The sequence below is a fragment of the Onychostoma macrolepis genome, chromosome 06 (genome assembly GCF_012432095.1).
Source record: "Onychostoma macrolepis isolate SWU-2019 chromosome 06, ASM1243209v1, whole genome shotgun sequence".
NCBI lineage: Eukaryota > Metazoa > Chordata > Actinopteri > Cypriniformes > Cyprinidae > Onychostoma > Onychostoma macrolepis.
The window spans coordinates 14,287,408-14,431,586 of record NC_081160.1 but is presented as its reverse complement, the minus strand read 5'-3'; the positions used below and the strand labels follow the sequence as shown (position 1 = coordinate 14,431,586).

General features: G+C 38.0%; 3 protein-coding genes across 7 annotated transcripts; 2 read left to right on the top strand and 1 right to left on the bottom strand.

The window, feature by feature from the left end:
• The first annotated feature begins 20,882 nt into the window (after positions 1-20,882).
• On the top strand, positions 20,883-24,551 carry LOC131542665 (uncharacterized). Its single transcript, XM_058779556.1, has 4 exons — positions 20,883-20,999; positions 21,290-21,604; positions 21,838-21,977; positions 23,491-24,551. The coding sequence occupies exons 1-4, from the start codon at positions 20,918-20,920 to the stop codon at positions 23,641-23,643; spliced, it is 690 nt and encodes a 229-aa protein (XP_058635539.1). The 5' UTR covers positions 20,883-20,917; the 3' UTR covers positions 23,644-24,551.
• Positions 24,552-38,996: 14,445 nt separating this feature from the next.
• On the bottom strand, positions 38,997-42,049 carry LOC131542745 (zinc finger BED domain-containing protein 5-like). Its single transcript, XM_058779693.1, has one exon. The coding sequence runs from the start codon at positions 40,698-40,700 to the stop codon at positions 39,105-39,107; it is 1,596 nt and encodes a 531-aa protein (XP_058635676.1). The 5' UTR covers positions 40,701-42,049; the 3' UTR covers positions 38,997-39,104.
• Positions 42,050-57,547: 15,498 nt separating this feature from the next.
• On the top strand, positions 57,548-130,812 carry septin9b (septin 9b). Of its 5 annotated transcripts, none has more exons than XM_058778658.1 (12): positions 57,548-57,738; positions 87,396-87,660; positions 88,674-89,023; positions 113,452-113,625; positions 118,497-118,625; positions 118,769-118,850; positions 118,962-119,099; positions 124,202-124,319; positions 126,652-126,747; positions 126,938-127,034; positions 128,470-128,521; positions 128,635-130,812. In XM_058778658.1, exons 1-12 carry the CDS (start codon positions 57,714-57,716, stop codon positions 128,789-128,791), a joined length of 1,683 nt encoding a protein of 560 aa, XP_058634641.1. In that variant the 5' UTR covers positions 57,548-57,713; the 3' UTR covers positions 128,792-130,812. The 5 variants fall into 5 exon arrangements, with proteins under 5 accessions (XP_058634641.1, XP_058634642.1, XP_058634640.1 ...); XM_058778659.1 differs by lacking the exon at positions 57,548-57,738 and adding an exon at positions 76,980-77,438; XM_058778657.1 differs by lacking the exon at positions 57,548-57,738 and adding an exon at positions 84,355-84,418.
• Positions 130,813-144,179: the final 13,367 nt, after the last annotated feature.

The window sequence follows — 144,179 nt, the reverse complement described above, 5'->3', positions numbered from 1 at the left end:
ATAAATACCTGTGATTAATAATGAGTTCAATTTGTGTTACTTTATTTTATTTATTTTTTATCACAAAGCTTTCAAATGGTTTATTGCTTTGTATGTGTTTATCCACGTTTACCTTGTGTGTTCCCATTGGTTTCCCTTTAGCCTTATTTCAATTTCAGAATTTGAAAGAAATCATGCTTTTCATTATAGTGTGAACAATGAACATTATGCTGTTAGATTTAGATCAGGAAGAACTGAAAATATTTCAAGTGTGAGGAAATATAAAGAGATGCAGCAGTTGAAGATATCTTGATGATGGACAACAGAAAGACCTCACTTGTGCTTCAGTTTAATAAGTAACATACCTGTTGTTTTGCTCATCACATAGCATGGCTGCAATTTTCATACTGTTTATTTAGTGTCTCTTGTCTCTGAATATATATTTGTACAAATACTGTATATTGCAAGCAAGCAAATAAATAAATAAAGAGGTACACCAAAACAAAAACATTGTATACCACACTTTTGATGCTTTGAGTAAACAACTGTCAACATTTTAAACCAATTCAGATTGATTTCTTATTACATACTAGTACTTTTTTATTAGACACTAGTATCTTTCATAATTATTACTGTTATTACAATTGGGCTGTCTAATCTAATGGTTAGAGTCGCACTCGTAACCCAAAGGTTGCGAGTTTGATTATCAGGTTCAGCAGGAATTGTAGGTGGGAGGAGTGAATGTACAGCGCTCTCTTCCACCTTCAATACCATGACTGAAGTACCCTTGAGCAAGGCACCGAACCCCCAACTGCACCCCAAATGGCTGCCTACTGCTCCGGGTGTGTGTTCACAGTGTGTGTGTGTTCACTGCTGTGTGTGTGCACTTAGGATGGGTTAAATGCAGAGCACAAATTCTGAGTATGGTTAACCATACTTTCACTTTCACTTAATAATTCTTATCTCACTAGTCAGATCTCCTTTTTTTCTTTACTTTTGTTATGTTATGACTAATCTGAATGGCCACAGTTCAATTAAATATTTGACTAGTAAAATAAAAAAAAATCTTAACATTTCGTGAGCGAGTGACCTCTGGTGGTGAATGAACGGAAGTGCAGGGACAGGATTCGTGACAGTATCTAATGAATAAATACTAGTATCTTTTAAAAAGGTACTGGTAGCTGAACAATAAGCACCAGTAGCTAAAAATAAGCACTAGCAGCTAAAGAATAAGTAGGCTAGTAGGCTACTAGTACACTCTAAAAAATGCTGGGTTAAAAACAACCCAGCTTGGGTTATCTGGCAACCAAGCGCTGGGTAAATAGCTACTGGACAGAACACATGCTGGTTTTTTCCAAACATGTTGGATTGTTTTATTTAAGTCATCTGTTGTTTAAAAAGTATTATATTGCTGGCTTAAAATGGACTGGAAATAAAAAACAAAAACAAAAAACGCACACACACAGAATTACTAGAGGCAACAGCAATAAACAAAAGATGAACATTTATTATTAAGCAAGAACACATGGACAAAATACGAGACAATTTGAATTTATTTGGGTGAATACAGCAGAGTTTACAATATTAATACACACATTTAAACTCGTTTAACAAGCACTTTAGACATAAAAATGTAACATTTAAAAGTAGCATTTTAATACTATGTGTATTCAACCATTCTTTGTAGGCTAATCACCTGTGAAGGCCTGCTGTTCGCCAGAGAAATAACAACTGTAATAAGTAGACGCAGCTGACTGACACCTCGTCCTTATGTTGCGTTGCGTAAAATAATACAATTTACAGCACTGTCAAGAGCAATCAACGGTCCGACGACAACGTCGTGTCCCTGGCCAAAAATAGTAGCGGTATGACGACATGTAAAAATATGTAACACAGAATATTTCCTAAAAATGCATTCAGATACGTTTGTACATGTCTATAGTTCTCTGGGGTTGCATGTATAATTGTTACTTTGACTTTTAGCTATGTGTAGTTCAATATATGCCCTGTTGCGATTCAGTTGTGAGACGACGTCCAGTAGGTGATGTCTTTTACACGTGCATTTATAGTCCATCATGACCCTCTATGAAATCCTTATGAAATATGCAAAAACAATTGTGCTTAAACCTTGGTTAATACTGCAAAAATTAATTTAAGTGCCCCAAGTAGTTTAGCTGGATGGAAACAGAATGGATTCAAGACAGCTAACAACAAGCCTGTCAAGCACCAGGACCTCTTCCAAGCACACGATGCCATTGTCACCAAACACGACATGATCGTTTACTGGAAAAAGGTTTGAGGTCATTCACGTCAACCAGGACAAGATAAAGACTTCAATGACCAAACCGATGCCCTCACCAAAGCAGGTGCATTACACAGAGAGTCCTGGACATTTCAAGCCCTCCCACCCAACCCATCAGTGGCAGCCGTAACCCGCCGCCAACACGCCACTGGCGCTGCCGACGATGTCCTCACTCTACAAACTGCGGATCCGTCACTGCGAACTATGGCAGCTCACATTTCCGACCCTTTCACTCATCCTATTGCCACCTCCGACCTTGCCACTTCCTCCGAGCTCCGCACGCTCCACTCTATCAAGCACATGCTGCATCTAAGGGACGGCGTTCTCACATATGTCCCTGAGCCCCTTACTGCGCCAAAGCTTGTAGTCCCTCAGGGCCAAAGGGGGATTGTGCTGACACACGCCCACGATGCACCATGCGCGGGACACCATGGTGACAAGGCCACTTATGAGACACTCAAGCAAGTAGCATACTGGCCTGGCATGCAGCAAGACGTAACGGAATATGTAAAAGGATGCCTGGTGTGTTGCCAGTTCCAACCGGCAAACCCAAACCACCGAGCCCCACTGCAAAGGAAAGGAATGACCTTCCCCTGGTCGGACCTCCAAATAGACTGGGTAGGACCCCTGCCACGGTCAACACGGGGTAACAAATACTTCCTCACTGTGGTTTGCGAATTCACAAAGTGGATAGAGTGCCTCCCAGCTCCCAGTGATACAGCAGAAACAACAGCCTGCCTGTTAATGAACCACATCTTTTCAAGATTTGGACTGCCTTTTAGGGTCAACTCTGACCGCCGAAATCATGCAGGAAGTGTGGAAACTCCTGGGTATACAGGCCAACCTCCATATAAGCCATCACCCAATTTCCTCAGTTGAACGGGCCAATAGAACAGTGGTTAGCATGTTGAAGAAGTATGTATCTACCAATCAAAAGGACTGGGATATTAAACTTCCTTTGGTACTGATGGCCGCTCGAGCCACCCCTCATCAGTCTACCGGAGTACCCCCGTTCACAATGATGACAGGGAGAACTATGACGCTACCGCTACACCTGCTGTACCAACCGGGTGACCTGAATCTCGTCACCGCCTATACCACTCACCAGTACCTGGAAGAGTTGCATCAGCACCTGAGAATGACTTTCGCCTTCACGCAACAGCAACTCCAAAGAAGGTCGTAAAGCCTACTACGACCAAAAGGCCTCTCACCATGAGCTCAATATCGGAGACAAAGTGTGGTATTACAGCTTCGCCCAACCAAGGCAGAACGCTCCTCATCGCCTGTCAAAGAAGTTCCTACCTCACTGGACAGGTCCCCACGAGATAACAGATAACACCTGTCGCCTACCGAATCAAAATCAGACAAGGGCGCAGCGAGCCGGTCCTTCGATGGGTCCATCGAAAACAGATAAAGAGGCACCAGGGCTCCAACTGACAGGAAAAGGGGGAAGATCAAACCCACTGACACAGGCCGACAATCATATGCTCTAAACCACCCTAACACAATTTCTGTCGTTCTAGGAAAACATATAGCGGCCTTGCTTAAACACAACACTTACACTCTCTCCTCAGCTGCACTGCTAGAGCCACCCTCTAGTAGAGAGGAGTTACTCCACACATGTGACCCTCGTTTGTTGGCTCACCTCATTCGGTGTCCTTGTGTATCTTTGTGTTTTTCTTTGTGTCTCTCTTGGTGTTTTTCCTTTTCCTCCCTCACTATAATTCCCTTTCCACTCTAGTCCCCTCATCAAGGAACTCCCTTAGCCAATACTTAAATCCACGTCCCGAAATTGAGATTGACTCCCTTCACTAAAATTGTTGTAAATCCTTGCGAAACACGTTGCCAACTAAATCGAGGCGACCCGCCAAATCATGATCTTCGCAGCTAATTGTGCCTTCTGTCTGTTCTGTTACCAGGAAGATGCTCAGACTCGCCGCCTTGTTGCTCTGCATGATCGGGGTTACGCCCCTGTCAGAAGTTGCATCGCTGGGACCAGCATTAGGGATAGTACTCCGTGAACAACCGGGGTTATTAATAACGAACTGCAAAACCTACACCCAAAAGGTGTATGTTCGACTTGATCCCCACGATGTTGTCAGAGCTAACTACACCCTCTCAGCCGCTCAAACCACGTGGGCTGGAGCCCGTTGGACTCAAGAAGTCCTCGCCCATGCCCAGGCAGATGTGAACCACATGCTGCGCTAATTGCAGAAAATGACTGTAACCCAAGCTGAATTAAGCGGGTACAACCGGCATCCCAAACGATTTTTGGGTGCCCTTCTGGGGGCTGCTGCGGCTGTAGGAACTCTGTTTAACATTGGCATGAACACCGCTAATGCTGTAAATCTCTTGAACTGTGACTCTTGAACGCCGTTCAAGAGTCTATCAACAAATGCACGTCAGGCATCCCACGCGTTTTCCGACATGAGAACTCAACCAACCTGATCGAGATCACGTCGAACCCCTGACAATTAAACCACCCAAAATGACCCAGTTGCAAATAATCCTAAAGAATGCATCCCTACGTCTTCTCAAGTTTCTAACCCGTTCATTTCCAAATTACCCTGCACCAGGATTGAGTCAGTGATGGAGATGTTGTTTGTGTCTTGTGTGTGCCTATTCTCTCTGCCTCTTGTTCCAGTGTCCGCTGAAATTCACAATGGGAACCTCACCGAGCAAAAGGGGGATGTGTAGGACCTCAACAAACGGACACACAAAATTTCAGTCTTCAACTTTTCTCTTACAACAAAAGAAACATTAACTTACATAAATGATCTCTAAAGACAATCATTTATTTCCATTGCTATTAGCGCAGGTGTATCAACAAATAACATGTTTGATGTCTTACATATATGCTTGGTGTTTTATGTTATGCGTGGTGTGCTTTATTTCGATCTTTACCTTATAACTTTCTTTTGAATAGATTGCCATGTGTAGTATCATGTTAAAGCGTATTTCAAATGCAGGAAGTTGGAATTAATTTTATGTCGATGTTCAGTCTCGTATGAATGGTGAATACTTTTATAACAAATTATTAGAAATATTCCTCACATGATGGGCGAAGCATTATGTTAATATATGCACAGAAAGAAGCCATGCAGGGCGTGGCTTCGCCCTGTAGAGACAATCTGATTGGAACAAGCCTCTAGTTGGTGGACGGAATCCAGCCCGTTAAAACTCCGTGACACAAAGCTCATGTGCTGCTGCTGCTAAGAAAAACGGGGCTGCTGGAAAACCTTTGCTGCTGGAAAACCTTTGCCGCTCGAAAAACTTGGCTGCTTGGAAACTTTGGTCTCGCCGAACCCGCCTACAACCTTAACATCAGGTTGACCATCCAAGACTTCAACACTCTGTCAACTTCTGACCAAAGAAACTTGCAAAGCCTGCAGCGTAAGAACTTCAAAGCCTTGCCATTTGCGCACTGCCAGGAAGCCATCCAATCCAAAAGGGATTCCCCGAGTGACGTCACGCGACAACGACACAGCAGCCGCAAAATCAGCTCCGGGATTCCCTCAAGCAACCCTCCAGAGGAGAGCAAGCCTTCAAGTCAACTTAAAGCAAGTAACCAAACAAATCTCTATTTTCTGAGCTGATTTGAATTAATCTTTAAGAGTAAAGTCAAAGCCTGTTTGTGACTTCCTCAGGTCTTAGAACCTTAAACTTCAAATCGCAACCCTCTTGCCAGAACGTGTGTATGTGTGTGTGTATGTGTTTTGTTAGTATTGTATCATAGAATAGCAAATAAACTCTTGTTTCATTTATAATGAATGGTCTGGTGCCGTGATTTTCAAATTTGAAATTATTTGCCAAAGATCGTGTTACCTGTTGCTTAAAATTTCCCAACGAATTTTGTATTATTATCGTGGCCACGAAATAAACAGAATTGATAAAATATACTGGGTTAATGCTTGCTGGGCGAGTCGTTAAGAAAGTATAAATTATACGTTTTGATTAATACCAATTAATCAGATCCAGCGAATCTCTATGATTTTATTTCCTAAAGCTAAATTCAAAATAAAAGCTTAAATGAGGAGCTAATCAAATTTATTACATATAAATAGGAGTTAATTCTTATTACAGCATAGTATACAAAAGACCATACAAAAACAAATATGTATTACCCATGTACAATGTTTGTTTAACTGTTACATTTCAGAGTTCAATAGTTTAATTGCGACAGGCAGGAATGATTTCCTGTGTCTCTCAGTAGTGCAGCGTGGAAGTAAAAATCTGTTACTGAACGAGCTCTTGTAGCTGGTCAGCACATTGGATGGTGCATGGTGAGAGGGAAAGTCCTGTATAGTCTTTATTTTGGACAACATCCTCCCCTCAGACACCTCTATCAGAGAGTCTAGTTCCTCTCCCACAACATGTCCTGCCTTCTTAATAATTCTGTTTAGTCTGTTAATGTCCCTCACCCTTAAACTGCTGCCCCAACAGACAGCAGCATACATGATGGCACTGGCCACCACAGACTCATAGAACATTCTCAGCATCGTCCTACAGATGTTGAAGGACCTCAGTTGCCTCAGAAAGTAGAGGCGACTCTGGCCCTTCCTGTAGACAGTGTCCACGTTCTTGCACCAGTTCAGTTTGTGGTCCAGGTACTTGTACTCCTCCACCACCTCCACACTGACCCCTTTGATACTGGTAGGGGTCACTGGAGCCTTCAACCTCCTCAGATCCACCACCAGTTCCTTTGTCTTTGTCACATTGAGTTGTAGGTGGTTACTCTCGCTCCAAGTGACAAAGTTATCCACCACAGCCCTATACTCACTCTCATCGTCACCAGTAATACATCCAACCACAGCAGAGTCATCAGAAAATTTTTGAAGATGGGAGGTCTCTGTGCAGTAGTTGAAATCTGTGGTATAGAGAGTGAAAAAAAAAAGGGAGAGAGAACGGTCCCTTGTGGAGCCCCGGTGTTACTGATTAATTTGTCTGACATACAACACCCTAGGCGTACATACTGTAGTCTGCCAGTCAAATAGTCCACCATGCAGGACACTAGTGGGGCATCCACCTGCATTGCTGTCAGCTTCTCAGCCAACAGAGCCGGCCTTATGGTGTCAAAAGCACTTGAAAAATCAAAAAACATGATTCTCACAGTGCTTGCCTGCTTGTCCAGGTGGGTGTAGACTCTGTTTAGCAGATAGATAAGATGGCGTCCTCCACTCCGAGGCGGGGCTGGTAGGCAAACTGGAGGGGATCCAGAACAGTGGGGATTTCTTTAAGACTGCAAGGGAAGCTCGGCTTCCCCTATAATGTCAAAAAAAATAATGGTCAAATATGTACTATTGTGTTAACATTTTATTGACTAAAAATGCATTAGAACACGTTCATCTCGAAGACGAATTCGTTCAGAATCAGCTACATATATCAGGTCGGCTGACTTTCCTTCTCATACATTCCCGTAGCGTCAGTGCATTTCCCTGTTGAAGCCTAGCGTGCATTGACTTCAATGGGGCTGCTTTCAGTGTTGCCAGATTGTATGGACGATTTCCAGCCCAAAAGCTCTCAAAAACCTGCCCAAAAACCGCCCAAAACTTTAACTATCAAAATAATGTGATATAATGTAAATCAAGGTTGATAAGAATCATTTTTAACTCCTTATAACGAAATAATGACGACAAAATAATATAAATATAATGCTAGATAAATGTCCCATGGATCAAATCGGGACAAATACATTAAAGAGAACTACTAAATATGATTCAAATATGCAAGCAGACAATGACAAAATGGCAATCAAGAAATTAACCGATACCCTCGAAAAACACATGCATCATTTTCAATGTCAACAGTCAGAATTTAAATGCAAAAAAGTGCCCAATAGTGATCAGAATAAGCAACGTAATTATAGGTATTTCACACTCATTCATGCACACACCATGACAGTCAAAACTGTGTCATTCTGTTTGATAATCCGACAATAAAAAAATTAAAAAAAATAAATAACAACAATAATGCTCTTACCTTTGTGTCGCTCTATAATGTCACACAGAACTAATCTTTCGTGATGTTCATACATAATATAGAACTTTGCACAGTCAAAACGAACAAGTCCTGCATCTTTAAAGGATATACCAATCTGGACCGTTTAAATTAAAGACAGGGTCCTATAGAATAGATTTTGATTAAATAATTTAACTGCTCTGATTTCGGAGTTGCAGTGATACAGCCTTCATGTCATCTCCCTCAACAGGTGTAATTCACGTTTTGAGAGTTAAAACACTCTCCACTCTTTACCATCGAACTTATTTAGGCATTATGGTCACTTACAGTTATACATTCAAAATCAGATCCGTTATGGCGCTAAAAACCTGTCGCTCATGAATCATCACGTCTGTCTGCTCATCCCTAGTGATTGGCTAAAAGTGCGGCCGCGACGTCAACATCAGCACCAGATATTGTGCTTGTGTGTTTAGTAAAGTTTGTTTTGACTGATTGGATGCATGCAGTAGGCTATATGCACACTTGGACTTGTTTGTTAACCAATTAGCCTATACAATTTATATGTTTTGAAAACCGCCAAACTGACCAAAAACCCGCCCAAATTTTGTCCACCTGCCTAAGCCAATATTTACCTGCACAATCAAATTCAAAACCGCCCAATTGGGCGAAACTGTTTTTTTCAGTGCTTCGAAACTAGACGGTCATTGGATAAATGCTGCAATTATGTCCCGCCCACGGACGCTCAGCGTCTCTGGGGGTGAATGGAGGAGTGGGCTGGCCTGGACGCCGGGCTTCTGCGTGATGATTGGAGGGTCTGTTGAAAGACTGCATCTCCTTTTGATTGACAGCGATTTTGTTCTATAAAAAGTCGCTGAAGCTGAAGCTATTCAGCTCAGTCTCATAGCGGCTTTGCACTTGGTTCTTATCAATCATTATATATATATATATTTTTATTCATTTATAATGTTATGTTTTAATATACATGCTGCTAACTCGGAAATTTCAAGATATGCGAGCAAAAAATGCTCCTGACACTTAGGCAATATGACACGAGCAAGCTATTTTTGTTTCGTTTGTGTTCGAATCCAAATCCACGTTGATTTAGGCGAATCACTGATTCACTGAGCCATTCATAAAAACAGTCATTTGATTCGCTCCTGAAGGATTCAGCCATTTTTAAAGAATCATTTGAATGACTCAGTGATTCAATCACGAACTTCTGCCACCTGCTGGCCGTTTTTAAGTTTCCCGTCTAAAAGTAGGCATATTACATTATTTTCCTACATATTTATATATTCAGAATTTAGTATTTAAAATATTAATCTCATAACATTATTTATGCAATTATAAATACAGTCTAAATGAATAAATGCCACATCTAAATGTCACTTCATGCAGCTTCTGTACATTGCTAAGATGAGTTTTGTTTAGATCATTTAATGGATAACAATAGCCAGTCATTCATTCACATTAATTAAATATTCAGAGAATAATATTGTCTGGTTTCACTTACATCTATTTTTTTATTAAAATTTGTAGAATTGAATTAGAAATTAAGCTGGTATAGTTACACATTCCTTGTTTCAGTTTAACCTAATTCCCACATTTCCTCCGTCGAGTTTAATATCTTTTTTTTAGGTTGTTTGTTCATTCATTCATTCATTCATTCATACAGTAGCTAGGCTAGCGTCACTGGAAAAGACGCCTAGTTGGTACGACAGGGTCACAGAGCATTTTCTTGAAAAGGAACGTAGGGCAGAATTTACGTATAAATAAATGGAAAATTTTTATGATGTAGGCTGAAAATGAGCTTCCCCTCTTTGAAAGACCAGCAGCCGCCACTGATCCAGAAGTGGTTGGACCATGGGCCGAAGTTGTTCTAAAATGAGTCTTTCCAGGGTCTTCATTATATGTGATGTCATCCTTGGCCTGTAATCCTTCAGGTCTCTAGGACGTGGCGTCTTTGGAACAGGAACAAGGCATGATGTCTTCCACACCACAGGGACTTTTTGAAGACTCAGACTGAGGTTGAAGACATGGTGAAGTACTCCACTTAACTGGGAGGCACAGTTTTTCAGGACCCTGGGGCTCACGCCATCTGGACCTGCAGCCTTGCCTACATGGAGTCTCTGCAGCTGTCTTCTCACCTGCTCAGTGGTGAAGGTCAGTGTTGAAGTAACAGGTGGGGGAGGTGCACAAATAACTCTCAAGTGATAGCGGTCAGCCAGGGGGTCGGGGGACGAAGTGTGAGCAAGGCCATCCAAATGAGCTGTGTGGGGAGAGAGGGAGATTTGAGTGGCTGGTCGTTGCCGCACCTCTGAAGAAGAGTCATTTGTAGGGTGAATTGTGGTCTCTGTGTCAAATCTGATTGAAAAACTGATTCAGCTCATTTGCCCTTTCCACACTTCCATTAACTCCTCCATTACTGTTTGGCCTGTAACCAGTGATGGTCCTCATGCCACTCCACACCTCTCTCGTGTTATGTTTCTGAAGTTTCCACTCCAGCTTCCTCTTATACTTCTCCTTGGCCTCCCTGATTTTTATTCTCAGGTCCCTCTGTATGGCTTGCACCTCTTCCTTGTTACCCGCCCTAAAAGCCCTCTTCTTGTGATTTAAAATATCGTTAATGTCCTTAGTTACCCATGGCTTATTGTTAAGGTAACAGTTTACAGTCCTAGCTGGGACAATGGTGTCCACACAGAAACATGTTTATGTATCCAGTGATGCACTCTGTGAGCCCATCAATGTCCTGGCCATGGGGTTCACAGAGTGCCTGCCAGTCAGTCACCTCAAAACAACCCTGAATTATCTCATTGGTATCGTTTGTCCATCTCCTCACAATCTTTGAAGTTGTGGGCAGACGCTTTACAAGAGACACATAGCAGGGGGAGAGGTAAATCAGGTTGTGATCAGACCTGCCCAATGGGGGAGGGGGGAAGAGCAGTAAGCATCCCTCACATTAGCATACAGCAGGTCTATTGTTCTTCCCTCACAAAGTTCACAAACTGAGTAAAGGTGGAAAGACTTTTGTTCAAGTTGATATGACTGAAATCCCCCGAGATAGCAATAAATGCACTCGGGTACTGAGTCTGTATCCGGGCTATTGCAGAGTAAATAGTATCACATGCCGTACTGGGGTTAGCAGAAGGGCGAGTATAAACAATAACCATGACAACATGAGAAAATTCCCTAGGCAAATAATATGGACGTAGTCCAACACAATGCTCCCGCTCTCACTCTCTCTGTCTCACACAGAACAAAGAGAGAAAAACACCAATAGGCCTTGGTATTTCTCTCTCACTAGGAATGAAAAATCAATCAGTTTTTATCTGTTTCTTTATCAATAATTCAGTTTCACAGTTTGGATCACAACGTCACAACTAACATCACAACTAACTCCTTATTTTCCATTCAATGTATTTGGCTTTGTATATATAGTTTTTTCATTCCAGTTAAGCCAAAGAGCATTTACATAAAACATACAACACGTACATCCAACCACATACACAGCGCAAAGCGGCCAGCCTAGTTAGTGATTCAGCCAAACATTCAATGCTTCAATGCATCAACGCACACATCGATATCTCTCTCAACATACAATGGACAGACAGAGACTAACAATTTAACTCTTTCCAGTCTGCAGACACCCGCTCACGCAACCCTTCCGCTTTGGGGAATTCATGAGCGGGCACCGCTGCCTCGGGAGCTTTGTGTGTGGGCCCCGCCGCCTCGGGAAGAATGTGAGTGGGCACCGCCGCCTCGGGAGGAACGTGAGTTGGCACCACCGCCTCGGGAGCTTTGCGTGCGGACACTGCCGCTTCGGGGAATTCGTGAGCGGGCCCCGCCACTTTGGGAGGAACATGAGCAGGCACCGCCGCCTTGGGAGGAACGCAAGTAGACCACGCCGCCTTGGGAGGAACGCGAGTAGACCACGCCGCTTGCAGCGACATCAGCGGTGAATCTTGCACGTTTCGTATCAGCCTGGGACGCTCTGGAAATGGACGTGAAGTACTGGGTGCGGCAGACGAGGCCTGTGACGCCCCTTGGATCGTCGCTTCGGGAGAACTTTGAGTGGGCTCCGCAGCTAGCTCCACCCTGAAGGCTGAGCCGCTCAGATGCAGAGCCAGGTTAATGTAGTCCTCTAGCGACTCCTCTGGAGCCCAGTATGGCATCATGGACTTAAAGGGGTCGGCCAGGACTCCCCAGAAGATGACCATGAGGCAGGTCTTCTCTGTAGCGTAAGTCCTCTGCGTAATCCTCGATGCTCCGGTCTCCCTGCCAGATATCGAGGAACTTCCCTGCTGGACCCATGTTTGCTGATTGAATTCTGTCACGGCACGGTAGGGATGTGCCGCGGAAAGAACAAGGTCTGGGTCCAAATGCAGGAAAAGACTACTTTAATAATAAACGAAAAGGCCAACACGGCAAAAAACAAAACAGGTTAAGGAGTGGGATACATGAGACGGCAACACAGTGCATGTATCCCCAGAGTTAAACAGCAACTACAACAATCAATTCAACCAGACAGAGTAGCGGGAGTGTGGTGTATAAATAGTCCATGGTGATGGGGAACAGCTGGGAGTGTGATGAGTGGCAGGTGTGTGGAGTTATGGCAGTTGAGTCCGGGAAGACGGGAGGTGGCGACCTCTGGTAATGAGAGGGATCATCGTGGGCCCGGACTCATGACACTTACGGGATTTTATGCCCCTCTAAGGCACTACACACTTCTTATGCTCATAAATCTCTTTATCAATATTTCGCATGCGCAGCTTTTGAGATCTGGAACTTCTTAATTTATACTTTTACATTTACTTTAAATCAATTTAGTTAAAATCCAATATCTTAGATTCGTTTATTGGTGAAGCCTTGTCTCAGATTACCATCACAGATGTGACCTTAGCCAACCACGCAAACAATTTTATCTTTAATTTAAGCAAAAAAAAATTGCTTGCCTTTTAGGCGCCTTTGTTTTTGATTAGTTTGCGTGTCAACCAGGCCCTCCGCCCGTGACGGCTCTCGTGGACGCCGGACCTCAAGCCAATCCTGTTCGTGACGCCAATTTACAGTATGTTGTGTCTCGGAGCCAGCAATGATAGATTTCTTCAGTGGGATCAATGAAGCTCGAAAAGCAGAGTTCCAGATGTCAAAATAAGACTTTATTAGACAAAGTAACAAAGCCGAGATAACGGTCACCGCATCTGAAATCTCTGTCTGTCGGGGCATCCATTTTATTCCCATCTTTCTACCCAAAATTGGTAGTTCCGGTTTTTAATTGGCTATGCCTGTCTGGTTTGCCACAATTTATTACTAGCCCACCTGCTCCAGTTTTTAAATGTTGGAATTTGGCCAGATCCGCCATTTTTTTTTACACTTTTATTTTAGGGCCTCCTATTGGTTGGAGGTGATCTCATGAGACATACATCAAACTTGTTTACCCGTTCCTGTCATATTCTGGAACTCACCCAAAGTTCATTGGGTTATTTAAGTTCATTGGTACACTTCAATGGAAAATACCAGTACTGCCCAGTGGATGGCCCTTTAAGACTCACAATCTGTATTAAGACATCTAGTATTGGAATAATTCAACATATTGATCAGTATATGGATTACATTCTTGAACATACATAATATTTTAAGTAAAATAATACCATACTGAGTAAATATCATAATATAAAGTAAAAATAACACAATAGTATTGCTGCATAATATTTCAGTAAATTATATATATGATTTCCACAATAATAAACCCAGCCGTTGAATTCAGGATTTAACCTATCACACACCATTATATCTCCTTATATACCTGCCTGTTTTCTTGCTCAGAAGTTTTATGATGTTGTGATAGATGCGAGCAGCAAAGGAAAAAGATCACAGAGACAGCAGACTACGGCAAATGCTTAAGGGTTTATTTTCCCAAAATAAGGTCACAAAAGTAACGCAAATGTTAATCTAAATGAAATCAACCAAAGGATAAAGAAAAAAAAACAAACAAACAAAAAACAAATAAACAAACTTATACAATAAGCTTGGATCACTGTCATCCACCACAGATGTCTGTACTACAGTCAGCAGTCAGCCAGACTTGAAAAGAAGCCATTCAAATCTACACCTTTATACTATGTAAATCAAGGTAATTTTGGCCTTGTACCATTCAAAAAATCTCTTGTTCCTTGTCTTATGTAATTTTTATTGGTACCCTTTATCTATTCAGGGGACATTCTCTGATAGACTACCTGTCTTTATCAGAAATGTCCTGTTCACTTTCACACAGTTACACACCTAGTTAAGGGTCTTTCTCAAGGGCACCACAGTGGGATTGAAGAGGAGAAATGCTGTTTTTTCACAGCTAAAAAAACAGTTAAAATCTATCACTCATTTAATGCAGAAAAACTTTTACTGACGTAAGATTATTGTAGAGTAAAATATCATATAATACATGTTGATTACTTTTTTCTAATGCTTCATTTATAAAATGGATGCAAAATCTTGTTCCATTGTATTTTAAATTTGGATGTAGGACCATAAAATTTTTTTCAAAATTAGTAAGTGTGTCATTTACCTCAAACCTTGCCTTTTGAGCGTTTTGATTTATTTTTTTTTAATATTCATATTCTCTTCGCTCAGATGCTTTGAAGAGGTGGAGCCCCAATACTACAGACTCAGACATTGATGCAGCAATGGGGGAACACCTGAAGCATGCTCCAGAAAGAGCTGGGGGTGGTGGATATAAAAATTGAGCCATAAACAACTTTCACAGACTCTAAAAACATGTACATATGTGTTAACCATATTCCAGTATTTTTGTTGTTGCTTTTGTTTGTTGTTGTTTGATTTATGGCTGTTTAACAGTAATGCAAGACTTTTAGGAAACGTCCATGCATCCATGGTGGAACACATAAATCACACTCCTGGAAGAGCTGGTGGTTTGTGGACCAAGAAAATGAGAGTAAACATTTTGAAATTTTTTTTTGAAAGACTCTAAAAATAGTTACATATGTGTTAACTATGATCCTGTGCTTTTATTTTCTTCTGTAAACAATGGCTGCTTAACATTAATGTGAAACTGTTAAAGAAAATGCTATTGCCACAGATTTAGAATTAACCACATTCTACTGTTTTTATTTTCTTGTTTGGATAGTAGCTGTTTAACAAATGGAAGACATTTTTCAAAAATCTAATATTCACAATAAAATATGTTGTGCTAAATCAAGTGGTGTAGTGGTGCCTGTAGAAAAGTGGGTATGCTGTTCATTTATGCCCCCCCCCCTTTTAATGGCTTAGCAAAGGTTGAACACCCTGTGTTCTAGTCTTGCATATAGTTTACTCCAAAGTGGGCCAGTAGTATTTGCACACTGTCACTTAATGTCTGCTGCTTAACTTAACTGATTTTGTATAGGCTTCATGGACAGATAAGTTGAGAGTGACTCTTGAAGGAACAGCATCACATCCTCTTGTACCACTGTACCACCAGAATCTGGCAGTCAGTTTTTGGAGCTCATTTTTATTCCATCTCCTATCCTGAAAAGTCTATCTTGCAGACATTGACTAAAATGAGCTCTAAAACTGACTGCAAGATTCTGGAAGAATTCTTCAAGAGGATGTGATGCTGATCCTTCAAGAGTCACTCTCAACTTATATGTCCATAAAGCCTATACAAAATCAGTCTTCATGCATTTCACAACACTTCAGCATGTTATTCTTATTAAGTGAGGATTAATTTTTTTTTTTGATTTTTTTACCCAAGCAAGGTCTCTGAGAACCTTGACACATTGCACTTCTGGAGACTCCAGGAAGGTTGCAGACAGTTCTGGAAAATGGTGGCGCTGGAGACTAAATGATTCCTGATGGTTTCACACCTAATTCTTCACCTTAATTCTTTTGCAGTTAATGTGTCTTTTCTTCTCCACCTGTTTTTTCTGACCCTGCTGACCCAATGAGCATTTCGCTGCCCAATGGTCATGTCTTAACTTTGCTAATTCTATTATTGCATTAGTATTGCATCCTTCTCATGGGCATTTAATATATATATTTTTTTTTACTTTTAGTCTGAGTTCAATCTCTTTTTTGGCTCATTTTAGCTGTAAAAGAAAACCTGCCTAATAATTCTGCACACCTGAAATAAGGAGTTTTTGACTTTCAGCCTTCATGGACAATTATATATCACTTAGAAATGATTAAATACAAAATCATTAAAATGTAAAATATGACCAGAATATCAACTTGCCTAATAATTCTGCACAAAGTGTATGCACCCCCATACCATCAGAGATGCTGGCTTTTGAACTGAACTCTGATAACACGCTGGAAGGTCTCCCTCCTCTTTAGCCTGGAGGACACGGCATCCGTGATTTCCAACAAGAATGTCAAATTTGGACTCGTCTGACCATAGAACACTTTTACACTTTGAAATAGTCCTGAAATAGTCTTTGAAAAATAATAAATTTTAAATGAGCCTTGACCCACAGGACATGGCGGTGCTTCTGGACCATGTTCACATATGGCTTCCTTTTTGCATGATAGAGCTTTAGCTTTAGTTGGTAGCTTTAGTTTAGTATTCCTGGGCCCATTTAGTAATGTCAATGACAGAATTATGCCGATGAGTGATGCAGTGTTGTCTGAGGGCCCAAGAGCACGGGGATCCAACAAAGGTCTTCGGCCTTGTCCCTTACACACAGAGATTTCTCTAGTTTCTCTGAAACTTTTGATGATGTTATGCACTGTAGATGATGAGATTTGCAAAGCCTTTGCAATTTGACGTTGATGAACGTTGTTTTTAAAGTATTGCACAATCTTTTTATGCACTCTTTCACAGATTGTATTATTATTATTATTATTATGTCTTACTTTTAATTGGCTGAGAAATCAAACACACTGCTGGACACTAACCAATAATTTGTGTTCTATAATATTTTTCCTATATTTTTCTAGTGACAATTTTATGATTTGTTTATATACTACTTTTACCCCCAATTTTTATCACACAATAAGGCAGAGGATATATTTTATAGTGTCTATGTCCAGATGTAATAAATGTTATGTCAATTAATACTACATTACTCAGATGCCTTTTTATTACCTGGACATGACTTGGAAAACATACACAAACCATACTGTCACAATCATGTGTTTACTGTCTTCACGTTTGTTTTTATTCAGCTTAGATACAGTAGAGAAAGCTTTAGCTGGCACGTCATAAGTTATTACTTCTATGAAGTCAGTTTTTGACTTTCTGTGCGAGAGCGCCCTCCGACTTCGAGTATGAATGCAACAAACACTGTATGAGAGTGGGTATACGCATAGCCGACTGATAAAGAAGTGGGTATAAGCCGTATACCTGCGTATACCCTGCACTACGCAACTGGTTAAAACCTTTGAGTGTGTTTTTGGATGTAAAGTAAAGATAACCTTGTTCAGCTTCCCAAAGAACCCAGCATTATGTGAACAGTGGATGCAGATAGTTTTTCCAGGGCAGCAACAGAGTTTTATAAACAAGGCCCAGTTTGATGCTGGATTTGCACATCGTTTGATACTGAAAGATGGAGCAGTCCCAACAATGAGTCGGAACCACAGGCGGTGAGTAAAACTGCATCAAATTTTTGTGTTTTGATGGCAATCGGTGCGTAAGTGCTCATGACTCTTTAGCTCCGCCCACAGCACTCCTCCAGGAGCTCAGGTGTTTTTGGAGAGAAGCGTAAAGCTGTATCTTTCTTTTATAAATATGATAAAACTAAAGACACTTTGGAGATATGAAGGATGCAATACTGCTCTATAGGTACTCAAGATTAACATATGTTTGGCTGAAACTGTGTGTGTTATGTCCCCTTTAAGATAATTTTTAAATAAATATATAAGATCACTGTCTAAATACTATAATTGTCACAACTTGGTTAATAAACACAAACGAAGATAAGGTTCCAAATGTCTTTAATGATCCACACTAAAGAAAATCCAAACAAAGCAGGTAAATCAAACACAACAAAAACATTGATGAGACCAGACAAACTGAACTCAATCAAATCCTGACAACTATATACTGGCTGGAACTAGAACAAAGGAAAAAGGAAAATGAATAGAAACAAACTAAAAGTCCATAAAAAAAAGACAAGAATAAATGAACATTAATGACATTACGCTCCCTCCCAGAAGGTGCGACCTAGCAGCATAACAGATAAAGTGAGGGAATGGAGGTGGATGAGGAGCAGGCAGCAAGAACCAGGGAGGAGTGGATGGTGGTAGCAGCAATGGTGGAGATTATGGGATGAGTGGCCAGATGGTGCTGAACCAGAGCCTGACCAGGACAACGGCCCACATCGGAGTTTATGGAGGAAAGAGCCATGGCAGAATCCCGGCTGATGACACCAGGGGGGTGACCGACAGCAATGGAGCCATAGCTAGTGGAGCCCAGAGTGCAGATGGAGAGCCGAGGGAGTGATGGAACACAAATGAGTTGGGCGGCCGTGACACAGCCACAGCGATGACCCCCAGAGATGGAATTGGTTATTTTTAGGACTGAGGTTGAGCTGGAGCAACTGAGGGCTAAGGTTGAGCCTGAGGGAGAGCGGAGCTGCCAGAAGCTGAAGGGGTGGAGTGCCAGAGAGCAGCGAATGGCCCACAAGTCCACAGTGATGTCCGATCTAGGTGGAGCTGACAGTCCGAGGGAGACCAACGAAGCCAAATGCCCGATGGTCCACGCTGGAGTCGTGGGAAGAAAGAGCCCAGGTGTAGCAGTTAGGGCCACAGTTAGAGGTAGAACAGAGCACACCAAGGCTGGAGGCAGAGCCATGGACTCATCACACCGAGGAAGAAGTGTCTCCCAGCAGGCCCATGGTGTAACCACGCCATTGAGAACTGAGGGACTGATGGGGAATGGTGATGACTGCGTGGCAGGAGTGGCTAAGGACTGAGGAGGGTAGTGGGGAACAGCAAAGAAACCAACAAAAAACAATGCAGTTCTAACAGGAGTCTGGAGAGGTCGTGGGTAAGGGAGGGTGGGCAGAGTCAGCAGGACTGAAGATAATGATACATTCTGGCAAGAATAAGTGACACAAGGGATTCGTCTCTCCACCCTCAGACAAACTGTCCATTAAGTCCAGCCATTACTCACTTGCAGTGGCGGGAGGGTGGGGACTCACATCCATACCCTCGTATTCCACGAGGATTCCCACGGCGGTGATGCTGGCTCACAACTCCGAGGCCTGTTTCATAAAAGATGCTAAGAATAGCAGGAATTGAAGTTCAAAACCTGACTTGAAATAACCTAACAAATCAATCGGGACTAAAGTGGTTCCATGAACGACAAGTTCGCACAGTCTCACAGGTACAATGAGTCAAGATAATTTGATGTGCACGCTTATTCTTAAGCAGCACTTAATGTTGTTTATGGATCAAATCGATCCACCACGGCAAACAGCGAATATACTGTGTATACTTTTATTTTGGACTGATAATAAAGTCAAATACTTGTATGTGAGAGAGTCAGTGGTAAGTAATATCATTGCGTTCCTATTGGTCAGTATTAGAGGAACTCAGACTTAGTCTGACAGTTAGCCTGCCCTGGACCAGGTTAGTTTCTTGGCATAAGTTGCCACAGTGACTGAGCTTGATCTATGTTAAATTTGCTTTATGGAACCAAATCTTTTGACAATGAGTCAGACTAACTGAAAAAACTTGTTTTATGAAACAGGCCTCTGGTCAGACTGTCTGAGCTGCTTCAGCTCCAGGGCGATGGTGTGTGCTGTCCTCATTTCCTTGGGCACAGACTCACATGTCACAGCAGGTTCCAATCTGCGGGGGGCTCTGGCGAAATATCCATCAATCGGGGTGGTGATGAGCTGGGCTCTGGGTCAGACTGCAGCTGTGGTATGGCTCTGGAAACACTCTCCAGACACTTGATGACGGCATCCCTCCATCTAAGTCCTTGAGTGTCTGGGAGGTCTACTTGATGTTGGTAGTTGGCCCCGATCCAATACAAAGATTTTAGCGTATCGTTGTGTGTGGGGAATGAATGGTGAGATGACAAAACTTCAGTGTGTAATTCATGAAATCATGCCATCTCTGGGCTGCACTGCAAATTCCATTTCTTGGTCTGGTCTTTTGTCACAACTTGGATGTTAAAAGCACACAAAGAAGAAGATGAGGTCTTTCATGATCCACACTGAAAAGAATCCAAACAAAGCAGACAAACCAAACACAACCATAACATTGATGAGACCATTCAAACTTAAGAGGAACACATGAACTTATATACATGTGATAATGAGGTGAAGACACAGCTGAAGACACATATTAAATCATTTTACTGTGTCAACACTCCACATAACTTTATATATAATACACATAATATCCTAATTGAATAAATAAATAAATATGAAAGTTTAAACATTCAGGATTAGACTGTAAAAAGCATTTCAGTGTCCTGAAAATCAATGTTATTATTAATGAATTGTTTAGATTTAGGCTACTTGTGTCACAGTGTTACAACCTGTTTTGTGGGTTGTCAAGTGAGAATATGTATTGTATATTATATATCTATATTCTAAGCTAACATACTGCAATTACAAACCACTTGGTTCTCAACTTCCTTGAGAAATTTTTTTTCTTTGAAGTTCTGCATGTGACCACCACTTCCACCAGATACTGTTCAGCAGAAGCTAGTCATAGTCGCGCAGAGCTGTGAAGATGGCTTGTGATGTGAGATACAGTTTTCTATTGATCAGTATCTGTTTAAGAAGCACCTCATGGGCAGACACAATGGTGCAAGGTATGAATATGTATATTTATATACTTTTTGCTTTCCATTTCAACATTTAAAAATGTTACTTTCATGGATGCTAGATCCTGCAGTAGAAAATGTTTTGTAGAAATTTTGCATTAGTTAAGAAAAGACAATTGAGCTGTAAATGAAAGACTGTAAAGAATACTTTATTTGTGTGTTTTCATGTTTGTGCATGTTGCTATAAAAATGATTTAAGATGCACTATAGCCTGTAAATTCATCAGTGTATATACAGTGAGTGTTTAAGGTCTCATTAGTTGTTGTTCTCCAACATAGTTACACCATTAATTGGAGCTGTTGGTAATGAGGTCATCATCCAGTGCGCTACTGATAAAACCCCTCAAGATGGGGTATACATGTACAAACAAGAAGGAGCAAATAAAAATAAGCAGAAAGTCTTCTACTATTACAAAGACGACAGTTTTACCCCTAAATCAACGATGTACAAAGCCAAAGTCCATGTAGATGGAAAAATTCCCAACCTTAATGCCATCTTCTCAAATGTGAATGTCACAGACATTGGGCTTTACTGGTGTGAATTTAATTTGGAAGACAAAATTACGGTTGGCACAGTCACATGGTTATGGATAGGTAAGTGTGTCTTACACTTCATGTAAATAATTTCATTATCAAACATGATGGGTTTATTGTGGTCTGAATGTAATGCATGTATTTAGTATGTAAACTATGTAAATGGGAAACTTCTATTCAGATGCAGAGATTGAGAAGTACAGTATTTTTTTATTAATACTGAATGAAAAACAACATAGAGGATAGCTCTAATTCTCTGACCTTGAATTTCTATTCTATCATGGAAAAATCAGAGGAAAAAAAAGAAAACAAAAGAAAAGAAACAGAAGATAATAAAAAGTGCCCAGAAGATCCTCGTGTGACGATCATTGTCATTGTGTGTGCTGTCATGTTGCTACTGTGCATCATTGGTTTCGTCTTTGTGATTCTAAAGGTAAGTAAACATACACACCCAAAAATCAGTGTGGATCACCTAATAGCACAAATCAAAAGCAAAAACTAAACTTATAAACAACATTATGCATATATCTGAAATACATTACAGAGGAATGCTGTCATGAGTAAATGTGCAGTGCGCAAATGACAGCTGCTTTTGATACTCTTTGTGGTTTGGTTTTATTTGTTGTTGAAAATCTGTTTCTGTCTAATTCTTTTTTCAGTTTCGAAACTCTGGGATGATTTTCTATTTACATTTACTGTATACACCATGCAAAATTTAAAAATAACTTTCCAAACACTTCTGTTTGTCAAAATAAGTTAAAGCTTTACATGTAAAATTAGTTATGGCGTGTTTAAAGACCACAGGAAACTTTTGAAATGGTGCTCAAAAGTCAAGCAGCCCTGCAGTTTGTTCTAAAACTATTCATTGTTTTTGACATTGAGCAGAAAGTGCAAATAAATAGATAAACCACTGATAATAGAAAATGATATGCGAAAGCACTAAATGTTTAGTTAAGTTTGGCTTCCTGAATGCTGAAGTGAAAAATCAATGCATTTCAGCAGCGGAGTCTTTTTGAGAGTATACTGTATCAGAATTTAACACATCAGACAATCTTACCTTCTCACTGACTGAGAATGCAAAAAGCACTACACTTTCAAATGTCTTTTAATAGATGAACCCCTACAAAGAAAACACATGCAAATAGAAAAAGCACTAGCAAATCAAGAAAACATCTTCATCAATTTGACAGCAGGTGCTGCAAATGCTCACAACACAAACAAATACAGAATATTATTTGCAGCGCGTTTCTTTGTTTGGTTGTGTTGTGAGCATTTGCAATGCATGTGTTGTCAAACTGATGAAGTTGTTTTCTTAATTTGCAGGAGTTTTTTTCTATTTGCAGCGCGTTTAGCTCTCTCGGCCACCGTGTGAACCACTTAACGGTTGACATAATCAATAGCTAATGCACGTCGTTAATGCACAGCTCACATTCTATAACCAAATCCCTTCTATAGGCTTTCAATCGAGAAACAGAAGTCACAGAGCTCAAAATAAATAAATAAAAAACTGCAACTTTTCAAATAACAACCCTTGTTTTTTCATTCGACCAGAAAAATCACTGTTATGGCTGATTGTTTATCAGATTTCACAGTATACCCCGCTAGCAGTCATACACCACAAGCAAGCATCAAAATTCTTGTGAACAAGATTGACAGGATGACCCTGTTCATCCGTGTCTCTCTTCCAAATAAAATGTCCTTTTAATCTTCTCAGTGGTTCTAAACCCTGTTCCTGGTGTCCCTGCCGAGTCTCATCTCTCATAGGGCTCCTAGAATCACTCCACAAACCCCTCTCCCCCCATTACTGCGCCCCTGTTTACTGGTACACTGTTTTCTTATAGTCAGTTTAGAAGCTGAAGAAATATTTGGAGAATAGGTCAAGAACATTGCAAAATTCATGAAAATGTGATATTTTTAAATGAGTCACTTCTTTTTGTCATCATCAGGTGAAGGGGTGTCGGGGGAACAAGAAATACAGTCCATCAAATCAACCCTCAGACTCAGTTTATGAAGAGATGAAACGGAGCAATTCGGACGGCCTGCCAAGTGTACGGACATTCATCAACCCTGACTATCAATCCACCAAGCCACTCCGCTAAATATAGAGTTTAAGTTGTATAACTCTCTATTTGGATTGGCAAAGCTTTTAAATGATTTATTGCTTCGCATTTGAGTTTATAATTTTCATTTTTTTCTGTTCCTTTCAGTTCAGAGAGAGAGAAATACAATTCTATAATTAATTTAGTGTGAATATCATGATTATATTTAAGATGCTTTAGATCAGGAATAATTTAAAATAGTTTAGGTGTTAAGAACAAAAAAAGATGCAGCAGTTTAAGAGATATTGTTAGCTGATGGACTAAAGAAATGTCAAAGACCTCTTTTGTGGTCTGATGTGCTCATGCATGTGCAAAGAACTCAAGAATGTTGTGAAGTGCCTGCTACTTTCCGTCTGACAAGTAGGCCAACAGTGAATTGACTGATGGAAAAGTAGATAATCATATTTCACTCCTCTGATCATAATAATGACAATCAAAGCCTTTTTGTCTCATTGCAAATTTTACTAAACAGCAAATGGTACTTGTTTGCACAGTGTGTATTTGACTCTCTGAAGTTCGGTTTTTAACTTGGTTTCCACTCTTAAGCAAATCATCCTCCTTTGCAGTTGTGGTTATGTTTTCTTCCTTTCTATAACCTTTTAGAGTGCATAAAAACAAAGCCACACTGACGTGTTTCTTGTGTTGACTAACAATGTTGAATATAGTTTTAAGTTTTAAAACTTATGCTGTGTGTTTGCAGATGAGGATTTTATATATTAAGTAACATGCATGCTGTTTTACTTATCATCCATGTTAATGTTTTCTTTTTTTTTTTAATTTTATTTAGCATATCTTGTCTCTGACAAGAGTGTCTCTTGTCTCTATGTACAAAATAACATTGTAGTGTAAAATGCAACAAAACATTTGATTAAATAATGGATACAATTATTTTAAACTGCTTTAGGTGGATTTCTTATACACTGATGTATTACAGTAATACACTAATACAGTAAATTACCAACTAATTCTGATGAGAATTCTCAGAATGGCATTACAAAGCACTAGCCACTATGAATCATGCTGTATAAAATTTAGTCATTTTACTCTGCATAAAGAGAAAACATATTTACTTCAGTTTAGAGATCTCTTAACATAAAATAAATGGTAAAACTTTACAATAAGTTTCCATTTGTTAAATATATTTAATGCGTTAACTAACATTAACTAACAATGAGCAATAATTTGTTACAGTATTTATTCATCTTTGTTAACATAATAAAAATTGTTCATTGTTAGTCTATGTTAGGTCAGATCCATTAAATAATATTAATAGATACTTTTGATTTTAATGATGTATTAGTAAATGTTGGAGTCAACATTAACTAAGATTAATAAATGCTTTAGAAGTATATTTCATTGTTAGTTTATGTTAAAAGGCACCTATTATGCCCCCTTTTACAAGATAATACTGGTCTTGGGTATCCTCAGAATGTGTCTGTGAAGTTTCAGCTCAAAATACCACACAGATCATTTATTCTAACATCTGGAAAAATGTCATTTTTGGGGTGTGTCTAAAAAAAAGAGTTGTTTAATAATATTTATAGTAATATATGTATTACTTTAAATGCAAATGAGCTGCATATTCCCGCCTCGTCTCCAGAAGAGGGCGGGGCATATACATCTCTCTGCTTTGCATACCTACGCCAATAAACAGCCGGTAGTAGCAACATCACTTAGAGCAAGAGAACCGGTGTTCAGCCATACATATGGCAAGCCAGATGCACTGAAAGTGGTAAGAAACTGTCAGGGTTCTGTCACTTTGAATAATCATGTGTTATTCATGATTTTGTGACAGAGCCCCGACACTCCCGTCATGCTTACAAAAAGTTGTTGACATTACAGTTGCTTGAGAATGGAGAAAATGGAGGACAACATACAACCACTGAGGGAGGAAACTATGGAAATGCAGGGCTGTCAGCAGGGACGCCTTTGCCTGGCCCTATGCAATGTGATGTCATATTGCTTAGAGAATCAAAATGGCAGGCCTAGTGAGACTGATTTGATTTAATGGGGATTAAAAATAAGGAGAGGGTGGATTTTTATCATTGTTGGGTGTTTGTGTTCACACACTGCCAACACACATTTATGTCCAAATACCATGTAAAAGTCGATTTTGCATAATAGGTGCTCTTTAACTAATGTAGCCTAATTAATATTAAAAAATGGAACCTTATTGTAAAGTTTTTCCAAATAAACTTCTAAAATAATTAGAACATTTTTATTAACAACTAATACAAATCAGATAAAATTGAATCTAATTGACTTTAATATTCTTGTGCATGTTCAGGAGGATATCATGCCACTTTAACAAAAGCTTATTGTAACATGTATGCTTTGTCTGTCTGTTTTCTGTCTGCCTTGTTTGACCTAGTTTTCCTTAGTTGTCCTGATTAGTTCATTATGTTTACCTGTTGTCTGATTAATTAGCTCATCAGCTCCTTTGTTTTCCTCTTGTACTTAAACCCTCAGTTCTCCATTTGACTCTGTCCGTTCTCTGTTATAATAGTGTCTGGTAATGTTTCTCTGAGTTTGTTATTAAAGTCTATTCAGTTACTCTCCTTCATTGTGCAAGTGATTTCATTACCAGATGTTACACTTATATTTAACTCAAGATTTTCATTAATGTACTAAAACACACTATGTAGAAAAGCAATGCAATTTAAAATGCATTGTGAATTTTTTCATTGTAAAAGTGTAAAAATTTGCCATTGGAAAATAATTGTGATACTTAACTAGGGAAAGATATGAAGTTCTACACAAACAATATTTAAATTAGGTCGGTTCTCTTACCCACACTGCTCATGCTTGACCAATCAGCAATATATAGCCCCCACGTGAGGTACTGTGGTTTGTAGACTCTTCCTGTTCATCTTCCCCTTTTTAGCTGACATTTATGCTACATGACACATTTACATTTACATTTACATTTACATTTAGTCATTTAGCAGACGCTTTTATCCAAAGCGACTTACAATTGGGGAATACATCGAGCGATTAATCTTGAAGAGGCAATCAGACATACGAAGTGCTTGCAACACCAAGTCTCAGACATTGTTCAAATAAATACAAACTACCAAAGGAAGGACATTTGACCAGACCAAGTCAAGTCAAGTCAAGTCACCTTTATTTATATAGCGCTTTTACAATACAGATTGTGTCAAAGCACTTAACAGTATCAAATTGGAGGATAGAGTGTCAGTAATGTATAATGATAAGATTAAACACTCAATTTTCAGTTAAAGACATTTCATTCTTGAATTCAGAGATGTCATTGTCTAGCTCAGTTTAGTTTAAATAGTATCTGTGCAATCAAATCGGCGATAATCGCTAGAAATTAAGTGTCCCCAACTGAGCAAGCCAGAGGCGACATTATACATTATTATATAGACCAGAGCTTTTATGAACGCAAAACAAGTTAAAGTTCAGTCAAAATGAGCTATACTATTTTTTAATGCATTTACATCTCATATAAAGATGGTAACAATTTACATTAACGTTCCCTTTGCAAAGGGTTCATAAAGGTGTTCATAAATTACTAATAACATTTACAACAACAATAATAATAATAATTTACAAAAGCTTTATAAATAATTGATAAGCAGTTAATGCATTAATACAAATTTGTAATTTGTAATTCACGTTATAAAGGCTTAATAAATATATTTATTCATACTTATTTCACTCAAAACTAGATTTCTGATTTATTTCATTATGCAGCAAAAATAGACTATTATAGTGAGACTGAAGGGTGATATATTTATGGTTTTCTCATTTACTGTATATCTCATGACTCATGTTACATTTTCTACATTTTCTTATTGTCTTGTAAGTACACCCCTCACATTTCAGCAACAATTTTAGTATATCTACTCAAGGGACAATACTACGCAAATGAAACTTGGATATATTTTAGAGTAGTCAATGTGCAGCTTGTATAGCAGTGCAAATTTACTGTCCTCTAAATATAACTCGGCATATAGCCATTATTGTCTAAATAACTGGCAACAAAAATGAGTATACCCTAAGAGAACATGTTAAAACTGTTTCCAAAGTGTCAATATTTTGTAGGGGCATCATTGTTATCTAGCACTGCCTTAATCCTCCTGGGCATGGAATTCACCAGACCTGCACAGGTTGTCAGAGGTGTAAAAAGTACTCAAAAATTTTACTCAAGTGAAAGTACAAATACTGAGTGAAAATTTTACTCAATTAAAAGTACAAGTATCTGGCCAAAAACATACTTGAGTAAAAGTAAAAAAGTACAACTTTAAATTGTACTCGAGTATTAAAAAAGTAGAAGTACTTTCTTTTCTGACAGACATTCAGAAGTTTGGTTAAAGGGAGAAAACGAAACAAAATGCAACGTCAAACACAGGTCAAACACGTATATCTAGTGCAACGACAACAATTAAAATGTAGCACAGTGGAACACCGGAAAAAACAAAATACAGTGAAAGGGATTAAAAGGAAACTCCATTCTTTCCACCCTCATGCCATCCCATGTGACTTTCATTTATCAGATGAACACAAACTAAGAGTTTTAGGGAAAAAAATCATGTGTATGGGACATCCAAAAATGACACTTCAAAAACTACACAAAGTGAATATGACAGTAACACATGCAACCTCTGTTAATGAATCAGTGTCGTCTTAAGTGAAATGATAGGCATATGTAAGAAGGATACAAATAGGCCTACTAATATTTTAAGCTTGACCGTCGTGTTCACTTTGTGTGGGTTCTGAAGTGGTTCTGTTTTGCATTATCTGGACTAAAAATCTTTGCTTGTGTTCATCTTAAGAAAGAAAGTCATAAACATCTGGGATGACATGAGGGTCAGTAAATGATGGGAGAATTATAATTTTTGGGTGAACTATCCCTTTGAAGAGCAAGATGTGATGCAGAGGCTAGGAACATATTCCACACTGAATATTAGAATGTGTTAAATCAATGAGGAGAGTCATAGAATTAAAACATACAACATTAAAGTTTTGAAAGGCCACTTTTTGTGTGTTGTTTATTCAACGTCACTGTCTGACATAATTAATCTTTCAATTATTTATTTGGGGCTTTTAGAGTTTTTTTTTTTTTTCTCAGCAAATATTGATAAATAATTATTTGTTACTAATTAGATTAATTAATGAGCAAATCATGTAATTATTAAGATTAAAAAAAAAAAAAAAAAAACATTGACAGTCCTGATTCCTACTCAATTTGTCATATAATGACATATTATAAATACAACTTATCCACTAACCTGGTGAGAACATCACTAAACATGAATTACAATTAATTTAAAAAACAATGCTTATTTAAACACTTTTGGAGATTTTTTATTAATCAAGAAAATATTTTCACAAAAAATATTAATGGTATTTAAATTCTCATCACTGATTTTATTTGCACTCAATCTTGTGCATTCAGCTATATTACACAGCTAATGGCTCTATCAAAACAGAACAAATAACGAATAAACATTTTTTGGGAAAATGCAACTTTGCTACCTCAATATGCTTCCTCGGATTTGATGGTGAACTTTTGAAGCCAGACATTTACCTGATGAAAGTCATAAATGAAGTAGAAATATGTGTGCTTGATGCATGAAACAATGATCATTGGTTCTCACATCAAGCACGCACGTTTGAGCTTCCGTTTACCATATTTAATGTGCATAAGATAAAATAAAATAAAATAAATGTACTTTTCAAGATGAAATAAAATTGTAAGGAGTAAAAAGTACTGTTTTTTCTTCAGAAATGTAATCAAGTAAAGGTACAAGTAGTCAGTTTAAATTGTACTTGAATAAAGTACAAATCCCCCAAAATAATACTTAAGTAAAGTAATCAAGTAAAATTACTCAAGTATTTTACACCTCTGCAGGTTGTTGCTGGCATCCTCTTCCACTCTATAATGACATCACCGAGCTGTTGGATGTTAGACACATGGTGAATGCCCCACATGTGCTCCATAGGATTCAGGTCTGGAGACATACTTGGCCACTCCATCACCTTCACCTTCAGCTTCATCAGCAAGGCAGTTGTCATCTTGGCGGTGTGTTTGGGGTCGTTATCATGTTGGAAAACTGCTGTTCAGCCCAGTTTCTGAAGGGAGGGCATCATATTCTGCTTCAGAATGTCACAGTACATGTTGGAATCCATGTTTCCCTCAATGAACCGCAGCTCCCCAGTACCAGCAGCACTCATGCAGCCCCAGACCATGAAGCTACCACCACCATGCTTGACTGTAGGCAAGACACAATTTTCTTGGTACTCCTCACCAGGGCATCGCCACACATACTGGACACAATCTGAGCCTCATCAGATCAGCCTCATCTATCTTAGTCTCATCAGACCACAGGATATGGTTCCAGTAATTCATGCTCTTGGCCAGGTTGTCTTCAGCAAACTGTTTGCAGGCTTTTTGTAAGCCAGCTTTAGAAGAGGCTTCCTTCTGGCATGACGGCCATGCAAGCCGACTTGTTGCAGTGTGCGGCGTATGGTCTGAGCACTGAAAAGTTGACCTTCCGCTTCTGCAACCTCTAAAGCAATGCTGGCAGCACTCATGCATCTGTTTTTTGAAGCCAGCTTCTGCACCTGCAGCACAGCACAAGGATCTAACATCTTTGATTGACCCTTGCGAGGTCTGTTCCGAGTGGAACCAGTCTTGGAAAACCTTGTGACACTGGCCACTGTACTGTCTGTAACTCAGTTTTAGGTTGTTACTGAACTTCTTATAGCCTCGGCCATCTTTGTGGAGAGCAACAATTCTAATTCTCAAATCCTCAGAGAGTTCTTTGCCATGTGGTGCCATGTTGAACATACCAAATTTTAACTGCTGTAATATAAGATACAGAAATTTGTATAGTCCTGTCAACCAGACAAAAGCGTGAACATGATGAATAGGACATGTGGCTTTCCATGGTTAAACGACATATAGCTGTTATCACTTAAGGTGTACTCACTTTTGTTGCCAGCTTTTTTTGACAATAATGGCCGTATGTTGAGTTATTTTCAGAGGACAGTAAATCTTTACTGCTATACAAGTTGCGCATTGAATACTCTAAAATATATCTAAGTTTCATAGAATTGTCCCTTGAGAAGATATACTAAAATGGTTGCTGAAATGTGAGGGGTGTACTCACTTTTGTGACATACTGTATATACACATATATATACATATATACATATATATATATATATATATATACTGCCGTGCAAAGGCAAAAGACCATAACTTCGATTTTTGTCGAAAATGAGTTATTGATATTTTTGGGACATTGAAGACATCCTTTATCATGTACATTAGTATCTTGAGTCAATTTCGTTGTTTTTCCGAGAAAATAATGGGTCGTCTCAACCGTAACTTCAAAAAGCCCTGGAGAAACCAAGGCAGAACACCGTATAACACCAGTAACGGCTCTTTTGCTTTGTTTGGAATGCTCAAATTGAGTTACGGCGTTCTGCCTTTGTTTAACTGTGCGTCAAAATGAAGTTAAGGTGCCAGCTTGGAGTTATACGGTGTTCTGCCTTTTTTTACTGTCCATTAAAGTCTGACGCATTTAAATTACGGTGTAGACAAACGAATTAGATCGCGATCTACCAAACAAAGCATACTCCATAACAAAGCACTGAAGACTAGACACCTTGGCATCAGTCGCGTAGCTACGGATATAATAGCTATGGATATAATAGTAAAATGTGCGCGTTTGTGAAGTTAAATTTGAAAATAGCTTAGTGAAGCAAACATAAATCAGATCAGTTCTTTAAAAAGTAAAAGTCTTAGCAATAAATCCGGACCGTCTACAAATGAAACCCGACGTAGTTCCAGGCAGCTCTTGACCTCATTACATGACCATATCACTTCGCCAAATGATTTCTGTTATTTCAAAGGTCTTACAACAGCAAAATAACCAAGACCCACAAGGACACTGGCCAAATAAATAAATATAGTAAACAATATGATAAAAACGACAGATCATGTCCATGTTTTTGCCACAAAAGTACGCTTTATTATGTACGGAAATCACATAGGCTACTCTATCTCTCCCGCTCTCTTCCCCTCACAGACCGCACATACAGTCGTGGCCAAAAGTTTTGAGAATGACATAAATATTAGTTTTCACAAAGTTTGCTGCTAAACTGCTTTTAGATATTTGTTTCAGTTGTTTCTGTGATGTACTGAAATATAATTACAAGCACTTCATACATTTCAAAGGCTTTTATCGACAATTACATGACATTTATACAAAGAGTCAGTATTTGCAGTGTTGGCCGTTCTTATTCAGGACCTCTGCAATTCGACTGGGCATGCTCCCAATCAACTTCTGGGCCAAATCCTGACTGATAGCAACCCATTCTTTCATAATCACTTCTTGGAGTTTGTCAGAATTAGTGGGTTTTTGTTTGTCCACCCTCCTCTTGAGGATTGACCACAAATTCTCAATGGGATTAAGGTCTGGGGAATTTCCTGGCCATGGACCAAAAATTTTTATGTTTTGTTCCCCGAGCCACTTAGTTATCACTTTTGCCTTATGGCAAGGTGCTCCTTCATGTTGGAAAAGGCATTGTTCATCATTAAACTGTTCTTGGATGGTTGGGAGAAGTTGCTCTTGGAGAATGTTTTTGTGTCATTCTCAAAACTTTTGTCTTCTAAAGTTGATTCAGCTGCGGGATCGAGGCACCTGCAGTGCAGAGCTTGCTCAGGAATGGCAGCAGGCAGGTGTGAGTGCATCTGCGTGCACAGTGAGGTGAGGACTTTTGGATGATGGCCTGGTGTCAAGAAGGGCAGCAAAGAAGCCACTTCTCTCCAGGAAAACATCAGGGACAGATTGATCTTCTGCAGAAAGTATCGTGAATGGACTGCTGAGGACTGGGGCAAAGTCATATTCTCCGATGAAGCCCCTTTCCGATTGTTTGGGGCATCTGGAAAAAGGCTTGTCAGGAGAAGAAAAGGTGAGCGCTAACATCAGTCCTGTGTCATGCCAACAGTAAAGCATCCTGAGACCATTCATGTGTGGGGTTGCTTCTCATCCAAGGGAGTGGGCTCACTCACAATTCTGCCCAAAAACACAGCCATGAATAAAGAATGGTACCAAAACACCCTCCAACAGCAACTTCTTCCAACAATCCAACAACAGTTTGGTGAAGAACAATGCATTTTCCAGCACGATGGAGCACCGTGCCATAAGGCAAAAGTGATAACTAAGTGGCTCGGGGACCAGAACGTTGAAATTTTGGGTCCATGGCCTGGAAACTCCCCAGATCTTAATCCCATTGAGAACTTGTGGTCAATCCTCAAGAGGCGGGTGGACAAACAAAAACCCACTAATTCTGACAAACTCCAAGAAGTGATTATGAAAGAATGGGTTGCTATCAAGTCAGGATTTGGCCCAGAAGTTGATTGAGAGCATGCCCAGTCGAATTGCAGAGGTTCTGACTAAGAACGGCCAACACTGCAAATACTGACTCTTTGTATAAATGTCATGTAATTGTCGATAAAAGCCTTTGAAATGTATGAAGTGCTTGTAATTATATTTCAGTACATCACAGAAACAACTGAAACAAATATCTAAAAGCAGTTTAGCAGCAAACTTTGTGAAAACTAATTTTTATGTCATTCTCAAAACTTTTGGCCACGACTGTACATAACAGAACAGTTTGCACACACTAGCATACACCACGCTAATGTTGTTAGCGCTACTCTGACGATTTTATCAGTAAACAACTTAAAAACTACATGACTTCTCACAAGCGAGGTAACAACAACGGCGCTGTTCCTGAACAAAAGGAACTAAGTTTCACTATGACTAGAGACATTGCTGCCGAACACTATTGAGAGACGCACAGAGGTATTTTTTTTCTCTCGCTCCCTCTCTTTCATAACTTAGTTATTAACTGTATTAACTGCATTAATCTGTTATCAATGGTTCAAGCCTCCGTTACTAGGTTTAAATGACGTTTTGGAATTAGCAAAGGAGGATGAAATGCGGAAGAAATCCTACTCACAATAGCGATTTAAGTAGAAATACTGGACAAATGCCTTGAAATATATCATCTGATCGATGTCTTGAGCTTCGCGTCGTGACCGCATCACCACCTCGGGTGTGCATTATTTTTATAATAATCCAACGTCCCATCGTAAATTATTCCTTACTTATTTTTGGAGGGAAAAAACATAAAATCACAACCGTGAATTGAGATATTAATAATGAAAATTTAAATTCCAATATTAGTGACCTGTGAGCCTTAATGTAAAGTGGACACACGTAAAACATTTATTAATGAGGTATAAACATTAGTAACCTGTGAAAGTGAACTTTAATGTAAAGTGAACAGCTGTGAACCACTTATTAATAAGCTATAAACGTTAGTAACCTGTGAAATTGAATCCTTATGTAAAGTGAACAGCTGTGAACCATTTATTTTTTATCTGACATAGTGTTTACTGACTTTACAGGTAAGCTAACTGAGGTTACAGACATTGCAGACTATGTTTTTCAAGGGTTTATATGTGTAGTTGCTTTGTTAGTTCAATTGATTAGTTACCACACAAATAAGTTACCGCACTAGTGCTCCCTTTTCACAGTTAACGTTTATAACTCATTAATAAATGGATCACGGTGTCCTCTTTACATTAAGGTTCACTTTCACAGGTTACTAACGTTTATAATTTGTGAATAATCATTATTTGGCAGGTATTTCATACAAATTTTTATTCATGCATTTATAACTGCTTATCAATGATTTAAAGCATTTGTAAATGAGTTATTAGTAATTTATGAACACCTTTATAAACAAAGGGAACCTTAATGTAAAGTGTTACCATAAAGACTAAATCGCTGAGTGTTATTTGGCTGTGCATGCATACAGAAGTACTGTACATATGTTCACTTGGTTGTTTTCATTCCAGTTACATTTTTGTAGAGGCATGGATTATTTTGCTTAAGAATCATACATTTGCTTATACTTTTTTTTTTTCATTGTTAGATTGTTATTACACATAATTTAGTGAGTTTATTAAACAGTTTTGCTTGTGGGGACAATGTTGGAAACACTTAACTCTCACACACAAAAGCATACAACAGAAAAACTATATGTGGTCCTCATTGAGCAAACACTTTTGTGTTACATAACTTGCAGACAATAGTGCAAAAAATACTCAAGTTACATACTGTCACATGTATGTTCCCGTTTAGTTCCTGTTTTTCCTTATTTGGTTTAGTTCCTGTTCTAATTATTAGTTAATCATCGTTCGTTCTATTTTACCTGTGTTTATTAATCATCTTGTTTGCTCCTTTTGTTTGCCTGTCTTTATAAGCCATCAGTTTCTGTTCAACCTTGGTCCTGGATTGATGTTATTGTATGGACTATGTGTGTTGATGCTGAGGAATTCTCCTGTCCTTTGTTTTGAAGTTAGAATTAAAGACTATTTACATTTACTCTATTGTCGTGCGCTTGACTACAACCACAAATCTGTGACACATACGTAGGTAAAAGGAAAAGTTTAAAAAGCACTTAAGTATTAAAAGTAAAACAAATCCATTAATCTTATATACAAAAAAAGACATGTTAATAAATGACAGTGCAGTGCTATAAGCAAAGATGAGTCATAAACGGATAAGGCGAATAAAACTAAATTAAATTGAATTTACAAAATATCTGCACACACCTTTCTGTGTGGAGTTTGCATGGTCTCCTTAGTGTGTTTCCTTGACTTCAAAAGTTCAAGTTAATTGGAGAAGCTTAAAATTGCCAATTCTCCAGGGCTTAAGCACTCCATTGTGACCCTACAAAAGTGGGCATTGAAAATTGATTAACTTAGATCCTACTAAAAACAAGATCTATAATTTGGGCAGGCAATGACTTTTCTGATGGCGATCATTCAGCTCCTGCCCTGTGTTGTCATCTGTGAATCCAACAGTGAAACTGTTGTCATCATTAGAGCTTGTACAGTCGCTCTGTAGAAGCTGTGCAGCATGAGCCAGCTTACTGCTCTTGAAGCTCACTTATGGTATTTTGGTGGTATACATCACAGTGATGTGGGCCTGGATCATAACATTGTTGACCTGGGCTGTAGACCTGAGCTGTGAAATAGTGGCAAACTCAGGCTGGGGAGTAATGGTAGACTAGGGAGCATCCGTGGAGCATTAGTGGGCTTGGACTGTGGAGCAATGGTGGGCAGTGTTGGGCACGTTACTTTTAAAAAGTAATTAGTTTTAGTTACTGAGTTACATCATTATAAAAGTAACTAATTACCAGGGAAAGTAACTATTGCTTTACTTTAAAGGGGTGGTTTACTGTTTTTTTTCTAGGCTTGATTGTGTTTATGGGGTGCAGTCTAACGTGTTCATGCTTCGTTTTTTAAAAAACACATTATTTTTCATATAATTTACCTTTATTCTACACTGCTCTGTCCCTTCTCTGACAAACGCCTCGATTATTTCCTGTTTTTATGAAGCCCCTCCCTCAGAAATACGTGATGGGCTCTGATTGGTTAGCTGGCTCAGTGTATTATGATTCACTAAACCGCCGAGCGTGCGTCTAAATGTCCCACCCCTCAGCTCAGCAGCATGTGCTCCGGTTGTATTGTAAACAATGGCGTCGTCTATATTGCTTATCAATTTGAGCCCGATTGAGACGCAGAGGATATTAGTGAAGAGGATCGCGCAGAACCTGTGCAAGCACGGCTTTTAATGGTATGTTTGTTTGTTGTCTCATACTTTTAGATACGCTGTTATTATGCTACTGCTTATGTTAGCTTTTAATATAAAGTTTTATTTTGATTAAAGCTTTAATACAGTACCTCAACCACACACGCGTCCATGTATAACGCTTCTCATTGCTATGTGAAAATGTATAATTGAACAGTTTGTTGGAGCTGATCTGACGATCTGAATGAGAGAGAGAGAGAGAGAGAGAGATACAGAGCAGGGCGAAGCGAGGAACAGTATTAAGAATGGCTGTTTTAGAACATTAATTTTGAAACAGAATCGCGATTCATATAGACCCCTTCAATGTTTGTAAACATTGAAAGCCTAGGTTGGGTGCGCGCGCAGCTTGGGGTCAGAAAAATGGCACGGGTAATAGACCGGCATATTGTGTCAAAGTATGCACTGTCTATGACACCACAGGACCGGGAACAGTACCATTCTAAACTTGTTTTAGCTAATGGCGATTGTCTGTCTGATCCCGAGCTCCTAACAGAATGGGTAGACGACGTTAGCAAGTGGCCAGATATTCACTGGCCCGCCATATACTGCTATCTGGTGGACAAGCCGAGTGTTTACACACGCGAAAAACTAAGAGCCTACAAATCGCTAGACGCCTATAATTACGTAGTCTGTGGGCATGTCCAGACGGTTTTATATAGCAATATAGGCGATGACTTTTGTGTGTTAAAAGCGGAGGTTTTACCGAGCCAGCGCCAAGGGAAAAACACCTCTATGTACCAAGCCTGGGTTGTGATCAACAAGCGGGAAGGCTACATCCATACTGCAAATTGCACCTGCATGGCAGGGTAAGTATCATTGGAGACAGATGCACTGTAAACTGATTTCCTTGACTTGATGGTTTTATTTCCCTAGAAAACACACGGTTAGAAAAGGCATACGTAGCAACACGTACATAGTAGACTACTTTTATTTTATTTTTTCATAGTAGGCATGTTAGTAGTATTTAGTATGTAACCTATGTCTTATCTGCAGTATGTCTAGTAGTATGTCTTGCCTGCAGACCCATTTGCTGAGAGCAAGTGTTAATTTCCAGACCCACTCATAACATGAAGGATAATGGTTTGATATGTAAATTATATGTGATTTAATTTCAGGCTTGGGTCATGCTGCAGTCATGCAGCTGCAATTTTATTCAAAATCGAAATCTGTGTTAGAATGGGATGGACAGAGAAACCAGCAGTCACTTCTGGAGAGTGCATGTGGAAAGACTTGAGCAGGAAAGAAGTTGAACCAGCTCCATTAAAGAAAATCAGCTTCCACAAACCAAAGAGGACAGGCAGGCTAGACAGGCAGCTTCCAGAAACTGTCAGGAGTAGATCTAGTGCCACCGCCAGAGCCAAAGGCATGTAATAGTTGACAGAGCATAGATAATATTCCTTTTGCCAAAGTTCATTTAGTTTATTTTCGTTACTCCTCCCAAGATTTTTGACATTGTAATGTCACATAAGGATCAAGTTTGTTCTACAGCCATCTAACACTATAATGCATAAATGAATTACATGCTGTGTAGTGTTATGGTAGTTTGATTATGCGTAAATCCCAACATTCTGGAAATAAGAGTATCTAGATCTAGATTGTGCACTAACCATTTAAAATTAGATATTATTATACAAATTGAGGGAGGAATAGACAAAAAAAATGTGTTGTTGAAATGTGACTATACAACATGCCTTCATTTCAACTGTTGCCTGAGATCCTAACAAGAAGACATGACCCTTCCTTGCAGGCACAGTCAGTCTGCAAAATCTGTGAAAGGCCAGATTTCAGGAGAATGATCAACTGTGCCAGATGTAATTGCCACTTCCATTACAGCTGCGAACAGATCAAAAGGAAGTCAGCAACTTGGTTATGTAGAGAATGTGAAAACAACTGATTTTTTTCTTTGTCAATGCCAGAAGTCAAGTGTTGACTAGTTAACTACCGTTTCACTCATGTGTTCTGTTGTATTTCTTGAATGTATATTGTTGTCTGTATACAGATGCACTTGTTATTGTTTCTTGTTTGTATGCAGATGCACATAAATTAAGACATTTGCAATTCCATTTCATTATAAAAAATAAATTAATCATTAGCTTAAATAAAATAAGTGACAGTAAATGGTACACTTCCATAATATGATTTTATTTAATGGAACATGTCCAAAAACAATGTTACATATTTTGACAAAGTGATTGTAAAATAGCATTAATCATTAAATATTTCAAATAAATGACTTATTTGGGAACCACACTTTTACAGAGGTTTGTTAGTGCAGCGCACACTATCACTACATCATCTAGCATATCAACCTGAGACACAGGAATAACAGTTTGTAAAATCTTGAAGTTTTTCCACCGACCAATGACTCATTCAACATGAATCCTAACCCGAGACAGTTGTCTGGATGTGTCTACTTCTTGGGCAGACAGTTGCTTTTTCCCTTTAGTAAAATGAGGGATGCGAAGAGTGGCACCACAAGCTGCAAGCTCATCCCGTATTAAAAATCCCCTGTCAGCTAAAACCTCATCCACAGGCTCCAACAGTTCCAGGAAACCTGACTCTTTGGTGATCTGTTTATCAGAAACCCGCCCACCCCACCCTGGAGACAAAAATGAAATTGCCCCAGCAGGTGTGATGGCAATCAGATATTTCACTGTATTATTGTGTTTGTAATTAGACCAGGTCTGGGCCCTTGCAGTCAAATTACTAGGTCGAGCTATAAAAATATAAAAAGAAGCTTGCAGGTAGGTGATGTTAATGTGAGACCTGAGCCTGCTTTGCCTTGGAAAGATCCTCAATTCTTGGCTCAATGTTTGATAAACATAGCCTCAAATCATCCTCGATTTGTGCATGATTGCGGTATTTCGTTTTGAGTGCAGTCATTTTTGAGAATCCTGCCTCACACAAATATGTTGACGCGAAAGGAAGGAGAATCTTCAAGGCGACGTCACAGAGTTCAGGATATTCCTGCATCAATGCTGCCCAGAATGACGAAAGAGGGCAGGAGCTAAAGAGTTCCTTCAGTCTACTGTCACTCTTCAGCTCAATAAGCTGTTCCTGCATATCAATTGATAGCTCGTTTGCTGTGCACACAAACGGATCTCGAACCCATGCAAAAGAGCGATAATCCTCTTTAAAGTACGTCGCAAACTGTTTACTCATTGCTGACAGGTGCTCAGACGCTGATTGAAATAGGGAGGAGAAATCGTGTGACGTGCCTGCATCAGCGATAAAGTCTGCAAGGCTGGGGAACATGTCGCAGTTCCCTCGGCCATGCCAGAGGTCTAGTTTTTGTGTGAAGGCGTGCACTTTGTCTGCAAGGAGCAAAATATGAGTTTCGCGGCCTTGCAAAGACAGGTTGAGGCCGTTCAAGCGGTCAAATATATCGACCAAATAGGACAGAGACGCAAGCCACATAGTGTCATCCAGATGCTTCACCAGATCTGATCTGATTTCTGTCAAAAACCACTTCACCTCCTCTCGCAGCTCATACAACCGCTGTAACACCCGCCCCCTGGAGAGCCAGCGAACTTCAGTGTGCAGAAGCAGCTGTTCGTGCCCTGACCCCATCTCCTGGCAGAGGACCCCAAACAAGCGAGAGTTTAGCGGCCGTGATTTGATGAGATTTATCATTTTCACTGATTGGTTCAGCACGGAGTCAAAAAGAACCGGCATTTTTTTAGCAGCTAGTGCTTCGCGATGGACCATGGAATGTGTCCATTTCACAAGTGGAGCTACTTGCTGAACGCGAGCAGCTAGGCCACGCTCACGCCCTGTCATTGCCTGCGCACCATCCGTGCATAGGCCAACGCATCGGTCCCAAGCTAAACCATTTTCACGGATAAAAATTTCAAGGACATTGAAAATGGCTTCTCCTGTAGTGTGCGACTGAAGAGGCCGGCAAAACAGGACATCCTCCTCAATCACCTTGTCCCGCAGATACCTGACATAGGTGAGGAGCTGTGCCTGCCCAGCAATATCAGTGGATTCGTCCAGCTGCAGCGCGTAGTAAGGACTCTTTTTTACAAACTCTATCAGTTGCTTTCTGATATCATTGGACATGTCTACAATTCTCCTAGCGACTGTGTCATTGGACAGTGGTACTGCACCGAGTTTGGCTGCTGCACTATCGCCTATCATTATTCTGCACATGTCTTGCGCTGCCGGCAAAATGAGAGTCTCGGCGATTGTATGCGGTTTACCCAGTTTACCAATTCTTTTGGCCACTATACGATGCCTCCAAACACTGTTTAGACACAGTGCTGTGCACTGAAATGGTTGCCTGTTGCTGATGGAGGCCATCAAGCTTTCTTTTAAAATATTCAGCTGGTTTATTTTTAATGCCAGCATGCTTTGTTTCGAGGTGCCTTTTTAATTTGCAGGGCTTCATACTGTCGTTTGCCAGCACCTCGGCACACACGACACACTGAGGTCTCAGATCAGCCGTGACTGTAAACCCAAACTGCAGGTATGCTTCATCGTACCTTCGAAGCTTTTTTGCAGCTGGTGGTGCGTCGGTTGGCTTGTTGGTCCTCACAAGAAATTTCTCCATTTTTGTTGTGTGTTTTCAATAAAGTTTAGGCAATATGTAACTGTGTGTGTGGCTATGTTGAGAGACGTATCAGGGTCTAATCAATCGGGACTTAGGCATGATCTTTAATTAAACAAAAAAAATAATTATTTTGCAGACAATTCAGATTTTATTTGAATACTTAACGATTGTAGTGTGTGTGTGTGTGTGTGTGTGTGTGTGTGTCTTAGTCGCGTGGGTAGTTTTAGCTAAGTGTAGCAGTTAAAAAAAAATTACTGGCTAGGGCTGAGATTTGATCTAATCTTTAACAAGAATGTTTGTGGGTTTAGTCTTTAAAAAGACTGTTGGGGTTTTGTAGTAAAGGCCTATGTAAATCGAGATTGATAACAGACTAGCGAGAGCTGGCACAAGCGAACTTGGCAAGAGACTAGACTAGAGTGAATGGAGAGCTATCAGTGTTGCCAAACCCTTCCCTCAGAAAATCTCTAGAACCACCCTCAAAAGTCTCCATTTTTTCAAAAAAAGTCGCCAAATATGAAAAGAAAGTAAATACAGGTAAATTTGGTAAAGGTAAAGGAGAGTAAATATATATCTACTTTACAAATGATGACAGTATAAAAAAATATAACAAAAGATGAAATAGGCCTATAACAAAAAAATCTGAAGTGAAATGCTTAGGCCTACTTGTAACTCTACAGGACACATTTGAAGGCTGCGGGTTAAATGGCAGCATAAAACACTGCTCCGAGTGTGTGTTCACGGTGTGTGTGTGTGTGTTCACTGCTGTGTGTGTGCACTTTGGATGGGTTAAATGCAGAGCACAAATTCCAAGTATGGGTCACTTTCTTTTCTTTCTTTCTGCAAAATACTGCATCCCAGCACACATGACACGATGATGCACTGTGTCTCTCAGTATCTGGTTGACATGATTGTGCATGAATTGTGGTATAACTTTTGTGTCTGTGGTTAAAACAAGATGTTCATGCACTGAGTAGTTGGTGCCCTGATGTAATCACATTTTCTCCACCATCTTGATGATAATGAAATGGTGGTGTGTGTCATCATGTCTGAATGGCAGATGTACAGATGTGTGTTCACTGCGCAGACTCATTAGGCGCTTTTGACTTTAAGCGGCGCTGCACAGAATGGTCAGTGTATGACATCAAAGTACCGCGAGAGTGATAAGAGAGCAGACGGATTCTGATGCTTTCGAATGGCTCTCGCGGTACTTTGATGTCATACACTGACCATTCTGTGCAGCGCCGCTTAAAGTCGAACGCACCTATTGGCATGATTGAGAGCAAACGTGAGAGGTCACGGGCCTAGGCTGTGGCCAAGTAAAAAATAAAAAATCTCCTCGCTATTTTTATTTAAATATAGCTAAAATAGCTCCTTGTCGCAAAAAATCAATACAAGTCGCAGCAACAATGAGAAAGTAGCTAAATTTGGCTACAAAATCCCCAAATTGGCAACACTGAGAGCTATGTCGTCAGTCAATTTAAATGCAGTGATTTATTTTTGTGTGAGAGTTAGTGAACATTTACATTTACACCCCGCCAGGGCGGGAACGGCGGCGGCCATGCGCATGCGCGATTCATTTGCAGCCTGGACGCGGAGGGGTGTGTGTCTCCTCTCTGCTCTGACTGCTGCGCGAGGCTACTGAGAGACTGACCGCCTGTGAGTGCTTCTGGACGGCAGAGGGGCTCACGTTTTATACGTTTGCAGCCTCTGAAACTTCCGTCCGTCATAAAAATTAATTCGGATGGTTCGATTTTCTGCATTTTTCGCATCCGTAGCAAATATTTTGAGGGGTGTTTTTGACAATTGAGAGCCACGAAATGACGAATATGAAAAAACGAATACGACAGTTTCGGACTCAGTCAGGGTGCAAGGACCTTAAACTTTTGAGGCTCGCGCAGCTTCTCGAGGAGAAATCAAACAAATGAGCGCCGTTTTTCTGAAGTCTATGAGCGCAGCACACAAATAAACTAAATTGACATACTGCAGTTAAATTTAAGTTCAGCAACATACATCACACGACCTGACGACCAAGAGAGCTGACAATTGACCATCACTTAATTTACCATCACCTCACGATTGAAAATGTGACACTGATTTCATATGACAGTTCAACAAACAAGTTAATAATATTAACTCACTTACATTTTAGACGAAATAATGACTGTTTTGGTCTATTTTAGCAGCGAAAATAGATCCGATGAATCCAAACAAAGATCACAGCATAGCAACACTCAATCGTGTTTTGAATGATTCAGTGTTTTGAACGAATCGGTTGAGTCAAAGATTCAATGACCCATGCACAAACATCTGTCTCAGTCTTGATGAATCGGCCGTTTGAACGAATCGTTTGAATGAACGACTCAATGACTCGTTTAATAAAACCGCTTATCACCTGCATTTGCGCTCACTATCGACAAACCAATCAAATTTGTTCAAAACTCTTTTTTTTAAATCAGTCCAAACACATTTTAATTTTTATTCAGGAGTTATGTATATACAAAACTATAACTTTTTGTGACAGTAGTTTAGTGATAAAAAAAAATTTGGAATTTTTTTTTTTTTCAGTTTTTTTTTTCCTCCCATCCTGTAGTCTACTCGCGCCCCCCCCCGGGAGAGTGTCCGCGCCTGCTCTAGAGGAAGGGCTTGGTGACTTATCTCAATACTGCCGCCTAATTTCTTAAGGAGCCATTCAAAGATTACAGAGGTCAGTCCAGTGAAAAACAGTAATTGTCCAATGCTACTTTTAACATTGCTATATGAAAATTTGGATTTCTGTAATTCATGCCTTAGTTCTTCATTCTCACTGTGTAATTTATAACAGTCCTGCTGCAGGTTGATGTAGTCTTCCTGCAGTTGATGATGTCTAAAGCAAAGATCGTCATATTCCTTTCTCGACACTGGGTGGTCCCCTTCAGCTTCCTCTTCATCTTGAACAGAAAACAAACAGACATACAGAAGTTCAGTGAAAAATGATGACAACTTTGGAGGGTGTAGCTTGTGGTACCACAGGGCTGGTGTATTAGACTGCATTAGTTTTAGCTTTGCGTTTAAGAGATGATTCATACCACTGCAATGATCAATGGTACAGTCTTGTTCCATTTCAGCCATGGAAGAAGCAGGTTGCATGTCAGGGCGTTCATCTCTCCTCCTTTTCCTGTGATACCTAAAGGAAAACAAAAGGAACAATTAGTGCTGTGTGAAAGCATTTAATCATGGTCTAGTTAAACTAGGCCTGCACAATATGGCTGTGATATTGAAATGTTATCATAGAATTTACATGAACAAGGAATTAAATTGCTGTAATTGTAATCTTTTTAATTAGATATCAGGTTCTACACTGAACATATGGCCAATATCACCCTGGAGGCATGCTTATGCACTGACAAACATCAGACCAATATAATGAGTATTGATTTAATTTAAACAAGGTCCACAGTCCATATAAGACAGAAGGAGAGAGAAATACATGTGACTCAAGAGAGGGCTAGTGAGAGGAGTTCAAAGACATTTTGATAAGGATTAGACTAGGTAGTCTACTACTGCGCCCGTTTTCTGGAGAAACAGACAAGCCTTATAGACAGATACTTTTTTTTTATTCGTACCTTTCCATTTTTGTCTTGGGTGTCTGGCTTTGTTTTGTGTACACAAACAAGGAGGGCACAAAGTCAGGACTACTGGAGTCAAGTGGTGCCTCTCCTACAAAAAAAGAATTGCACACATTGTTTACAACACGATCTACTGTTGTCATAGTGAAAGCACTAATGTAAAGCTAGTCTGCTATCTGCTAAGTCTGTAGCATGCCACAGGTCACAATTAATGCCAGATATCAAACTTCACTCAACTATTAAATTAGTCTACAGTTTAACTCTAACGTTGTTGGCGCTAGCCTGCGGCTAACTACTAGCATGACACAGGTCCATGACATTTACAAAACTATTAACCTGCATAGCTTAACGTTATGGGCTAGTGTATAGAAAACTGTTCATACAATATAGGCTTTCGAGTTTAAGCTAACAGAAAGGGATGATAAAGGCTGACTTTACCTGATATGAAGTGAGCACTACAAACACGAGCCTCTTTGATCGTAGCATTGTCCCAGTCTGCCCGTTTAACAGCTTGCAGCCACAGATGTCGTCTATTTTTTTGAAACGTATGAGATCCTGCAGGAATCCTGAAAAACTGGTGACTCCAGAACTGGTGCGATTTTCACAGTCCACGACGCAACAAGTCGGCATTTTTTTTCTGGACGTGAAATTCTCTGGTTAACACACAGGATGGAATTAACTTTCTGACCCCGACATGCGCACTGCGAATTTTTCTGTGACGTCAACCGTGAAGGGGTCTATACGAATAGATTTTTATGTGCACCCCTAGTTTTCTCTTCCTCTTCTCTAAAGCAGCACAGCATGGCCTCGCCTCCTTCCTTACATGTTCCCGAGGGCGGGGTTTATCTGGGTCCGTGACGTATCAGACCCGGGAAGTAGTTTGTTGTAGTCCCTTACAAGCTGTTTTTGTAGGCATTAAACTTCCAGAATTTTAAAAGACGATATCTCTGTTTGCATTGAACTTTCAGCGCTGCAACTTTGCAGATATTGTTTATGCTCAAACAGCAATATTACACACTAACTAACGTTAAAAAAGTGAAACTACAATCAACCACCCCTTTAAAAAAAATTTCAAATGTGTCGAATAACTTGGATGCCCCCAATATTAAATATGTTAAATGAAGGAAATGGACACTAAATAGAATAAATTATTATTATAATACATTGTACACTAATCTACACTATTTTAATGTTACTGTGTTACTGTGGGACAATGTGAGAGACACCTATCAAATTCAATATATGATTGTAAATGTTATCAACCCTCTATGGGCACCTTGGCAATAGAATTGCCATTGGCTAGTAAATTTTTACCATTGGCTAGTTTACTCACCAGACTAATATTAATTATCTGATATACTATTTTATATCATATACACTGTGTGTGTGTGTATATATATATATATGCAAGGATCATATATATGCGGTGCCCCTCTCCCCTCCATCCTGGACATTTTCCTCACACGATTTCCTTTCCTCCAGCAAAGCCAACAGTATCGTGAAGGACTCCTCACACCCCTCCCACAGTCTCTTCCAGCTCCTACCATCAGGAAGACGGTACCGGAGCATCAGAGCCCGCTCTGCCAGACTGCTCAACAGCTTTTTCCCCCAGGCTGTGAGAGCCCTGAACTCAAATCACCCCGCCTCTCTCTGAAACGCCATACAAACCCCCTACCTCCTGAAACATGGACCATCTGAAACTTATGGAACTTTTTTTTGTGTGCTACACACAGGTGAGTGGGCCTGTACAAACCACCTGTAATAGCACACTCTCCTCTATGCGCACTAGTCACTTTTCACACACACTGCTGTGTGTATACAAATCCTACAAAAAGACTCAGTAATATGTTTACATACTCATGCACTACAAATCATCCTGCACTGTTCCCCAGCCAGCTGCTGACTCACAATGTTTCTCTTTGCACATGTACAGTATTTATCTGAAGCATTCGTATAGTTTGTATTTTTTTAGTTACTTACTTAGCACCGTGGTCCTGTGAGGCACGACATTTCGTTCCACTATATGCCCCCGCATGTAGCGGAATGACAATAAAGCTCAACTTGACTTGACTTGATATATATATATACAGGGGCGGACTTAACCAATAAGCGAAGTAAGCGGCCGCTTAGGGCCCCGGGGTATCAGGGGGTCCCATTTGATATTGGCGAAACATATTTGCAGCGTTGAGCAATGTAGCCGTTCACAGACATGTGCGCTGATTTCTTGAACGCAGTGACCAGAAGTGTTTAAGTTAGAATCCACTTACCGATCAAAATGCCGAGTTTTTGTCAAGAGCTGAGTTCTGCAAGGTCGGGGATCATCTCATTATAACAAAGTGTAGATACGATGTAAATAAGAGATTCATTATGCAGTGTAGAGCTTATTAACGGAACGTCATGAGATCGCAATGAATTGAAGTGAGAGACAGCTATAGTGATTATGAGGGAGCGCTCTTTACGCGCATGCTAGGCTGTCTGACTGTCTCAGAACAGAGATATTCACCTCAGTTAAAGAAAGAATTGTGTTTCAAGTCACAATTTTATTTATCTTGATGTTTCAAATGACTCTCTTGTGTGCTTCTCCTAGGCGCACCGGCGCGAACTGCCGCGTACTCGTATAAATGCACGAATGCAATGACTGGAGATTTTCCGTTAATAATAGGTTTCATTTTCGATTTGTTTCTCGGCAAAGCCTAAAGTATGCCTTCAGAACACTTGGAATATATAATTAATTGCCTGGGATAATTTTATGTTTGTAAAAAGATTGGAAAGGTTTACAATTTATTAAATGGACAAGTGCAAGTTTTTTTTTTTTTTTTTTTTTTTTTTTGAATAATGTCTTCATTTGTAATCTCAAAAAATAAGGTAGCCAAATTTGGCTTTAGAACAGCATCAGGTTGACAAATTACTGGTTGTGACGGTACAAATAAACTATAAACTAGAGCGAGCAAGCAAAATGAGGGTTATAAACACTTGGAATATGGAATGAGTTGCATGGGATAGTTTTATGTTTGTAAAAAGATTGAAAATCTTTGCAATTTATTAAATGGACAAGTGCACGCATTTTTCTTTTATTTATTTATTTATTGATGTCTTCCTTTTGTGATCCGGAAAAAAAAAAAGGTAGCCTAATTTGGCTTTAGAACAGCAGCAAGTTGACTAATTACTGGTTGTGAAGGGATAAATAAACTAAAAACTTGAGCGAGTGAGCAAAATCGGGGTTAAGCATAAAAGGACACATAGTTATTGTATGGGGGCCCCATACCTGGAATTTGCTTAGGGCCCCCAAATTGCTAGTCCGCCCCTGTATATATATCAGAGATCGCGTTAACCGAATTTCTTTAGTAGTGACGGAAAAATCTGAAGGCCGTCCGTCACTTTGGCAGATTACACACACTGAGGGTGATCTATTGTAATTTATAACTGTAATTCCCAGCCCTGTCCAGTTGGTGGCGAGTGCGCTCCAGTGAGGCAGAAGAGCGCGCGATCGTCTCCAGAACAAAAATAAAGGTCTTTTGCTGTCTTTGATTACTCACAGGCGAGTATAGTAAAGCGAATCGCTTGATCTGAGGTGTCTACAGCGATCTATCACGCCACATTAAAGAGCGCCAAAACGGTATTTATTGCTTGAATTTCCTAATAAAATGGACAGAATTTGAAACCTGAGACTGCATTTCGTATCAAAAGTAACAACGCACAAAGTTTAGCCGATTGTCTAACGTTACTGTGCATTCATCAAATGAAAACAGCATCGATTGGGAGTTAAGAAACGATATTGGTTCATAAAAATAAGAATCTATTAAAACAGAGAAATCGGGTTTTTATATGATAGAACTTTAGTAATTAGAACAACCATGTATGAAATTCATGAAAGGGGTCGACCGATATGTGTTTTTCAGGGCCGATGCCGATACCGATTATTACAGACCAAGTGGACCGATAACCGATATTTTTAACCGATATATTATGTCTGATGTAAAAATGAATATTAATGTCAAAATTAAGAATAACAAGGGCTCTGACAAAAACTGCCTTCCCTGGTGTTGATTGCACTTCTTACTCTTGTCATCCTCCATGCATCCATCTACAATAAGGGTAATATAAAGAGAGAGTTAAAAGTGGGGCCACTGCACGCTTCATGATTAAGCCTATGAATACTGTACTACAGCTAAACAGCTTGGGGAAATGTAAGTATTTGGCTTCAATAATTTACATGTTAGAAATGTATGTGTAATAGCATAACCTCTCATAATTATAATATAATAAGTGTAAATAATTTAATTGTCTTCATAGCTCCATTGTAGAAGTTGTGAAGAAGACTGTAACTATTTTAATTAAACTATAACACTAATAGCCTGTTATAGGCACACTTGGTTCAATAGCCTATTGAAATGTCAAAATTTATGTCGTCCTAATCTTGGCCTTTGTGACAGTCTCTTAATCTTAGCCTATGTGACAGTAATTTCGATTAGTTTTAATTTACAGTGCAGTGCAAATGAATCCATAAAACATTAATTTCAGTTATCTTTTAATCAAATGAGAGTTAAACTCAATTTTGTGGCAAACAAATCTGTTTACCATTAAAATTAAAACATGGAAGAAATAGCGTATTGTGTGATTATTCTTTTAAACAAAAGTTGTTGTTGTTGTTGTAGTAGTAGTAGTAGTAGTAGTAGTAGTAGATAAACCGAACTTTTATTTTGACGGGTTGCCATGAGGACCTCTTATGTGATATGACGATCGTTTTACTCAAATGGAACGGTCAAATGCTCATGAAGTAACTCTCAGAGCAGTTCTGGGGATGTTGTTCATGTATTTATGTCCTCATTTAGTGAGAAGGCAGATGCTGAAAACACCGCGAGCGTCGCACACTTCAGTGTGTGTGTGTGTATAATCAAAACCGCGCGTCTGTGCCATTCACATATACAGATAATTCATATTTAAATAAGTCTTTTTGCAGCTTAGTATTTACAGATACTAGTCCATAGGGCTTGGCAACCGACGTCACTGCGCAGTGCATTCTGGGACGTAAACAAGAGGGCGCCGCCATATTGTGAGGCCACATCGGGCGAGACTTAAAACAACCACACGAAAAACAATGTTGAAAAGTCGATTAAAAGAACAAAATGTACTATACAGAGACAAACTTCTAACGGACGCAAGAAAACGGTACCTGGAAAAGATGGCCAACCACCCGCACCTATATTTTTGCCTGATTTTGATTTAGATAACCGCACCCGATCGTCACATTCAGGGTTCATATACGGTCATGAAAAACCTGGAAAAGTCATGGAATTTTAAAACAGCAATTTCCAGGCCTGTAAACTTTTGGAAAAATAAATAAAGCCAGAAAGTTTTGGAAAAGTCATGTTTCACAATTCTATGTACAGTAGAATTATGCTTAATCAGGTCCTGAATTTCGGTGTGGGATATTGCGCATATATTCCCGCAGCTTTCGACTTTAAAATGAGGGAAATTCCTGCAAAACATTTATTCAATATAGCGTGTAGGTTAGATGAGTAAATAAATTCACACAACCAGTCATTTGAAAACAGCGTGAGTGATTCAGCTGCACCGCGTCTCTGGGCGGAGACTGCTCGAGGCCACAGAGTGGTGAGTTCTGACAGGCTGCATCAGAGCCAAATACCGCGTTTCAAAATTAAATAATTTTATCGGCACATCAGTTTTGAAAACGACCGATGCCGATAATCATAAAAATTGATCGACCGATAATCGGTCGACCCCTAGTATGAATGCATATTTGTCATGTTGACTTAACTTAGGACTGGTGGTGGTGCTTAAGATATTGTTTGTCATTTAGTGTTTCTATAAAAAAAGGGGGGGAAACTAAAAATAGTAGGCTAATGATAAGATAACAAAACTACTACGAATTCTACTACTAATAACGATATAAAACGCACTAAAGATTAATGAGCTGCTGGGTTCATGAATATTAATCACGTTGTGTGCGTTCGCTCAAATTGATTTGCTGAAATCAAAACAGGGACGATAATAGGTGAGCGCCAGCCAATGAGATTGTCGTTTGCGCATTAGTTCCGCCCACTACCAGAGAACCCGGCAGTTCTCAAAAGCTGAAGAATTCCAAAGGAACTCTGTTATTTTGACAGGAAAATACAACAAAAAATATCGTTTATATGTAGCGCGTCAATTTTGCATGTTATGTAAGACTCTCTCGCTCTGTCTCTTTCTTTGATTGTGAGACAAAGCGACAGCGAGATGTGCGCCTTTACACTAGAGTTTACGGTACGTCAAATACAGGTACACTGTGCATCCATTCAGATGAACTGAAAAATAAAATTATAGTAATAATATTATAATAAATTATAGTAACGCCGCATTTTATTGTCGGTAACGGTAAGAGGATGATCACCAGGTCACAGGAGATGAGGAGGCCATGGTGGAGCAGAAACATGGATGGCCTCCTTGGCTGTGACAGAGTGGGCATGGACAGTCTCCATGGCATGTGGCACAGTAACTTTATGAACGGTCTCCATAGGTGTAACTTTGTGTAGACTTGGTTCACGGATGGGCACAATGGCAGTAGCTTGGGGCAAAAAAAGGTCACGGATGGCCTTTGTGCACTGCAAAAAAATGCTTTTCTTACTTCGATTTTTTGTCTTGTTTTCAGCCAAAATATCGAAAAATTCTTAAATCAAGGATTTTCTACACGAGTTTTTGCTTAGAACAAGCTAAGATTATTTTGCTTACCCCATTGGCAGATTATTGTGCTTGTTTCAAGCAAAAACTCACTTAATTTTGACAATAATTTTTTACTTGTCTAGAAAATCCTTCTTGATTTAAGAATTTTTAGATATTTTGTCTGGAAACAAGACAAAAAATCGAAGTAAGAAAAGCATTTTTTTGCAGTGTGGCCGTGACTTAGTCCATAAACCTTTAATGGACTTGGAGTCGGGACCACTGGACTTGATCTACTCATCTCTCAAACCAAGGAGTTAAACTCTGGTGTAGCAGCCGTGGCATGAAGATTTTAAACCAGGGATGATTGATCATAGGATTGTTATATATGGATCATTATAAATGATGGCAGTATGGAAAGCTTACAAACTATAAAAGTTTGGTCTTGTAAACCAAGCCGTATTTAGATACCTACATTTACACCAATATTATTTGAAGGAAATAAATTACAATGTTCAGATTAATCAACTTTTACAAGTTATTATACAGACATACAAGAAAGGTATGAACAAGACAGGGTTGCCAGTCTGCGGTTTTACCATAGAATCGGGCTACTTTTACACTGTTGCCGCAGGTTGTTTTTGAAGTCCACAGGTTAAAGTATTTTTGATCTGATGAGGTTAAAAGGGAGGACAGATATCTAAGATATTATAAGTAACAAGCAAAAAGGTGGTAACACGGAAATGGTATAAAGAAGATCTGCTTATGAGAGAAGAGTCATTTCAAATAGTAGCAGAGGTCACAGAAATGAAAAGACTCACATATCACATATATACTCAGACTGCACAAACAAGTCTTTGAGAACAAATAGAGGAAATGGTCAACCTTTTCCTCTGTAGAATATATGTTTGTATTTGAAAGCTTGCATGAGTGTGTATAAATACAATGTATTGTTGAAAGAATTAATGTAATTTATGGCAACATTTTATTTATTTATTTAATTTTTTCCTGTAGGTTTTTCTTTGTGCCTAACAACAACAACAACAATTTAAAAAACAATCTTCATTGAAAATTTATCTGTAATTAAACAGTAAATAAACTGTAAGACTAGATAAAGACTGAATGAATTTGGTAGTCTTCTATATATACAGTGGGGAAAAAATTATTTGATCCCCTGCTGAGTTTGCCCACCGACAAAGAAATGATCAGTCTATAATTTTAATGGTAGGTTTATTTGAACAGTGAGAGACAAAATAACAACAAAAAAATCCAGAAAAACGCATTTCAAAAGAATTATAAATTGATTTGCATTTTAATGAGTCAAATAAGTATTTGATCCCCTATCAATCAGCAAGATTTCTGGCTCCCAGGTGTCTTTTATACAGGTAAGGAGCTGAGATTAGGAGCACTCTCTTAAAGCTTGTTACCTGTATTAAAGACAACCTGTCCACAGAAGCAATCAATCAATCAGATTACAAACTCTCCACCATGGCCAACAAAGAGCTGTCCAAGGATGTCAGGGACAAGATTGTAGACCTACACAAGGCTGGAATGGGCTACAAGACCATTGCCAAGCAGCTTGGTGAGAAGGTGACAACAGTTGGTGCGATTATTCTCAAATGAAAGAAACACAAAATAACTGTCAATCTCCCTCGGTCTGTGGCTCCATGCAAGACCTCACCTCGTGGAGTTTCAACGATCATGAGAACGGTGAGGAATCAGCCCAGAACAACACGGGAGGATCTTGTCAGTGATCTCAAGGCAGCTGGGACCATAATCACCAAGAAATCAATTGGTAACACACTACGCCGTGAAGGACTGAAATCCTGCAGCGCCCACAAGGTCCCCCTGCTAAAGAAAGCACATGTACAGGCCCGTCTGAAGTTTGCCAGAGATTCAGAGGAGAACTGGGTAAAAGTGTTGTGGTCAGATAAGACCAAAATTCAGCTCTTTGGCATCAACTCTACTTGCCGTGTTTGGAGGAGGAGGAATGCTGCCTATGACCCCAAGAACACCATCCCCAACGTCAAACATGGAGGTGGAAACATTATGCTTTGGGGGTGTTTTTCTGCTAAGGGGACAGGACAACTGCACCGCATCAAAGGGACGATGGACGGGGCCATGTACTGTCAGGGCCAGGGCATTGAAAATTCCAGCATGACAATGACCCAAAACACACTGCCAAGGCAACAAAGGAGTGACCCAAGAAGAACCGTAATCCCATTGAAACTCTGTGGAGGGAGCTGAAGGATCGAGTTGCCAAACATCAGCCTCGAAACCTTAATGACTTGGAGAGGATCTGCAAAGAGGAGTGGGACAAAATCCCTCCTGAGATGTGTGCAAACCTGGTGGCAAGAAACGTCTGACCTCTGTGATTGCCAACAAGGATTTTGCCACCAAGTACTAAGACATGTTTTGCGAAGGGGTCAAATACTTATTTGACTCATTAAAATGCAAATCAACTCATAACTTTTTTTTAAATGTGTTTTTCTGGATTTTTTTATTGTTATTCTGTCTCTCACTGTTCAAATAAATCTACCATTAAAATTATAGACTAGGGGTGGCACGGTACACAGATGTCACGGTTTGGTACGTACCTTGGTGACGGTTCGAAATGATTTCGGTACAACAGGGGGAGAAAAACAAATCTCTATGCTCGGTTTCTTTTAATTTATTTTGAACAGACAGTAGTACAAATTACTATTTTTTCCACCTAGATGTGAAAATACTAAATATTATTACATTATGTTATATAAAATCTGCAGTACATTATACATACAAGGAATAAATTATTGAAATATATTTGATTTAGTTTACAGATAAACAAGGGGAAAAAAACAGTGCGACACATAACAGCCTATATATGCTGAGTTTCAGTTCATTTTGTGACATGCTTAATTTGTTCACAGAAAGGAAACTCAAATGGCAGAAAGCCACATCCTATTCGTTTGCTTTTTTGTTTTCATTGTGAGTGTACACAAATAAAAGCAGACCTTTATACAGTGATCCATTATTAATAAGACAATAAGTGTTTAAAGTTGATTTTGCTGGTATAAGGAAACGGTTGAAGTGATTGCACCGGAGCACACACACACACACACACACACACACACACACACACTGTCACGGGACGGGAGAGACGAAGACTCAAATGCTGGCAAAAGGAATTTTCTTTATTTACAAATTACAAAATAAACCAAAACACAAATGAAACCACCCCGAAGGGGAAAAAGCCAGAGTAAACACAACCACTGAAAACAAGACATACACAAGGCACAGGGCAGACATAAGTCACAGGTATACCTGGCACAAAAGTGAGACAAACGAGAACAGAAAACACAGGAAGCCTAAATAGGGACGGCAATCAGGAAAACAGCTGGGGCAAATTAATCAATAATGAGGTGAGTGGAGTTTGGGGAATAGAATCCAGGAGACAGTGACCTCTGGTGGTGAGAGGGAGAAACGCAGGACCCGGACTCCTGACACACACAAAACACATCAGTTCCAGCATTGCTAACTTGACAGCACAGTTAGTACTTTATAAAAATAAAATACAGTGAACCAAACATCAGAGCGCCTACCTCTGTGTCACCGTTGGAACGCGACTAAGGTAGGGTAGACTGAGTACATTTGAGACATGTGTACAGTTGAAACACCTTAAATAACTTGCGTACACATGAAACCCGAGCCATGATTTTTGCTCCACATATGTGTATTAGTGTTCTCTGATCGTGTGAAATTTGAAATTTCAGAGTCTTTCCACTCTGAAAATATCGGCAAAATTTTTCCAAGGTGAGATTTTAATTTCACCATGTCCCTTCCACAATGAATAGCTTCTTATTCTTTTATGATTGTTAAACTTAACATATATAATTGCAAACGTTACTCTGTGCTCTAAAGTAGACATATTTTATGACATTGTACCATGCAAGGTCTTTTCATAATCTAGAGAAATGTGCGAGCATGTCAGTGGGGTACGGTTGAGACACAGTGTATCAACCGTACCCGGACTGGTCTCCTATTGCTTCACATGCTGTTTAGTTGTACAGTGTTATGATAATAGGATAAAAGTCACATTGACACATATGCTAGGCAAATTCTGTTAAATAATTATATTTGTGATATTTCAACTGTCTATTATTATTGGACATATTTTCTAACATGAATGTTAAAAGGATTACATAGCATTTTAAGAAATATACAAGGTGGTAAAGTGGGTACAGTTGAGACACCCTTTATAGGTTGCTATGTACTGTATACAGTAACAGTCCAATCATAGAAAATAAAATGCATACAGAGGCGGTGTTTGTTTGTGTACTGGTATTACCTACATTATGGGGACCAAATTTCCCCACAAGTATAGTAATACCAGTAAATTCACCTTATGGGAATATTTTTTTAGGTCCCCATGATGAAACAAGCTTATAAATCATACAGAATGATTGAAAATGTAAAAATGCAGAAAGATTCGAGTGATGCGTAGGTTTAGAGGTAGGGTTAAATAATATACGGGTATGTTATGTTTACATTTGTACTGTTTGCCATATATTTTTGTAGTGTTAAATATTTGTTCCTGTTTTGTTTAACTGAATCTGAATTAAATAAATCAAATAAATGAATTCATTTTTAAACTGTAATTATTTAAAACTGTAATTTTGTAATTTATTACATTTGCTATAAATGGTTAGCCAGCTTTAGAGCATTAAGAATGGGTGTCTCAACTGTACCATGCTACTGTTTCAACTGTACACCATAAGGTACAGTTGAGACAAAAATGCACCTCATGTGTATGAGCTAATTGTGGAAAATATGAACTACTTATGGCTATTATCATTTTATGATATTTTAGTACACAAGCAAAAGAAATATGTGAAAAATCACTTCATTTCAGCATCTAGTTTTTGTGTAGTGATGAAGAAAGTGTCTCTACTGTACTCAGTCTACCCTACAAAGCCTATCATTTACATAATAAATAATAGTTTCGCATTCAGATGCGTTACATCGCACATATGGAAATATTACGGAATATCTGGATTTGTGCCGAATGAGAGAGGTAGGATACACGAGCACAAAGCTCCATTTTCGCTTACCAGTGGATACAGCGGTACCTGCCGATCATCTATCCTTTAGTAATACATAACAAGCTTCATGTGGCTTTTAAGCTACTTAATATTTTAAATAATTAGAAAAATTGCCCCAATTAGATCAAACACATTATTATTCTTCTGGAGGGCCACTATCCTGCAGTGTTTATCTCAAATCCTAATTAAACAGCTCAAATCCTAATCTGAAACAGCTCAAGGTTTTCAGTATTACTAAAAACTTTACAAATATTGCACGGTTTTCTCTGATATTTGCCCTCTGCCATCTCAGAATCAGAATCAGAATTAGCTTTATTCGCCAGGTGTGTGCAAACACACAAGGAATTTGTTGTGGTTTTTTTAAGGTGCTCCTGGTTCATACATACACATCTGACATGAGAACAGAAAAAAACATTTAAATAGTAAGACTTAACAATAGATAATAATAATAATAATAATGTATATGAATCTGGAACAGTAGATTTATGTACAGATTTGTGCATTATTTACTTTATATACAGCTGTATAAATTAACAGATATGTATATGTATTTACATAATACTTTAGAAAGAGGCAATAATTAAAGATGGAGAATGAATTACAGAATGAATTACAGAACACAGGTAATGATCCATGTGTTAGCTATTTAAACTGGAGATGGCATGGGGGAAAAAACTGTTTTTATGCCTAGATGTTCTAGTGCACAGAGATCTGTAGCGACTGGCTGAAGGGATAAGTGCAAACAGGTTGTTAAATCTGCCCTTTAACGAAGGCTTGGTCGCATTATCACTGATGAAATGATGGCTGTCGACTGATCAAACAAATGTTAATATACTTTACAATTGCGACATCTTCCGATGTAATACGTGTAGGTGCAACTTCTCACAAGGCAGGAGTTGGTTGATAGTGTGAGCGAGGGGGTCCATTGGTCTGTAAATTATAAGTCTGTAAAACAAAAAGTCTTGATCCTCCATTGTTGCATCAATAGCTGCCCTCTCTGTTGTTCTCTTTTGTACTTTATTATTCAAGCCCCGTATCTGGAGTCTAATTTTGCTGCCTTATGAACTTTATTGCTCCAAAACACTGATTTTATTTAATTTTATTCATTAAGTGAATTAAGTCAATTGATAAAAACCCTTGAAACAAAAACAAAAAGGGAATTGCTAGCGAGCCACCAAAGTCGTCTTGCAGTAGACTATGTGTAAAAAAGCGCGCTCCTGGCAGATGTGAGTCTATGCGCGCGCCCTATGTATAGTCTTATCACGCGTCACGCTCTCTTTGACAAGTGGAAGATGCACGCTGGCGCTCTACAAACCTGAACAACAAGATCAGCGCGCGGATTACACGTGAACCGATAACTGGACGCCAAGTCATTCGTCGTCTAAATTGTAAACAAAACAAAAAAATTCTGATTTACGTTGAATAAAACATCTGTATTGTGTGTCATTAAAGTGGATATTTATTAAAGATGAAGAAAACTACTTCGCATCAAGGTAAGACTTTCATTATTAGTAGTGGCGTATAAGTATCTATGTATGAGTTTTAAAATATTTACGTCGTGTTTTTTTGGGTGATGGTGAAAAATTGGACCATTTAAATTGGAATTTATATGTCTTTTTCTTTCTTTCTTTCTTTCTTTCTTTCTTTCTTTCTTTCTTTCTTTCGAGCTTGTATTATAAAGTATCTCTATCTCTCTTCCTTCACTTTATCCTGGGGATTTCTTATAATCTGAGAGCTCTATTAATATACTCAAGCATGAGGCCAGCTAACCTCTATTCCTAAATGCAGAAGTCACTTAAATGGTAGGTGAAAATAGAGCCACATCTGTCGGATCACGTTGAACCAATGTTGACCATATAGGCCTATATATATATATATATATATATATATATATATATATATATATATAAAAGGACTTTACAATTCCTCATACATACATGTGTTTCTCTGAATATGAAAGCAAGATATGAAAGAAATATTTCATTTTATTTTATGAAAGCAGCCCATTTCAGTTTACTGTCTGTTCTTGCTTTTAGTGATAAAACTAAAAGGGCTCTATGCATGTTATAGCCTATATCATAATTAAAAAGCTGGATATTCTGGTCCTGCTTGCAAAACTATGTCAATGGCAGTTATTGTTAAATACATAAATGGACTGTCAGGCTTGAGCTATCTCTCCGACTAGTGATCGGCTAATATATATAGACATTAAGTCACTCAGTCCTCCTGAGTACATATTTGTGACCCTGGGACAAAACCAGTCTTAAGTGTCAATTTTTCGAAATTTAGATTTATACATCATCTGAAAGCTGATTGATGTATGGTTTGTTAGGATCGGACAATATTTGGCAATATTTGGAATCTGAGGGTGCAAAAAAATCTAAATATTGTGAAAATCACCTTTAAAGTTGTCCAAATGAAGTTCTTAGCAATCAAAAATGAAGTTTTGATACATTTACGGTAAGAAATTTACAAAATATCTTCGTGGAACCTGATCTTTACTTAATATCCTAATGATTTTTGGCATAAATTTTGACCCATACAATGTATTTTTGGCTATTGCTACAAATATACCCCAGCGACTTAAGACTGGTTTTGTGGTCCAGGGTCACATTTTATATTGTTAAAATTGCCAGAAGGAGATGCAGTGGTCTTAATAGTTATGGTTGTTTCAGGAACAACTTTCTTTTGTAGAAAGAACTGAATTTGGGTCATGAAATCAGAGATATTCTTAAGCAATTTTTTAGTCCTGGAATTTATGCAAATCACATTTTACTAATCTGTAAAGCTATAAAACAGAGTGATATGTGACAAAATGTTTAACCTGGAGATTTTCACAGAATAATTTCCTGCTGTCAAAAGCAGCTACAGAAGTTCAGTTCCTCCTATGAATTATATTCATAAGTAGCTAAATAATCAAAAGCATAATGTTATGGTTTACATAACAGCAATGGATTTTGTTAATAAGAATACGTTAGGTGCTCTTCTGTCAGCAGAAGAATATTCAGCATTCCTTTATATTGATAAAAATCTCCTACACATGCAGTCTTTATGTTTTATCAAGCAGTTGCTTTGCTTGTCATCACATCTGAGACTGAGGAACTTCATTTACTCCTTTGCAAGACCGGAATTAACATTCTAACAGGAAGTGATTCATAACTAGCCATGAGCTAGTTTTCCTGGAATGTATTTTTTTCTATATGGTTATGCAGTCCAGACTTAATGAAAAGAATTCTTTATTAATGAATACTTGTATTTATTTGAACTCATGTTGAAATTATTTTTTTCATCCACTCTCTCTTGCTATGACATCATACGATGCTGGGCCATAGGCTGTATATAAATAGCTCATATGAAGTGTGCAGCTAATGCGTGATGTCATGACTGAAAAAGCTTTTGAACAAATGGGGAAAAACAGGCCATGTTGTTATTGTTTTTTGCTGATGGTAAGTCATAGGCATGAACATTTAGCCAAACCCACAAATTACTTGTCAAAGCACTGATCCTGAAACCCATTTATTTGATGGAGCCACTCTTTCATGATCTCTCATATGTTTATTATCACAAATAATAATAAAAAAAGAGTTGTGTGTTAATTTAATTAGAGCCAATGTAAAGAACATTTTATGGAAGAGTACAGGTCAGAAACAAATTAAGGCTCCAGGCAAAATGGCACCAGGGCTGCCAGATTAGTTTGATGTTTTCCAGCACACACACACACACACACACACACATGTATGTATGTATGTATGTGTATGTATATATGTGTGTGTGTGTGTGTGTGTGTGTGTATACACACATCTATGTCGAGATGTTTAAGCAGAACATATAACAATGCCCTTTGGTAGTTTTCATTGATGACATATATGCCCTGATTATCATAAATTATTAATTTAGAAAATAACTCACATTACTAATTAAAATAATTAATTAGTAATTTGGGTTACTGAGATAAATGAGAAGTATTTAGCGACCTGCTCCATTTAAAATACAGAATGTTTTCATCAGGCTATTGATATGACCGAGTCTGCATCTCACATGAATGCACTTGTTTCACATGTATAATACGATCTTAAATAATTATATTAATTTATGACCAAGTGTACCTTTAAGCATAAACCCTTAGTTCAGAACTGCAGGAATGTGCTAAGACCGAATGCTTAAAGACTACATTTTGACTGGATTGTCATTCTAATTAATAGTTACGTAACTCTCAAGGTCATGCTTAGTGCTTTAATAGTTATGGTTGTTTCAGGAACAACTTTCTTTTGTAGAAAGAACTGAATTTGGGTCATGAAATCAGAGATATTCTTAAGCAATTTTTTAGTCCTGGAATTTATGCAAATCACATTTTACTAATCTGTAAAGCTATAAAACAGAGTGATATGTGACAAAATGTTTAACCTGGAGATTTTCACAGAATAATTTCCTGCTGTCAAAAGCAGCTACAGAAGTTCAGTTCCTCCTATGAATTATATTCATAAGTAGCTAAATAATCAAAAGCATAATGTTATGGTTTACATAACAGCAATGGATTTTGTTAATAAGAATACGTTAGGTGCTCTTCTGTCAGCAGAAGAATATTCAGCATTCCTTTATATTGATAAAAATCTCCTACACATGCAGTCTTTATGTTTTATCAAGCAGTTGCTTTGCTTGTCATCACATCTGAGACTGAGGAACTTCATTTACTCCTTTGCAAGACCGGAATTAACATTCTAACAGGAAGTGATTCATAACTAGCCATGAGCTAGTTTTCCTGGAATGTATTTTTTTCTATATGGTTATGCAGTCCAGACTTAATGAAAAGAATTCTTTATTAATGAATACTTGTATTTATTTGAACTCATGTTGAAATTATTTTTTCATCCACTCTCTTGCTATGACATCATACGATGCTGGGCCATAGGCTGTATATAAATAGCTCATATGAAGTGTGCAGCTAATGCGTGATGTCATGACTGAAAAGCTTTTGAACAAATGGGGAAAAACAGGCCATGTTGTTATTGTTTTTGCTGATGGTAAGTCATAGGCATGAACATTTAGCCAAACCCACAAATTACTTGTCAAAGCACTGATCCTGAAACCCATTTATTTGATGGAGCCACTCTTTCATGATCTCTCATATGTTTATTATCACAAATAATAATAAAAAAGAGTTGTGTGTTAATTTAATTAGAGCCAATGTAAAGAACATTTTATGGAAGAGTACAGGTCAGAAACAAATTAAGGCTCCAGGCAAAATGGCACCAGGGCTGCCAGATTAGTTTGATGTTTTCCAGCACACACACACACACACACACACACACATGTATGTATGTATGTGTATGTATATATGTGTGTGTGTGTGTGTGTGTGTGTGTATACACACATCTATGTCGTAGATGTTTAAGCAGAACATATAACAATGCCCTTTGGTAGTTTTCATTGATGACATATATGCCCTGATTATCATAAATTATTAATTTAGAAAATAACTCACATTACTAATTAAAATAATTAATTAGTAATTTGGGTTACTGAGATAAATGAGAAGTATTTAGCGACCTGCTCCATTTAAAATACAGAATGTTTTCATCAGGCTATTGATATGACCGGAGTCTGCATCTCACATGAATGCACTTGTTTCACATGTATAATACGATCTTAAATAATTATATTAATTTATGACCAAGTGTACCTTTAAGCATAAACCCTTAGTTCAGAACTGCAGGGAATGTGCTAAGACCGAATGCTTAAAGACTACATTTTGACTGGATTGTCATTCTAATTAATAGTTACGTAACTCTCAAGGTCATGCTTAGTGCTTTCATATTTAGAGTTGTGTGCTCTGCCAAAAACTGTGGCCAAGTCTGTGGAGTCTGTGGCCAAACTCCACATGAGAGGAGTTTATCTCAGTCCTGCTTCTGCAGTAGATTTAGACATTTGAAATTTGACTAGGTATATGCTCAAAGAAAGACAGATTTCACAAACTGCATTATATTTACTAACAACATAACTGCAATTCTGGCTGGTCTGCATTCAGTCAATCTGTTTGTTTAGGTAACTGAATTTGGAAACCCATTCACCTTGATTGAATTAATTTCAGTTTGGTAATGTTTTAAAACATTAGGTATCATGAATTAACAATGAATAATAATTGTTACAGCATTTATTAATCTGTATTAATCATTTATTAATATACCTAATGCTAATTAACTGTTGATTAAATAAATGCTAATTAAATGCTAGCCTTGAACCTTAAACTTACTGCAGCTTCATTTTGTATACTACAAATTGTAAATTACTTGATGACATATGTAAATAAATATGTCAGAATCACTGCAATTAAATGAAGTGTCATTTGATAGTTCAGAACTCTTTCGAGGTTATAGTCATGATTATTGCCTAAAGTCAAAGAATCTTTAACAGCTGACTTTTTCATGCAAGATGGAAAACATGGGAATTTTACCTCCATATGTTTTTCTCTAGGCCATGATCACTCCATATTTTTTTTCCCCTCACATATTAATTTTTCTTCTTCTTCTTCTTATTATTATTATTTTTTTTACCTGTGCAGGATTGTCAGGGCCCATTTAACACAGGTTAAGGGAGAATACATCATACAGAGGGAGAAACATCCTCCCGCTCATCATAGAATACATATGCCTCTCTTTTTACATTTGGTGACCATCAGGCCAAGTGTTTTATTATTAGACATTTGGAAATGTGGAACATTTGGCAGCCATCAGACAGAGGAAATCAGTTTGCACAAATCACAAGCCTCACCATTCATTAGTGGTAGGGCATCAGTGAGTTGGCATTTGGTGGCCAAAAGAAGGTTGTCAAAATGGGTCAAGAGAAGAAGTGACACACAGACCGTGTTCTAGGAAAAAAGACTGTGACTTTAAAGAATATGTTGCATTTTGAAGAAATTCCTAGTCTTTATCCACATTTCCTGTCCACACAAAGTCCTGTTTACTGAATCACCCCATCACATTCTTTATTGGTTCTACCATGATATCACACTGCTTCAATAAGAATTGCTGCCCTGTGGCACTGCCATCAGAGCTGGCGAGTCTGGTGATTAAACAGTACATTCTTATATAACAAAATGTGCATGTTTGAGTCATGCTTGTAGGTCAGAGTGTTTGGGGCCGTAAGGCATGCGCCCTTTATTTACACTGATGCTGTGCTATTTGTGGATTTATCTACATCTCTGTTTTTTTGCATGGATGCTTTTGCACACGTGTCTGTGTCCATCTGCTTTCCTGAAAAAGAAAGAAAAACACAAGCATGCATGTGTGCGTGCACATGTGTGTTTACAGGATGTTCATTCATGCAAGAGGAATGTGCTTGGATAACAGGCTGCAGGAGATTGTGTTGTGTGTATGTGCGAATCAGGCTTGATGGCAATGCTGAAAGGTATGGCAGAGTTCTCCTCTGTCTCTTTCATGGACTGATAAAAGCTTGGGGCCTTCCCTATTTTCCCATCCACTGCTCATCCGGCACAGCCAGATGAGTATCCTGAGTATCCAGCCCAGAATATGACTGTAAAAATATCCCTGTTACTGTGACATTAATTCCAATGACGTGTTATGTCATCATGGAAGCTTGCTGCAGCCAGACAGTTTTAAATCTATGTGCTATATATATTTGACTTTGTGTCAAAGTTCAACACTAGGGGCTGCATTTGGGAGCCCAGATACCTCTGACATCATTGAGAAAAGGCCAATGAAATTGGTGAGCAAAATTTGCATAGATGGCCAAGACATCCGGGTATAAATAGGCCAGCATGGGTTTTGCTCACTCGTTCTGTTCTTTGGAGCCGAATGCAGTGTCTCTTTGTGCGAAGCGGCACCTAACTCACCTCTTGATCTCCTCGTCATTGTATCTACGGCATAGGGATCTTTCATGTCCACAAAGAGTGAGAGTGAATGAAGAAAACTGTTAGAGAAACAGGGAATGAAGCTCTGAAAAGAGTCAATAACCATCTACACAGAACTATCAGTGCCATTTTACAATGGGGTCTATAGCTTATACTAAACTTCTGTTTCGTTTAGTTAAATGTACAATACTTGCATTGCCTTGGCCATCCATTCTTGGATGAAAGTCTTGATGGTTTGAAGGTTCCATAGTGTTGGAATTGCAATTACATTTTTTTTCTGGGTTGAAGAGTGACAAACACCAAAGATGTTATTCTGACTCAATTGTGGTCAGGAGAGCTTTCTCCCAGGTGGAAAGTTGCAACATGGCACGGGAGGTCCCGCGGATCAGGCTCAGACTGGATATCCAAGAAGTAAGAGTAAGAGCAGTTAGTGCAGGAAAAGAGAGAGATGATGAGGCCTTTTAACTTCAATGACTTCACACTTCCAAGGGGTCAGTGAGCCAATGGAAGCTTAAACTTTCGGAGGGAAAGTTTACGACTCTTTGTGTGAAAGCTAGCTCATTTGCATGATCAGAGTGGGCAGGCAGTATTATGTTCCTTTATTCTCCGATTAATATAACAAGCATACAATGCATGTTATGAGAGGTGGTATGCACCAGTGGATGGTGGACTAAACAAGGGTTATTTTGATATCAAACATGGTACCAATTAGGGATGTGCAACAGTGATCGAGGACTCGAGTACTCTGTGGTGACAGCAACGATCGATCATGAAAACAATAATTGTGTGGGTGTCACGGTATTACTCGTGGAAAACATTGAAGATCCAAGTGCAGTTTTAATAAACCAAAAACAAAGATCCAAAACAGGGTAACAGGCAGAAAGCAAAGGCAAAAAGTAAACCAGAACACACGAGGCAGAAAACAATACTGACACAAACAAGGGCTAACAGAACATGGTATATATAGAGGAACTAATAAGACTAATGACACACAGCTAGAAACAATGACAACTAATAGACAGAGCAAAGGGTGATGGAAAATGAAGTCCAGAACAAACAAACTATAACCCAGCCCTCTGGTGGCTGATATGGGCACTCCAGAAGATGGCTGTGACATGACACCCACTTTAAAGAGCTGATTCCAGACGCTCCACCATGTGTCAAAGAAGTCCAGGAGGGAGGTGGATCATGGGGAGGGATGGTGGGCCAGGCCCGTGTGGTGGAAAAGGGCCTGTGTCCAAAGGTAGATCATGGAACCAAGGTGAGGCCAGCAGGGCAGGAGCCCACCAGGGCGGAGCTGATGACCCCCAGAATGGAGATGATGACCACTTGAGCGGAGCTTAAAATGCAAGAGACCACCACGGTGGATCAGGCAGAACTGGAACGAAGAGCACAGAGAGGTTATTAACAGCATTTATGGCTGTAAAAGGACAGGCAGACAGTTCAGCAATGGTCTCCTTGACCGTAACAGGACAGACTGAGAGTGGGCCCCACCACCCAGAGAGGACCTGAAGCTGAATGGACTCCTAAACTGAAGCGAGCTCTGGAATGAACTCATAGACTTGAGTGAGCTCAGGAGTGGATTCATAAACTGGAGCAGGCTCAGGAGTGAACTCGTAGACCTGAGCAGACTCTGGAGAGGACTCGTAAATGGGAGCGAGCTCTGGAATGAACTCATAGACCACTGGAGTCGACTTTGCTGCCCTCCTCCTTCTCAACCTTTGCTTCTGAGACAGAGACAGTGAAGCCCCACTGTCCTCCAGAGATGCAGTGGCAGACTCTGCCTTCTGTGCGGGGTCTGCCATGGGCACTGACTGACCTGATGGTATTATTAGGCTGCGGTAACTGAGATAGTCAATGAAACACAAATAATCTAGAGTCTTAAGTCCTTCCATCGCCCACAGAGGCAAGGGGCTATCAAGGCATTCATTGAAGAAGTTATTAAGCTCAGTATCACAAAGCTCCAGCCCCACCGCCATGGTCCAAAACTTCTGAGCTAGGCACCCTACTCCTAGTCCCTGTTGACGTAATGTTGCAAAAAAATAATCCAAAAACAAAGATCCAAAACAGGGTAACAGGCAGAAAGCAAAGGCAAAAGTAATCCACAACACATGAGGCAGAAAAATACTGACGCAAACAAGAGCTAACAGAACATGGTATATATAGAGGAACTAATAAGACTAATGGCACACAGCTGGAAACAATGAGAACTAATAGACAGAGCAAAGGGTGATGGAAATGAATTCCAGAACAAACATTAGAACATTCAGTGTGTCATATCATCAGCTGCTAAATTCAAATCTGCATTTGCTGGCTGGCGCTGAGCCAGAGACAGACGCGTTTTTACAGCACTGTGCATTATAACCAATCACACACGATTCTGTTGAGTTTATGAATGCAATGACCAATCAGAGGCATTCAGATGAGTCATCGCTAAAATGCCAGTGTTTCCTTCACTTGCTCGCTGATTGAATACCTCTTTCTGGCGAATTCTCTCATCAGAAACAACAAAGTGCAAATGTGTGTACCAATATGTGAGTAAGATATTCATTTCATAGTGTAAACAGCTTCAGTGATTTTAATGGGAGTTTTTGAGAGTGCTTGAACTCTAGACTGTCAGTAAAAATGTTATTTGATAATTTAAATGTTCTTTGCTGTCTTTCTGCACAATGAAAGTGTTATGACTAGTAGCCTAACTTACAATGTTTTTATTCACATTAACTTCAATGTTAAATTCACATGAAATATAAAGTCAGTTGTATTAAAATATGTTATGGCATGACACCCATATCTGTTAATTAAGTAAACAGACAGGTTTTTATGTATAGCCTAGTTAATAGGTTACATTATTAGCTTACTTTGACCATCGCCCACTAGATCAACTAACATAATCTATAAACATGAGAATCAAGATATTTCATGATATAGTTAATGCGTTTGGGAATGTTTCGAATAAAAAGGGAAAAAAACTAAAAAACATAAGTGCTGTTGTGGCTGCTGTGTGTCACATGACGACCCCAATCCCCCACCCCAACTTGTGCCCCCTCAAAAATAATGAGTGCATGGCAATGCCCAATAGTGACTATCTGAGTTATTTGAGACGATCTGGAGGAGCGGACTCCGTGTGGTGGAAAAGGGCCTGTGTCCAAAGGTAGATCATGGAACCAAGGTGAGGCCTGCAGGGCAGGAGCCCACCAGGGCGGAGCTGATGACCACTTGAGCGGAGCTTAAAATGCAAGAGACCACCACGGTGGATCAGGCAGAACTGGAACGAAGAGCACAGAGAGGTTATTAACAGCATTTATGGCTGTAAAAGGACAGGCAGACAGTTCAGCAATGGTGACCGTAACAGGACAGACTGAGTGGGCCCCACCACCCAGAGAGGACCTGAAGCTGAATGGACTCCTAAACTGAAGCGAGCTCTGGAATGAACTCATAGACCACTGGAGTCGACTTTGCTGCCCTCCTCCTTCTCAACCTTTGCTTCTGAGACAGAGACAGTGAAGCCCCACTGTCCTCCAGAGATGTAGTGGCAGACTCTGCCTTCTGTGCGGGGTCTGCCATGGGCACTGACTGACCTGATGGTACTATTAGGCTGCGGTAACTGAGATAGTCAATGAAACACAAATAATCTAGAGTCTTAAGTCCTTCCATCGCTCACAGAGGCAAGGGGCTATCAAGGCATTCATTGAAGAAGTTATTAAGCTCAGTATCGCAAAGCTCCAGCCCCACCGCCATGGTCCAAAACTTCTGAGCTAGGCACCCTACTCCTAGTCCCTGTTGACGTAATGTTGCAAAAAAATAATCCAAAAACAAAGATCCAAAACAGGGTAACAGGCAGAAAGCAAAGGCAAAAAGTAATCCACAACACATGAGGCAGAAAAAAATACTGACGCAAACAAGAGCTAACAGAACATGGTATATATAGAGGAACTAATAAGACTAATGGCACACAGCTGGAAACAATGAGAACTAATAGACAGAGCAAAGGGTGATGGGAAATGAATCCCAGAACAAACATTAGAACATTCAGTGTGTCATATCATCAGCTGCTAAATTCAAATCTGCATTTGCTGGCTGGCGCTGAGCCAGAGACAGACGCGTTTTTACAGCACTGTGCATTATAACCAATCACACACGATTCTGTTGAGTTTATGAATGCAATGACCAATCAGAGGCATTCAGATGAGTCATCGCTAAAATGCCAGTGTTTTCTTCACTTGCTCGCTGATTGAATACCTCTTTCTGGCGAATTCTCTCATCAGAAACAACAAAGTGCAAATGTGTGTACCAATATGTGAGTAAGATATTCATTTCATAGTGTAAACAGCTTCAGTGATTTTAATGGGAGTTTTTAAAAGAGCATAAGAGCTTCACGGGTGGAATCATGTGTTTACTTCATGTCTTTCCATCAGTGTCCTTCTAGTTGTGGTTTCTATAAACATGAGAATCAAGATATTTCATGATATAGTTAATGCGTTTGGGAATGTTTGAATAAAAAGGAAAAAACTAAAAACGTAAGTGCTGTTGTGGCTGCTGTGTGTCACATGACGACCCCAATCCCCCACCCCAACTTGTGCCCCTCAAAAATAATGAGTGCATGGCAATGCCCAATAGTGACTATCTGAGTTATTTGAGACGATCTGGAGGAGCGGACTCTTGGGGGCGCTCTGGAAGCGCGGACTCTTGGGGGCGCTCTGGAAGCGTGGGAGCTGGACGGGACCAGCGGGGACGACGGAGAGCTGGACGGGACCAGCGAAGACGTAGGAGGGCTGGACGGGACCAGCAGAGATGACGGAGAGCTGGACGGGACCAGCGGGGACGATAGAGAGCTGGACGGGACCAGCGGAGACAACAGAGAGCTGGACGGGACCAGCGGAGACGACGGAGGGTACTTGCGAGAAACAGGCACTGGAATCCAAGACATCCCCTCATACTCCACCAATAACCCTAGGGGTACTTGTGGGATAGCCGGTATTCTTGAGTGTGCCGTGTCTAGGAGCGCTGGACCAAGTGTTGGTGGGCTTGCCATACTCACTGCAGGCAGGCTTGCCATACTCACGGCAGGCTTGCGTGGGCCACGAACGGCGGTCGAGTGAGGGAGAGCCGTGGACGGCGGCATTATTTTTCCCACGGATGGTGGGCTTGGGAGAGCCGCGGACTGCAGCGGGCATGAGGGAGTCGCGGACGCCGGCGTGCTTGCGGTGGCCGCAAACGGCAAAAGAGGGAATCACAGAAGGTGGAGGACTTAAATGAGGCGGGTCTGAATGAGGAGCGACTGATGGGCTGGGAGCTGGAGCTGGTGGGTCCTCCTCTTCCCCCACTAGGTATGAGGATTCGGCTATCCACAGGGCAAAGTTCAAATATTGTGCCAAACACCAGCTGGAGTCACCTGACGGCATCAACATCTGGATTTCCTCATCCAGCCTGACTCTGAAACCCTCCATAAGCTTGAGTTTGCTGCAGAAGGCTTGGTGGCTGGTCGCTATAAACTCCCAACACTTTTCTCCTCCAACTTCAAAATAGTACTACATCGTTGTTGTTTTTTTTTGTTTTTTTTTGTTTGACCCTCCTTGCACCTTCACTTTGTAAACAGTGGGTCAGTGCTTCTGCAGTGATGTAGGATGATTTTGAAGTTGGAGGAGTAAATGAGTTGGGAGTTTTTCAACATACCCTAACGGATTTACCCTCACAGTGCAGAGCACAGCGTCTTCTCCTCAGGAATCCGCTACAGTGTTTGAGGGAGAGGGGGTTCAAGTTTTCCCGGGTCTGCACGTGCAATAAGTGGGCGGGCATAAATATGCTAATGTTTCATTTTGACGTCACCTTGAAACAGCTAAAGATTCGTTTTAAAAACGACTCATTTTCATGACTTGGAGTCGATTCTTTCTTTTGAAAGACAATAACCTTATACACGGTGCACTTTTAGATTTAAAACTTTGCAGGATGTTTTCATTCACTTAGAGCTGTGTTACACACTGCATGAAAGGTCATTTTCAAATATCCATAATAGGGGCACTTTAATTTGTGTTCCGAAGATAAACAAATATCTTGCAGGTTTGGAACGACATGACATAATTGATGACAGAATTTTCATTTTTGCGTGAACTATCCATTTAAGAAAAGGCTAGTGAGAATTAGCAAGTGAATTGCATGCCACTCCACCAGACATAAAAGGACCCATCTTGCTCCACTCATTCAGATTTGTTTTTTGGAGCCGAGAACTCAGGGTACAAATTTCTCTATCCATTCACCTTGTATACAGTGTTGGATTCTAAACCACATCTCTTCTCCTCTTGCACATTTAAGTGTAGAGTGCTCCCATGTGAGCTTCAGCACCTGAAAGATCAGAAATCCTCTAAAGGTCGGGACACACCAAGCCGACTTTGGATCTTTTTGTACAGATATCAGAAGGATCCCAACGTAAGGAACCAGTATACATTTTATTTTTAATGGCATCCCGGATCATGTCAGAGGATAGTTCGGACTTCGGAGCATTTTTTTTTTTTTTGTAAATGAGGCACAGTGTCATGGAGAGTTCACAAAGAAACATTTGTTGAAAGATAAAGCAGTACTAGATCTGACAGCAGCTGCATCAACCTCAAGTTAATGATTTCATATTGCTTTGTTTGGAAACGACCGTTTTATTTTTATAATGTTGTTAAAACACTCAAAACATGCAATAGTGAGGGGGTGTTGATAGTGTTTCCTATGCAATGACGTTAGTCAATCATAACAGTGACTGATTACTGAGAAGCTTTAAAAGACACACCACTTAAAAACAGGCTGTTTCTGAGAGAGGTTCAAAATGAGGGTTGAAAATAATAATTTTTCCATATATTTATTTGCTTTTTTGTGCAAAAAAATGTATTAACATTTTATGTAAACCTCAAGGAACATATTAAAATAATAAAAACATCCATGTCATGATCCCTTTAAAGGAGCATACATAGACAATGACTTTTTGGGGGATATGGACATCAGTACAAGGTCCTCCCTTTCGGTTTGTCCCTGTTACCTCGCATCTTCACGAATGTTGCAGAGGCTGCCCTTGTCCCGCTAAGAGAAGTGGGCATTCTCATTTTTATCTCGACGACTTGTTAATTTGAACAAACTTTCGAGATTTATTGTGTGCGCACAAGGACCTGGTGCTTGACCACCTCAGCCGATTGTGACTGTAGGTCAACTGGGAGAAGAGAAAACTCTCCCTGTGCAGAGCATCGCTTTTCTCGGGAAGGAATTGGACTCAGTTACTATAAAAGGCCTATTCGGTGCTGGCCTGGCTGAATTTGTTCAGGGGTAGAATCACGGATCAACTGAAGCAATTTCAGAGGGTCGTGGGGCATATGGTGCCCTTGGCAGCAGTTACCCTGCTCGGGTTGATGCATATGAGACTCCTTAAGCATGCGTAGTTATCACGCCGATCTGTTGCTAGACTCTCAGGTGTAGGACAAACCTTGTTTTTCTACGGGCAAGGGTTCCCTTAGAATAAGTGTTGAGGCATGTTGTTGTCACAACAGATGTGTCCAGTATAGTCTGGGTCATTGTATGCAACAGGGATACACCCGTAGGACCCTGGCATATCAACAGCCTAGAGTTGCTGGCTGTACTGCTGGCCCTGCAGAGGTTTTGACCAATGATTCAGGACAGCAATTGTGGGTCTGAACAGACAACACAGAAATGGTGGTGTATATAAATCACTAGGGCAGTATCCGTTCTTGTCACAGGTCACAAAAATCACCAACTATCTCTTCCTTTGGAGTCAGCAGTGACTGAAGTCACTGTGTGCCACTCATATTCCAGGTGACCTCAGTAGCACAGCTACTGTGCTTTTGTGACAAGTGATTCAGTTCGTGGGGACTCCATCCCCAAGTGGTCCAACTGATTTGGAGTTGATTTGTCGAGGTGCAGGTAGATCTGTTTGCTTCCCAGGAATCCTCCCATTGCCCCTTGTGGTATTCCTTGACCAAGTCTCCACTCGGCATAGATGCTCTGACACATAGCTGGCCCCAGGGCCTGTGCAAGTATGCATTTCCCCCGGTGAGCCTGATTGCACAGACACTGTACAAAGCCAGGGAGGATGGTCTTGCTGGTTGCCCACCCAGACTTGGTTCCTGGAACTCTCATTCCTCATGACAACTGGCCAGGTGTTTATCTTGCACACTGTGCCTTTCCCCTCTCTGAGGTAATAACTGTGCTCTTATTATCCAGGTGAGTTTCCAGTGTTCCATAACCCTAGATACTCTCTTACTCTACAGCACTCATCAGTAGCTGAATTCAGCAAAGGAATTCACTATTTTAGTATTGCAATTCACTACTGCAAGAAGATGGACATTAACCTGTGATATGCCCCTTTTCAAAGAAATCACTATTTTTGGGTTAAGTGCTCCACATTTCCCTAGTGGTAATGTATTTTCCACTTTTTGCTACCATCCTATATGACTGTAGCAGTCCTCCATTCTCAGGCAGGTACTACCACAGAGACCTCTTTCTATATGTGGTACTTCCTGGTTGGTAAGTACATGTGAAGTGTTTTCTACGTTAACCTCCCTTCAAGTAGGATGTGGTTTCCACAGTTTTCTTTTCTCCAACATAGGGAAAAGAATACTTCCCCAGAGCAAACTTTGGGTCTGCACAGCTGTAAGTTTTTATTGTTAAGAAAAAAAAGGTCAAGCATTGGCTGAAGTGACCTATTCCCATTGTAAGTATGATATATACCTCACAATACAGGGGGCTACGGCAACTTACTTGGGTTACAACGTGGCCTGAGTGCACTTGTTATTAGGCATGCAGCAGCTTGCTTGCATCTGCACTACCAAACCTCGTAACAGTTCAGCTGGCTGTGGCGTTTAGTTTAGGGTCCCCTAGTGTCACTACCAAGCGGCAACCTCCCGCTCTCTCGTGAAGCCAACACGGAAGTGACTAAAACTGCAATTCATCGACTGGCCTCTGGAGGCTGGCTGCAAAAGAGAGTCAATCCCATAGACTCACCCATGTTAAAATGCCCAACTTTACAGCAGAAAAAACATTTTACAGCCTGGTGTAAAAAATGATTTTGATTTATATATCTAATTTTGCCCTTCATGACAACTGTGAGGGGGATGAATTTTTTTAGAACTCATCTGTTTAAATTATATTGACCCTTAAAGTTCTGCATAATTAAGAGCGTGGCCAGTTGAGTGACAGGCGGATTGCCGCTGCTGTCACAACTGGCGAGTTAGGTGGGCGTGGTTTCAGCAACCAGCTCCACCCATGTGCCGCCTTTTCACCCATTTTCGATTATCTGGGAGTGACGCGTGGTGATGCGCTTGCCAAGATGGTGGCGGTCGGCTCTGCCCACTTTAGGCTTCAAAAATGCTTTACAGAAACCTGTAAAACGTCACGGACACTACTTCCATGTTTTTATACAGTCTATGGTCACTACATTGACACAACATTGAGTGACTGAGAGATAGGGAATGTCTTGGTCACTACTGTAACCTCCATCCCCTGATGGAGGCAATGAGATGTGTCCCTCCTGCCACAACACTGAACTACCTGCTGAAATGGTCGGACATTTTCTTTGTTCCTCAGCAGAAACCTGAATGAGTGGAGCAAGCAGGTTCCTTTTATACCTGCATGTCCAAAGGAGCAGCATGCAAATTCACTTCTCATTGGCCTTTTCTTAAGTATCAGAGGTGTTAGTTTGGTATTAAGGTATTAAGTTTGGAGCTATTAAGTGCGACCCCTAGTGTCACTACATTCCAGCAGAAAGACCACCTCACTGTAATGAATAAAACAAGTTACAATAGTAACCCAGACATTATCACCTGCATATTTTTTTTTTTAACCTGCTGTTTTAACTGGTTTTATGATCCATAAAATAGAAATGTCTGAGGCCCACTGCTGGGATTTTGCCTATATATATATATATATATATATATATATATATATATATATTTTTTTTTTTTTTTTTTTTTTTTTTTAAGAAGCACACCTTCTTATTTAATCTATGCTGTTACACCTCTAAAATTACTTTCTTATCTAATGTCTTTCCTCTATAGTGGCACACTCTGCTTTTTCCCTCAGTGATTCACAATTTACATATGATTAGATTGGTTTCAATCAACTTTGAAACCTTAGTTTTATGTTATGTATTATTTAAAACTATGATTTTTAATAGTGTCTTCAATAGTACTGTAAAAAAAATTGCTGTAGTTTCTACAGCAAAATTTTACAGAATTTTACTGTTTAAACTTCGCAATGCATTATGGGTCAAATAAGGTTTTACAGTTGTTAACAGTATATTTCAATGTCAGCTGTAATTAATTTACAAGAAGCAGATGTTGTCACTGTAGCTCCTGCTTTTTACACTACTTTACTGTAGTGTGGCATTGTGGGATTGCACGAGCATGGTTCAAATCTGAAATACAGCCGACTGGAGCAGTGCTAGAACGATTAGAGGCTTTATTCATAATTCCTGGTAAGTTCACTTAATTTTACTTAAGAAATATATCCTTTTATATTTATTTAAGTTAATGTATAAGCGATGTCGCTATACATTATATCGCTATATTGCCTGCTATCACGACATTTAGACAAGCGGCCTTGGTATGTGCAGTAAGCTGGAAATTGCTATCATAGCATAGTTGGGCTAATGTTGCATTTTTCTCATTTTGGCAGTTTCATTTTCTTATTGAGAGCATTTAAAGTAGTGTTTACCCAACTTTTAACGTAATGCCCAGTGCGAACGATTGTCATAGTAATGTTAACTACTATCTGCCGAAATAACTGATGAACAGCAAAATATGTGAAATTTCATTTGTTTGAACTGTCCCATATTGACGTGACAGCTCACTATAATTAAAAACTACATGTAAACTGCATCCCGGGAGCAGGCATCTTTTGCACACTTGAATTATTTCAAAGGTAACATGTTTTACTTGAGTAATTTCATTTGTGAAAAAGGTTACTTATTTAGTTTAAGTACTGGTAAATGCTGATTGTATTGTACAAGTGGCATTTTTACATTTATTTTATTGAGCTAGTTTCATTCAATACTGAACTTTATTCTAAAGCTTCTGCTTGTTTTTATGTGCAGATGTTTTGTTGGAATCACAACACTCACTGGATAAAAGACAAAGATACATAGAGGCAAAACAAGTGGAAAGGTCTCAGAGAAGAGGGACAACCCTCATGTGTGTGCTCATCTCATAAAGTTGATGGACTTTCAGTATGTATTTATTAAATTGTCTTTTGCTGGAATATTCTAAATTTAATAGAGCATAAGCTCAAACAACAGAATTTGTGGTATAATGTTGATTCCAGCATTTTATTTTAATCCTTTTTTAACCAAAATTATACATATTCTGTTGATTGACCTTAATTTTTTATAGAAAGTTAATGTTCTACTCAGAATATGGCTTATTTTTTGTGATATAACAGGTATTTGTAGTTATTTTGTGATGCTATGTTATTTTTATGATAAGATTTTAACTGTTGAAAGACTGACATTTTTATTTTTACTAGTAAAAGCCTTGCAATGTCTTTCTGCCAGTTTTAATAAATATTTATTTGCAACATCTTTGACTTGGTTTTTATTCATTTGTAAATGTATTAAGATAGTTCTCATGATAATGCATTTAAATAAGTATTTTTCAGTTTACTGTTGAAATTATTCTTTGCAGCATTTTCATTGTTAAATTATTACAACATCATCTTGGATTTAGGGGTATTTACAGGATTTTATTGGCAACTTTTGTTGCCAGGTAAATACTGTACTTTAGTGAGATTACAAAATATTGCTTTAAAATAAACTACAAGTTTAATTCAATGTTACTGTAAAAATACTACAAATTACTGTATTTCACATACAGCAATTAACTGCAGTTTGCTTTGCAGTATTATACTGTAATCCATTTTACAGGCTTTTTTTTTTGCCAGTAACATCCTGTAAATTCTACGGTACATTTTTTACAGTGTAGTGAATCACTGATATTTAGACTGGCGGCATGTCTTATACCCTGTAAGATGATTTACATAAACAACATATGTGAGCAAAAGAAATACAATATTTTTTGAAAAAGCCAATTATTTCTAGAACCTGATTATTATAGGCTTATTTTCTCTGCGTCATCAGTGACCCAGAAGGAATAATAATCAGTGTGGTAGAGTGCTCCAAGGCATTTTTTATTCTTGGAAATGGAGAGAAGGTCATGTATCCCAATGTCTTTCACATACACTAATCAAAGTCCAATTCTACCTTAGATGTGTAAGGACCTTAAATAAGGTTTATGCCAGAGGTCAAACATCATCATGATTTTCTTTTGAGTAATGACCTGAAGACTATGGGCTGACTGTCACTGCTTTAAAGAAATAGTTCACCTAAAAAAAATAAAAGTAGCTGAAAATGTACTCACCCTCAGGCCATGCAAGTTCGTTTCTTTTTTTCAGAATTTTTTTTTAAATTTAGCATTACATCATTTGCTCACCAGTGGATCATCTCAGTGAATGGGTGCTATCAGAATGAGATTCCAAACAGCAGATAAAAGCATGCTTCACAAAACGTTAATTGATGGACTGAGTCTTGTGGATTACATGTGGATTATTGTGATGATTTTATCAGCTGTTGGAACTCTCATTCTTACTGCACCCATTTACTGCAAAGGAATCGATTGGTGAGCAAGTAATGTAATGCTAAATTTCTTCTCATCTGAAGAAACAAAGAAGAAACAAACTCCAACATCTGGGATGGCCTGGGAGTGAGTATAATTTCATACATGCCTTTTAGAATCTATATGGATACAGTCCATTTTACATTGTAAGTTTAATTCTTGTAATGCATAGCACTGTCTACTGGACCTAGGAAATATTGCAATGCAAATTCAGCAGTATCAAATGCAGTGATTTAAATTTTCTCTCATTTTCTTTCAAAGTGAGGGCATGGGGCTGTTTACAGATAAGTCACATGGCTTATCCACATCTTAGAGACACAACAGAGCTTCAGTGTCAAAAGAGGTCAAAAGAAAGACGAAAGAAGATCGAATAAAGCCATATGATCAGCACATGTCACTGAAGTTCCATTGGATACACTTGTCAATGAAACACTAAACAATTCTAAGATCAGTATCGAGGAAGAAAAAGAGAGAAGAGAAAGAAAGAAAGAAAGGGAAAAACAAGAACAGAGAGAGAGACTGAGAGAGAGGCAGAGAGAGGGGGAGAGCAACTAAACTCTCGGAAAAAGCAAAAGGGGAAGTCTGCAAATAAAGGGAGAGGAGGAGAAACGCTAGAAACCACATGTGGCTGTTAGGAGCCATAATTCAGCTATGGAGCGAGACAGAATCGCTGGTAAGTAAATCTTTCTCTCTCTCTTTCAGTTTAAAAGACAGCTGAGAATGAGAACCCTCAAATTGATTTGAAATTTGTTTATTACATCAATTTCTTTGGGGAAACTACTGTGTATGTACTTTGTGCAGGTAGGTCAGGTGGTGATCAGGCACAGTTAAGTGTGAACACTCAGTACTCTCAGTTTCTGTGTTCTGTTGAGTCTGTTGGTCTGTTGAGTTTGGATAAAAGCAGTTTGTTGAAGTAGTTACAGTACAGTAGTTGGTCTTAATAAACTGTATTCTGTCACTTGTGTCTACCTATTTTTAACTGTTTTTTTCTTACAAAAAGGAAATCAGTTTTCCAAGATGCAAAGTGCAAAAATCATTATATTTGATCTATGTGGATTGTGCTTTTCATTTTTAAGGAAGACACATGACCAAGGGTGGGATTTTATCAATAAGGAAGTGGAACCTCTTTTTTAGTTTCTGCTTTGTAACATATTTCTAATTCTCTCAAACTGCCTTTCAAGTATTTTTCTCTTTTCAGTTATATTAAAACACATTATACAGGTGAACTTATTGACATCAGTGTTCACTGTGAAGAAAAAAAAAAAAAAAAAAATATATATATATATATATAAGTTAATGGAGTATGTGTGTGTGAGTAACAGCGAGAAGGTATACCTTACTCAGCAGAATCTCCCATAAGGATTGTGTCTGTATCACACCGCGGAGCAGCTGTGCAGGGAGGGGTTTGCTGTGTGGCATGCCTCAAATCTTTGGAGCTCCTGTAACATCAGCTGTTCTGGTTGGCAATGCCACATGCCTTATACACACCCTGATATAATATATTGTGTTTAATTTATTCATCCATTAGTTTTGCACACCATATCGCTCAGTCTTCGTATTGTTGATCAGAATGTCATCATGTGTTTTACATGTCACAGTATGAACTGATATTTTAGAACTGGATTGAATTTGAGTTGCTATGCAGTTTAACAGGTGACCACAGAGGGGCATTGGAGCTTTTCTGCATCAGAATACTATAAATACTGTAGATTCAAATATAACTTGGTGAAAATGATGACAAAGGATGAGATGGAGTGTCAGGGCATTCGTCTTTGTGTTGAAAGCTTTTCGTATTTGTGTAAAGCTGATTGTGTTGTGTTGAAGTGTGTGTGTCTATTATCAGGGCTGGGAACAGATTTCCGAACTGTGAATTCAGCTTCATGAGGAAGTTGTGGGCAGAGCTACTTCCTGGTTCTGCGTATCCATTGGTTTGCACATGTTGCCATGGTAATTAACACATCGGATTGTTTTGAAAGTGATATGGCAGAGAATCCTAGAACTTTTTGGCCCTTGTGTCTCCTCTCAGAGCTCAGACTCAATATTATGTTACATGTCAACACGTTAGCATAGTTAAGATAACAAGCACAGAGAGAGAAACACTGATCATGTGGTACATGTAGATAACACTGGATTCTATTGTGCAATCAGAGAGGGCTATTTTGAGATTTTAAAATGATATTAAATGTAGTGCTGTCAAGCGATTTAATCGCATCCAAAATAAAAGTTTTATTTTACATAATATATGAGTGTGTACTGTGTATATTTATTATGTATATGTAAATACAAACACATGCATGTATATATTTAAGAAAAATTGTATGTTTATATGTTAAATATATTTATATAAAATATATAAATGTATATGCATGTAAATATTGTCAAAATATATACTGTATGTGTGTGTATTTATATATATACATGATAAATAAACACAGTAAACATAAATATATTATGTAAACAAAAACTTTTATTTTGCATGCGATTAATCGTGGTTAATCGTTTGACAGCACTACATTAAATATCATTTTAAACTCTCAAAATAGCCTTCTCTGATTCCACGATTAATCATTTGGCAGCACTAATTAAATGCAATTATCTGAAATTTATTGTATTTTTGAACCAATTAAATAGGACTTAAGTATATCTTTATATGTAATTTCATTAAAACTTCTATAGTCTTTAAAATATGGTTAAAGTATATTGTTGATGGCCTAGTTACAATGATACACATATACTGTTTGTTCACAGACAGCATCTGGATAACTGAAAAAAATCACTCATCCAGCAGTTTAATGGTTGTGGTTGTGTAATTTCTACAGCCTTTAAAGTTAACATCTTGCATTCAGTGACCTCCAAACTGGACACTCAAGTGCTGGTCTTGTTCCATTAAAGTGGCGTATGGGATATCCTGAATGACTCATGACCTCACACGTGTACACAGACACACACACATAAGACAACACCCTGTCAGTAATTATTACTCTGATATTTTATAACAGAAAACTCAGTCTTACCATTTAGAAATACTGGTGTTTAAGGGCTTTGGATAGCCACAGATTTGGCAGAGGGATTTAGAGAAAGAGTAGCACAGAATTCTCTCAGCATTACCCTGTCCCTACAGACAAATCACTGTGCAAAAATTCACTTTATATGTACAAGGTAGTTGAAGGTTGTTTATGTGTGTTCATGCACAATAGTTATAATACCATATTGTAGCTACTGTACAATATATTGGGTGTATTTATTTATTTATTTTTAAAAGTCAGACCCTATAAAAGAGGAATGATTTGATTTTTGATACAAAAATACTTATGACCCCCCATGAAGAAACTGTTCAATTTTATACAGTTCAGTTTATATCTTGGTCCCAAAAGACAGCCTATAAACCAAACTATGCCCTGTATTCTCAGGTTGCACTGTGCTGTCAATTAAATGTTATTCCTTGAAGATGACAAATGGAAGCTTTTATTCCTCTCCTCCTTGACTTTATATATTGTTTACAATTACTGTGAACAGTTATTAACCTTACTGACTAGTCAACAGACTGATCTAAATGGTAATGAGTACATTTCAACACCAAATGAGCTGTCAATTTAAGCGTCACAAGCTGTAATTTAAGGCCTGTTACACCAACTATGTTAGAATGTTATGACTAGATGCTTAGCAACAAACAACCAATCATATGCCTCAAATGCTTTGGACAGTCACAGAAATACTGTACGTTGTATAAACAGTCATTTCTGTGTTTGAGGGGAGAAAAGTCAAATGGTGATGAGATTAATTAATATGCATGGATAAATTATGAGCAGTGTGAAACATGAAGCAAGATAACCCAGGTTTCTATTGCGAATGATTTCTAGTGTGAAAATCCCACCGGGGAAGAAAGAACCACCAAATACAAAAGCGCAGAGATAAGAAAGCCGGTTATGGGCTCTTCCTCTGATATTTGATTTTGTCTGTTACTTAACAAAATACTCTGTTCATTCAAATGAAAATGTTTATCACACCAAACATTTATCTTGGTGTGAACAGGCCTCTAGGGCCAACAACAAAAATAATATAATAAAAAGGTCATGTTAATATTGGTGACAATATCAGTATATCTTTTTTCTTTTTTGGAAAACTATATTGTCAAATATAATTTAATAATTTGTTTTCAAACAGGTATGTTTAGCATTTTCTATGATCTCTGTCAATCACTTTACAAATCTCTGTCACAACTTTTCCAGCATACTATGCGATTAGTTTGTTTTAGTGGACATACTTTGAATGAGTGTCCCATATTGGTTTGATTTCTAGTAAATTTTCCAAAAGTGCATCCTTGCATGCTTTGTGGGCAAATGCTGCACATAACCCCTTTGGTTTCAGAAGGTTCTCTGATCTTTTATGTTGGCAAAATTTGTATTATTATTATAATTTTTCTTCAAATTATGGCCTGTTTTCTGTTGGCTTCTAATTCACACCATACTCCCTTCACTAAGCCCTTTTCTGAGGAATGAAACAAATGAAAGCTGATGCTTCTTTAGTTCTATGAAGGGACTGGAAATATAAGTATATCTATCTTAATGTATGGTCTGCCCTAAAGCTGCCATGAGCCTCAACACAGAAGCCTTGTTAGAAAGCCAAGAAAAATAAAGCTCCAATGAAGGTTGGCTGCTTTAACATATGCTGGTCTGGTTCTAAATCGAATGATTATGCGATGTTCAGGAGAGATACTTAACGATACTGAGGGACGTCAGGTCATATGATTTCAAAAGTTTAACTTTTTTTTTTTTACCATATAGATGTGTTTAGTTATTTGTTAGTTAAACAATCTAATTGCTTGTTTACACTTAGTTTATTTTACATCGGCTGGGTGTCTAGTATGGTGGTTTTAACAGTTTGGCATGGTCAAACTAACACAGCACTATTTTGCGGGAGAAAAGGTTTCCCCACTGACGACCATTCAAAAGTAGTTGCGTTTTGTGATGAAATGTGGATGTTTAACCAGTGCCCAATTTTTAACTTATATCTGTTTGTGTGTGTAGCATAGGTCTGTTGGATCAGACTTAGTTCAGCCTGGCATTTATTTCTGAGTATCACTGAAATGGTTTAAGAGCAGTTGTGTCTGAGATCAGTAGATTATAATGGAAGTAGGAGCTTATTATAGGATATCTATGAACAACTACAGCCTCTACGTATTGTTCTGGAATAGATTTCCTCTTTGCGTTTCTATTTTTTCTCTGTTTTTTACTTTAATTCCAGGTGCGTGGGATGGACAAACGGAGTGCTCCCATAATCCCTCAAAAGCATGCTGGCTTTTCTTCAAAAACTGAAGCCAATAGGAGCTCTTGGGCTATACTTGGCCCAGCCAAACTGTAGATACAGCACTGAACCATATAATGTTTAAAAGCAAATCGTTTTAGTACACAAACAGCTGTCTGAGCAGGTTTCTGAAAGGCTGATCTATGGGTTGTGCATCTCTGAAGTTTTATTTGGAACTACCCTCAAGAAAATTGGGTAATAGTTAATGTAAATAGTATTATTGTATAATGGGTGTTACTTCAGGTAAGGGCACTTTTGACCCCATGGACTTTTAAGAATAAATTCCTTTAAAACACACTTTTCACATTCTCACTAGTTTATTTCATTTGTCCAGTCCAGCAGTATGTTCAGCAGATGAGTTCTTTTTCTGAACCCACATGTACAAATGTCATTTGGACTAACTTAGTATGACACAAAATGACAGTTGTGAAAATAAATTCAGTAGCATTTTATGTAATGCTACTGTTATAAATACGAACAATGAAATTGTATTTTCACACTTTTTGCATAATTTGAGCTTTAAATGAGCTTTAAATGATTCACAAGTGTTCCCAAGTAATATCTTCCTCACAAATAGCAAGTCTCATTTCATTATAAGGTTTGTTGCACTTTTACTTACTCTTGTTTAGGTTATAATGATTTTTAAATTGTCATAATAATCATTTTTATAATTAAAGTCGCGGATAAATACAAGAGTAAGGGTGAATACAGTTCAGTTCAGTCTAATGTTTATTGTGACCTTCATGTAATAAAAAGACAAGTGCTTGTGAATTTTCAGAGCAGAAGACTGTTGCTTTTCTCAGAAACTCCAAGTTGTTCACATGAGCATAAAGCAGTTGTACAAAGCACTATGACTGTTGCAGGCACTTTGGCAAACTCATGTACATGTATCTGGGAAAGTTTTTGTCTGGAATATCTGGCCCATCTTAAGAGAGATTGTATTTTCTTCCAAGTCATAAACAACTGGGTGGTGGGATTTTGAATCCAGTGGCAGAGTGGTTTGGACATGCTTGTGATCTCTTTTAGACTGTAAGTTTTATTCTGACCATGTTCACATATCCAGATTTGATTATAAAACATATACTGGAAGTGAGTAAGATACTTAAATGAGCAGTTCAGATTTTATTCAATTGTTAAAGTTTATGACAGACTGCTATTAACTTTACTATCAAGCTGTTAGTGTGAGAAAATGTAACCGTCTTTCAGCAAATCTTGTGTTTAACCATTTATTTGGATGCCATTAAATTAGAAGGGCAAAATAAATGTCAGCTCAAGAGTTTTAACTCTGTCTTCCATTATGCATTAAATTTTCCATTCAAAGAATTGATTCCTTCAAAAGAAAGACTGGCAGTTGCTGCTCGGTCAAGTAACAGCATCCATAATGCACATCATATGTTCTTGTGAGATGCTTTTTTGCAGTTTGAAAGGGTGTAGGCCTGTATTTTGTCAGTGGCTATTTTTTTAGCCAGCATATAAAAATAGCAAGAGTAAAACTGAAACTATGGCATCTAACCTACATCCACAAACAGACACAAGTCCCTTTCTATATCTTAATGAGATATTGTATACTAACGAGACAGATTTGTATGGAAACCAATTACCACCACATAAGAAGAAAAAAAATTTTTGGTAAGGTAACTATTTTTATGAGATAAATTGAAGAAAAAAAGTCATAATTATTATGTAAAATTCAAAAAGTCAGTTGTGACATAATTATGACGTAAAAAGTCAATTATGATTTTAACCTTATGTCATAATTATGACTATGTTATAAATTAGACTTTTTGTCTTATAATTTTGACTTTTGTATGTGGTGGAAACTGGATTTCATAAATGTGCAATTGCATATGAATTAAGCAGATTTAGGGCCTGTTTACACCTGGTCACTTCATGCATTTTCTCTGATCAGATTTCTATCTGATTTGTTAAAACGTTTCCATTTACACTTGGCCACATAGGCTACACTGTAAAAAGTGATAAGTTGACTTAACTTAAAAAAAATTGAGGAAACCCGTTGCCTTAAAATTATTAAGTAAATAATAATAATAAAAAAAGTTAAGTAAACTTGACAATTTACTTATTTTTTTTAATTATCATTTACTTAAAAAATTTTAAGGTAACGGGTTTCCTCAATTTTTTTAAGTTAAGTCAACATCACTTTCTACAGTGTAAATGTGTCTTCGCAAAACGAATATAAATCCATTATTCAATTCTCGCGCTATATGCAAATTTAACGAAGTTCAAGTCAATAAAAGCAATAGATATGCGCTGCATTTTATTCATTAACAGCTATTTTCAATATGAGAGACCGCAACAGGAGAGAGCGCGGCATCAGCGCTGGAAAGATAGGTTAGTCTCACTACTTTTAATGAAGATGATTGTGTGTTGCGTATCTGCGACTTACTTTCAGTTTCATTCGCGGCAGTTTGCGCGTCGGCTTGCTGAAGAGATACTGAGCTACTCATCCGCGGTGATGCTTGTTGCATTAGCGCTGTCATATCTGACTATAACATGCCATAAAACGCTCTCACACGTTTATTATTTTAATATTTTGGGAGGAGTAAAATTCGCATATGTGGTTTCAACAACCAGACGCATTTACACTTGTCCAGTTTCGTCTGGAATGCGGCCCAGACCACCTCCTGAAGTGGTTTGAGCGATCGGATTATCCATCTCGAATGCGTTTCGGAGGGCATTTACACCTGGTCTTTTCACGATCGGATAGCTATCCGATCAGAAAAAAATGCATGAAGTGACCAGGTGTAAACAGCCCCATAGAGAGCTCTATAGAATTGAAGAGTGTTCAGCTGTTCTGTATGAGTGAACTGGATTGCAGTCCATGATGAGTTTGATTTGACTGTCAGCAGGTGTTGGTGCAGACAATAATACATTAAAGAGGAAAGAATAAAGAATAACAGCATTGCTGCTTTTGTTACATTTATAATTGCACACACACAACTTTTGGGAATTAAAGCCTTTGGCCACCAGTTCATCCGTCCTGTCTTTAGAAGATCAACTAAAATGCTTAATTAAATAACAGAACCAGGGCAGCTCCTCTGGACATTCTGTGACCTTCAACACTCCAACAGTGACGCTGGCACTGCCACCAAAAAAAAAAAAACAGGACACTTTACAATAGGCTATGTTTACTGATGTGGTATGACCTGATATGAGATTGTTTCTTGTTTTAGGCTTGTGAGGCAGATGCTTATGGTTTATTCTAAGATTTCCTGTCGGAGTTATGAATCTGATCATACATGTCGATCTGATCATGTCCTTCTCACTTATGTTTATTGGTGAAATAGAGTGTTCTCGGTGGTCATATAAGGCGGTTGCGGCCACAATTAAATGTGTCTTTACAATAAGTACATGTAAAATGAGAAAGATTTTGATAAGCATCAAGGGATCAAAATTAACACTCACTGGGGGGGGGGGTCTGCAAGTGCCTGAGAGATTATGAAAATTAAATTCCTATCCCTCTACTGTCCAATTTACAGTTTGAATATCTCATATCCTAGTGATGGTCTTTAGCAGAAGGTGTGAATTGATGAGGAAAGGAAGCACAAATTGATTTACCAAATCTTCAACTTGATACCACAATAGTATTGTTGTTAATATTTTTCATATTTAACATGTAATTTTTGTTTTGTAAAAGCAAAATGATACCTCCTCATTTTAGGCAGGCAAATCAAATTGGACCTTCTGAGAAAAGTTGAACTACCTAGTACTTATTTCAAGGATAAACTGAGTATATTGTGCTTGTTATTTCTGCTTATATTTCAGCTGTTGTCCAATATTTTGCTTACTTTTACAGTCACTGATATCTAATAAAGTGTATTTCTGTACTAGGGCTGGACCAGAATATTCGATTATTCGAATATTCGTTCGGTGGGTTGGCATTCGATTTAAAATTTTGAGATTCGAATATTCGAATACTTTTTTTCTTTCTTCCGAACCCCTGGCATCCCCCGCGAAACGGTTCTCATTCGTGCTTGAATATGAATCGCCCATGAGTGAACGTCATGAATGTCATGATTCAGTTCATCTGGAAGAGAAGACAAAAATGCCATAGACCTCAGCTGTGTGGGAGCACTTTAAATTGAGTGAGGACAAGACAAAGGCAGTGTGCCAAATATGCGATTTGAAACTGGCCTACCACAGCAGTATGTCAAGTTCTGTAAGTACTATGCCTATAGTATATTGTTGGTGTAAAAAAACAAGCTGCTTTTATCCGCCATGCTAATCAGTAATTTTACACATGATAAAAACGTGCACTTAATTTGCTTGGAAAATAAAAATAATAAAATAATAATTTTATTTGTTTTTTGAAAGTTATTGAAAGTATTGAAAGTATGCTACCGTCTTCTTTATTTATTACAGTTCGTTGAACTTCGTTCATTTATTTTTCGTTCTTCTTTTATTTAAATAGCCTACCTTTTACGGTGTTAGTAATTACTGTGCTGTTAATTTCGGATTTGGGAGTGATTTGTTTGTTAGAAAAATGTTAGGCTGCCTTATTAAAAGTATTGCTCTTAACAGACCTGTGTGTTTTGTATCACTAATGCAGTGTGAGGCGTGAGGTGCGCCGCTTCTGGCTCGCGCGGTTCTGTAGTTTATTAAAAGTTTATTAATTCTGAACGTGTCTCGTGTCCATATTGCACCAAAATGCGACACTGCACTCCCTTGGGTCTGCAGCAACACACCCGCCACGCCTGAAGTCGATTGGATGAAAGGTTCGCGACATAATAAAAATGCAAACAGAAAGACACACAGAGATTCCTGCCTTTATTAGAGAGAAGAAAATGTTCAGCCCCCTCCCTCCGAAGCTTCGAATATTTGGTGTTGATTACTACCGAAGCTTCAAAACTCAAAAAATGGTATTCGGACCAGCCCTATTCTGTACACACTGTTGCTGTTTTAGGCCCAGTCTTTGGCCAGAGCACTGAATTTGGCTGTTCCACCCACTGAAAAATCATTATAACATAAAATGGTGTTTCATAACCCTTCTGGGCTGATAAGTGCACCCTGGTTACCATGTCACTTTTACCATCTGCAGAATATTTGCTTTAGGTTTGGGCGACGTGCCTCACAGTCTGGATGCCCTCAGCTTTCCATTACTTTGCTAACACTATAAAATATAATTGTTAGGTTGAGTACAAATGAATGCCTTCTTTTGTATTATTTACATAATTTGTATTTTAAACCTCAAATCTTTCTCTAGAATTTAATGGTTAGGTCTACATGCGTTAACTACAGAAGATAAATCTAGGAATTTAACACAATAAATTCCAAGCTGAAGGTTTTCTAATTTGTCCTTTTCCTGCAGCCCTGAAACGCTCATTTGAAGTGGAAGATGTGGACTCTTCCTCGCACTCTTCATCGCCTCACACACGGCGAGCACCATCCAATGTTCAGCGTTCGGCCATGTCCCCGACCAGCGGACGGTATTATGAGCTGGGCTCCAATGGTACCAAGCCCCCTGACACCTCAAAGCCCAAAGCTCGAACCCCTGAACCGGTGTCACGTAGGACAGAGCTAGGCTTTGACATCTCATCCAACAACTACGGAAAAGCTTTTGAAGGCTCTCCCAGGTATAAACTAAAACATGTATAGTCACAATGTATAGACACAATGTCCCTGTCAGTTACTAGATGTTATTGGCAAAACCGAAATTGCCTTGTGTGGCATTGTCTAGCAATATTCAATATTAGAACATGAATATTCAAGTCAGAACATGAAAGTGTAAAACTGCATTGGTCTTGCAAGTCCAGGTGTTCCAGTTTTCTCAGGATTTACAGCAGCAACCCCTGATTTTTATTAAGGATGATTTAGATCTGTTTTTGGATTGAAATATGCATTATACAGCAGTCAGTTTCTTTTTGTGTGTCACTGAAACTTTCACTCAACCAATTTGTTCAAAAACACTGATTCATTTAGAAACACTGCTGTCACTACTGTGTGTTACTCTGAGACATGTAATGATTTTGATTCTGCTTGGTTTTGTTCATTCAAAATTATGTTTGTCGGTGGAGCAAAAATATTGGGGAAAAAAAATAAAAAAATATTGATATAATATTTCAATATCAACATGAATGTGATTTGGTTGTAAGTAAACAGCCATGCTGATACTGAGTAAAATGGCATGATTGTGAATTAAATATTGTTTTTAAATGTAAAAGTTAAACTTCATAAGTATTTCACTATTTGGCAATTGATGGCAAATTTGTACAATCTCCTTTGTACGTTTTTGTACAACTTGCTCTTGCTGCCCCGGGGGTTGGGTTTAGGGGTGGACCTTCATGATGACATTTTATCAACAAATCATACATTTTTGTTCAAGTCAGACTATAATAATTTATATGACATCACCAACTTGTATAATACTTATGAATTCACACTGAACAGTTTTAGAAACCAGAAATTAGTACTGAGTGACTTTAAACACCAGTTTTTTGGTTTGTTTCTGGACAAGCAGAATGATGCCAACAGTGAAAAAGTGATACAAACAGTCACAGTGCATGTGTATAATGCAGATTAGTCATAGCTTGTGTAATGGATGAAATGCAACCTAAATAAAACTAGATAAAATGTTACTGTGTCCTAGTCCTGGCACGGCTCGGTTTGGGCTGAGGAGGCCAGATGTCTTGAGCCACAGTAAGACGCCTGAGACGCAGAAGCACTCAGTCACCTTCAGCAAGACACTGGAGACCATTGCCCCCATCACACGTGCAGCATCTACCATCGTTCCTCATGCCAGTGCTAAACTCCCAGAGACCACCTTCAGGAAATGCGAGCCACCTAACCCTGCAGATGGATCAGCAAGGAAGCCTGAAACCAGTGTCACCAAATCAACAGACACCAAAGGTCATGACAGTCTTCACCATCCACCAGTTACAACAAGGTGTCCATCACCTAATCACGTTGGACGGAAATCCCCTTGTTCTGACGGGCATAGTAAGTACAATCCAATTATTCATATGTATTTCTCCCAGAATAGAGGAATGAAGCTCTTGGAAAACCACACAGCTGGTCAATTGTCTTCTGATTTAAGAAAAAAAAAAAAAAAGAGAGAGAGAAAAAAAGACATTTCCATGCAAATTCAATGTTTTTTTTGTTTTGTTTTTTAAGTGGCACACATATGTTATTTCGTTAGTGTTTTTTTCTTTTGTGGTCTGTCCTGAGGTGCCTTGATCAAACACTGTGTGAAGCATAAATGTGTGTCATTATTGAGAGAAGTTCTTCTAGTCTTCTGCTTCATGTGATTTCGACTTTCTGAGTCTCATCCCCCATAGCCTGAGCTCCAAGCCTTTCTGTTTTGTGTTTGATCTCAGCTGGACACTGAACTTAAACTGACTCTGACATCCAGAATGAGCTGTTGAGTTTTGGCCCTTACTGTCCATGAGAAATTAGCAAGATGCAAATGAGCCATGAGTGGAAGAAAGCTGCAAGGCAGCCGCAGGCTTCTTACTCTGTCTGGACTGGAGCCTTTTAGTCCAGCTGTGCTTCAGACAGCCTTCATACTGAGACGTAAACATACTGTGGTAACTCAGGATCACAAAGGACCTGAGGTAGAGGAGAACTGTGCTAAATGAGAAGGGAAGTGGTCATATTTAAGTCAGTGCAGCTGTGGAGTATCTGCAAACTTTAATGGTATTTGTAGTTGAAACTATAAAAAACATCCAGAGGCTGTTTATGCCAGACTTCATTTAAAGATTAAAATTGTTATAATGAAGACTGTTGTTTATTTAAGGAACATTAAATTTGATGAATATGCTGTCGGTTGTATTTATATTTGGCATAATATAAGTGCTTTCTATTTTCTTCCAAATTTACATGCACTTTTATGGAAGGTAGAACTAACCTTATGGCTTAAAATCAGGTCATGTTTTTACTAGAGGTTACAACAGGTGTGCAACCTACAATCAGCTCACCATGTCTGACTATGATGTGTTTGCAGTCTGAAATTTTCTCTGCCTTTCATGGTTTTGATATGGTTATGATGTCACAGCAGCTCACACGGAGGTCGTTGCTAGTAAATTATTAAGGAAATGTCTACATATATCAAGTATAGAGCACTGCATTGATGATGTATTTTTGTAGGCCAGCCCAGAAGTTAGCATCACCATGGTTCCCATGATATTATCCCAACAGGATTTTTCCACTGGCTTTTGGAATATTGCAGAAAATAAGCACTGTGACCAAATAAAGTTTAGGATTCTCGGTTCATCAAGAGGATTTTGAAGAAAAACAAAATACACCAAGGCCACATGTCTTCAGCATGAGCATCACTAAGCTTCCGACAACTCTTTTGTGTGTGTGTGTGTGTGTGTGTGTGTGTGTGTGTGTGCGTGCGCACGTTTTTATGACAAATGAGGACATAAATTTGTATAATGACAAGGGTATGACATAGGTATTACAAGGAGAAGGTGACTTTTCAGGACATTACCCCATGTCCCCACTTTTCAAAACGCTTATAAATCACACAGAATGGAGTGTATTGAAAATCTGAAATAGCACAAAGTTTCTTGTAAGGGGTAGGGTTAGGTGTAGGATTGGTGTAGGGCAATAGCACATACAAATTTGTACAGTATAAAAACCATTACGCCTGTGGGATGTCCCCACTTTTCACAAAAACAAACATGTGTGAGTGTTTAAAAAAAACTGTTTCCCTGAAACTGTCTGATTTAGAATAGTTTGCCAGAGCATAATTATAAACACAATGAGGCTGTAAAAGCAGACTAGTGGAATTAATTTTCCTGTTCATGTGATGTTTATTGTCTCTGACATCCTCTGTAGTCTCATTTTGCCACTTCTTAGGTAATTGTATTTTTCGGATCTTCAAAGCCTGCAGTCTGTGCATTTGCAAGCCAGTAGTCAGTACAGAGTTGATGCACACTGAGTAAAGTAAATGGTGAAATATGTCAGTAGTGCCTGTGAAAATGATAGCATAAAAGTTGCTGATTCAATTCAATTGAGATCTAGCATCATGTCATCCTTGTGTACGATATTTAATCTCAGGAGCTACAAATGGACTGTGCCTGTGCATAGTGAACTGTAAAGCATGTTGGAAAGAAAATGTCTGCTGACAAGTTAAAATGCAGTGATGGACATGAGAAAGGGAAAAGGGCCTAGTTAAAACAACAACTCACACATTTGGATTTGATTAGTCATCCAAACTCCACCTCCTCATCATTATTACATGCACAACAGAACACACCAATGCACATGCATGCATCTAAACAACTCACACATGTACGTCACAACCAGGTACACATCCAAACATTGACAGAACACACACAATGAATGGCACACAGCACATGTGGAAACTCTCTGGGCCAGAGGAGTTCCTGTAAATGCTAAAAAATAGAGGAAAGAGCAGCTGCAGCCAAGAATGATCTAATGCTTAAATAGCAACACTGTGTGTGTACTGTATGTGTGTGTCTGTTTATGTCATGTTTATATATTTTGTATGCTAAAGGATGCCACCTTTTTTAAGAGTAGAATTAGTACCAAATTAGAAACATTTTCACTTTCTATAATACCTGGAAAAAGCATGTTCCTATTAATCTATTAATAGCGTTCTTATTCATCTAAATTACAGATGCTTGGCTGGTGCAGAACCCCCTGGAAGCACATGATTTCTTTCCTTTATAGATTAATTTATTTTCTATCCCACTATTTAGCATCTGCTAGCTCTGGTACTGTGAAATGTCCTATTAAAGTCATTATCAATTTATACTGATGCTGACCTGCCCTCAGGCACTGCATTATGGCACTAATCCCTCTGTAAAAAATAAAAAGAAGAAGAAGCAACACACACATGTTTGTTTCTGTGAATTGTGGGGACTTTCCATAGACTTCTATTACTTTTATTACTGACCAAGCAATATTTCCTATCCCCTAGCCCAACCCTAACCCTAAACCTATCCCTTACAGAAAATTAAGGGATCCCCAGCCCACCCTGAGAAAAGACTGTGAAGATAGCTTCACTGGCACAGAATCAGTGCTTAAGTAATGCTCATGGGTGCTTTTGTTCTGATCTGGCCTCTGTGTCACATAATTCATATAATTATAGTTTTTTAAAACTTCCTATTCTTGTTATACTACACCAGTTAATTGTTACCATGTCAAACATAACTGAATGGTTCATGTGAAACAATTACCCCACATTACTGTCATTTTATTTAATTTTATTATCTAATAGGTTGCGTACGCACTTATCCACAAGGGAGTTACTTTTATGAACAATTACAATAATATCTAACAGCTGGATTTTGTAGTTGGCCACAAGTATACAGTACAGTAAAGTTGGGATTTGGGCGAATTGTGGCAGAAGGCAACAGCTAGCTATGTTGTAAATGTGTGACAGATTAGGTTCCTTCCTGTTCATTCAGGTCTTTGGACAGGAAGTGACCTCACACCAAATTGTCTCACGTCCTTCCTTCCAATTGTTTCCCCATGATCTGAAATTTACTCATGTAGTATATTTTGTAGTTTTTGTATTCAGTTCTGATTTGCTATAAAACCTCACATCTGCTTAAATTCAGAAATGCTCAAACTATTTGTAATTTGTATTGTTTAATTATCCTTAATAGGCAACTGACAATCCCATTTTTTCTTAATGTCAAACAGTTCTAAACTTGGTTTTCTGACCTGTTCCTGACCTACATACACCAATCCCTGGGTCCCTCAGATCCTGTGACTCACCCTTATTGCAGAGGTTTAATTTAAAAGCTTTACTTTTGGGTCTGTAACACTGAAGTAGAGCTGTGTCTTCAGCTTCAGTGAGGTCATACTCAGATCACCCAACCAAAGAAGTTGCACATGCACTCAAGAGAGAGGGGCTGTCAAAATGGTGACAAATAGGTTTCATCAACTAAGCGCCTCCTGCTGGTAATCTAGACCCTCTGCAGAGTGTTTTGACTGGCTCCATGCCTCATCCTGTGTGTGTGTGTGTGTGTGTGTGTCAACTCACTCTCAACAGCTGAATCTGAGATAGAAAGGTATTTGAGACCTACAAGTAGAAAGAAGATACACAGATTGTTTTTGTTGCCTTTTCCTCTGTTTCTGTTGTACTCGGTCCTGTGATAAAGCTGTGGTTTTACAGTAATTTCAATATGTTTTATTACATTCATATTCAACAAGACATGTAAGCAACAACAAGTCGAGAAGAATGGTGAAAGACCACTTCTACTGTCAGCATTCATATGCTTCTACATGCAAAGCAAACTACAATTATTTTATTATAAATATATAATCAGTATATATTGATTGAACCATGAAATGTATGTACAGTACTTATGATTTGAATACATGATTGAGTAACTCTTTTTGGATTACTCATTCATTAGTAAATCACATATTAGAACTAAATTAAATAATTAGACACTACGCAACCAACAAAGGTAAATCTATCATATAATTTAATATGTTCAAAGTTAACTATATCCTGTTAACTATATCTGTAGGACATAACAGAGAAGCACTTAACATTAAAAAATTATGCAAAAAATAAAATAAATGTTTTAATAATTTTTAAGACTCTGTCCCACATACTTCATGCATACTAGCAGTCCCATGGCGTTCACTTATGGTAACACTTTATTTTGACAGTCCATTTTAGACATTCTACTAACTATAAGTAACTTTGCAACAGCATGTCAACTACCAGTATAGTTTTAGTAAACAGCCTGCTTAATATCTGCTAACTCTTTATTTTGAGTGTCTCCAACAGACATTCTACTCATTATAAGTAACTTCGTCATTTCTACTAACCCTAATCTTTACCCTAACCTAGCAGTCTACTGTAATGATAGTTAGTTGACATGTAGTTGCAAAGATACTTATAATTAGTAGAATTTCTAAAGAGGACTATCGAAATAAAGTGTAACCTTTGCATGAAGTTAAAATGTCCTATTTGTTATTTTTATGTTCAGAAGAGATCTCACAAGTGATGTGATGCACCTTTTGATGGAAAACGTTTGTTCCAGGCTCTATTAATTGAAGTCAAAAGCACAAGCTTAATGTACACAACTTCAAACAAAGTGAGGAAATTTGCAACAAGCACACCCACTTGCACTCTGTATCAGGTTCAGAAACAAAAACTTGAGTTCTTGTGTCTTTTATGTTGTTTTCGAAAAAGATGTGTGTAATGTTGACAGAGGACCCCTCTGTCTCTGAGACGAGTTGAGTTGAGATGCGTCTCTGGATATATGACAGTTCTCTCTTGATAACATTTCCGGAAACATGTGTTTACTTTACATGGTGAGAGGGAAGGTCAAGGGTAACACAAGTTTCCCACCACAATGCAAACCAGCTCCATCCAAAGGACTTTATCTTGGGGCTCAGCTGACTTAATCTTCCTCTTTTGTCTTATCCTAGATATTCTATTTTCTTGATCACTCTCTAACATTTTCTCCCTCTTTATTTCCCCTTTTTCTTTTGGTATAAGCTATATATATATATATATATATATATATATATATATATGTATATGTATATGTTTTATTTTTTTTTTGGTCACACTTTGTTTTAAGGTCCAATTCTCTCTATTAGCTATTAACTACGACTTTTACCTCAGTAAACTCCTAATTTGCTGCTTGTTAACAGTTAGTAAGGTAGTTGTTTGGTTTATCTAAAATATGGTCATGCAGAAAATTCATTAACATGTGCTTCTCAAAAACCGAGACAGCCGCTGCTAATCCTATCTGAATGCTTTAAAAAGTGTCGTAAAACAGAGATTCTCCGCTTTTCGGAGATATCGCATTTGTCTCAATAAACATAGATAAAACATAGATTTTGGTCTTTTGAACCATTGTTTAGCGTGTTTCTATGGGAATTTGAGCAAACGCAAAGTGAAAGTAAAGTGTGTTGTGCGTGCATGAAAACAAACACAAAATACCACATTTGCATGAGAGCACTCTCTGAAAAAGCCCAGATAAACACAGGACAGAGCACTTTGGCATAGAATAAACCAAAAGCAAGAATGAAAAAGTGGTACATATCGGATAAAGCACTGGAATTTTGGTATTCGCGTCGCGAGGCGATGTCCCGGTAAAATCAATTCTGATGCAGAGTGCAGCCAGCGGATCGATCCATTTGGCTGTTTTATTATGTAAATAATACTTATATAGTTCATAAAGATCATTTGCACTATTTTTTTCTATTGCACTCTATATATTTCTCACCCATTTTGTGTGTAGTTTGTGAATCATTTGCACTGCTTGTATATTTGTTGCACAAGACAATTGTTTTCACAACTTGCTGCACTGTTTGTGTTTGTTGTTCATACTCAGATTGAAAATATTTTTTTTCTGGAAAAAAAATAAATTTTTTACTGTATTTTGTTATTATATAACACTGTTTCCATTTTCTTTGCTCCCTAAATGTTTTTTTGGATACATCTATATTGTTAGTAAAGTAAATAGACCTGTTTTTCACTGAAAAGCGCCTATAACAATATTGTAGTAAATGGCTATAACTTGCTTGGGGAATGTTATATGTAGACAAAATTTTATTTGGAAGTGTAAAACACACAGATACAACTTTTTAAAGAAAAAAAATCCAAACTTCAGGAGTTTCTGTTTGAGTACACAGTAAAAAAACACCCAATTATTACTTGCGGTCTTCTTAAAATTCTAAAAATTTGTTAATTCTTAGAGAAAACAAAGGGAAAATTGGGACTTTAAATTAGCTAGACTGAAACGTCAAGTTCTCCTGTTTATAATGATATATGGCACTTGATGCTTACTGCTAGAATAGGTCTGAAAAAACAAAGAAAAGTTCAGGCGTGTCAGGTGCCCCAAAAATGTTCTAGGTCATTAAGGGTTAAGTACTAATAAACGACCAATGTGCTAGTGATATGCATGCTAGTTAATAGTGAGAATTGGTCCTTAAAATATGTAATTATTATTATTATAATAATAATTTTTTTATGTCAGTCTTTTACTCTTGTAAGAGGCTGTACAATGTAACCGTACCAAGTAAGTGACTATAAAACAAGTATACATATACATATAACTCCCCAAGAACTTCTGTATGCTTAATTTAATACATCTGCTTGACTAAAATAACAATGATCATTTTGATCAAAGTGCTTTTTGTGCTCTTTTGAGCTTTATCAGTGTGCAGTAAGGGTGTAACGGTACACAAATATGACGGTTCGGTATGTACCTCGGTTTTAATGTCACGGTTCGGTACGGTTTCGGTACAGCAAGGGGGAAAACTCAACTTCTTTTTCTTTTCTTTTTTTAAATAGTGGTTTACTGAACAAGTTGCTTTTTCTTTAAATACATTCAGTTATAGTTAAAATTTTCTTAGTGATGAAAATCTATATCAGCTTATGCTTAAAACTATAGGGAGCCCTTTTACATTATAAGGTTACAAATAGGCCTAACAACTTGACCCAAACTTAAATTTAACCCTAATGTACTGTTCAAAAACAGGTGACTTCCTGTCTGGTCCGGGTCAAATTGACCTGTATTTGATTCCATAAAAATTACAATATGAAAAAAAACAACAACAAAAAAACCATACAATCAAGTACAATCAATAAACTTTTAATATCAGTACTTTTCTTTTATGATTTATAAAAATAACCACTATTTTTAACCACTGTTTTTGACTGCCACTGCCCCACACCTGTGAAATGTTTGTGATTACACATTGTTTAACGATAATATCTTGGTCTATATCTAAAGTAATCGTAACAAACTATATATCATTTGAAAGGTTTCGGACTCTAGTTTTCATATTTGATGACTGTTTCTCAAAGAAATGACAGAGCAACAGATAACAAGCGATAGATTCTCCATTTGTGACATGGTGCCTAACATACTCTTATTCTATACGTATGTTTTTATGTGTTTTAGAGATTGAATTCAAATCAGATATTAAAGTTACTGCCCAAACTTCATAAATATTTTGAAAATTGTGGAAATATATGGTTCAGAACAATCAAACAATAAATGGAAATCAAGAGTCTCTGTATATCATCTAGTGGGAAGGTTTGGTCCTGCATCCACAAATGCGTACTTAAAAATTTATTTTTTTGAGATATCAACCTAAAATTTGGCACAAAACTTGTTCAGATGATTGGCGTTGATTTTCTTGAAGATTTGGTGGTAAACGTGTTTTGTAAAATTGCTATTTTATATAGAATATAAAAAATATATATATTTATATATTTTACATTTTCATAAATTTAAACTTCTATAACTTTTTATAAATTTACTTTTATAACTGCTTTTTATGTCTGTAGAGTTGCCTTAGAACATTAAAACAGGTGGGTCAAATTGAACCGGGAACAGTACAAATGTAACTATTTTTTTTTTAAATCATGTCAAAACACATCAGCATGTTGAAACGTTGCATGCATGTTCATGAACCTAAATGAGAAAAAGACACAGAATTTCAGGAAAAACAACATAGGTTTAATAGTATTTCAGACAAACCATGTGCAAATTCAACATCAGTCAACATCATTGCTGAGCATTTTCTCCTTAAAATGTCAGTGTACCAAAGACAGTTTCAAAAATGTGTTTTGAAACAGCCCCTATTTTCTATTGTCTCAAACATGTAACCGCTCCCATCAACTTGCGGGGTGGCGCTTTTTATATATTTTTATTATTTTTATATTTTATACCTGCAATAGCGAACAGGAACATGGTTTGTGTAATTAACATATTATTTAGCTGTTTGATAAAAGTCTAGTGATATCAGTTACTGTTATGTGTTCGACATTGTAGAGAATGATACATAAAATGCTTTACTATTCTGATACATCACCTTGTAGATGACCCTGTATGAATCGCTCTTCCTCTTCTTTGGAATCAGTTTCTGGTTCAAACATATATGGATGAATTAATTCAGTATTGCCACTTGGCATTTACTACTTCAGTTCCCCAAGTGAAAGTGGAGCAGGTAGTCCAAGTTGGTGTGCTTGAGTGAAGTTTAAAAACTTCTCCAATCCTTTTTTTTTTTTTCAATTTAATTTATACATGTTACACAAAATGCTGTACATTTCCACCAGTAGTCTGGCTGGCTGGTTTACATAAATCAGATGATACAGTACTGGACAACCATGTGTGAAAGAGAGAACTGATGCTAAGGATGTCCTATGTACACTTAAACAAATGATGCTTCTACTTACATATTTCTACTCATCTAGCTACTGTACCTTTTCAGTTCAGCCCTTAGGAAATCAGAGTTAAATGTACAGTATTGCCTGACAGCTTTACAAGCTTGCATAGGAAACTGCAGCAAATATTTGATTGAACTTTAACATACATTCAATTTACACACTCACTATTGCATTGTCATTTTAGTTATTTATCTAAAATATTGTGCTGTCACTGCTGTTATCAGCCAAGCACAAGTAGTAAATGCATCTAACATTTTTATTATTATTATTTGTTACAAATTGTAATTCATTTTGAAGTTTTTGTGCCATTACAAATAATGTATTCGGCTTCTGGCGCATCCTTAATAACAAGCATCATCACATAAGGATGTTAGTTGAACCACAATCTTGGACGTACCTCACCCTCTCCCCCGCAGTGGCCTGACTTCACTGTGTTTTCGCTGTGGACCCCAGTGAAAAGCTTTGATATGTGTGTGTTGGAGTGAGAGAAAGATAAATTATTTATTCGGTGGGAGGTGCAAAGTAACATTTAACCTACCTTATGTTCCCTTTGTGTTCTGCACATTATGACCTCATGACTCACAGCTGTCAGCTTCAGAATACCGAACAGCAGGGTTCATCCAGCTCTAGGAAGTTTCATTCTCTACTGATTACAAAGATGCGATGAACAACACTGCTGCTAATGTGGTGATTCTTGGGAGTTGTGATGTGACCTGTGGCGGAGCAACTGTAACCGAATTAGAAGCAGTGCAGGAAGTGACCTCACAACTGGAATGAATTAACAACAAACATGGGTACAATACAATGTCTGTCTTTTACTTTACCTCAGAGAAACAGGCTTTCAGTAAATGAACAAACTGTCCCAAGGATGTTTTTCTCTTTTGAATTCTTTATATATAATTTTAGAATATAATTTTTAATTAAATATTAACTAATTTCTTGCTACAACATTATGTAAAAGTTGTTCAAAATACATTTATACATAAAGGAAACCAACTTTTAGATCCCATTTAATTTTTTAGCTCAACTGTCACAGAATCAAGCACAAGGGAAACATGAAAAAAAAAAAAAAAAATAGATGGTGTCTCAGTAGACAGGATGTGACATGCTTTGTTGCCTTCCTGTGGAGGCAGTATTTTTCAGCTTTCGGACGCAGCCATTGTGTTTACAGTAAACTCAGATCTTGCAGCTGTTGAAACTCATAACTTGGTTGTTTCAAGAGTAAAAAAAGAGTGTTCTGTAAAACATGCAACTGTATAATTTAAAATATATTTCTGTTAATACTGAGTAATAGTAAAGCACAAACTTAGCATACACGGAGTAAATTAGTTCAGAAAAACCAATAAAACCAATCTTAAATGCTATCTAGTAATGAATGTCTGACCGTGGATTATGACTGTATTGAACCATTGAGACCCTTTAAGACATTGTAAGGTGACAGTTTTACTATTACCATATATCAACCTCAAACTAAATGTCCTTCAGCTGAGTAGGACAGAAAAACACCAGGGGGACAGGAAGGTATTAAACCCAAGCCTCTTCCAGATAAGAGAGGGTTTTAAATCTCTGCAGGCCTTAAGAATGAGTCATCCTCACTGCCTCAGTACTAATAAAGCTGTGAAATCAATTCCATATGCTGTAATTATAAAGCGTGCCTCTCACTATCATATCTAATCTTGCACAGCACAGACTTCCTCCTCTACACTCTCTATCTCTCTGTCCCTTTGTCTTTCTGACTGTTTTTTCTTCATTTTGCTACTGGGCAGTAATACACCTTCATTTGCTTTCTGATAACTTCCTGTAAGGAAACCAACACAAACATTCACTCTAAAACAACAAATAATTCCAGCCTAGAAATTCAGGAACAGGCTGACTATGTGTGAAGAACAACTGGCCAGTAATATTTGGATGTTTATGGTAGTTATCATGGACAGGAAGTTATGTTGTCAAACCTCTAAGGACCAATCTCTCATGTATATGCGTAATTAAGATAAGCAGAGAAAACCTAAATGACTACAGGAAATAGACTGCAGTCTCTCTCCCACCCTCTCGCCTTGTCTTTCTCTGGTCTATGGTTCTAATGAGCCTATAGGAGTGCCTGAGTAACATAATGCAGCTATTCTCAGATGTATTCAGAATTACACACTAACACATCTTGGCAGGTTACTTCATGTACCCTAAAGTCTCTCTCTCGTTATTCTCAGTGTCTGATTCCTTTCTTTAGAATTGATTTGAAGTTTCGAAAACTGAACAAAACATTGCACACATGACTGTCGTCTCATTATATTCAGTGTAGAATGCAGTTTTATCATGTCTGTGATCAGTCTTTGCTACACAACAGGTGGCTGGATGTGGTTACTTTCAGACACATGAGACTGCATCAGTGTGTTGCAGAAGAACTGTTGAGTTTAATAATTGTAATCCACCGAACACTGGTAGTTGGCTGTCCTTTAACCTTTTAAAGATACAGCATTGTTTTGTGCAGTTTAATGACTTCCTGAATTTTGCATGTTTACTTTCTTGAACATTCAAAGACTACAGACACACACGTGCATATGCACTTGTATACACATGCATACAAACATACTTGTGCACATGTTCATAGACATCTGTGTTTCACTGATACAGTGATGGCAAAGATATATTTAATCATTTCCTCTTGTATCGACAGTGACTGATTTTAAATTTATTTTACTGATTTTAATGTATGTTGTTGAACAAAGTGTAGTGAAAATTAACTTTTGCATCAGAAGCGCAAGAAAACTGATTGTAATGTGGTGTTGCGCGATATTTCCAAGGAGTTTTTGCACTGATCTTCAACCCTGTAACATTCCACCACAAAACATCTTTTAAAAGACAAAAGTGATTTACCAGGCACAATGAATGAGTGATGCCAAAAGAGTTACTCAGTTATGTATTCTAAACAAATAAATAAATGTTATATTCAATCAAAATGACAACTAATTTGATATTGGAGAGAACACATTTACAACAGTACTACTTAACTTTCGGCAAAAATATAAATAGTGTTGTTAATATAAATAAAAAATGTTTTTATACAATGACATTTTCTTAAATTAATTTATAAAACAAGCTTTTTTTTTCAGAATTCGCAACAAAATGTATCCACTTACAATGATATACCTTTAATAATACACATTAGGGTTTATTTCAGTAAGGGACATTTAAAGTACTCATACACATGGGAATACACATTCAAGTGCATGTTTTATATCATGGTGGGGACTTTCTTTTGACTTCCATCGTTTTTATATTGAGCTAATGATATTTTCTATTTACCTTACTCATTTAATCCTCACAAAATCTCTCAAGACATTATATATATATCAGATTAAGCATTTTCTTTCTTTCACAAAGAACACTAGGTAAAATTATTCTACTTTTGTGGAGACATTTGGTCACCATAGTGTATGCAAAACCTGAGCCACACACCATGACAGATTCTACTATAGCCTGTTTGAATGGGTGATGAGTGCTGCTTGGCTGTTCTGTGGTCACATGACCCTGGAGTGGGCGTGGCTGTGAGTCCAGCTGGTGTTGCAGGCTGACTCAGGCACAGAGAAAGAGGGACAGAAAGAGAGATAAAGAAAGACAGCAAGAGCTGCTAAAGGAAGGGTGAGTCACTATCTGCTCTTCATGTTTACTTCTGTTAAAACAGGCTTTCTTTGCTTGAGTTTTATATCTCTTTCCAGAGTCTCATTCAGAGAGGCTGTAGCGCTTTTACAGAGCTACAGAGTGGGTGACGTGTGTGTGTGTGTGTTGCTGCATGCACAAGTTTCCCAGGTGTCCTCACTGTGTTCTTGCCAGTGAGGAAAGGAAGCAAGTGAGAGAGGAAGAGAAGGGGAGATTTTGGCTAGCGTTTGTGGAGTTTTGTACTGTGTTTTAAGACCTCTCTTTCTCTTGTTTGTCTGTGCATTGAAACAGATGATAAGCTCAGTGAACCCCTCCTTCTACTTTCTTCCACCCCCCTCCCTTTCTCTCCTCCTCCTGGCCCTCTCTTTTCTTTGTGTGGGGTGTGTGTCATCACAGCTCTTAGTTTCTAGAAATCAGACATTTTGATAATCAGTTATAATTAGTTTACATTGGACCCAGAATCCCACATGTTCAAACTTGTGTGTCATAGCTTCAGATGTTCTCTGTGGGTTGATTATAAACATCCAATCAGTGTTGTTTGAATGGCTTCCTGTGTATTCTCATATGTTTGTATTGCATGACAATGCAGTTCCTGTTGTTTAATTGTTGTCATTAACATGGAAGCTAATTGACCTGTGTGTATTCAACACAGATCTGTTCTGTTCCTCTGTTTAACTTCTGATTCCATTTGTCAGTGAGTGTCAGATTACTTCCAGTAAGTTTTTTCCAGTAACAGCAGTTAGCAATTTATCTAGAACACTGATCTTTCAGTTGTTCTAAACCAATTACAAATACTTCTGTCATCTCCATTTATATCAACAAGGTTATATGATACCTGTTCAGCAGAGTTCCTTTTTCAGATAAAACACCACTTCCTCATATATCGACCCAATCATTTCACTGCAAATCCTACCACATCTGTGGAACAGCTGAAATTCTTTTTTTTTGCTGAAATATATTATTCCACTGCAGCTGTTTTCTTTCTTTTTTAAAGCATGAACCCAGTTTTTTAACATCATGTACATGCATCCAAATGTAATATATGCTCCAAATGTAAAAAAATAAAAATAAAATGACACTGCAAGTGAAACAATGACCTGTGTAAAAATACAAGAAAATAAGTTGTTGAACAATGATGTTGATTAGTTAAATGCATGATATAGAGTGCATGTGTAACATGATGATCCCTGCGACCACCATACCATATCACACTGATGTTGATTGGCCATCAATTTTGTGTTCAGTATCTTATTTTGTTCTTCACAATAGTAATAGAAAGATTAACTAACAAATTAATATTATTACAAATGTTTACAAAATAAGAGGAGGGAGCATTCATTTATGTCAGTTCCAATGTCTTCCAACAACTTTTTAAAATGAAAAATACAGTTTCAAAAAAGTCAGATGTTCACCCTCTGTAGTGCTTTTGATTTATACATTTACATTATATAGGCCGTAAATATGATTATTTTCTTGTGAGTGATCAGTTTAAAATGACAATTAGCAATCTGTGCTCATCACAAATGGTTTTTCAGTGTTTCTTCCCATGGCTTTTTTTAGTTCTCTCCAATTTAATTTGCCTACAGCACTCATACAGGCTTTTTTTTTTTTTTTTCTAGAAGCTACTTTGTAGAAAGCAGTATTTTAACACCCTTCGTCACCATCTGCTTGTGGCATGTAATGGCAAAGGTTGAATTCTCAAGGGGTGAGCAGAATGAAAGATGAGTCCAGTAGCATTCTTCATGCTGAGCACCAGAGTTCACCTCACCACATCTACAGATCAATGTACGTTGGCTGTGTAGTTTACAGTTGCATCTGGCTTTTGACAGGAACTGAGATCTGTACACACTGGGAAAACAGTTGGAAAAGAAAATATTCTGAATACAAGCCTCTTGGTTTAGTCTGTGGATCCACCGTCTGTGCATTAGCAGCTTTTGATTGGCAGTGTTTGATGGATGGTGTCAAGGGAGTCTCAGTCAGAGACTCTGACATGGAAATCAACACAAAATGAAATTACTTTTTACAGTGATATGGCGGAACTCTATGGGTTTTTCTGGTGCCCTAAGAAGAAACACCCCATTTCCAAAAGATTTTTGGATACATAGGCTTCTTTAGATTTTCACAAGGATTTGTGGATTTTTTTTTTATTTTTAAATGAATTTTCATGTTTTACAACAAAAACAGACAACCCTTCCCTTCCATTATGCCATTTAACAAAGAGGGGAGAGGGGGGAGGGGGTGGGTCAGAATTTGAAATGAAAAAAATTCAACAAATACCATTATTGCTTTCTTTACTATTATACAATGCTTACCCAAGCCTGCTGTATAATAATTATTCAAGAACTGCTGGTTCCCCAGCGATTTTATACTTAATACGCTGTTAAATTGTCTTTTGAGCTATCACTATACCAAATTGTATTGTCTGAATTTGGAATTTTTCCATATTGGAATACTGAATAGATCCATCATGGTGAAGTACAGTGACCAGCCTCAATCATAAAATCATTGGGTAGGTTAATATCGTATTCCCAGAATAAAAGTAAATCGCCTCAGACCAGGAGACCTTTAGGGATCAAAGCTCAACATAGCTTGGACAGGGATCCCTCATTAAAATTACATTTTGCACATTGATGATGAGTGTAGAATACAGCTAGGTTTGAGACTTGAGAGTAATGAAATCTGTGTTTTACACATTAATTGGCTTAACTCAAGAGTCCTAATCCTGTTCCTGGAGGTCTACCTTCTATTGCAAAGTTCGGCTCCAGCCTTGATCTATCACATCTGAACCAGCTAATAAAGATCTTCAGAAGAACTTGCTAATTACAGACAGGTGTGCTGGAGCAAGGCTATAACTGAACTTTGCAGGTGGGTAGATCTCCAGAAACTTGGATTGTGCACCCCTGACTTAACTGATGGTTGAGTGAATAGAACACAACTTGGAGGGCTTCAGGCCAAATATCCATAGAAATCTCCAATTCACGAGAAACACACCTACATTTTTACATAAATTATGGTGACGGATTATGATTTACAAGTTATGTTCTTTTTGATTTTCTGTTCTAATGATACTCAAAGTCAATGTTTCATTCTTGTGTTTGATGCATCTGGTGAACACATGAAGCATGTGAGAATCATCTGTGTCTTCCAGGTGGTGTTTTAAGTGAAAGTTTCTAGAAATGATCCATGTAACTCAAGGCTCCATGTATCTGCTTCAGTAAAAGAAAGACATGAAACTAGGGTTGTTCCGATTCCGATACTAGTATCGGAAATTCCACCGATACCACAAAAAATTCTGGCATTGGTATCGGCGAGTACTTGAACCCATGTACCAATCCGATACCATTTTCTTAGACAAGACCTATAGTTATGTGCGCTAGCTTTGCTTAACACTGCAAATAGGAAATCAATTCTTCTTCGCTGCTCAGAATGCAAATACAGGAAGTTGTGCTGTGTTGCCACAAGAAACCACTATTTAGGAGATTGAGGTCTCTGCAGAGCAAAAGTGGGTGTCTCTGAATTGCTAGGCATTTTCAAGCTGCTGGGTGTTTCTAAATCATGCAATCAAAATGATCCCCCTGATTTAACCCCACCCCTAAACCTACCGTCACTATGACGTCAGCCAATCAAGTAACATGGTCAAAAAACGCCCCGATCTGGTAACTCCCATTACTTTGCAGCAGAGACCTATACTTGCTATTTAGAGCAGCGAAGAAGTACAAACGTGCTAGCACATTGCCAGTAAATCACTTGCGTATGCGACTAAATCTTCACCCTGGGCGACTAAATGATGTCTAATATTAGCCACTGGCTGATAAATAATCAGATTTTACACGCCAGTGTGTGAGTTGGAGGCTATGTATAAGTTTAGCACAGATATATTGTAACTCGCTGAACACTGACTGAGCGCTTCAGAGTTTCGCTCTCTGTCAAGCTATCTATTTTTCAGATCATCTGAATGAATGTATTTGACTTACAGTAAGCTCTAGTGTGAAGCGGACAACTCGCCGTCGCTTTGCTTTTTTTCTCACACGCAGAGAGAGAGAGAGTATTTTACATGTAGCGCGTCAATTCCGAATGGTATGTAAACTATATTCTTTGTTGTATTTTTCTGTCAAAATAACGGAGCTCCTTTGGAATTCTTCAGTTTAACTGCCGGGTTCTCCGGGAGTAGGCGGAGCTAATGCGCAAACGACAATCTCATTGGCTGGCTCACCTATTATCGTCCCTGTTTTGGTTTCAGCAAATCAGTTCGAGCCAATGCAGACAACGTGATTAATATTCATGAATCCAACAGCTCGTTAATCCTTAGTGCGTTTATATTGTTCTTAGCAGAATTCATAGTATGATTATTATTACCTTATCAATATTATTGATAGTTTTCCCCACATTTTTACAGAAACACTGAATGACCAAAAAAGCACCACCACCAGTCCTAAGTTCAGTTAAAATGACTAATATGCAATCATACATGGTTACCAAGTTTTAATTCTAATTGCTAAAGTTCTATCAATAATACTTGATTATCATAATATATTTATAATGCTTGACTGACTGATGTTAACAGTGTACTTTTTTCCAAACATTATATATTATATTTTTTGTTTACTCGCCAGACTATCTATCTATGGTGAAGCGAACCATGAAATAATTGTATCAATTCATATAGGGCTAGTAAGTATAGCTGTATAACCAGATACACAGTATTGGATCAGTACTCGGTATCGGCTGATACCCTGAGTCTAGGTATCGGAATCGGTATCGGGAAGGGAAAAAGGGTATCGGAACATCTCTACATTAAACTTTATAACTGCTTCCTCCTTCAAGTTCTTCCTGATCTTTAGAAATGACATCTTGAGCTTTCTGACTGATTAAAACACAGTCCAAGCTGCTGTAGCTGATCTGAGACCAGTCTAGATCTGTCTATTCATACAGTACCATATCATTTCTTACACATAAGTGTAACAAATTGAGGGTTTTCAATCAACTCGAAAAGATCATACTGAGGAGTTTTTTTCATTGGTCTACATCTATGGGAGCATGTGTTTCAGATAATTCATAATTAATTCTGCCTGACTTTCCTTGCACTTATTATCAGTAGTTATTTTTGCAGCCACATAATATCACTGAACCATGATAAATTTGGTCACTAGTATGTTGAGAGCTTGCTGATATGTCATATAGTCTTTTAGTTTTCCATTTACCAGCAAATAAGGTTGTTTCACTATGTTCATTCTTCATTTTGTCATTCACACTCTTTTCTGTAAGAACAGCTTTAGCAGCATTTACATTCCTAGCCTAGTGTAATCAGGACACGTTTAGCTACACATTTAGGGCAGCTGTCAGGTCTTCTAGGCTTCATTGGCTGTTGACACTAATTGCTAGTTGTACAAACGTTTTTCATTTGGCCTACTCCTGACTTTAAATGTCTGTTGCCAGACCAAAGTCCAGTTACAGGGGCCAATATACCACAGACCACTAAACATGGGCAAATTCCCAACTGTTCTGGCTCAGAATGAAGACGGAATTAAATTGTATGTTGCCTGTAAGGAATGAATTGTTATGGCCTTGTTTCAGCATTTGCCTTGCTTTCCTGTGGATATATGGTTTCTGTACAGGGTTGGATCAGCTTCAGAAGGGGGACACACAACCTCCTTAAAGTGAAAACAGGAAATCAACCAAGTCAAATTTTGGATACAGGGGTAGAGCGTTCTTGATGTCTTGGAGAACTCATTGGAAAAATGAGACCTGTGGAATACTGGCCTATAGTTGGGGATTCTGTGGTTCTAAATGTTGTAATTTTCAGAGAGGACAAACCCGGTCATACTTCTAGATGTACCTGATGAAATGCATATCATGGTCCTTGACTGCAAACTGCAAAATTATAAGCATGGTCAGCTGTTCAGGCATTCTATTCAGAATGGACTGAGATATATTTGAACAGAATAATTCAGCCTTAGTTCTTCCTGACTTATTTTCTTTGCATTTACGATGCCTCTTTTTTTGACAAAAAGTTCATAATTAATTTGAATGAATGTAATGTAATGTAGTAATTTAATGAAAGTTATGAAAATAACATACAATGTTATGTTTTAAAATAAATATATGAACTATAAGACAATTGTATAAACTCCAAGACAAGAAGTTATAGTAACATAAATGTGACATTTACAATAGTTGAATGTGCACGTAAATTTGCCTGCATGTGTGTGCAGGGACACACTTCAGCGGTAACCCCTATTTCCTGTTTGTTAGAACACTGACACATGCTAGTGAAAAATATAGGCCACAGCCTTTGCATGAGAGACAGGATAACTGCCACTGAAGGTACGACTTTTTCGAAATGATTTGCTTTGGTATTTAAAACTGGTCGTGTGTATTAGAGTGCACACAGTGGGCTGATCATGCATAGAGCTGTTATGTTGCATGTGGCGTAAGCAGAGTCTGATCCCCTCAGGAAATCCTGGTCATTACCACATCACTTTTGACTTTAAATGTTATATTGTAGTTTTTTTTTGTTTTGTTTTTTGTGTGTGTCTGGCCCACATTTCATGGCCTATATGAAACAAAGCTTATTTTGCTGTACCACATATTAACCCATAAACGTGTGTTTATTCAGGTCCATAAGACTTTGATCTTATGTTTTTTTGGTAAATCAATTTCCAATTTATTATTTTCCAGATTCCTTTGTTAAAGGTGCATTGTGTAATTTGGTTGATTTGGTTGATAGGAACTAACTTACAAAAGGCTTATATAGTTTCTCTGCATATTAAGCTAGGAAAAGAGAAAGTTTTTCAATCGTCTACAAAATTATGTTTCACATTAAGAATTCTCTTTCATTGTTTTAATGCATAATTCATTGATCTTTTGTGTGGTTATAATTCCCATATAGTATTTCATGCTTAGTGATGCTTTACAGGTGCTGGTCATATAATTAGAATATCATCAAAAAGTTGATTTATTTCACTAATTCCATTCAAAAAGTGAAACTTGTATATTATATTCATTCATTACACACAGACTGATATATTTCAAATGTTTATTTCTTTTAATTTTTGATGATTAGAGCTTACAGCTCATGAAAGTCAAAAATCAGTATCTCAAAATATTAGAATATTACTTAAGACCAACACAAAGAAAGGATTTTTAGAAATCTTGGCCAACTGAAAAGTATGAAAATGAAAAGTATGAGCATGTACAGCGCTCAATACTTAGTTGGGGCTCCTTTTGCCTGAATTACTGCAGCAATGCGGCGTGGCATGGAGTCGATCAGTCTGTGGCACTGCTCAGGTGTTATGAGAGCCCAGGTTGCTCTGATAGTGGCCTTCAGCTCATCTGCATTGTTGGGTCTGGTGTCTCTCATCTTCCTCTTGACAATACCCCACAGATTCTCTATGGGGTTCAGGTCAGGCGAGTTTGCTGGCCAATCAAGCACAGTAACACTATGGTAATTGAACGAGCTTTTGGTACCTTTGGCAGTGAGGGCAGGTGCCAAGTCCTGCTGGAAAATGAAATCAGCATCTCCATAAAGCTTGTCAACAGAAGGAAGCATGAAGTGCTCTAAAATTTCCTGGTAGATGGCTGCATTGACTGTGGACTTCAGAAAACACAGTGGACCAACACCAGCAGATGACATGGCAGCCCAAATCATCACTGACTGTGGAAACTTCACACTGAACTTCAAGCAACATGGATTCTGTGCCTCTCCACTCTTCCTTCAGACTCTGGGACCTTGATTTCCAAATGAAATGTAAAATTTACTTTCATCTGAAAAGAGGACTTTGGACCACTGAGCAACAGTCCAGTTCTTTTTCTCCACAGCCCAGGTAAGACGCTTCTGACGTTGTCTCTGGTTCAGAGGTGGCTTGGTAGCCCTTTTCCTGAAGACGTCTGAGTGTGGTGACTCTTGATGCACTGACTCCAGCTTCAGTTCTCTCCTTGTGAAGCTCTCCCAAGTGTTTGAATCGGCTTTGCTTGACTGTATTCTCAAGCTTGCGGTCATCCCTGTTGCTTGTGCACCTTTTCCTACCCAAATTCTTCCTTCCAGTCAACTTTGCATTTAATATGTTTTGATACAGCACTCTGTAAACAGCCACACCTTTCAGTAATGACCTTCTGTGACTTACCCTCTTTATGGAGGGTGTCAATGTTCGTCTTCTGGATCATTGCCAAGTCAGCAGTCTTCTCCATTATTGTGGTTTCAAAGAACAAGAGATACCCAGAATTTATGCTGTAGGGATGGTCATTTATTCAAACTCAAATGTAAATATTCTAATATTTTGAGATACTGATTTTTGACTTTTATGAGCTGTAAGCTCGAATCATCAAAATTAAAAGAAATAAACATTTGAAATATATCAGTCTGTGTGTAATGAATGAATATAATATACAAGTTTCACTTTTTGAATGGAATTAGTGAAATAAATCAACTTTTTGATGATATTCTAATTATATGACCAGCACCTGTATTTACTGAGATTTAAGTTTCAGAATAAAATCTTTAACTTGCATAATAATGCTTACTGTAGTTTTTTTTTCTAGATGTTTGTTTGAATGGGTTTTCTAAATTAATCTAAATTATAATGTCTTATATGGTTTGTGGGTTTTTAGATGCTGAAAGGGCTCTTTCATAAAGCGATGCAAAGGGTAAATCAGGACTTATCAGGCTTTTGCAACAGTATCATTTATCTGAACTACAGCAATGTTGATTATTCAAAATGTGTTATTGTGTGTATGTTGCCAACAGTCGTTTATTGATTTCGGGTTCCCCAATGCTAAAAAGTGACTAGACAGTTTGAGAATCACTGCTCTGGATAATCCATAGTTTTGGACTATGATATGAAATTTAGCACAAGCATAACCAAAAGGGGAACTAATTGATCAAAAATATATGTTAACACTTTAGAATAGGGAACACTTATTCACTATTAACTTTTCCCTCAATAAACTCCTAATTTGCTGCTTATTATTAGTTAGTAAGGTAGTTGTTAAGTTTAGGTATTGGGTAGGATTAGGGATGTAGAATAAGGTCATGTAGAATAAAGCATTAATATGTGCTTAATTAGTACTAATAAATGTCTAATATTCTAGTCATATGCATGCTAACAAGCAACTAGTTAAGAGACCCTAAAATAAAGTGTTAAATATATATATATTTAAAAGAATAGGTTGTGTGCCCGTGTCACTGCCCCCCTTTCCTATTCATGCCTCAGTTTGTTTCTTAGCAGATGGCCCACAACAGGTGTTGGCAGAAGGGGCAGCGGGGTAGTCATGTAATCAATGGCACAAATGCTCGTGGTGTCTGTGTATTAAACCATAATTAACATGCCCGCACATTGTGATCCGTTCCACCCACCAGGCCAGCAAAAATCAAGTCTTGTCCTGGCTTAGATAATGACTATTTGGCATACTCTGAACATGCTGTTTACATGGTAGATTTTCCTTCTCTTTTCTGTATGCATGTATCAATACATATCCAGTATGTGCACAATAAACACAATGTCTTCACACTTAATGTAATTCAATATTTGGTATAGAACCTCAGCTTTCATGACTCCAAATTGGCTAAACTTACAGGGATAGCATTCGACTTTGGTATTAAGAAACTGTGGTTCACTCAAGGTTGAAGTGTGGATTTCACATGTGATTGACTGTTGGGTTAACATATGAAAAATATAGGTCACAGTAAACCATGAGGCTTCTCTGATGCAAATGGAAAGTTCGGCTTCAGTGGTGAAGCTCGTTGATGGGTTAGGTTTACCTAAACCCATCATTTTATTTTAATTGGCTTTTAGGAGTTTTTGCCAAAACTCCACACAAACTGAAAGACTGCATTAATCATTGAGTGTTTGGAGCCAGAGTCTGAGGTGAAGGCGGAGAATGAGGGGTGTGTTTTGCCTGATTCTTTTTTTGCCTCTTGTTATGCCAGTATGTTTTATGGCCTCCAAGTTGCATTCATTTGTGATGAGTAAAATCAACCCTGTTATTCAAGCTTCAAAGCCACCTCGGGAGCTGTTTAGTGTGTGTATGTGGTAATGTGCGAGTTTAAATTGGAACTTAAGATGCTTTTTCTGAACAGGTTGCCCAATCTGCTCTAGATATGAAATCGCACATTTACAGTGAGGGGTTTTCACAGTATATAGTGTAAGAGACATAGTGACTGTAATGGTGTTTCTAATTTAAATAAAGAGTAAAACACAGAGACTGAAACTCATGGTATTAAATAGCATATGTTACATTCTCTAGCCAAAATATGGCTGCTGGTAGTTGTCTGTGTGACAAGTGTTTTTAGACTCTGTTTTCTCAGAAAAGGCTGTCAAATGGTGTGTGATTACTCACTGACAGGAAACGGTTTTCTTAAATTTGTGATAGACTACTGTACTTCAGCCACAGTTGAACATATGCAAAACAGTTTTGCATTTGACTGGCTGATAATTTTAACATAAAAATGTACCTGAAAACATAGGAGTGAAATAAAAAAGAATATTTAAAACAAATTAAAATAAAATTGTTTCTCAAATTTGGCTACACTCTCAGTTTTGTCTTGTATTGAACCCTTCTCTTGATACTTAATAACGGTATGTACAGATGTGTAGCATGCAGCATAAACTGTTTTGGTTAAGTCACAGATTTTTCACCTCAGGCAACTGATGAAGCAATATTGTGTTTCATAACTGATAAGTTATGTTTGTACATGCCTATGCTTTTTTGCTGTTAAGTAAATTCACCTTGTGTTATCATCTGGATATAATATGTTATTTATTATATTGAATTACATGTTTTTATTTATTTATGGAAACAACACTGGGATATTTAGGTGTATCTTATTATTTGAAGTTTGTGCAAGTGTCTAGACGTTCTATGAAAAGAGGAAGCCACATTTTGTCGTTAAAAAGAAAAGCAGCAACCTTGTCCCCTCCCACTTTCACATTGAGTTGTATGTCACTTGCTTTCTGTCACACATTTTTCAAGCTACCGAATCATCAAATTCAACGACTTTGCAGACTGAATACCCTCTTTTGGGTAAGCTTGTGGTTAACATTTGATTTATGTTTTGACATTTTTTGTATCTTTTGGCAAATACAGTGATCAATTGATCATTTGAGGAGAATTTGAAGAGGTTTAAGGAATTAAGAGCTTGTTAAAATTGGTTTTGTGAAACATGATATAATGGTGATTTAGAAAATTTTGAAAAGAAGTGTTGGTGTTGCTTTTATGTTTACATGTGTCTTGTTAATCTGAGGTAATAAAGATTGTGGGTTTTCTGCCCTACTTTATATCCATGTGTACTGACATCTGGTCTCTCTACAGAAACATACCAATACAGTATTGTCTGACTCGTAAATAGTTAGCATAACTTGCAAACAGTAATCCGACTTTTGAGTTTAGATACCATTACAGCTAAATTTGCATCATGCGATTTTTACACAAACTGAAAATTGCCAGTTGGGTTAGTTGACCAATAAAGCTATGACACTGATCATGTCATTTGAAAATTGCATATGCAAAAATGTTTAAGCCAATTTTTTCCATATACAGTGAAAATGCTAATGGGCTGTCTCTCTCTTTTTGTATCACATAATTTCTTTAGGGCCAGAGGTCATTACAAGTTTTTACGGCAATATGGCAGATGTAGGAAAGATGCCTGTGGCACAGAATGAGAAGACAAACAGTGAGTTTGGCTATGTGGGCATTGATGCCATCTTGGAACAGATGAGGAGGAAAGCCATGAAACAAGGCTTTGAGTTTAACATCATGGTAGTGGGTAAGTAGAGGTTTCAGTGTGCAATTACAGATGTGTTGCTTTTTCGTTCTTATGTACAAAATAAACATTTATTATCACTGGAAACTTGAAATAAAATAGATAGTTACATCAAAATTGTTCAAATAAACATTTGATAAGGGTAATAAATATTTTACATTATGTGATTTTTAATTTAAGTTGTGTATATTTTGGGACATTTTATTTAGAAAACAAAAAAGTTCTATGTACAAAGTATATGGAATGCAAAAACTAAGGTGGAAATTTGCTCTGGTTGTAAATTAGTATGGTTTGGGTTGGATATGGAATATGGTCCATGCCTGAGTGCTTTTGTAGTGCTGAGTTTTGCAAACAAGAAAAAATCTGCTCTATTAGACAATAAAGCAATTTCAACTAAATCAGTCAGAAGACCATATAAAAATGATTAAAAGGCTGAATTTGACCCAGCAAGCTGTTAGCTAAAAGGCCTTGTTGTAATCAATAGTAATTGGTGAACAAAACTAAATTTCATTTCCACATCCATATCCATAAAATATAATATTATATGCAATTACTCCTACACCATTTTCTTTTAAAGTTTATACCTTATCATACTATTTTTAGTGAGCAGGAAGGTTTTCAGTCAGGTCCCCCCCCACACACACTCCAGGACGCATGGTGACTTGCCTGGCATCTGCCAACCCACCCCCAAGATCCAACCTCAAGCTTTTTAAAAATGAATATCTTCCTGGAGATATATTATTCTCCAGCAGTATAACCCTGTGATTTTATTTTTCTTGGCAATGTGCAAAACTGAACATAAAACCTGTAGCTACTTGCAGAGTTTTAGAAGGATTGTTTCTTGATAATGCTGAATGTCTTTTGCTATTATGACTTAAGAACTGAGACAAATGCTTTTGTGTCTCTGAAAGAACATGTTGATGTTTGTTTTAATCTAGTGCTTTGGTAAATGAATATATAGATATGTAGCAGCTTTATGAAAATATTTAAGGCTTGTTCATGGATTGATCTTTTGGCAGTTGATGAGTGATTTTGAGTGTTTTGTTGTCAAACTATAATCCTCTAATGATCTTATACTGACTCTTTTAAGCTTGAACCTTGCCAAACTGGTCCAAACATCTAGAGGTTGGTGGTTGCTTTCAGGGATTTTATAGTGGATGGTTTTTCAGTTACTTACATGTAAGCCAATATGTTTATAAAAAAAAAAAAACCCTATAGAATTCAATCGGACATGGTTAATGCTTTCTGCAGTGAGAGCATCTGCCTGGCTGCTTCACTCAACTGATTCCAGCTGCAACCTTTGTTCTTGCTTTATCATGGATGTCAGTGAGAGATCCAACAAGCTGCTCCCACGAACCTCCTCTAGAAACACTGGCTCTTTTATAGAATTGTGTGTGTGTGCATGGTCATTGAATGAACCTGGGGGTAGGTGTTGGGTCAAATCTGCATATGGTAATGAAAATGCTACTCACAGTCGCTCGCATATAAACACACACACACACATTGCCATAGTCCCGTTTTGAACACGTAAATTAGGGTTGTTAATTTTTAATGCATTTAAAAACAGCTAGATCTAGTGCAACAGAATAGAGTCGAATGCAGGTGTCTGGAGATGAATTCGTAGCTGAACTAATGCTGCATTCACGTGCTATCGGAATTATCGTAAATTGGCCGTTCATGTCCAATTTCCGACTAGGAAGCTCATATTTACTATAATTCCGATAGCACGTGAATGCAGCATAAAAGCTGTGTCTTGGTGTGAGATGTCATAACTGCTCATGGTGTGAGATGCTAAAAAAAACAAAAAAACAGCAAGATGTGTTCAAATTGCCCTGACAGGCTGTGTTTACTTTTGCCCTAAATCAAGAAGTTGTCTCGAACATCAGCCCTTTGAAACAAATATTATATAATACGCCAGGGTTTTCAGCTCAGGCCTGTGAGGTCCACTCTCCTGCAGAGTAGCTCCAACCCTGATCAAACTCACCTGCCTGTCATCATCTAGTAATCCTGAAGACCTTGATTCACTTGTTCAGGTGTGTTTGATTAGGATTGGAGCTAAACTCTACCAGACAGTGGACCTCGAGGGCCAGAGTTGAGAAACAAAGGCCAAAATCAGTACATTAAAATAGTAGTTTGTCCAATTTTGCAGTATTCATAAAACAGTAGGGTAAACATACCTATTAAGCTCACGTAACCATTAAGCACACTTCCATTTTGAGATCAGATTATAAAAAGAAAAAATAATTTATTATCCTACTTGATGTTTTAACCAATTGATATGTTTGTTACTATATACCTCCTATAATTTCAAGTCAATCAGATCATTGCACGCTGAGATATGGGTTCACACTGTCTGTTGGCCATTTTGAAAGCTGTCTGAAAACTTTCACCAAAAGAGGAGCCCCTTAAATGTGCGTTTTTTTTTTTTAGCTGTTTAAGCCTTTATTTTGGGTAAGTTTCATCACTTATTGTAAAATTAAGAGATTCATTTTCAGACTTTTGCATATTATAACCATTATAACCTGGAATTTGGATGTGGGAAATAATTACGTTAGATCCAAAAGAGAGTTTTAGCAACATAGCACAGATGCTACAGAGCACAGTTAGCTGACTAGCTGTATAAGATTGTGTGCTACGCTAATATATTATTTCACAGGCATTACTGGCTTGTACTTTTACATCCATAATATTATAAATTGACATTGTATGAACTTAATACATGACCTAGACTATTTATTTAGCACAAATCCTGTCATTTTAATAAATATTACATGAAATTTATTAAATTGTTGCTGCTCCAATTAAGCTCAGTGTGCTCTCTTTAAGCTCTTCCACATTGAACTTCTATGTAAATACGTCATAAACAGACTTTAAATATTAACTGATGGTTGTCACTTTAATTTAAGTTAATAGATTTTCTATGGATTCTGTCAAATCTAATCTGCAGACTGGCTCTGATCTTTGGCAGCTAGCATCAAGTTTTCCAGACTGTAGATCTGTGGAGAATCGGGACAAACATTGTGTAGTGTATTCCAGCCTTAAGAGACTATAGATAAGTTGACATACATTTAAAAAGAGATTTCATAATGAGGCTAGTTTCTGTGTTCATCCCCATGAATTAAATATTTTATTGGTTTGTTTTATTTGATTTTTGAATGTGTTATTTAGCTGAACGTGGACTAGTCTAGATGTTGTAATGTGCTTAGATGACACTTCATTATGAATATATAACTGATCGACTTGAATGCCTTGTTGTTTGATTTTAGTGTTGTTGTTTTTTTTTGTGATTGACTTTGTACCTTCAAAAAATATATATTTTTACAATTATTAAAATTTTCCTTAAAATAAACAAGAATTTTTGGTTTCACTTTAGTTTGATGGTCCCTTTAACACATTCTATTGACTATAAGTAATGTTGCACCTACATTTCTACTAACTCTCATTAGAGTGTTAGTAGTGTATTAGTTGACTGGTAGGTTTAGGAAATGCTTTTGTCATTTAAAATAAAATTAAATATTTTTGTGTGAGAGATTAATATTTTATTTTAACATAACTTTTTGTACTGAAACCAATATCTTGTGCACTAAAAATGTCTCAATGTAGATTTTGGTGAGCTTAATAGGTACGTTTACCCTAGTTGAAAAGTAGCTGGATGACCTACTACTTCCACCAACATTCCAGCAGAGGTTCAATGGATGTTTTACTATATAAAGCCCACAGAGAAGAGTCGTGAATGACAGGGAAGAAACCCAACTGATGCCATAAAACACATGACCGCACCATCATGTATGGTTATAGTATGTCCAGATTACTTTCATACTACACATATGCATACTTTTTAATGGTCAATAAATTCCTCATCAAATGTAGTATCTCCTCAGACAGTATGCGATTTTAGACACAGTAGATAAGTACAGAGAGGAAAAGACAGCTGAAGGCACAAACAAGCAGAAGAGGTGCAAACTCTGCCCAAAAGCTATGCATAGAAAGTTGTAAATCTTGTGTGTGAAACGCCCTATCCTTGTATGCAAAATTAATTCTCACATTATCTTGTGACAAGTTCAGACTGCAACATACTTGATAGTAGCACTAAATTAGCTCAGATCTATTGTAATGCATATACAGTATACAAGGTAAGTAAACAAATAAACATTTTTGATATTTTAAAACATTTATACATCATCAATTCCTTTATTAATTTTATTAACAGCACATATTTTTTGAAGAAAACCAAAATGACCTATTTATGTATTCTTGTAGGTTTTTTGGTTCATGTATTCAAAGACTATAGAATACCCAAGACGTGTCACTCGTATAGTTGTGAATGGGGAAAAATGCAACGCTCAATATGGCCGCTCTATCGAACGAAGCCTCGCCTTCTGAAAAAAGAGCCAATCGCTAATCGGTAAAGTCAGCGCGTCACTGCAGCTGCTGTTAGAAGTCCTGGTTGCTATAGAAACAGTCAGCGTTCTGAGACGTGCACTAGGACTGCACACTGGCAGGTTTAGCCTGAGAAATAAGCTTTTTATAACGCTATTTGAACTAAATTTAAATTTAAAACATTTATGATACAGTTGTTGTCAGATTTCATTGGTGATTTCAAATATAAAATTTAATCGTAAGCTTGGCGACCAGTTTTGGAGAATTTGATGTTTCCCCATTCAAAGAGATAGGAGCTGCACTTGCATGCCCTAGAAGCATTTCAAAGATGGCCGCCGAGTGACGTGACTTGCCTTAAAGGGACTTTGATGTATTCTAGAGATAATTGTGTACTTTTGTCCTTATAATTTAAAAGAAAAATTTAATTGCACTAAATTAACTCATTAAATCAATATCCCCAGTGCCAATTAAAGATGTTGATTTTCTTTGTACAGGTCAGAGTGGTCTGGGTAAATCCACGTTGATGAACACACTTTTTAAATCTAAAGTGAGTCGTAGATCTTTGATAACAACAGAGGAAGAGCGAATTCCCAAGACAATTGAGATCAAGTCCATCAGTCATGGTACGAAGGCCTTCTTAACTAAAACTTAAGCTAACACCTGCTTATCCATTTAAGGATAAGTTGTATTTTAACACTTCCAACTGTCTCATAAATATAGTTATCCACTTTGTGTATTCGTCTCTTCAAACTCATCTTTTAAACAGATATCGAGGAGAAGGGAGTGAGAATGAAGCTGACCGTCATTGACACTCCAGGTTTCGGAGACCAGATAAACAATGAGAACTGGTCAGTGTCAACTTTATTAACTGTTATTCAGCTAATTCTTTGATTACTTGATGGTCTTGTTAGATCTCATGTGTTTCCTGGTGTCTCCCAATCTGTCTGATCTGTTTGTAGCTGGCAGCCCATCATGAAGTTCATTAATGCACAGTACGAACAGTATTTACAGGAAGAGATCAACATCGAAAGGAAGAAGAGGATTCCAGACTCACGAGTCCACTGCTGCATATATTTTATTCCTCCTACTGGACACTGGTGAGACACACACACACACAAAAACATTACATTTAAACTCGGAACAAATACCAAACATAGGTTTTTGTTATTGCTACATTATGTTTGCTTAGATAGTAGGGCCTTGTTGAAATCTGATTTTGAGATGGTAATTTAATATATCTTTGGGTGAATCAATACTGTAAGCTGCTCAATGCACTCAGTTGTGAAGTCGGGCTGAAGAATCGTTTGAATAATTGACCTATCGGTAAGCCCCGCCCCCACTCTTGCTCCCTCGGACAAACAAACGGAGTTGCTCACTGTCCTACAATGACAGCTACAGTGTGAAAACCTTGTCCCACGATGTTTTTGCACAATTTTGGACACAGAAGGCCACCAAATGGGAATTAAATATTCCATGGAGGGATTTATAAAATATTTAAAAATAAATATGGTGGGTAACTCAAAGGAGGGTTTACAGATCATAATGCAAGCGGGAGAAGTCTCATATTACGGTCGGTCATCACGATCGCGGATGACAACATGCAGGATCAACACTGTTCATGTATCGCAGGGTACGATTAAATTAATGTACATTTAACCAGTTTAATATGGAGATGCACTGAAATGTAGACCTTCATTTATGTGTTTTTGACCTACACTGTACAAGACGCGAGAACAGTCCGCTATTTATATTTGTACATTAGCATGGACTCACCAACTTTAACATTAGCTAGTTTTAGCCAGATATACCTTACTAAAACACAAGATAACATTAACGTTCTGCTTGAGCAGATGAAAATTGTAACTTAATGAGTGTATGACAACCAGAAAATGAACATTTTTGTCTTCATTTGTGTTGGGTTGAATACTTAGGGACATTTTGCTCTGTTTTGTTTGGATTCAGGAAATGTAATAAAATAAATTATATTGCCCATCCTCTCAGGATACCTGGAATCAGTGAATCAAGTACCCCAGGAACATTGTTTTTCCATTTTTGAAGCATAAACCCTATAAAACCAATGCGAGCATCGGATCTTCCAATGTTTCTCTATGGCGCTGAAACCTAAAGATGTCCGAGTTCCGCTCCCCGTGCAACTGATACTCGACTGCCATTGGCTAGTCTGCGTTCGAAGGAAGGGGCTTACCGATAGGTCAATTGGTGTTTTCGCTGTGTGTTGTGTTTTGATTATATCAAAACACAACACATACAATTTGTACATGTGAGCATATACAAATTGTTTTGGTGTATAGAAGTAACTATATAACCTTTTCAATTTGCTCAGCAAACTGCAAGTTAGACAAACTCTGGAAGTTCTACAGTACATCACTATTATGTAACATTAATTCTCAGCTTAACGTAAAATGCAAGCTTATTAAACTTCTCAAATAAACCATCATTTATAAAACTTACTATATTATGTTTTAGGAAAAGTCCTCAAAAAGTCCTGAGGCTAAAGTTTTTTTTGTTTGTTTTTTGAGTTGTCTCAGCTTCTGACGTTTCACAGTGTAGACCCTATTTGCACTTGTTATGATCTGCTTTGGATGATCCAATACTAGAGGTGTAAAAGTGATACAAAACGTTTTGGACCACCATCTTGTAAACTACATTGGACCACATTAGTAGTATAAAATACTAATCCAACTTAATGCATCCTGGTAAACAGTAATTAGCCACCTACTCAGCTGTCAATCCACCAATCCAAGGTTTGCACTTATGTGCGGTTTTGTTCAGGGTTTTTTTGTTGTTTTTTTGCAGTTGGATGATTTAGTTAATACACAAACTTGACCAAAATACTTGTTTTTACATGTTTGCACATAAAATAAGTATGTTTAGGAAAAATGGTGCACACATTTTTAAGAAAAAAAAATTGAATAAATAAAACAAATTTGATATAGTTAGTAACGAAATTGGAGACCCTTTCCTCACAAATCGATCAGAAGTGGTCACGAGACAAGTTACTACCAAGCATAAACGCACCTCTTGTAAACAAAATGCATCTTAATATCAGGTGTAAATAGGGTCATATATATCCTTTATCCCTCTCCATTTGTCTGCTATAGTTCTCTAACTCGCTTGCATAAATGGGAGTCATGCAAACCAGTTTGTGTGTGTGTGTGTGTGTGTGTGTGTGTGAGTGTGATGGGGCCAGGGGGAAATTACATTGTGTGGTCCTGTGAGTAGTTTTGTTTGCGTTCTCATTTTCTAGGTATATATGTGTATGTGTCTGCACAGGGGAGAGGAAGGTTGGGGGGCAGGGTTACGTTTTTTAAAGAGAGTATTTCCTTCCACGAGTGTGTTGGTGTGTGCACACTGTTATTAGACACTGTCTCGCAGCTGCTGCATACTTGTAAGATATCTGAACAGCTGCTTGTCTTGCCACATGTCACACAACATGAAGTGCACACAGACTGTAGTTCCTGTGTTTTAAATTTTGTCTTGGAAACAGCCCCAGTCACCTCAAGAGCATGGGGGAAATATGGGTGGAGCCAAAGGGGCATTGGGCCCATTGGTGATGGTAAGACACTAGCTGAAGGGTTTTAGCTAAACACAAAACATTAAATTGTTTGTTAATGCGGTGCCATCAGCCAGTCAGTGTTCATGGACGTAGCTGTGATATTTTATATTTCATTTTCAGAATGTTAATGTACATATAGCTGTGCATTTTTTCAGTTGGTTGCTGTGCTAATTCCACAGTGAGGAAGTTCTATGCTTTAAAAAATGCAGTCTGAACTTATCAGCAGTGGGATGGTCTAGCATGTAAAATTTTATGTTTTTATTTAAGTTTCAAGACCACAATACCACTGTCAGCATTTGGCTCTTTACTTTTAAATCATCATGTTTTCAGAAAAGTAGAAATGAACTACAAACCCTTTAGTTGTTGATCAAAGCCCAGATTCAGATGTCAGCACTGGCTGCAAATTTGCCATGAGGTTCATTCTTGAACATTTCACACAGATCCTTTGAGACCTTGTGGAAACTTTTATAATCTCATTAGTGGATGTCGCACTCTGGTGGCTAGACATTTCCATGTGGTTTTGTGGGAAACAGGAAGTAAAACAAGAAGTGTCCACCACAAATGGTGACTCCTTCCTCTATGAAAGAATTATGAGACCCACAGATGGGGGTAGGAGATTAAAATATCAAATTGGCTTTTCCCATGCCAGGGTTTGTGCAAGTTATGTGCATCTGATGATGTATTAAGTTTCCTTTCAAATACACAAGTAAGAAAACTGAAGTAAATTACACAAGGAAACAGATCGCCCTAAGTGAACTAGGGTACTGTCTACAACCCAGTGGGCATTAAAATAGAAATCTGAATTGGAATGTCAGGAAGATGGTTTTACTTCAACTTATTTTGTTGGTTAAACAAAATGGGTAAACAGATGACTTTATAGAGCATTGGGGAAATTTGATTGCTATGGGAAAAACTGTGTTCACAATGATCTATAAATAAAAGTTAATTGATTGAATGTAATATACTATTTACCTTTATTCTGACCTACCAAAGCTTTGTAATTAATACCAACAAATGTTTCTGTAAATAGCTCATATGCAGTGTTTCATAACATGTTCTGTAATGATAATTCAAAATAAAATAAAAAAATCTTTGATTAAAATTCAAATAAAATAAATAAAGTATTATGAAATCTTATAAAATCTTTATGAATTTATTAAATGTATCAAATAAAGATATAATATGAAGACCTAAGATGCAAAAACCTTTAAATCCATCTGAGATTTTTCTTTTAAATGGACATGTTTTATATGAGGTTCCTATGAAAATAACATTGGGCATTTTTGAAAATAAGGCATTCAATAACGGACTAATAACCATTTTTTGTGAAAATTAAAATTCTGAACCTACACATAGGAGCCTGATAAAAATGCTTATTTAAAAGAAAAAAAATCTCAGATGGACTTTGAGGTTTTTTCATCTGAAGTCTTCATATATAATACAAAAACATCTAATATCTATAAATTTAATATATTAAATGTAAAACAATCTACAGGTCTGTAAATGCATTGTTTACTATCTCAATTCAAATTCAAGGATTTGAGTTTTTTCACTTCTGTATGGCACACAGATGCAGCTTCTAATTCAAATGTTGCATACTAGACACATTTCTCTATGTATGCGCTTAAGCATACACAAAACCACAAATGTGTTTCAGTTTTATGGACTTACACATTTTAATATTTTACAATGCGCTGTATTGTGTCACTGTGCGTGTAGTGGTTATATATTCAAATAGGCATGTAATCATCAATGCACGTAATTCCTCACAGGGCTTTTTGTGTATGCACGTGTATGTTTTGCGTGTTATAGCACTCAGCGAAATGTTTAAAGCCCTGTAGGTCTGCAGTCCTCACCATGTCATAGTTTTGTAAGCCCAGATTGTGACATGTTTTTGTCCTGGGGACTAAGAGGCTCTGTGCATGCTCGTTCTAGTTTGTTAAAAAAGGCAAAATGCAGTGTGTCATGTGAGTTGAGTGAACCGGATATCTGGCCATTAAAGATGTCATTGCTGCTTGTTTGTGCCTTGTGGTTGTGGATGCAGTACACACTCCAAATAAACACTCCACAAAGCAGACTTAAATACACATGCCAGCTGGTTGTGTTTTTTAGTATAAGTAATGCAGTCACAAGCACTGAAGAAAGTTCAACGTATCCTTAAGGGCATAGTTCACCCAAAAATGTACAGTGCATTTAGTTATATTTTCTTACCCCATGTTGTTCCAAACTTTGATTTTCTTTCTGCTACAGACCACAACATTTTATTTTTTATTTATTTATTTATCCTTTCCTTTTCATACTTTCAGCTATAATCTGCTTTTGAGATCCACGTAAGAAAATAAGAATGATATTAGGGTGAATAAATAATGACATGTATATTTTTTCCAATTTTAACCCTTTTACTTTCTTCAATAATAAATAAATTCTCCATATTGGTCAGTCATTCGATGCCTTGATTATTTGTGCTGCACGTACAGTATTCGAACGTGAACGTGAAGTTTGAAGCAACTATTACACCGTGTTGTTTTAGATGTTATTGAAAAGAGACCATTATATTTAACACTTTACTTGGTTTTTAATTCATCCATTTTGGGTCTTACTGCATTGCTGCCTTCTCTGTTTTAGTTTGCGGCCAATTGACATTGAGTTTATGAGACACCTAAGTAAAGTGGTGAACATCGTTCCTGTTATCGCCAAGGCAGACACACTCACCCTGGAGGAGAGAAACTTCTTCAAACAGAAGGTATTTATCTCTCAACTTGTAGATAATAAATCTCTTCCAACCATATGATGGGAGCTTTTATTAGATTTTTTGATTCCTCACCTTTCATCTTGTCTGTATCAGTCACCAAGGTCATAATAGAATGACATAAAGAATTTATTTGAGAGCATCTGGCATGTTTTCCATTCATTTGAATAAGGTTTACCTCACTCATCCAGAGGCTACACCAGTTGAACAAATGATTTATTTTTTCCAAGTATTTAACCTCAATACAAACTGCCATCACACAATGTCTGTGGAAATCTCTTTGTGTAAATATCTGTGGGAATGGTGTGAATTGGTGCAAAACTGTTCCTTTATGGGCATTTCTTAAACTTCTGTAACTGTAACAGACTAAGCATGTGTAAATATTTGATACAATACTGTTCCAGTCCTAGCTGCTGATAGGTTGCTAGTGTTCTAGCGTTTTGAAATACATAATGGTTCAGTCACATTTGCCATTGTTCAACAAATTTTTGTGGGTGAAATCTTTTCATTTGAATAGAAATCTATGCGATTGGGAATTTTGGATGAAACCAAAAGATTTCTCTACACCGATTTAGCAACAGGTTATAAACAGAAGTTGGTCATGCGGATTCGCTGTGTTGACCGAAAACTGCTTGGCTTGAAAGTGACTTCCGTGTGAGCTGTGCTTCATGCATTACTTTTGATAGTAATTTCTATAACCACCCATAATTTGTAGAATCAATATTGGAAAATATCAAAATTCCTGCTTGGACATTCTTAATTATGTAGGGAAAGTCTTGGATCTGGTTGAGTAATTTTATGGGTTCATGGGTCGGTGAGGCACTTTGTGTTTTATTTGACCTCAAGTTAAGTTGTAACTTGGCAGAACTTCACAGGATGGTAGAGGCGGTTCACAGGATAGATCCAGCAGTGGGCAACTGGAGTTGGTACATGGAGGTTTGCCATAAAAAAGCAGCACAAACATGTGAACCGATGAGTTATCCCTTTAATGTACAGCAATAACAGGCTGTCCAGCAGTAAGAAGACTGCACGTATCAAGCTCTTTTTTTGTTCATTTTCATAGAAGTAATTGAATAGTGATTGAAGAGATTGAGCTGAATGGTTTTTATTCAATGAACATGTTTGCATTGTGCTCTTGTAGTTGGTGAAGGCAACTTTATCCTTCTCATACTTCTCCTCACATAACGTCTATTGATTTTGCCTGTCTAAAAGCCGACAGAGGAAGCTCAGTGGGTGTCCAAGCTACTGTTTCCTCCTAACATTTGCTTCACCTGCCAAACAGAACAAACCCCAGGCTCTAGAAGCTCTTCGGGCTTGTACATAACTGTTATGTTTGGCTATGTGGTCAGTGTACAATCCTTAGATCCTTTTCCTCCACCCCACAAGGTCTTTGACATGAGAGGAGAGTAGGGTGATACTATTTTCAACCTTGTGAACATTGATGTGGAGTTGCTGAATTTGTCTGGTTTATTTGCTTTATAATGTTTAATGACATCAACCACATGGAAGCAGAGAATCAAAACAAACACCGGCTCAGAGTGGATTCAGTGAAGGGTGTAGTTTTGATTTGTCGTCATTCATTAAAGCATCCCGCTGGCTAAAAGCTCTCTCACTGTATTCTTTTCATTATGCTTCCAATGGCCGGTTTAAATCTTCACTGCCAGAGGTCTGAAGTCATGTGGGTTGCGATTATTCAATCCGACATCTGAAAAGCTAGCTAGAATGTGCCATTAAAGGAAAAGTTTAACCAAAAATGAAATAAATTCTGTCATCCTTCTAGTTCCAAACTTATGACTTACTGTTTGCCGTGGAACAGAAAAGGAAAAATTTTGAAGAAAGTAATGGCTGTTCATTTGCATGTAATGCAATTAATAGTTTGTTGAATTGCAAAATGACTAAAAAAAACAAATTGCCATTCACATTAATTTATGGAAAAGGTCTAAATGGTTCATTTACAAATAGGACTAATTCATTATCAAACTCACTGTGACATTTTTGTCTGTACATAACACAAGTTACGGTATAGATTCTGATGATTTGAAATATATAGAGTTGAATGGACCATTTTTATGATGCTTTTCCATCGTTTTTAAGCTTGAAAGCTCCAGTCTCCATTAACTGCATGGAAAAAGCCAACCAGTACATTCTTTAATATATTCTATGTTTGATAAAAGAAAGTCAGTCATGCAGTTTAGTAAAAACTTTTTCTTTTTTTTTTTTAAATGACCCAATGTTCTGTGGACGCACACTCATGCATGTTCTTCAAAGATGAACAAGGAGATAAACACTGTTTCATGGATTCTTTCTGGTGTGTGTGTTTGTGCAGATAAGAGAGGACTTGCGAGCAAATGAAATTGACATCTATCCTCAAAAGGAGTTTGATGAGGATGCAGAGGACAGAATTATCAACGAGAAGATCAGGGTATGTCCACTTGTCACTTTTTATTTCTATAACTCAATCACTGCTACTGTGGTATGAGTTAAAAAGAGATTGTTTATGACTTACAGTTCATGAAGTGAGCTTGTGTGTCTTCTGTTTCTGCCTTACTGTATATTGTAATTCCAAGTCTTGCTTTTGTATCTTGAAGGTTTTCGTGTGATCTCTGTTTTAGGAGATGATCCCATTCGCTGTGGTGGGAAGTGATCAAGAATATCAGGTCAACGGAAAAAGACTTCTGGGCAGGAAAACAAGATGGGGGACAGTAGAAGGTAGTGCACACACAAACATTCAGCCTCGCTCACAACACTTTCCTTCAATCTTACTTTTTCTTGCCCAAAATCACATCTGCACATCCTCTCTGGCTGTGAGCTTTGTTGTTGGATTGGTGTCCTGTGCTTTTTTTCTTCATTTGAAAACATTTGCTTGTGTGTAAGGAATTTTATGTACTTGTTTCCACATCATCCTGCATTGCTTTGATTGTTTTACTGTATTTAAACAGATTTTCAAGATTTAAACAGCTAAACTAAGCTTTTAAAAGAGCGACGTCACATAACTGTAATGGACTCTACAGGACATCATGGAGTTAACGCGTTTAACTGTTTAATGCAGTTATATTTTTCATGTTGTTAACACTTTTTAAAAAATAAATAGAAACAAGTATTTCATTCTGTTCTTTGGTATTTAAAATTTGATCAAATTATTTTAGAGCATTAGAAAATGAAATATCACCACCAAGATTTATTTCAAAGCGCTGCAGCAACTAAATATTTGAAATATTATTATTATAGATTTTTTTTTTTTTTTAATTTATTTAATTTTAATGCAGTTTAGGAAATATCAATTATTTTCACATTTGAAAAGTGTTTATTTTATAGCAGATTCAACCTTGACATTTGCTTGTCTTGAGACATGATGTGAGAGGAATTGGATGGAACTAAATGAAAAACGTTAATTGCAAAATATATTCAATGTAATTGCTGTATAATTAAAGTAATTGCTAAACTTAAAGCCCTAATACACAAATTCACATATCTATCTGGTGTTTGTGTCTACAGTATGGGACCTGGTTTCCATTCTTGTTGCCAATAGCAAATCAAATTCCTATTCCTGATTCAATCAACAGGAATAGAGAGCATAAGGAATAAATCAATGTACCAATGAGAATGCAAACTCCTCCTCCTCATAGAAAGTCTGTGGCCAATATTAATAAGAAAATTCAACCTTGCATGGACAGGAGGGTGGTAGGAGTTTATTGGTTATAGGTAGAACCAATCTAATAGCATTAATCTGTGAAGAGTGTTGACAGATTACCAATAGAAGTACTAATTTTCACCCTTACATGTTAGTGTTTAACTGCCACTAATCAACAACAACAACAAAAAAAATAGTTTGATTGGTTTGGCTGTGATCATTTATGACACTCAAATGGAATAAGTTCAAATTAGATTTAATTTCCTTTTATCAATGCAATTGCTCACTCTCACAGTGACCTATTTACTTTAAGAACCATTTTGCTGCTCAAATACTCTGTGTTGTCTGATACAGTACTGCCATCTAGTGGCAATAAGATGCTACCACACCTCAAGCACAATAGCAAATACAGTATAGAAACAGACAGCGACAGACTGTTTATGCAATCTTTTTTTTTAATGACAAAACTACTCTCTAAAACCACATCATCATCTTTTTGTATTATTTTCACAGTTGAGAACACCACACACTGCGAGTTTGCCTACTTGCGGGACTTGCTCATCAGGTATTCAACAATTCAACATTTACATTTCATAGAGTGTTGGTATAAAAAAACTACAGTTCATTTGTTAATAAATATATTTTAATATAAGTGTTCTCTCTCTGTCTGTTTTCTAGAACTCATATGCAGAACATCAAAGATATCACAAGCAGCATCCATTACGAGATGTACCGCGTACGCAGACTCAATGAGAATAACACGCAACCAAACGGGCAGCCAGGAATCCACGCTAATGGTGTACCTGAGCATGAAGTCCTCTCCCATGAGATGTAGATGTCTGTCTGACCATTCATCCATCCACTCATCCATCAATCAGTCCGTCCATCTATCTTTTTTTTCCTTCAGTCCCTCAATTTTCAGTAGTCTCTTCCTCTGTGCATTCTGACTGGCTGTGTCTGTTGACTATTGTTTTTTTTAACACCAAAAAATATTTCTGATCTGTGGAAAATGAATCTTTAAGCGTGTAGTAAAATGTGATGTTCTGTAATGAGAGTTTTATTAAAGATGTGTTACTATGTTTTTTTTTTTATGTAGCCATTTATGTTAACAGTTTAGAGCTCTGAAAAATGACATCTGTCAGAAGTTCAGCATACCATATGCTTAAAGCTCTCTCATGTAATCATTACAAATAAGAGGTTCAATTGCAATTTGGACAAAATCATACTTTATGGCAATTGGGTATAAAAATAAGGGGCTCTAGTCTAGAGCATAAAAATCCAAATAAATCATGTTTTTCACTATTTTAAAATATAACGAAACAAGGAAAAGGATCTATATATTACAGGACTTATGGCTGTGTAGTCAGTCACACACATTTAGGCAAGAGATTTGATCTTGATTTAAGTGTTGTAAGATTAACATTTTAGTTGATTATAAACAATGCAGTTTTAGTATCCCCTTTTTGTAGTGACTTTGCCCTTTGTGGTATCTTTACCGATCTGTAAAATTCTCATGTACTTTGTGCCATGTTTGCATTTTTTTTTTTTTTTTTTTCAAGCATTGTTCATTTATTTTGTCATAGTAATTATTGTTGTGCTTTTTAATTGTAAAGGCCTTGACATACTTATGTGACATTAAATGTTCTTTTTGTTTTTTATTTGTAAATTGTTATGTATTTATATACAGCATCATGTCACCTAAATGTTATAGTGTGGACTTTGTAGGTCAAATGTTTAGATTTCAAGAATAGCACCACAGTGACCCAAAGCACCTGTAATTAACTTTTTTTTTTTTTTTTTGCAACTGTCAGTATTTAGTAAAGCAAGTCCTGAGCCATTCTGTTCTTCATCTATATTCTATAATATACATGTGACCATGATTTATTGATAGATGTATTTCATGTTGTCAGTGGAAAATCATGCAGTTGACCCCCAAACGTTTTTGGACACTTATGCCACACTTAAATGTGCATGGATGTCTTTGCATTATATACAGTAGCAAAATATCAAAACAAGTGGCATCTCAAGCACGCTAATTTATAAAGGTTTTTTTTTTAATGGAATTTAAAAAGTTATTGCGATTAACTAATATATATGTGAACAAGAGGGGAGCAGTTTTTATACATTCACTAAATCTGACCTTGATATCTGTTAGTTAAAAGTAATTACAAAAATAGGTAAGAAATGTGAAGTTTTGCCATTGGAATTTATTTAAATTTTTGGGATATGACAGTTCATACATTTTTATGTGTGACTAAAGTGTCCAAAATTGTAAAAATGTTTTCTGGGCTAGTATTTGAACAATATGGGAGAAGTTGAATAATATATGCTAGCCATTTTTAATATATGAGACGAATGCTAAACATTTTTCTATTTAAAGGAAAAGTTCTGACCATGTGGACGCCATTTATATCTTAGTCTATTCACAGATGACCTGTCACTTATTTTTCTTATGTACAGTTGTTAATTTTTGTTTTTAACAAAAAGATTATGCATACTGCTTAAAAAATGGGGACAGTTTTGATTCTAGTCTCAGGTTCCACAGTCCCACCCAGTGCTGCCTAATGATTTGCATAACAATTGAAAAATGACATGGTTGTCTCAATCCTGGCTGTCAGAAAATTATTGGTGTCAATCATGTTGTTTTGCAGCCATAATAAATGGAAACCACATCCTAATCTCATAGATTTATAATGTTCTATTCAACCTATATTGAGCAACGTCATGTCCCGAATGGCCAGAAATATTATTAAAACAGATTATTGTACACCCATTGTATTTTGTTGTAGTATAAGGTAAGATTTATCTTATTACTGTAGATTTGGAAAAAAATAAAGATTGCTATTTTTTATTGTCGTCTAATTTTGTATCTGATTATTTCCTATTGAATTAAGTTGAATTAAGAAATACGTTTTCAGGCACTTCGGGTTGTAGGAGAAATTACATATTATAGCTACATTAAGAGATTGCTGGGCTTGTGATTTGTTTTGCATATCATCACATGTTGATGTAAGTTTATGAATCAGAAAGTAATATGTTCCTTATAAGGTCTCTGATGTAATCATCATGAGGAAATTATGCTAAACTCAATATAAAAATACTATAGTGAAAATGTAATCTTTAAAACAAAGAGATGAAACAGACCATATTCTGTACAGAAGCCTAATGAAAAAGGGAAACATATATTCAGCACTTTATTTATCCAGCTATGGAAATAATCAAAATGTCATTTCACCAGCCTCCAGCAGAGAGAGAGAAATTGATAGTAAATGAAGTAATTTGTATCGTTGGGCAAGTGTGTATATTTAGTAAGTTACAAGAAAGTGGAAAATAAGTCATTAAAAGGTTATTTCAATAGTGGCTGGCAATACTTTTGAGATTGCATATTTCGTATTTATATTGTACAACCCGAATTCTGGAAATGATGGGACATTTTTTAAATTTGAATAAAATGAAAACTAAAAAAATTCAAATCACATGAGCCGATATTTTATTCACAATAGGATATAGATAACATAAATGTTTAAACTGAGAAACTTTACAATTTATGCACAAAATGAGCTCATTTCAAATTTGATGCCTGCTACAAGTTTCAAAATAGTTGGGACGGGGGCATGTTTACCATGGTTTAGCATCTCCTCTTCTTTTCAAAACAGTTTGAAGACGTCTAGGCATCGAGGTTATGAGTTTCTGGAGTTTTGGTGTTGGAATTTGTTCCCATTCTTGCCTGATATAGGTTTCCAGCTGCTGAAGAGTTCTTTGTGTTCATCTTTGACGTATTTTTCATTTAATGATGTGCCAAATATTCTCTATAGGTGAAAGATCTGGACTGAAGGCAGGCCAGTTCACCACCCGGACTCTTCTACTACGAATCCATGATGTTGTAATAGCTATAGTATGTGGTTTTGCATTGTCCTGCTGAAATACACGTTGTCTGGAGGGGAGTATATGTTGCTCTAAAACCTTTGTATACCTTTCAGCATTCATAGTTCCTTCCAAAACATTCAAGCTGCCCATACCGTATGCGCTTATGCCCCCCCCCATACCATCAGAGATGCTGGCTTTTGAACCGAACGCTGATAACACGCTGGAAGGTCTCCCTACTCTTTAACCTGGAGGACACGACTTCCATGATTTCCAACGAGAATGTCAAATTCTGACTCAACTGACCATAGAACACTTTTCCACTTTGAAACAGTCCATTTTAAATGAGCCTTGGCCCACAGGACATGACGGCGCTTCTGGATCATGTTCACATATGGCTTCCTTTTTGCATGATAGAGCTGTAGTAGGCATCTGCAGATTGTGTTTACCGACAGTGGTTTCTGGAAGTTTTCCTGGGCCCATTTTGTAATGTCAATGACAGAATCATGCCAATGAGTGATGCAGTGTCGTCTGAGGGCCCAAAGACCACGGGCATTCAACAAACCTCTTTGGCCTTGTCCCTTACGCACAGAGATTTCTCCAATTTCTCTGAATCTTTTGATAATGTTATGCACTGTAGATGATGAGATTTGCAAAGCCTTTGCAATTTGACGTTGAGGAGCATTGTTTTTAAAGTATTCCACAATCTTTTTACGCACTCTTTCACAGATTGGAGAGCCTCTGCCCATCTTTACTTCTACCTGTCTAAGACATCCCTTTTATAGCTAATCATGTTACAGACCTGATGTCAATTAACTTAATTAGATGCTAGATGTTCTCCCAGCTGAATCTTTTCAAAATTTCTTGCTTTTCCAGCCCTTTTTTGCCCTTGTGCCAACTTTTTTGAGACCTGTAGCGGGCATCAAATTTGAAATGAGCTCATTTAGTGGATAAAAGTGTAAAGTTTCTCTGTTTAAACATTTGTTATGTTCTATTGTGAATAAAATATTGGCTCATGTAATTTGAAAGTCTTTTAGTTTTCTAAATATAAACGTAGATAAAATTTTCCTTTTATTTGGATACAGAGAACTCAGACAAGACGGTAAGTTTGAACTCAAAGCAGTATTTATTTACAGCAGGGTTGAATGAAGACAACATATCAGGTGAGGTGTATAAGGCGAGTAGATGCAGCAGACAGATAGTGATGTCTAGATGAAGAGCATTAAAATATAGGAAGTAGGAAAGATTGGTAGACAACACAGCTGATAATCTGGCTGTAATTAAGATATGGCTGCAGGCCAGTGGCTGTGAGAAGCCTATTACAGGTTAATAAATAGAGGTAAGCAGGGAGGAGATCGCTGGAGACTTGGAACTTTTGAATGAGATTTGTAGACAAGGAATGGAGAAGGTACGTTTTGGAAAGTCTTGGTGAAGGGACCAATGTAACAGATTTAGGTTCTTGCAGGGGAGGTGTAGTTGGATGTCCTTCATGGAGAGCCACACTTTCTGCCTGGACTAGTATTTGGGTTTGGTGGATCTCCACCATCAATGTGACTCTTCTGGTGACGCACAGCCCGCTGCAGATGTTGATGTGCTAAGGCCGAAACCTTCTCGCTTTCTCTGAATCAGTGGTCAACAGATGGGACATCCAATGGTTTGAACAGAAGTGGCTGGTAGCTGGAAAGCACTGAAAGGGTGTGAGCTTTGTACAGGTTTGCCGGAGTGAGTTTTATGCATACTCAGCCTAGGACAAGAAGTGACTCCACTGGTTTTGGTAGTGATAACAGAAAAGTATAAAGGAAGTGACTTATTTCTTGTATCTTTCCATTTGCCCATTGCTGTAGGGGTGATATCCTGAAGAGAGGCTGATGATCATACCCAGGACTTTGAAGAGGGCCCTCCATATGTGATATACAAACTGAAGGCCTCGGTCATATACAATATCCTCTGAAATCCCACAGCTGCAGAAAACATGACTGAAGTTCAGCCGTCTCCATTGCAGTAGGTAAGCCCTTGAGAGGGACCAATTTACAGGCCTTGGAGAACCAACTGACAGTGACTAGGACACAGGTATTTCCATTGGAAGAGGTAAAATCAGTGATGAACCAAGTTGGTAGGGATGGGTAGAGGTAGAAGTATTTTCGGATGGTAGGTGCCAGAGTGTTTTGGCACATGGTGCATTCCTGACATCCCTGAACAAATCTTTGTCTATTCACGGTCACCAGAACAGGTCGTGAAGAAATGAGAGGGTCCTATTGGTCCCTGAGTGTCCAGAGCCCACAGAGGAAAGAACTGGCCACATTAGTGTAAGCTATTAAGTGGTAGGGATGAAGGTCTTATCAGCTGGGACTGAGGTTGATAATAGGTTGCAGAATGGATTCTGGTTCCTCCTGGGGCTTGTCAGGTGAGTGGGGGTGTGACAAGCTATCCGCTTTAATATTCTTGGCCCTTGGATGAAATGGAGAAATTGAAGGAGGTGAAGAAGGTGGTGAAGCGTCATGCTTGGTTTAATCGGCAGGCCTCACGTAGATACTCAAGGTTGTGTTGGTCATTTAGCACCAGGAATGGATGGTGGCCCCCTCCAGCCAATGCCACTTCTATTCCAATGCAAGCTTGATGGCAATAAGTTCTTGTTTGCCCATAATAATAATACTGTTCTGCAGGAGAAAGTTTTCAGGAGAAGGCACAATGAAGGAGTTGGGAGGTAGGGAGGCACTGGAGTCCAGGACAGAGACTTTATAGATCTTCATAGATAGGTGAGTGGAGCGCTGATGGAACTATAATTCTGGATAAACTGGCAGTAGAAATTGGCAAAGCCCAGGAAGAAACAAAGTGCTTCCACCTTCCTCTCGTCCATCTGGATTCCTTGGAATTCACATTTTTCGGCCTTGAGGAATAGGTGGAATTTCCTCAACCTTTCCAACACAAACCTGACATGTCTATGATGTTCGGTCTCATTCCAGGAATACATGAGCATGTTGTTGATGTAGATGACAAAACAATGTAGGTACTCCCAGAATACTGAACCACTGGTTATCTCTCCCTGGAATCCCTGGAATATGGAGAGGGTGTTGACCAGGCCATACGCCATGACCCGGTACTGATAATGGCCGGTAGGGGTCACAAATGTGGTCTTCCACTTATGCCCCTGCCATAATCAAACGAGGATGTGTACAATGTGAAGGTCAAGCTTCATTTCAGGATATTTCCTGTAGTCCAGGACAGAATGGATGAGTGTTGGTTTAGCCACTGATGCCCCAGGACTGCCTCAGCTGTTGAGCTTTCCAGAACCAATAGGGTAATTTGTTTATTGTGGAGACATATGACCTAAAGGGCGAGTGGACCAACACAATGACAAATAATTCCTTTTCTCAAAGGTTTGCCAACTATGGAGTAAGTTTTAAGGGTGGCAGTACGGTTTTTTAGAGGCTGTAAGAAACTCAGAAGCGAAAACCAGGGGCCTCAGGTATATCTTAGAGTCAAGAAGCATACTGTAAGTGAAAGATGAGGAGCAGTAAATTTCAAACCTGTTAGAAAAGGTGAGTGGCAAATATTGGAAGTTGTAACAACACTCACCTCTGTTCTTAGAGGACAGATGGGACACAAGGATATGGAACAGATGGGACACGTTCTCCATCACCACAATAAAGGCAAAATCTCAGGTTAGCTGCCATTAGTGCTCTGCCAGTGACAGTCATGAAGACTTGATTTGCATGGGTTCACAGACTAATTCTGGAGAGCTTGTGGGGGTCGGAAGATGTAGATCAGGCAGAGGTTACAGGGCAGACATTTCTTTCAAGCAGGCTTTCATACAGTGAGAAACACGGATGGAGAATTATATGAATTGTTCTAATCCTACTGAATCATCATAGGAAGTAGTGAGGAGACCTGGCTCATTCCAGCTACCTTGCTGTCATATTGTTTGCACCCATTGTAGAGCTCTTCCTCTTAGCAAGAGCTCTTAGTTCTTAGTGGTTGCATGACACCGCAAATAAGAACATTAACCCAGGGTTTAGGAAGGCACTGTACGGTGAGAAACATCATCTTATGAATACCCAGGATTAATTGTTAAACCTGGTAAATTTTGAGCAGTGTGAAATGTGAAGCAAGATAACCCAGGATTCTGTTTACTTGGGGTTTAGAATGACCCAGTGTTAACTACTTAATGTGTGAAAAGCCCTTCTCAAAACTGTACAGTTGTAGTGTCCCTTTATGTGCATAAATTGCCGCTTCTCATATACTGAAAAATATGTAACATTATATTCACTTATATAACGCATGTAATGTTATTCAGTAATATCCATCATAATATATAGATGTGCATGTGAAAAAATATGGTACTATGTGTGTGTGTGTTTATATATATATATATGTATGTATATATATATATATATATATATATATATATATATATATACAGGTGCTGGTCATATAATTAGAATATCATCAAAAGTTGATTTATTTCACTAATTCCATTCAAAAAGTGAAACTTGTATATTATATTCATTCATTACACACAAACTGATATAATTCAAATGTTTATTTCTTTTAATTTTGATGATTAGAGCTTATAGCTCATGAAAGTCAAAAATCAGTATCTCAAAATATTAGAATATTACTTAAGACCAATACAAAGAAAGGATTTTTAGAAATCTTGGCCAACTGAAAAGTATGAAAATGAAAAGTATGAGCATGTACAGCACTCAATACTTAATTGGGGCTCCTTTTGCCTGAATTACTGCAGCAATGCGGCGTGGCATGGAGTCGATCAGTCTGTGGCACTGCTCAGTTGTTATGAGAGCCCAGGTTGCTCTGATAGTGGCCTTCAGCTCATCTGCATTGTTAGGTCTGGTGTCTCTCATCTTCCTCTTGACAATACCCCACAGATTCTCTATGGGGTTCAGGTCAGGCGAGTTTGCTGGCCAATCAAGCACAGTAACACTATGGTCATTGAACCAGCTTTTGGTACCTTTGGCAGTGAGGGCAGGTGCCAAGTCCTGCTGGAAAATGAAATCAGCATCTCCATAAAGCTTGTCAACAGAAGGAAGCATGAAGTGCTCTAAAATTTCCTGGTAGATGGCTGCGTTGACTGTGGACTTCAGAAAACACAGTGGACCAACACCAGCAGATGACATGGCAACCCAAATCATCACTGACTGTGGAAACTTCACACTGGACTTCAAGCAACATGGATTCTGTGCCTCTCCACTCTTCCTTCAGACTCTGGGACCTTGATTTCCAAATGAAATGTTAAATTTACTTTCATCTGAAAAGAGGACTTTGGAACACTCAGCAACAGTCCAGTTCTTTTTCTCCACAGCCCAGGTAAGATGCTTCTGATGTTGTCTCTGGTTCAGAAGTGGCTTGGTAGCCCTTTTCCTGAAGACGTCTGAGCGTGGTGACTCTTGATGCACTGACTCCAGTCAAGTCAAGTCAAGTCACCTTTATTTATATAGCGCTTTTAACAATACAGATTGTGTCAAAGCACTTAACAGTATCAAATTGGAGGATAGAGTGTCAGTAATGTATAATGATAAGATTAAACACTCAAATTTCAATTAAAGGCATTTCATTAATGAATTCAGAGATGTCATTGTCTAGCTCAGTTTAGTTTAAATAGTATCTGTGCAATCAAATCGGCGATAATCGCTAGAAATTAAGTGTCCCCAACTGAGCAAGCCAGAGGCGACAGCGGCAAGGAACCAAAACTCCCTCTGTGACAGAATGGAGAAAAAAAAACCTTGGGAGAAACCAGGCTCAGTCGGGGGGCCAGTTCTCCTCTGACCAGACGAAACCCACAGTTCAAAAGTTTATATTTCTATTTTAATTTTGTTGCAAGTTCTAACAATAGTAGTATTATGTAGTTAGGTATTTTATTATATTTTTAGTTATTTTGTTATATTTTTTAGTTTTAATGTATTTTAATCTAGTTTTCGCTGGGGATATGTCTCTGGGGGTCATCTGGGTGTCCTGGTCTCCGCTGACGATCAGGGCTGTAGACATCATCTCTTGGTGCTGATCCACCATCTGATCGGATACGAACTGAGAAACAGAATAGGAAAGAAACAGACAAATATTAGCGTAGATGCCATTCTTCTTACGATGTAACAAGTACATTGTGTGTTATGAGGAGTGTTCCCGGTTCCGGTTGATCTAATTAATGCAGCCTAACAACCCTTTAACGGATTTGAATTATAGAAGTGTATTAGTGTGTTATGTGTACGCCAGGATAAAGAGATGGGTCTTTAATCTAGATTTGAACTGACAGAGTGTGTCTGCCTCCCGAACAGTGATGGGTAGATTGTTCCAGAGTTTGGGTTTGAGAACGCAGCGAACGTGGAGAACTATAATGCGATAAGAGCTCGCTCAAGTACTGAGGAGCTAAACCATTCAGGGCTTTATAAGTAATTAACAAGATTTTAAAATCTATCCGATGTTTGATAGGGAGCCAATGCAGTGTTGACAGAACCGGGCTAATATGGTCATATTTCCTGGTTCTAGTAAGGACTCTAGCTGCTGCATTTTGGACCAACTGTAGTTTGTTGATCAAGCGTGCAGAACAACCACCCAATAAAGCATTACAATAGTCTAACCTTGAGGTCATAAACACATGAACTAACATTTCTGCATTTGACGTTGAGAGCATAGGTCGCAATTTAGATATGTTTTTGAGATGAAAAAACGCAGTTTTACAGATGCTAGAAACATGGCTTTCAAATGAAAGATTGCTATCGAACAGCACACCTAGGTTCCTGACTGATGAAGAAGAATTTACAGAGCAGCCATCAAGTGTTAGATAATGTTCTAGGTTATTACATGTGGGGTTTTTAGGTCCGATGATTAACACCTCTGTTTTTTCAGAATTTAGCAGTAAAAAATTACTTGTCATCCAGTTTTTTATATCGACTATGCATTCCGTTAGTTTCTCAATTTGGTGTGTTTCACCGGGCCGTGAAGAAATATAGAGCTGAGTATCATCAGCATAACAGTGAAAGCTAACACCATGTCTCCTGATAATATCTCCCAAGGGTAACATGTAAAGCGTGAAAAGTAACGGCCCTAGTACTGAGCCTTGAGGTACTCCATACTGCACTTGTGATCGATATGATACCTCTTCATTCACTGCTACGAACTGATGGCGGTCAGATAAGTACGATTTGAACCATGCTAAGGCGCTTCCACTAATGGCAACAAAGTTTTGTAGTCTATTCAAAAGAATGTTGTGGTCGATAGTGTCGAACGCAGCGCTAAGATCCAGTAGAACTAATAAAGAGATACAACCACAATCAGATGATAGAAGCAGGTCATTTGTAACTCTAATGAGAGCAGTCTCAGTGCTATGATACGATCTAAATCCTGACTGGAATTCCTCACAGATATCATTTTTCTTTAAGAAGGAATATAATTGTGAGGATACTACCTTTTCTAGTATCTTTGACAGAAAAGGGAGATTTGAGATTGGTCTGTAATTAACTAGGTCTTTGGGGTCAAGTTGCAGTTTTTTTATGAGAGGCTTAATAACAGCCAATTTGAAAGTTTTGGGGACATATCCTAATGACAATGATGAATTAATAATAGCCAAAAGAGGATCTATGACTTCTGGAAGCAGCTCTTTTAGTAGTTTAGATGGAATCGGGTCTAACATACATGTTGTTGGTTTAGATGATTTAACAAGTTTATACAATTCTTCCTCTCCTACAGTAGAGAATGAATGGAATTGCTCCTCAGGGGATCTATAGTGCGCTATCTGATGCGATACTGTAGCTGATGGCTGCAAGGATACAATTTTAAGAAATAAGTCATTACTGCTATGCTCTTGGGAAATGCCAACACCTGTTGATGCTTTATTTTTCGTTAATTTAGTCACTGTATTGAATAAATACCGAGGGTTATGTTTGTTTTCTTCTAGAAGAGACGAAAAGTAATCAGATCTAGTAGTTTTTAATGCTTTTCTGTAGGATAGGGTACTTTCCCGCCAAGCTAAACGAAATACCTCTAATTTAGTTTTCCTCCAGCTGCGCTCCATTTTCCGGGCTGCTCTCTTTAGGGTGCGAGTGTGCTCATTATACCACGGTGTTGGACTCTTGTCCTTAATCTTCCTTAAGCGTAAAGGAGCAACCGCATCTAAAGTGCTAGAAAAGAGAGAGTCCATAGTTCCTATTACATCATCGAGTTGTTCTGAGCTATTGGATATGCTGAGGAACTGAGATAAGTCAGGAAGATTATTTATAAAGCAGTCTTTTGTGGTAGAGGTAATGGTTCTACCATATTTGTAACAAGAAGTTGGCTTTACAGCTTTAGCTATATGGAATATACAGGAGACTAGATAATGATCTGAGATATCATCGCTCTGCTGCAAAATTTCAATGCCACTGACATCAATTCCATGTGACAGTATTAAATCTAGAGTATGATTTCGACAATGAGTAGGTCCTGACACATGTTGTTTAACACCAATAGAGTTTAGAATGTCTATAAATGCTGATCCCAACGAATCTTTTTCATTATCAACATGGATATTAAAATCACCAACGATTGGGACTTTATCTGCAGTCAGCACTAACTCCGATAGAAGATCAGAAAATTCTTTAATAAAGTCTGTATGGTGCCCTGGTGGCTTGTATACAGTAGCCGGTACAAACATCACAGGAGGTTTATCATTAATACTTGTTTCTTTGGATAACGTTATATGAAGCACCATTACTTCAAACGAATTATACTTGAAACCCGACCTCTGAGAGATACTGAAAATATTGTTATAAATTGTAGCAACACCTCCCCCTTTACCTTTTGGACGCGGTTCATGTTTGTAACAGTAATCTTGTGGTGTAGACTCGTTTAAAGTAATGTAATCATCTTGTTTTAGCCAGGTTTCTGTCAGACAAAGCACATGTAGTTTATGGTCAGTGAACATATCATTTACAAAAAGTGCTTTTGAAGAAAGGGATCTAATATTCAATAAGCCAAGCTTTATCATGTCTTTATCTGTATTATATCGGTTTCTTATTTGTTGAACATCAATTAAATTGTTACTATTACTTTGGTTTGGATGTTTTCTGTATTTTCTAGTTCGGGGAACAGACACAGTCTCTATAGAGTGATATCTAGGTGAAAAAGTTTCTATGTGCTGAGAGTTAACTGATTTTGGTGACGTGAGGCGGCTAGCAGACGATCGGTTTAGCCAGTCTGTCTGCTTCCAAATTAAAAGAAATAAACATTTCTTCAGTTCAGCTTCCAGCTTCAGTTCTCTCCTTGTGAAGCTCTCCCAAGTGTTTGAATCGGCTTTGCTTGACTGACGGGGTTGTCACCTTTTTCACCCCTGAGGAGTTTGCACCCCTGAATATTGATGACACCTGGTGCCACACTCTACTCAGCTAATTAACTCAAAACACCTGCAAATGCCTTTAAATGGTCTCTCAGTCTAGTTCTGTAGGCTACACAATCACGCAAGACACAAAAGGTCATTGCAAAAGAGGCTGGCTGTTCACAGAGCTCTGTGTCCAAGCACATTAATAGAGAGGCGAAGGGAAGGAAAAGATGTGGTAGAAAAAAGTGTACAAGCAATAGGGATAACCGCACCCTAGAGAGGATTGTGAAACAAAAGCCATTCAAAAATGTGGGGGAGATTCACAAAGAGTGGACTGCAGCTGGAGTCAGTGTTTCAAGAACCACTACGCACAGACGTATGCAAGACATGGGTTTCAGCTGTCGCATTCCTTGTGTCAAGCCACTCTTGAACAACAGACAGCGTCAGAAGCATCTCGCCTGGGCTAAAGACAAAAAGGACTGGACTGCTGCTGAGTGGTCCAAAGTTATGTTCTCTGATAAAAGTAAATTTTGCATTTCCTTTGGAAATCAGGGTCCCAGAGTCTGGAGGAAGAGAGGAGAGGCACACAGTCCACGTTGCTTGAGGTCCAGTGTAAAGTTTCCACAGTCAGTGATGGTTTGGGGTGCCATGTCATCTGCTGGTGTTGGTCCACTGTGTTTTCTGAGGTCCAAGGTCAACGCAGCCGTATACCAGGAAGGTTTAGAGCACTTCATGCTTCCTGCTGCTGACCAACTTTATGGAGATGCAGATGTCATTTTCCAACAGGACTTGTCACCTGCACACAGTGCCAAAGCAACCAGTATCTGGTTTAAGGACCATGGTATCCCTGTTCTTAATTGGCCAGCAAACTCGCCTGACCTTAACCCCATAGAAAATCTATGGGGTATTGTGAAGAGGAAGATGCGATATGCCAGACCCAACAATGCAGAAGAGCTGAAGGCCACTATCAGAGCAACCTGGGCTCTCATAACACCTGAGCAGTGCCACAGACTGATCGACTCCATGCCACGCCGCATTGCTGCAGTAATTCAGGCAAAAGGAGCCCCAACTAAGTATTGAGTGCTGTACATGCTCATACTTTTCATGTTCATACTTTTCAGTGGGCCAAGATTTCTAAAAATCCTTTCTTTGTATTGGTCTTAAGTAATATTCAAATTTTACTGAATTTGGGATTTTCCTTAGTTGTCAGTTATAATCATCAAAATTAAAAGAAATAAACATTTGAAATATATCAGTCTGTGTGTAATGAATGAATATAATATACAAGTTGAATGGAATTAGTGAAATAAATCAACTTTTTGATGATATTCTAATTATATGACCAGCACCTGTATATATATATATATATATATATATATATATATATATAAACACTTTTTTTGTTAGATTTATTTTCGCGAAGTGGGAGAGAGAGAGGGGGGCAGGATCGGGATTCGAGACACCCATAGTGCAATAGTGATGTATGTTAGCGCGCTGCCCACAAGGCTATCACCACCTACACTTTTTATATTCATATATATTACATAAAGCATACATTACATAAAGTTATACAATGTTGCCCTGACTTTAACAAGACATCCAACTGTCCAAAAATCCAAAGCTTTTGATATTTGTTTTCAGTAAACACGTTTTTATATACCATCATTTTATTATATGAAATGTATAACTATGCAAACAATAAAGTTTTAATAATATATGTTCAGCTTTCCCAGGGTAAACTCTTCAAAGGAATCAGGGGTACGTTGTTGCCCTCTTATTGCCGTATGTTTGTTTTGTTGTTGTTTGTTTGTTTTGTTTTTTGTAGGTTTTGTGTATTTGTAAAACTACACTTTACAAGCTACACAAAAGTGTGGTTTGTGGTTTCATCCTTCTATTCATTCAGAAGTATGTCATATTATGGAAGTAAATGGTCAAGTTCAGCTACTCAATAGAAACTATGACCTTTTAGATTTATAAAGGATCTATTAGCGCACCTGTGTGAGGGCTTACAGATTAACAGTCAATAAATGTTGTCTTATTCTCAATGTTCTTGCAAATTGCATCACAACCACTGTTTTGAACCCCACGTTAACATATACATTATGCCCATAGAAGTGAGCTTTTGAATTCATCGTCAATACGCAAACTAATGCATGCCTTTAACAGTGTTCTGTCTTTTATTTTTAATTCTAAAAATGTAAAATTTGCTTTAAAATTGCTTTATTTGGCAATGGTAGAAATCTCCATTTAGATAGCTAGGTAGATAGCTTGCTAATCATTTTTGTGTGCATGCATGTGTGAGTGTATACACACTGGTGTCAGACAGTCATCTAACTCAAGTCCTTAGTCTCCCCATAAGAAGTCGTCATCCTCTCTCCTTTTCCTCTGATCCTCATCTATGAAAGTCGCAAAAGCTCCAAAACAAAAGCCCGTCATCCTTCTAAGGATCAGCTAATCGCCGCAACGCTAGCACATCTGTTCAGACCAAGAAAACCAAGGTAATTGCTGATAATGAATTGCCATATATTAACCACTTTGAAATATTAAATGTGTGTGTTTCGCGATACTTGCTAATTTTAGTAATTAACTTGATACAATTCGGTGATTTTGAATTTTCTGTTTTGAGACAGCTCCCACAATGCTCTGTTTGCAATACCCTTGAGCCAATTTAGTAAATGCCCACATTGTTTGTTAGTCTATCTAAATTGCTAGCATCAATTTGTTCGCTTGCGTAATTTCCATTCTACCTCATCGCCTTTTACCTCTACTCCACCACCCTCTTCAAATTAATAATCTCATGCACACATATGTACATGCAGTATTCTCACACCGAGACCCTATTCTCTGACTGTCTCCTGGCATGATGCCAAGTCTTTTTTTACAGTGGAAGGTGGGGCTGTTACCCTACCCATATGCAAATTAGCCTCATTTTGATTAAAAGACAGCTGCAAATTTAATTAGATTCTACAGCAGAGAGAAATATCATGCCGGTCCTCTCTGGAGGGGAGTGATTTGCTTGAATTAATGTTTTCTAGTCTTGCAGTTGAAGTAA

Coding starts and splice junctions, on each gene's coding strand:
- septin9b (XM_058778657.1), top strand. CDS start 84,370: ATGAGAGACCGCAACAGGAGAGAGCGCGGCATCAGCGCTGGAAAGATA. Junction 89,024..113,451: donor CCCTTGTTCTGACGGGCATA/GTAAGTACAATC, acceptor TAATTTCTTTAG/GGCCAGAGGTCATTACAAGT. Junction 118,851..118,961: donor CAGATAAACAATGAGAACTG/GTCAGTGTCAAC, acceptor ATCTGTTTGTAG/CTGGCAGCCCATCATGAAGT.
- LOC131542665 (XM_058779556.1), top strand. CDS start 20,918: ATGGCTTGTGATGTGAGATACAGTTTTCTATTGATCAGTATCTGTTTA. Junction 21,000..21,289: donor GGCAGACACAATGGTGCAAG/GTATGAATATGT, acceptor TCTCCAACATAG/TTACACCATTAATTGGAGCT. Junction 21,978..23,490: donor TCGTCTTTGTGATTCTAAAG/GTAAGTAAACAT, acceptor TGTCATCATCAG/GTGAAGGGGTGTCGGGGGAA.
- LOC131542745 (XM_058779693.1), bottom strand. CDS start 40,700: ATGCTGGCATTAAAAATAAACCAGCTGAATATTTTAAAAGAAAGCTTG.